Source organism: Gymnoscopelus braueri (assembly GCF_963280865.1).
Source record: "Gymnoscopelus braueri genome assembly, chromosome: 2".
NCBI lineage: Eukaryota > Metazoa > Chordata > Actinopteri > Myctophiformes > Myctophidae > Gymnoscopelus > Gymnoscopelus braueri.
Window position 1 is genome coordinate 46,526,734 of NC_137604.1, and position 106,653 is coordinate 46,633,386.

General features: G+C 41.8%; 6 protein-coding genes across 13 annotated transcripts; 4 read left to right on the forward strand and 2 right to left on the reverse strand.

Moving 5' to 3' along the window:
• Positions 1 to 9,279: 9,279 nt before the first annotated feature.
• Positions 9,280 to 23,606, forward strand: frg1 (FSHD region gene 1). The gene is made up of 9 exons (XM_080451108.1): positions 9,280 to 9,393; positions 10,982 to 11,049; positions 12,552 to 12,674; positions 15,612 to 15,669; positions 18,395 to 18,509; positions 19,497 to 19,601; positions 20,751 to 20,842; positions 22,781 to 22,891; positions 23,474 to 23,606. The coding sequence occupies exons 1-9, from the start codon at positions 9,335 to 9,337 to the stop codon at positions 23,508 to 23,510; spliced, it is 768 nt and encodes a 255-aa protein (XP_080307234.1). The 5' UTR covers positions 9,280 to 9,334; the 3' UTR covers positions 23,511 to 23,606.
• Positions 23,607 to 25,526: 1,920 nt separating this feature from the next.
• Positions 25,527 to 38,604, forward strand: asah1b (N-acylsphingosine amidohydrolase (acid ceramidase) 1b). Its single transcript, XM_080456880.1, has 14 exons — positions 25,527 to 25,655; positions 25,777 to 25,823; positions 28,044 to 28,134; positions 28,527 to 28,613; positions 29,669 to 29,747; positions 29,938 to 30,012; positions 30,119 to 30,164; positions 30,660 to 30,804; positions 30,930 to 30,984; positions 31,233 to 31,314; positions 32,443 to 32,574; positions 34,976 to 35,099; positions 35,376 to 35,432; positions 37,337 to 38,604. The coding sequence occupies exons 1-14, from the start codon at positions 25,587 to 25,589 to the stop codon at positions 37,424 to 37,426; spliced, it is 1,179 nt and encodes a 392-aa protein (XP_080313006.1). The 5' UTR covers positions 25,527 to 25,586; the 3' UTR covers positions 37,427 to 38,604.
• A 2,366-nt stretch (positions 38,605 to 40,970) lies between these two features.
• Positions 40,971 to 42,245, reverse strand: LOC308095931 (dynein axonemal assembly factor 4-like; the record flags this gene model as incomplete). The annotated part of the gene is made up of 1 exon (XM_080443103.1): positions 40,971 to 42,245. The coding sequence occupies one exon, from the start codon at positions 42,243 to 42,245 to the stop codon at positions 40,971 to 40,973; it is 1,275 nt and encodes a 424-aa protein (XP_080299229.1).
• A 1,746-nt stretch (positions 42,246 to 43,991) lies between these two features.
• On the reverse strand, positions 43,992 to 83,317 carry pcm1 (pericentriolar material 1). 4 transcript variants are annotated; one of them, XM_080416889.1, is made up of 40 exons: positions 83,130 to 83,317; positions 80,908 to 81,025; positions 80,444 to 80,692; positions 78,353 to 78,688; positions 76,849 to 77,019; positions 76,114 to 76,233; positions 75,068 to 75,257; positions 74,436 to 74,545; positions 72,853 to 73,168; positions 72,524 to 72,671; positions 71,526 to 71,738; positions 70,358 to 70,536; positions 69,473 to 69,720; positions 68,912 to 69,048; positions 68,692 to 68,821; positions 68,272 to 68,445; positions 67,867 to 68,045; positions 66,816 to 67,019; positions 65,467 to 65,803; positions 64,609 to 64,754; positions 63,974 to 64,188; positions 62,850 to 63,051; positions 62,117 to 62,418; positions 61,004 to 61,165; positions 59,416 to 59,472; positions 58,222 to 58,394; positions 57,915 to 58,046; positions 55,699 to 55,828; positions 53,639 to 53,788; positions 52,425 to 52,519; positions 51,094 to 51,228; positions 50,391 to 50,588; positions 49,345 to 49,404; positions 48,895 to 49,039; positions 48,344 to 48,492; positions 47,249 to 47,309; positions 46,097 to 46,338; positions 45,479 to 45,571; positions 44,756 to 44,879; positions 43,992 to 44,546 (listed from the first exon to the last, which is right to left on the reverse strand). In XM_080416889.1, exons 2-40 carry the CDS (start codon positions 81,007 to 81,009, stop codon positions 44,521 to 44,523), a joined length of 6,540 nt encoding a protein of 2,179 aa, XP_080273015.1. In that variant the 5' UTR covers positions 81,010 to 81,025; positions 83,130 to 83,317; the 3' UTR covers positions 43,992 to 44,520. The 4 variants fall into 4 exon arrangements, with proteins under 4 accessions (XP_080273015.1, XP_080273014.1, XP_080273016.1 ...); XM_080416888.1 differs by having other exon boundaries at positions 67,867 to 68,048; XM_080416890.1 differs by lacking the exon at positions 59,416 to 59,472 and having other exon boundaries at positions 67,867 to 68,048.
• A 675-nt stretch (positions 83,318 to 83,992) lies between these two features.
• On the forward strand, positions 83,993 to 86,996 carry sart1 (spliceosome associated factor 1, recruiter of U4/U6.U5 tri-snRNP). Its single transcript, XM_080448339.1, has one exon. The coding sequence runs from the start codon at positions 84,321 to 84,323 to the stop codon at positions 86,646 to 86,648; it is 2,328 nt and encodes a 775-aa protein (XP_080304465.1). The 5' UTR covers positions 83,993 to 84,320; the 3' UTR covers positions 86,649 to 86,996.
• Positions 86,997 to 88,210: 1,214 nt separating this feature from the next.
• On the forward strand, positions 88,211 to 103,234 carry osbp (oxysterol binding protein). 5 transcript variants are annotated; one of them, XM_080417435.1, is made up of 20 exons: positions 88,211 to 88,312; positions 89,835 to 90,005; positions 90,614 to 90,822; positions 91,449 to 91,611; positions 91,835 to 91,946; positions 92,414 to 92,612; positions 93,291 to 93,408; positions 93,658 to 93,715; positions 94,161 to 94,328; positions 94,658 to 94,903; positions 95,004 to 95,124; positions 95,564 to 95,667; positions 96,440 to 96,535; positions 96,987 to 97,171; positions 97,648 to 97,865; positions 98,618 to 98,656; positions 98,851 to 98,898; positions 99,367 to 99,405; positions 99,579 to 99,605; positions 101,924 to 103,234. In XM_080417435.1, the coding sequence occupies exons 2-20, from the start codon at positions 89,872 to 89,874 to the stop codon at positions 102,064 to 102,066; spliced, it is 2,427 nt and encodes an 808-aa protein (XP_080273561.1). In that variant the 5' UTR covers positions 88,211 to 88,312; positions 89,835 to 89,871; the 3' UTR covers positions 102,067 to 103,234. The 5 variants fall into 5 exon arrangements, 4 of the variants coding, with proteins under 4 accessions (XP_080273561.1, XP_080273560.1, XP_080273562.1 ...); XM_080417434.1 differs by having other exon boundaries at positions 88,238 to 88,384; XR_013932341.1 differs by lacking the exon at positions 101,924 to 103,234 and having other exon boundaries at positions 88,238 to 88,384; positions 98,851 to 99,263; positions 99,304 to 99,605.
• The last annotated feature ends 3,419 nt before the right edge of the window (positions 103,235 to 106,653 follow it).

The window sequence follows — 106,653 nt, forward strand, 5'->3', positions numbered from 1 at the left end:
GAAAATGTCTTCCCCAAGATATAACGTTCATACATGTTCGCCTGAAATTATATATTTGGTTATGCATGGCCCAAAAATATCTCATAACAATTTATTTTGGGACATTTCCTAAAACTCCCATTGGCAACCGGCAATTGGTGGTCAACCATGGGGTGCTGGGGAGGGAGGCAACTCGGCATGGACGGACGTGCACACACCCGTGAGTGTACACTGACACCTTGTGGCTTGAAGTGGAACTACACGGCAGGATGAGTCAGAAACCCATCTGCCTTCCTTCTTGGCCCCCACAGTGCAGCAAGGCACGATTTGACTAATAAATTAGTCTCTTTTAACATTCACAACTTATGGAAAGGCAGTCTCAGGGTCTCTAAGATGGGGGTTGAAAAGACTGTGAGGAGGATGAGTGCAGGGAGTGGAAATACAGGAGGAATGGATAGGGAGGGAAAGAGGGAGGTAGGGAGGGAGGAAGGGAGGGAGGGAGGGAGCGAGTGCTCTAAAGCGAGAACCAGAGTGAGTGAGTGCCACCAAAGAGTGGCACCCGGCAACAGTCACCTGCCAGGCGGAGTGGGGGAAAAAAGTCCCATAATGTGTGGACATTGGACAATGGACATTGTATTGTGTCTGTCTGTCTGTCTGTCTGTCTGTCCCCAACAGCTGCTATGACTTTTCCTTACCCTACAAAAAAGGGGGGGTCTTTTCAGTGGCTAACAAAATGACATGTTCCAGTGAGTTTGTAATGACAGAGAAGCAGCAGTATTTTTTAACCCTGGCACCAAATATAATCTGGACGGGCCAAATGACGAGGAGGCATAGAACAGTTTTCTCCTCTTCCTTTGTTCACGTTAGACCTCCAGAGAGGGATGATGTTGATCAATCTTTGTTTACATGAGTCTCTAGTAATGATTAATATATGTATGTATGTATGTATGTATGTATGTATGTATGTATATATATATATTGTATATATGTTTGTCAGTTTGTCAGATAAAAACAGTGGATGGAGGCGTTTGAACCTCACACATTTCGTGCCTGTGAATTCAAGTCAAGTTCACCTTTATTATTCAATTGGCTGCAATAGCAAACTTGTTTCTGTTACCACTGACCACTCCTCCCACAACGCCACAACATAAAAACGGAATGTTGATGATAGTTCTTTAAGTGCTTTGTGTGCTGAAGTAGACGCCCACTCCCTCTCTTGTTGTACACATGCATCCATGCAAAGAGAATGGCTGTTGTCCACCATTATCTGTTATTATCTGTTACATTAAACTAGAGTGTAACCAAAGGTTTTTGATTAGGTTTACCATAGATCTAAAAGTGCATACACAGCAGAAAGTACAGTGAGAATACAAAGGTGACACTTGGCACTAGCACCTGGCTGACATTAAAAGACTTCAGTCTCCTAAGAAAGTGAAACCGCTGTTGCATCTTATTGAACTTTGATGCTGCCACATGTATCAAAATATGTATGAAATATGTGTGGTCTCATCATTCATTTACAGCTAGTTTGGTTTGGTACGGCTACTAAGATTCTCTCTCTTCTGTTACAGTGTGTTTTTAGCGACATATAAAGGTTTAATGATAAGGCAAGTCATTTAGTCCTTGAGTTATGTAGTAGTACACGTATATGTCTACAGTTTAAACATAGGAGTCGGTCGAAAACCCAACCCGGTGATGGCAGGTGTGTCCTCTCAGTCACCCCAGGGTAAGAAAAGTGTTCCCGCCGTGGAAGCTTTAAGGGTCTAGCATCAGGAGAGAGCTGATGGAAAGGTTGATGGTGGGCCGTTAACTTGGAACGAGGTGTTGAAGGGAAATTTCCCAGGTATTTTATCCATTACTGAACTCCCCTCTTCCACATCCTGTGGTGAAATTGCCGTAAAGCCCTATAAATGACTGGTGGAGATTTGAGTCATTTACCAGAGCCAGAGCTCCATGTAATCCAACAGCCCCAGTCCACCATGAAGCGTCTTATCTCAGGCCTAATTTATACTCTACCGTCCGCAGTACGGCGGTGTCTCTTCGACAAGAACCGATTAAGCTTGAAAATCAGATCTTGTCCACAAGCGACACAGTCGTGTGATGGAGTGGGCTATAAATTTAGCTTTGGACAAATATTAATCTCAGGATCAGTACCTCTCCTTAAATTCCCCCATTCATCTTTTTTTAAGTACATGAGTTTGATTTTAGCAGTAGATTTGCACCCTTCACTGAGTAATCTACACAGCAAAATCCATAGTGTTCATTTACAATGTTAGAGTGTAGGGTAAATGTATGCAATGGGTACCGATTGTTTTCCCTTCCATCAGGGTTTGAAATACATTGTTCAGTTGTGCTTTAATAGTTACTGGGTGACAGCTAATCTTGGGGAAAGTGATGCTTGAATAAATATGAATATAAATGTACCTGAAAATGTTGGAAGAAAAGTTGCTGCAGGGGATGAACACATTATGTGTTCCCACTGAACACTCTGCACACGTCTGTAGACTAAACGCTTGTTATTTCTCAAATCATACGATAACTGATTTCTCCCCCCCCCCCCATCTTATCTACATTTTAACGATTTTGATATTTATCTTAGCAATTCCACACAGCATCTCTGCTGTGCCTCGGGCTTGACCAGGCATCCATACAAACACAAATGGCCATGTTCGCAGAAGGGATGCAGAGTGGGGAGGTTAACTAACTACTACCCGCTGGGGTGGAGCCTGTCAGCAGGGGGTGTTGAACAGGCAAATGTACAGCAAGGTGTTTCTCCACTTGTGCCGTGTGCTCCCTTTGGGGGCTCCTCACTGGCAGGTGAGCCAGTAGGGGGCAGCAGCAGTGACAAGAGTACACAGAAATGTGGGGGAATTCGGTAATTGGCATAAGGATTAAATTGTCCAACTGATCGACTTCAAACCTGGCGTGCGTACCGCAGAGGATCTGGGGGAGTGCGGTGGTGCCTGGTGTGAAGTCAGCCGGATCGACGCTTGTCCAGAACCGCCGATCCAACCGGATTAGGGATGGGTATTGGCAAGAATCTCACGATACGATACTTGGGTCACCATACGATTATATCACAATATATTGCGATACGATACATATTGCCAAATATTACGATACTATTGCGATATATTGCGATATCAAGATACATTGCGATACGATACATATTGCGATATATTGCAATATATACATATATCACAACTACATATTGTATATATATATACACTACATATTGAGTAGCCACAGATCAGTGACAGGTTTTTCGAATGTTTTTTCATAAAGCCTGTATCTGAAAAAGCAAAAAAATAAATTAAAAAAATTTGTTTACAAAAAAAATCGCGATATGACGGCCTGGAGTATCGATACAGTATCGCAAAATAAAATATTGCGATATATCGCGAAATCGATAATATTGCCCATCCTTACCATATATATGGGCATATTGATATCCCTGATGTCATCAATATGACATGACAGTATTGATATCACAGACTAACCTCAGAGGCTCAGAGAGTATACACAGAGTCTATATGTACTATGGTGGTTGGTACCGCACTGGGTACTCTGACAACGGTTACAAAGGGGTATTTGCATAACCAGGCGGGGCATGCATTCCCAACTTGCAGCGTTTCTGAGTAGGCCGGTACCCATTGGGCACTGGCCAACTAGCAATAATTCTACATGACATGACTTACGTATGGCATTTCATAGATGATATGCATTCCCCCAACTTTCCCACATGACACTTTATCAGGTTGCGAGTCGACCTATCACCGCAGACACACTCAGGAAATGACATCATTGTGGTGACATTTTTAACCAAGGGCTCAGTTACTCTGATCTATTTCCATCTCTCACATGTCATCCGCATCAAAGACTCAGACTGGGTCCTTACATACGAATGACATGTAACCCCGGGGAGGCACCACGAGGGAACGGTGACAATGACAAAGTGTGGAGCATGGGGTCCTGTTGGAATGCAGCGACACGCCGTCTCATAAGGACACCTGCTCCACACTGTCATCAGCTTCACCCCCTGATCTCCTAAATCCTCTCTAAAGCACTTTAAGTGACACATGTGGGGCGGAAAAGGGAAGGCGAGAGGCAGGGGCTGACACCTCTGACACTGCTGACTGTATAATGTTAAGCATTATAGAGGGAAGGAGTGAGCGAGATGCATGGAAACAGCATGAGGCGAGGAAGAGGAAGAAAGAGAAATAGGGAGAGGGGTGTGAACGGCTGTCACTGAACGAGAAGTACACTTGGTGGAAGACGAGTTCTCCATTGACATGCCTGCCTGCACAGATTTAGTTGATATGGATGGATGGAGAAATAACTGTAAAAGGAAAGGGTTGCACTCGGAAAAGGTCTGCTTACTTATTTTCATAGTCCATCATATGCCATTACAATTCCATAATGATTTCCGCCATCGGGACTTAATCAGTGTGTGGAGAAATAACTAAACAGCTACCACCATGACATCCTTTCCCTTTTCGTCCACACACAAAAAATGCGGAATGCTTTGAATACTTTCACAGGGTAAAAACATGCTTTTAAAAAGAGTATTTCACCTTAACCAGAAGGGGTTAAATGCTTTTTGGGGGTGTCATGCGTGTTAGAGAGAGAGGATGATAAATGTTCTTTTTCACAGTTGAGAGGCAGCTAATGGTGCAGATACCCTTGTTAGGCAGCAGGAGTTTTAACAAGGGCGTGAAAGACACTAAAGGACAAAGCATTTCTCATCAATGTACTCATCCTTTAGCACGTGATAGATTAAACAAATATGATATATGGTTGTCATAAGGTTTTTTCATATGATTTTCTTGTATTTTAAATATGTGGTTATTGCCATTATTGATTTTTTTTTCTCTGCAAGGCCGGAACTGTGAGCAGCTAGTCATGATTGGCGTGAAACTAGGCACGCACACTCCCAGTAAGCCAAGGATGAACCTCCACCCCAGATCTTTTCAATCTGCCTCATGGTGGTGTTATAACAGGCACGTTTTGGCCTATAATTCTTGATACAATTGTTGTACTGCTGTACTTAAAAAATATCTATAAAATATTCAATCAAAACTATAAAAACAACTTTTCCACCATTTTCCATTTTCTTAAAAACACACTTTTTGTCCAAAACAAAATCTGTACACATTATCTCTAGAGTCAAGATGTATCTGAAAGATTTTTCAGATTCCATTCCAATTGGCACAAAATGGCACAAATCATGAGGGCAGCGTCCGATCTGCTCAAGCACACATTGAGAGGCCTCTAAACAACGCAGAGCCAAAAATGATTTAATTTCCACGGGGCGCCACAAATGCTAAATGTTACCGTTTGTTGCCGAAGCATGACTTTTTTCATCAAATTAGCCACAAATAGTCTCCCGAGTCATGTGCAGGGACCGTTAAGTTTTGATACGCCATACCATTTGCCTGTAATTGCCTTCATCACACATTTGTGGGGGGGGGAAGCAGGGCTTATGTCTTACAAAAACACCATCACGAAACATTCCCAGCTCTCAAACAGTTGCACCATCTGTCGTACAAACTGACTAATACATACATATAATGGCAACATCCTGAAACTAGTAATGCTTTTAGAAAGCAATCACAACACAGGCTGCAAACTTCTAAATCCAACAGGGTATTTGAGGTCAAAGCATCGTCAAGTTAATAGCATACCAGCTGTGACTCGCTTTATCTCCATGAATATTAATTTGAAGAGGTACACAAATCACACAACCGGCTGTGTTTAAGTTATTAAGGCTTTATGTGCCTTGTCTAATCGGAGGAGCATTAATTTGGTCTTTTATAGTGTAGTATGTTACCTTTCTACAATCATCCTCCAGGGGATTTGTGTATAAAACATTATTACACACACAATGGTTCTGATGATCACCCACAACCAGAGTTCAGATTCACAAAGGTATTTTTATGGTATAATTAACATGTTATATTAAATATTCACCAGTCTGGCGGTGGATGACCGGGTGGTGTGTCGGCGGCATGTGGCAGTGGTGTCACCAGTTTGATTCCGGCTGGGGACCTGTGTCCTTCCACCTCTCCGCCCTTGGTTTTCCTCTGGTCTCTCTGCTGTCCTATGAATGCAGTAGAAAGAAAAACTACCTTTAAAGAGATACAGGTCGCTCCAACGAACTGCAGAGGCCAATGAGGTATCTATAGGTTTCTATATCTATGTAGTTCACCCCCAAAATGACTTTTTTATCTATAGAGCGTGCCAAAAATCCTGAAGGGGGCGTCAACAAGTGTCTTTTGGTAGCAGCGGACATCTTTGAGGGGTATAAACCAGGTTGACTTAACATTGCCCAAAACAAACATGTCTGCGCTACTATGCCACGCCCACCCTCCCCCCCGTGGTGACGACACGTTGGCACTCTCTATAAGTCACCCCATGGAGACTTGGATTCATGGATATTTTTTTGTTTTCGTCGCATTCCTAAGCCAATAATTCGATGACCGGCAGCGGTTCCGGTAGGAGACACAAAGAGTCTCGTAGGAGACACAAAGAGTCTCCTTTGTGTCTCCTATCGGAACCGCTGCCTACCGGTCCGCTGGTCATCAAATTGTTGGCTTAGGAATGCGACAAAAAACAAGACCAGGAGACCTGGTTCTGCCAGACCCAGAATGAAGACCAGGAGACCACAGCCGGACTTCACATGACGTGTCAGCCTGTGTATGCCCATGTATGGACGAAAGGGGGACAGACTTTTTTGGCTGGGGCCGGAGGACAAATGGCCCATGCCCATGTATGGACGAAACAGGTGCAAAGCCTCATGGTACAAAGCCTCCATACATGGAGGAAACAGGTACAAAACATGCACTACGTAACGGCTAAGCCGGACTTCACATGACGTGTCAGCCTGTGTATACCCATGTATGGACGAAAGGGGGACAGACTTTTTTGACTGGGGCGGGAGGACAAATGGCCCCTGCCCATGTGTGGACGAAACAGATACCCATGTATGGACGAAAGGGGGACAGACTTTTTTGGCTGGGGCCGGAGGACAAATGGCCCCTGCCCATGTATGGACGAAACAGATACAAAGCCTCATGTAAGCCCGACCCACTAATCGATATAAAAAATGATTTTTTTGGGGGGGGGGTGAACTATCTCTTTAAACAAATCTCATGTTTTAGGTTATACAGTAATAACAGATTAAACTAATATCTAATCCTTCACTCAGCATAGGATGGCAAATTGTATGAAATTAATTAATTAATTATAAATGAGGCTTCAGGCTTCTACGACTCCATTATAAGGCAAAATAACAAAAGGAGTCTTAATATTAATACACACTGGTGTCCAGACAACTAACAGTTTAGACAGGTTTCGTGGTGGAACTGTGAGAGTATTATCCATAATGAAGCTGTTGGTTTAGGATGCCCGCCCTACCCGTCACCGCCATTGTCTGGCTGTCTTCTCTACTGGGTGTTTTACTGTAGAGGGCAGATAACGCAAGCTTGTGTCTCATTTATTTTACTTCTTGACACTGTCAACAAAGTGATTTATTACCTCCTGTCTCAGACCCCTGATTAGACCATTCCTGTCTAATGGGTGTCATTTGCATAAACAGTTATTGAACCATGCCACCTTGTTGAGGTCATTCATATCTCCCCGTACAGGAAATCAACCTGTGAGGGATACCAATCAACTCTCACAGGTTGATTGGTATACTATTTTTGTATCTATAAATGTCACAGTGGATTGGTGACTGAGTTGAATTGCAACAATAACTTATCAAGACTAAATACAGTAATCTGTCAAATTCTTCATAATAATTATATAGTCCATACGCCTTTGTGGTATTTGTCACTGTATATTTGCATACACAGTGAAATGAGGTATCTGCATTTAACCCATCCTAAGTAACAGGAGCAGTGGGTGCTACGGGGGCAGCGCCTCAGAGAGCAGTTAGGGGTTCAGTGTCTTGCTCAGGGAGCAGTTAAGGGTTCAGTGTCTTGCTCAGGGAGCAGTTAGGGGTTCAGTGTCTTGCTCAGGGAGCAGTTAGGGGTTCAGTGTCTTGCTCAGGGACAATTTGACACATCGCTGAGGGCTGGGATCAAACCTGGGACCTCTGGCTTCCCCATTAGGCAGGCTCTCTAACCATTCAGCTACCGCCGCCCCATTCATTCATTTTAAGCAGGCTTTTTTTTATGCATTAGATCCTAAAATTGTTGACATTGTAAATAGTAACAACTTGATGCTCGGTCGTGACTTTAAACTTTGGAGATTCAGTGATGAGTGAGTGCAACATTCTTCCAAACTTTCTTCATAATATTAGACTGTCTGACACACCCACCTTTTGTGACCAAGCAATCTTCTACAGGTCACAAGCTATTCTAGCATGGTTTACCTGAGGTAAAATGTCACAGTGATTATAAGTGCCACTCAGTAGGCTACTATATCGTATGTATTTGGCCAAGGACCCCCATTTGAAAAGATTTCATGCCAGGGGACCCCGAGAAGATTTGTCAACATTGGTCAAGAGATGTTTGAGATTTGAGATTTAGTTCACATTATTTTTATTTTAGTTGACAATGGCTATTTTTTTATTCCTCATTTTGCTGGGGACAGATCCCCCTATAAACCCCTCAAGGGCCCCTGGGGGTCCCCGGACCCTACTTTGAGACCCACTGGTTTTGACTGCAATAAAACATGTTTAACAGATCCACATTCTATTCTGGATCTGTTGGGAGGTCCCCCCAGAGTCAAATTCAAAGGATTTATTTCCTCCTTTTTTTTACTATGGGTTCCCAGATTGATGAGTATAGCAATTAGCAATTGTAGAGCCGTTACCTGTAGCTGTAACACAGTACACTGCCAGGGGCAACTGAGTTGACTTCTGACTTTGTGAGACACCTGCATCATGAATTCAATGTCCAAAGTGCTTGTATGATGTATCATGTCGGATATGTCAATCCATTTATTAAACATATCGTGTTCTTTCAAGCTCATAGATAAATGACAACTCAAACAAAATCATTGAACGCCGAACTGCGTGGCAAGATGAACAGGCCAAAAAACGGTGTGACTGTTCTCATTACAATACACACCTGAGGCTCATCACCCACTGCAAAGTATAAATCAATAACCACCACCTGGTGGTTGGCATGGTGACTGACAATGCCAGACCTCTGCACCGCGAGTTAAAATAAAACAAAATAAACGGAAAGGAAAGGAATCTTGACGTACCTCTCAGATAATAGCAGTCACCAGGCTGTTCAGGTCCTTCGCAACTTGTATCTCATTTGAACCTCTGCTGCTTCCGTAGTCTCTCTCCTAGACCTGTTTGTGTTTACATGTTAGCGCGTGTAGCAGAAGCAGCAGCGATATGGATGAATATTCACGCGTAAAATCATCTAAGCTGGTTCTAAAAGGAACGAACAAAGGGTAAATATGTCTCCGCAGAAAAGGTCGACATTCTAGCTAGTCACTAGCTGCTAGTGAACTGTTCAATGCTAGTTGTTTAGCTTTCCCCCCTTGGTTCCGACTGTCCTAAAGCTAACATAGCTAATGCTACTGTCGCGTAGCCTGTTATGTGTATGAGGATAATAACCGTAATAGATCCAAATGATCTAAACACGGCCCGCATCTTGGCTGTAATGGATCTATTAGAATTATATTAATTACAGACAGCCTTCAGTCCATTTCAGGGCCATTTTGTACGAGTGAGGTTGTTTAGTACCTTCCTTAGCTCTGATTCAAGGCTATGAATCAGAGCTATACCTTATTTAACTAACAACCAGTCAAAGGTGGCCTCATTAGTGCAATAAGTGCATGTGTAGGAATACAAGACGGGTGGGCACTAGGGACATCTGGGCACCATATTTTTGGGGTGACTGGGCACCTGGAGAGGTGGGCACCAGGACAACTGGGCACTAGGTACATGTGGGCACGTGGACGAGTGGGCACCTGAACAAGTGTTTTTTTAACTTAACATGGCATGCTGTTTTGTTTTTGGTAAGTGATATTTAACCCACTATTCCTTAAACCCCCAAACACAACACAACAACGAGGTCAAAAGTACAATATAAGAGTTTATTTGCCAAAATTGTACTGAGGTCAAAAGTACATTTTAACAGAGTTTCAAAGTACAATATAAGAGTCTATTTGCCAAAATAGAAGCACTGTTAATTGGGGAAATGGTAAAATACCAAAAAGAATTAAGGATACCAAAAAATGGTCAAATGATCAATGTTAAGAGTGTTTGGGGGTTTAAAGAACAGTGGGTTAAATATCACTTACCATCAACAAAGCAGCATGCTATGTAAAGTTAAAAAACACTTGTGGACTCAAATCCTAATTCAGGTCCCTAGTGCCCAGATGGTTTTGGTGCCCACTCGTCCAGGTGCCCAGTTATCTCCACCCCTAAGTGCCCGCCCACCCAGGTGCCCACATGTCCCTAGTGCCCAGATGGTTTTGGTGCCCAGTTGTCCCTAGTGCCCAGATGGTTTTGGTGCCCACCTGTCCTGTTACGTCGACCGTCTTGATCCAAGCCAAGGCTAGTGTAGATACCCTATAGTGGTTCTGGATAAGAGAGTAAGAGAGTGCTAAATATCTAAATGTTAAAGAAAATGTATATAGTAAATAACAGTTGTAACTTTGCCTGATAATGGATTTTAATAATAATAATGGATTTTATTTATAATGCACTTTACATTTGTGTAAATCTCAAAGTGCTACAAGAAGCATTTGCATAAAAATCATCACACCACTATAAAAGATCTAAAAAACTGAAACAAAACATTTAAAACATGAGGGCATAAAGCCTAGAGGTAAAACCAGTGTAGCTAAAAAAAATGATTACAATTCTTAAAAGAATGGTGCTCTCAGGTGGGCAGGGAGGGCATTCCACAATTGGGGGGTGGCCGAGCAGAAGGCCCGGTCACCCATGGTACGTGTTGTGTGTTGTAACTACAGTTGTAACTTGTCTGATGTCAACATGTAAACGTGTCTACTACATGTCTTGTTTTGAAAGGAAAAAGAAGAAACGTAAAGATAAGACGAAGAAAAAAGATGAAGAAGTGGACAAAAAGGATATTGTTGGTATGTGTATATAGCTTGAGAGTAACCGAATATAACACAGCGGCACTTTTCCATTGAACTTCAATGGACACGGCTGCCATGTTCTATTCAGTCGCCCTATTACTTTGAATAGTGTGCTCGTTCTTGTTAGATTCTGGTGTGTGATTAAAGAGGTAATTTAAAATGTAGCAGGTAAAATAATTGTGTCCATGACAACCAGTAGAATTCTATCGACACATATGTGTGTGTGTCCTAGCCCTAGAATGGCTGATATTCCGTATATTGCATATTATTCCATAACGCAGCCATTGAACACGCAATGCATTTGTGTGCTGGGATTCATCTCTATTGTCTCGATTTGTAATTCTCTCCCAATAATGAATTACTACGACTTGAGGTCAGCTCTTGTCAACTAGTTTCATAACCATTTGAAGGTTCTGGGGAAATAAACGTGTAATTTATAGTTAAATATCTCCACTTTTCCACAAGATTCACATGGACCACATTCTCTGTACTTGAATGGGCTGCATTGACGGACGGCAGCACTGAACATGAATTATGAAAACTTCCTTCAATTAATGCATACAAATTGACAGTTGTGATTAATTACCCCACATCAACCGCAACGTACCTGTCAATGTGTGTGTGTCCCGTATGTATGTATGTATGTATGTATGTATGTATGTATGTATGTATGTATGTATGTATGTATGTATGTATGTATGTATGTATGTATGTATGTATGTATGTATGTATGTATGTATGTATGTATGTATGTATGTATGCGTTAATTGAAGGACATTTATACAGTGTGGTACTGCTGTGAATGTCACCCTGTCTCGTACAGAGAACGTTTATTTTCTGCCACAGCTTTCAAATGGATATGAAACTAGATGACAAGACCTTACCTCAAGTCGCAGTCATTAATTATTTGGTGAGAACACATGGAGCGCTACAAATTAGAATTCCGTAGAGATGAATCTCACCACAAAAATGCACATTGCGTGTTCAATGGCTGTGTTATGGAAATCATGCAATGTATCATGTATGGAATATCAGCTATTCTAGGGCTATGTGTGCTCCAATAATCAGGTGCCCCCAAGTGACTTCTACATATTGTAATCTGAGCCTAGATAAAGGGATTTAATCTTTAAATGATTATCCAATTGGCTATCCTAGACAAACCATAGGATTCTTTTAGTAGGATTCATAGGATTTGTAAATAACCCTTATTAAAGCTGCAGTAGATAGTCCACTTAAGTCCTATACTTCATCATGTAACAAATATCAAAAGAAGCCAATCTACAAGCTCACAACACGTCACATCGCGTAATGACGCCTTGTGTAAGCTTGTAGAATGGCTATTTTTGGAAAATTCAAAAAAATAAATACATTTAAAAAAAAGTTTAAACATTTTGAAATTGCTTGAATATTTGTCCAAAATAGGGACGCCAGGGTTAATGAGGTTAATTGGAACACCATGTATTAGTGCACCTCCATCACACTCCATTTCTGCTGTCCAGGTGGTTGGTGGTGTGTCCATAATATTGGAGACCTCACTGGAACAGTCGCTGTGGAGATGCACGACAACTCTTACATCCATGCCTTGGATACTGGCCTCTTCACTGTTGGCCCACCACACGAAGGTACGTGGGATTAGACTCCTGGTCGGTCACTCACTCACTCATGGAAGCTGGGTGTGGGTGGGAGTTTGTGGTAGTTCAATACATTATAGGAATACGTCCACCCCAAAATGATTATTATTTTTTTCCCTATCAATTACTCTCCCAATGAAGCCTTGAATACGTGGATAATTGTTGTCTTTATGGTGAATGAAGAATTGAAAAGAGAATACCTGATGAACTGAAATAAATACGGGTCCACAATTAACCACAATAAAGCTATATAAAAATCTATTATAAACTCCAACACAGCTGTCAGAGTATAACCTAATTGTCTTGTGTCAAAACTATCCTCATTAGCTCAAAAATTCAGCTTTTTGGCAGAATATTTATTGTTTAAAACCCTTCTGGGATGAACAGGCTCATGCACGAATGATGCACACGCTTGTGCGAGTGTGTGCATGTGAACTCAGCTCGTGTTGAACACCAGCGGTCATGCCCAGGCGCATTCCTCGCTAGTGCATGAGAAGGTTTACACCGCAAGTGATTTAAAAAGTAAAATATTGAACAAAAGAGTGTTTTTGAAGCAATTAGGATACGACTGGGTAGAAGACAGTTGGGATTTTTGTTTTGTTTTGTTTTCATGGACCGCAACTTGCCTTAGATCTGAAAACAAAGCATTATGGCGATCCAGCACCTGTCAGTTTTGCAAATTTTATTGATTTCCTACAGAGAGTGGAAGAAATCGTCTGAGAGTGCATATACAGTAGAAAGAACAGCTTGAGATACCAGGCCTGTTTTTCTGAAATGTGTTCAATGCAGGTTCCTGTGCTGCTTGCCAGGTAATGTTTCGTAGCAGAAGCTGGAACCGTTCCCTAAGCACAACATCTGTTAATCTTCTCCTTGGCTTCTCAAGCATGGTATTGAAAAAACACCACCAGAGTTACTTTTCTGCAAGTGATAATACATAGTTCAGAGGAAGCCTAGTAGACAGTTAAGTTGGAGGGAATTGCAAGAGCCAGGATTCTGATGCAGATAACAGCATCACGCTCCTTCCCCTGCAGTCAGTACTTGCCGTCAAGTGCAGAGAGAGGTGAGTGACTAAGTGACCACTGGGTCCAGCTGGCAAGTCCCCAGCATTGAACTGAAAACAGGAGTTGCACTCACTCACTCACTCACTTAACTACATTTTAGGTCAATCCTTCATCCCAGACTGGGATGCATTTAGCATACATTTCACCTAGGCCTTTAGTCAGGGCCCGGACGGCATCTGGGCACCTGGGCTGGTAAGCCTGACAGCGTATCGCGAGTCCTTTGCTGCATGTCACTCCCCATCTCTCTCCCCATTTCCTGTCAGCCTACTTTCCTATCAATAAAGGCATAAAAGCCCCCCCCCCCCCCCCAAAAAAAAAGCAAGCCCAGTCAGACAGGAGTTCATTTGTGATGCAGCTCAGAGCCTTCTGTACATTATTTGGAGGAGTTTTTCTTCTAGATTGGGAGAGTGATGCTTATTGGAATGGCTTGCCCTGGAAAGAGCTGCCACTCACTAGCACTGCATTCAGCTCACGTTTTATGAGAAGAAAAAGATTGAAACATCCCAGTTCCCCTCGGTGGACTCTCGTCCTCTGCATGCTCATACAAGATGAAAGCAGAAGAGGCCGTGCATTTTAGACTGAGACAGATTAGAGATTTCCTCCATTTCTTTCTTTTTTTAAAGAGGATTTTCTGTACACGCATTACTGAATAATAGCTCCTTCTCAAAAAGAAGCACAAAATGTTCACATTCAGCTTCTGGTTCAAAGGAAACTTGCTGATGTTCTTTAATCAAACTCAGAGGGCCCACGGTCTGGCATATCTCCGAGATAACCAGCCCTTGTTAAAAAAGCTCTTCACGTCTCATTACACTTGTGGTTTATGAATGTCTGCCTTATTAAGGTCTAGCAGGCTGTGCTCATCCTTGACAGGTCTATAATATGGTCCCTGGCAAAGCCCCTCTTTATTAAACCTGAAATGTTTTAGAATGGGGATGTGTGTGTGTGTGTGTGTGTGTGTGTGTGTGTGTGTGTGTGTGTTCATCAGGTGGCCGGAACCACCGACCGAAACGACCGGTTGGTGGTTAAATGTGTTTAATTTGGTATTATCATTTAGTTTCTTTTGGTATGTCCATCTTTTAGTCTAACTCGTAGCGAGACTTAACTAATTGATTCACATCATGTGGGGAACAAAAACAATGACACGGTGACGCGAGGTAGGTGGGTGCGTGTGCGTGCACACACGCTGGAACCTGTCTGTACAGATCTCGTGCGTGCACGAACGAACGAACTTGGGACCTGTCTGTTACAGACCACTTTAAGCATAATACTAGTCCATCTCCCACACAATGAGTGAACTGATGATTGCTTTTTTCCTTCATTTAAAACAAATCTGATGATAATGAGAAAGGAGGTCACAGAATGCAGACTTGTAATCTTTAATATTTTTAAAGATGAAAATGTAGAATAGCAACCACCTCTCTACTGTGATTTAATGTGATCATCTCTTAGACCAGTAGGGGGTATTCTTCCAAGAGTCCACAGTTATATGATCAAAAAGCAAGTTAAAGAACCACTTTACCCATTTTCAACTTTATTTTCATATAATTGGTCCAGATGGTACCATTTCCGTCAGGCCATTGATCGGTAGGCAGATTTGGTCATTTCAAACGGGGGGGGCACAGCGGGGGGGGACACACAGCGTGTCACTTTGTGCCGCACTGCAAGCTCTTGAAAGATCTTGAAAATGTTTGAAAACTTCATCAGTCATTTTGTTTTTTACATAAATCTTCTCTTCTGGGGGTCTCTTCTGGGCACCAAACATTTTCAGATGGGGGTCCGCGGCCAAATACATATCAATTTGGGGGTCCTTGGCACGAATAAGTTTGAGAACTACTGCTATAAAGGAATACTGTTTTTAATGTTTCAGAGGATGAAGGGCCCGACCCTCCCGAGCAGTTCACTGCTATCAAGCTGTCTGACTCCAGGTGGGTGTATTATTATAATTAAAATAATTGTACTTTTCACACACTCATACATGGAATGGTGATGGTAAATATAGATTAATATGGCATTCATGGTTTCCCGAGGTGATCCAACTGAGGGATGGTGTAATAGTTTGTCCGGCATAGACACACACGACCGGAAGCGGAAGGCCTACAAATCCACGCCCACTTTTGACACAGCGCCGCTACTCGGGGTCCGTTAGAACGATGAACTGCAGCTGTCAATGCAATCTCTATGAGAGGCATTGTAAAATACCGTAATTTCACTGGTTAACTACTGAGGCTGTAGCGATTTTTTTTTTGTTCTGATAAACTGTCCCATTTGTTTAATTTGTCCTTTTTAATGTCCCATATCTGTCATCTCGATATACTACCCACAATATACTATAATATACTCCATTAGTATGTCAAAACCGCTAGCATCGGAGATCTAGAGTTTAAGTGGTCACATGATATATACGTCACGGACGCATCCCTTGAGGTTTTCAATACCCAGAAAACTGGTGAAAGTGGCAGTTTTCAAGATGTTTTGGTCATTATCTCTGGAACAGAAGGTCCAATCTGCTCAGTTCAAAGCTTGTTGGGTGCGTGACTTTGAGGACAGTAAGCACGCATTGACACATTTTCGGGTTATTTGTTTTCTTTTAGGGGAGGCGAGATCTTAGTTGGGCAAGCAACCGCCTGTCCTGCCTCTACAGTGGGTACGCCACTGGTCGCCGCTCGGCGCTCGTAAAGACAGTGATGTCACTGAAATGCGACAACTTGTCTGTCTGCGGTCTACCCTCTGCTGTGTTAACATTATGGGTAACTCGTTAAAGTGGCAAATTAAATGTGAAACACATCAACTATTAAGAAAACAAGAAGATATGTTGACAAAGACACTCCATACATTTGGAAACATATTTTTATTTAAATCAATATCGTCTCCAGTTAATGTAGGAATATTTTAAAAGTAGGCTAATTCTCATATTCTCTCATAGGGAATGCATTGACAGCTGCAGTTCATCGTTCTAACCGACCCCGAGTAGCGGCGCTGTGTCATTTTGTAAATATGTAGATAACTTGTCTGGCCTTCTGTTGCTCTCTTGTTTTGATCTCCTTCCCACTTGCCCCCCACCCCTCTTCTTCTCCCCCCCCCCTCTTCTTTCTATGGAAATTAACGTTGCGATGGGAACGATGTACAAAAACAAATTTCACCCACTTTTTTACCTTGTAAACCTGTGATGTGACAATAAAACTGATTCTGATTCAAAAGTGGGCGTGAATTTGTAGGCCTTCCGCTTCCGGTCGTGTGTGTCTATGTAGCCATGCCCAAGGCAGTTACAGTTCTCGTGCAGTGGCACACAGAACAGTAGACCAATTTTCCCCCTTCAGTCCTTATATCACCCTCCGAGTCAGGACAAATAAAGTGGCTTGTGATAAATACAATACTTTATATGATTTGCGGATATTTCATCAAAGATTGGGTTCTTTTATTTCTCATTTCTCGCTTAAAAGTAACTTAAAAGTGTACTGTAGCCCTTGAATTTTCTGCTTTTCAGTGGTCGATAAGTAAAGAGGACTTTCAAGTCGAGTCGGCTAGTCGCACATAATTCTTTTAGAGCGCCTGTCATAAGTAAATACAAACAAGTCAAGTGCCATAGGTGAGCAATTTATTTAAAGTTTGGTGATATTGGTGAAATGCTTGAAACCCACCAGGCGTTTCAAGCATATGTTAATTAATGCAGCCATTCTCACTGGCCGCGCATGGACAAAATGGATAAAAAACTACCTTTTCACAGCACCACGGACCTTCGTGGAATGTTAAAAAGTTGAAAAAATAAAACATTTTGGCCGGCCATGGTTCCAGGATTACTGTAGTGTAGATCACTATTTAATGTAGGTTTGTATCATCACCTATCACCGCATAATGCAACATGTTTTTGTCTTTACGCCTAACATTGCATTCCGCTATAATGTGAAAGGGGCAACGAACCTCACTAAACCATCATAACATTGAGTGCATCATTCGTTTTAGTGCCTTTTATGATTTCTGCGATGTGGAATACACAGAGTGAAGTGGCTCATAAAAAGGGATGTTGTGTATTACCATTACTATGTTTGTAATCATGTTAAGAATGTAGAATCATTTGCCTGGCACAACATTACTGACTAAACGCAAGGCAGAACAGCAGTCAGCATCCAAATTATCTTTATGAATCATAGGCTGCAACACTGAACACAGCATTAATGACTAAATGCAATGCCTGTATCTAAATTATCTTTATGAATCGGTACAAGTTTAGTCAACACACCATTGCCTAGAAACAAAAAGACACTCGTCCCACTGTCCCTTGAAGATTTACAATATTTATAAGAGTTTTTAACATTACAAGTAGGCCTATATAAGCCTTTCCATTCCCCCACAGGGTTCATGACACGGTTATTGTGGCAGCCCTAGACTACATTGTAAAGCCATCTGCAGTATCTTGTGTGTCAATAAATTGTTCTCAAACTGCAACTGTTTTACCTTTGAGTATTTGAGTTCATTGCCCTAGCCTGCACACCTCTGACGGGTATGGTTATTAATGGTGATTGAAATTAGAACCATTCAGGTTGCTTTAACAGGAAATTATTTGGCCAACGATAACCAAGCGGCTCCTTTACAGGCCTAGGGTATGAAGGACACACTGCTGGAGAAAACGCTGATCTGATGTTCTTTTTGCAGGATAGCCCTGAAGTCTGGATATGGAAAGTACTTGGGAATCACCTCGGATGGTTTGGTGGTGGGTCGCGCTGATGCCATCGGCTCCAGAGAACAATGGGAACCCGTTTTCCAAGAAGTAAGTTAAACAAGCTGATAAAACTAGGCATTTTATGTACACTGTCAGAAATAGAATAGTTTTAACTTTCCCATGGTACTCTGCAGACTGCCGTTGTGTGCAGTAACCCCAGAGTTGTAAATAATCTGTTCTACTGTAATATAAGCTTCATTTCCTATATGACCATCATTCCAAGCAGCCATTACCAAGGAGTGCATTAGTCTTTAGCCATAACAGCCTTAAATGTTTTTAACTGAAGCCAGACAGAAGAGCCCTTCAAAGTTCCCACAGTTAATTAATTCTGTTTGTTATGCAATGTACTGCACATGAACTCTTTTGAGGCCAATTTATGCTTGGAGAGACGAGTGTGGAACAACGCATCGGACTACGTGTCTCGCTCTTCTTACGTGTTCTTAGCTTTGAGCATTCATACCGTCTGTGACTAGACGACAGCCTCGCCAGAAAATGTAAACAAGGATGTGAAGGGGGTCTCTGGCATCTCCGTGGTGGCGGAGCCTACCTCGTCTTCCGAATCAATGCAACATTTTAGTGTCAGCGACGTTTCATTTTTCCAGAGGCATGCGACTCGTTTTAGTGCGGGGACGTCCTCGGGGGACATCCTCCGCGTCATTTTCTTTTGTCGCGTTCACGTCAACTTTGTCACGTGACGCGTCGTGCGACACTTGTTGCTCCAAGCTTAAATTGGCCTTCTTCATGACTTCATATTTCGTGAATTTATGCAACGTTTCGACCTTCTAGGTCTTCATCAGGCAGGTCTTCATTTGCCTGATGAAGACCTCGAAGGTCAAAAAGTTGCATACATAAAAATTTAGTTTTTTTGGAGCTTGAGAACAGTGTGTGGACTTTCTTCTTATGCTTGATTCTTCCCTTGATGTCCAGCACCTGGCCTAAATGCAGGCGTGGGATGTGCACACAATTTTCTCTGTGAACTGTACCTTCAGGTCAACAAATATCCCACCACAGCCCTGTCTGTCTGTACCGTTTCAGGGTAAAATGGCTCTGATGGCAGCAAACAGCTGTTTCCTCTCCTACAGTGAGAGCGGGGACATCGAGGCGAAGACTAAGACAGCAGGCGAGGACGAGATGGTGAAGGTGAAGTGTTCAGGCTGCATCCTAATATGCAACTCATATAGACAGGCTGTCTCCATGGGGACCTGCCAGCTCAGATGGAGGGCTGGTTTGCAAAATGGTCCTGACCTTATGCAGGGCCATTTATTACATGAAAAACAGTCGGTACCCAAGACCCCCCCCCCCCTCTTTCTTTTTTTTTTACACAACATGGCCCCTCAGAGGGTCTGCCTGTCTGTGTGTCCCGAGTTAATCTCACAAACCGCCAGTGGTAGAAAAGTACTGACATTTTTTACTTAAGTAAAAGTATCAATACCACAATGTAGAAGTACTCTGTTACAAGTAAAAGGCCTGTGTTCAAAATGTTACTTGAGTAAAAGTACTTAAAGTACCAAAAGTAAAAGTACTAAAATGTTTGAAAATAGCTGATCTACAAGCTCACAACGCGTTGCGATGCGACGCGTTGTGAGCTTGTAGATCGGCTATTTTCAAATTCCCTATTTATAAAATTAAAGTGGTTAATGTGTGTTTCATAATATAATAATTTATATCTGCAAAGTAACTAGTAACTAACATTTTCAAATAATTGTAGTGGAGTAGAAGTAAAAGTATTGAAAATGGGAAATACTCCAGTAAAGTAAAAATTCCTCAAAAGTGTACTCAAGTTCAGTACTTGAATAAATGTACTTAGTTACTTTACACGACTGCAAACCGCTGGAACAATAGGTGCCAAATTTCATGTGCTCACTGCCAGTAGGACATTTTTCACATATCTATGTTTTATACTTTTTGAAATATTACATTTTAATGTATAATGGAAGTCATAGGAGCTCTGATCGGGCCGAAACCTTGCCCAAATATGGAGTCATACGTCATAGATGTTTCATAGACGACTGACGTCATAGATGTCCAACAAGCTGGCCACATTAAGTACGGGTTCCACATTGGTGCAACGCCGTTTCATTGTGACTTGACTTTTCTCAATGTCTTTCACTCTCTGCTTCTCTTTACCTCTTTTACGTCCCATTTCTCATCTTATGTCATCTTTTGTTCTCTGTCTCGCTCACTCCCAGGTCTGTAACTTTTGCTCTCTCATTTTCTCTGTATTTCTCTCTCTCTTCATCTCTCTTAACTGTCTGTCTGTCTGTGTGTCTTTCTGTGGATGATGAACAGATCCGGTCCTGTGCGGAGAAGGATGTGAAGCCCAAAGATGACATAGCAGATGAGGACCGGGGCAACGTGAAGAACTGCGAGATCAATTATGTGTGCGTGACCTTTACGATAACACTTTTCATGCCTAACTGCCTTTATAATCGCTTCAGCGCTCCAGCAGTCCCTTTACAAAACAACCCACGTAAAGGTGACCCGTTCGGATTAACTCAGTGTCATTTTCAAATCAGTCATGACCTGCTCAACCGAAACCAGGGGTAATGTTGCTGAAAAACATACCGAATCGGGTGTATGTTGAGTTATTGCTTTTTTACCGGGGCAATAGATATTATTTCATGTTACTGTCTGAGAGACACATTTTAAAGAAGCAAAGAATTTGTTTCATTTAAATCTAATAAAACCCAGAAGCATCCAAAAACCAGTCAACAGGTTTTTGAGCGTTTCTTGCCATTTTTCCCATCTGTTCTACTTCTATTCCATTAGTGCTCCACTTTCAGCACAATAATTTACAGCATGCACAAACCTCCAGCCTCTCTCAAAATGGCTGGGTTTCAGGCTGACCTTTTTAATGCAGTGATTTCCTCCCTATTACCTTGACGTTTCCTTTTTTTCCCTCAGTTGATGGCAGGGAGGTTCTGACAGCTAAATCACTTCCCTTGATGTGGCAGCCTCATCAATCCCTCTGCCTTAAAGCCTGTTTTATACAACTTTGTCATACAACGGTGTCACACAAAAATAGCAGATGTACGAGCTCACAACGCTTTGCGGTTCGACATGTTGTGAGCTTGTAGATTTGCCATTTTAAAAAAATATAGTGATGCCCAAAATAGGGACGCCAGGGTTGATGTGGTTAAAGACGCAATTGATGGATTGCACTAGAGGGCATTGCTGTATTGACGTAACGTGACGTGTGTGTTCCTGTTTGTTTCTCTATTTATCACATCCCATCTGTTGCCTATTAAGTCTGAAACAATACATCTCAGGCTGTTTTATGCTTGTCAAGGCTTTGCCCCCCACCTCCTCGCTCCATTATTGTTTTTTAGGGCAAACACTGGGGAAATGGACTCATCATGTTGACGTGACGATAATGGCTGCCCTTGAGCTGCCTTCGTGATGTAGTGCTTAGCATCTCCAATGTGTTTCAGAATGGAGTGCAACCTGGGTATCATAAACCACTGTCGGAGTACCCTCCTCTCCAACCGCCAACCTAAAACATCACAAATAGAGCCCTATTGTTTAATTTGCACCATTTTACTTGACATTATTTATTCCCCTACGGTTGTTTACTTTGAGATGTGGTATGTGAAGTCTTTAAGACGGGAAGAAGAGAAATGTGGTCACGTTGGTTCAACATGATGTAATAGACGAGTCCATTCTCGTTAGAAAACATACAATGGATACCATTCCCAATGGTTAAAAAGTATATAATTGTAAGCCATAGGTAACATAGTTGCTAGTTAATTAGTACATACCGTATAGAGCGTGCCAAAATTCCTGAAAGGGGCGTCAACAAGTGTCTTTTGGTAGCGGCGGACATCTTTGAGGGGTAAAAACCAGGTTGACTTAACATTGCCCAATGCCACGCCCAATGCCACGCCCCCCGTGGTGACGAAACGTTGGCACGCTCTATATTACGTAATGGACTTATAATGGAAGTGAATGGCAGTCGGGCTGAAATAAACCTTTCCCAAATATGGAGCGTCATACATGTAGGTATTTCAGATACCTACAGCGGCTGACCAAATTAAGTCCAAGATCCACAGGGGAGCATTTAGCAAAACATCTGACTTGATTGTAAATGAAAAGTACCAAGTTCCATGGAGTAGCAAATAGCCTCTCTAACCAAGCCTCTTTAAAAGCACTGTTCCACTTCCTCGTCAACCACAGTATCTAAACTACATTATTCTCTTCAACCAAGTACCACACAGTTAACAGTTTCAGCGAACGAGAATAGAGAGGCGTATCAATGTTTTGTGTATGTACAACAGTATACTGGATCCTAATGTAATGCTGTCTAACATGTTACTTTCCAGGAAGAAGTTCCAGAGTTTTCAGGACCGGCGGCTCAGGGTGAATGAAGACGACTCGACCTCGCTGAAACGGGCCAGGACGGACGGGAAGTTCCATGAAACTTTGCTTGACAGGTATAAAATCACACCGTGTGGGTGGGGCAGGTGCTGCAGTGTGTTGGATGTACCACCCAAAAGAAACGATAGTTAAGCACAGGCAGAGTTTGAATACAAACCCTTTTCGACACATCTTGTGACTTATATGGGGGGCATGTGACTCAACAGGAAAACGGAAGTAGACAGGGTGCAGCTCAAACGGTGTCTTTGTCAGTTGTTTTGACCACACATTTAGTTGGAGCCACTACAAACTGCAGGAACGCATTAAACCGAGCACATGAACAGTGCATGATTTTTATTTTATTTTTTTATTTTTATACAAGCCATCCAATCCTGCTGTCTTTACATAACCATGGTTCAACTTGTGCCCAAGTGCAGGACCTCACCCATTCACATTAATGTGCATTGTGCACAGACTTATACAAGATACCAACTTATGTCAATAGATTTGAGTATGTAAGGTGATGTAAACTAGCCTACTCATTATTTTGTCGATTCTTGTTTTATATTATGTACATTACTGGTGTGCACCCAGCTACATGCTATGTATAATGGGTGCAAATAAAGTTGGTATAATCATTATGTAATGTTTCTTTACAGGAGAGCCAAAATGAAAGCTGACAGATACTGCAAGTGAAGACCCATCACTGTAAACTGTGTTATGTAGATTTGGCCATTTGATTTTACACTTTTAACTTTTTTTATGTCATGAATAAATCTGATTTGATCAAAAACAATTGCTTGGTGTCTATCTCCTTTAACATCTTTTCATTTAAATGATAATTTTCTTACACCAACATCTTAAAGTATGTCATATATACAGTATAAAAAGATGAATATTAAACGAACAATTGTACAATGAATTGTACCCTTCCCTCCCAATAACAGTGAATACAAGACACTGTCACCTCCCAGTGTGTATTTCCTGAAGCCAGTACTTGTATCAAATAACGGCATACTTTGGTGGTAACCATGACCGCATACACACAGAATACTGAACCACTGGTTTATTTGATATAAACCGTTGCCACATTTATTTACAGCCATTGTTTTACTGAATCTTTGCGTCATTTGATGTCCCATTTCACAAAGCTACAAGTGTTCTCATAACTAGCATCCCTATTCCCTACTATGTCATAACAGGCGAAAATAAGGTGAGAATAGCAGATCTATAAGCTCAGCTTGTAGATCGGCTATTTTCAGGGAAGAGATGTGTAGGGAAAACAGGAGTGGACTTAGTACAGATCGAGCCCTGGGGGATGCCGGTCAACGAAGTATATTAGGATTTAAGTGGTTTATGTAAATGATGATCATACAGCATGTCGTATGTACAGACCAAACTATAGTCCCAAAACCCAGAAGTGCTCTGGGGTTTAGGAATACAGATTTTTTTAAATGCAGAAAATAAGGTCTATGGTCCATTATGGTTAATATTCCGAAGAAAGTTTCATGTGTGGTTCTAAAATTCTGAAGCTGTTACGTGTGCTTTAAAAAAAGTATTTCCCTGTGTGGTTCAAAACTCATCAAATGTGGGTTGACTTGTGAAGATTTCTTATTTTCGTTATTTAAAACCCAATGAATTCTATGGCCGGGTTTTAGGACTACGAACTGTTTTGTATCGACAGGGGCTTATGAATTATAGTTGTTTCAATATTCATATATTCTGTCAGCCTTAGATCTTAAACTCAAATGCAGTGGTGGAAAGTGCATTTACTCAATTACGCAATTTTGAGGTATTATTTGCTATTTTCAAAGGACTTATACATTTGAAAACCTGCGAAATGGGACATTCTGCATAATGGGTACTTGGTACTTTAAGTATATTTTGATGCCAATACTTTTGTACGTTTACTCAAGTACATACATGAATACCTAACTTGTAATTGTAACAGACTATTTCTATTGATACTTTTACTTAAGTAAAACATTTGAGTACTTCTTCCATCACTGCTCAAATGTATGCGAACATTCTGTGCTTTGTGAAAAGCCGAATGTATAGTCCGTTGTACGACGGTGTCGCTTGTCAAGAAGAACAGATCTACAAGATCTACAAACTAACAACGCGTCGCATAGTGACTCCTTAGTTTAGCTTGTAGATCTGTTCTTCTTGTTGGCACGCGAAAACCACGTGCTTCCCGTAGTTGCATGGTAAACAGCGACTGGCAGTGATGCCATGTCCGCTTATTAGAAGCGACTTTGGCTTCTTTTTCTGTGAAGTTGATTGTAAATATTGGTGGTTGCGGTTTTTAGTTGCTTATTTGGGCTTGTGTCCTAATGTTAAGACAAGTGGTTCTCGAACATTTTCAAGTCAAGAACCCCCAAATTAACATGTATGTTTCTGCGGACCGAAAATATTTTATGCCAGAGAGATCACCATACAAGTACAACTACAAGATTGGTGGATTTGAAGATATGAATACATTTTGGTCTGAAGACAGTGGTTTTGTAATAATAACCAAAATCTCCAAAGTAACTAGAAATAAAGTTCTCAACAAGTTCACAATAAATAGCCAACGTAGAGTGAAAGTTAAGAGAGTGGTCGCTTCTTTTGGGCTCCATTTCATAGAACTGGTTGCTTATTTCTCTCGCACAATCTGGCAACACTGGTAAACACCAGCCACTGACTTCCGTGTTGCGCAGCAGAAGCAGATCACGGGAGTCAACCAACCACACAGACACTAGAGAGAGTTTTACTTGATTTTAAGTCCCAGACATGGACCGATTTGGTCTTATAGTTTTAGTGGCGTTCTTTTCGGGCGCATTGGCACAGTTTATACCACCGGTAAGTGAACTCTTATATGTGTGAAGACAACTATTTGAATGTTGTGTTTGTTTGTTTGATTGTTTGTTTGATTGATAGCTAACTGACTGTTGTATTGTTTGTCTATGTTTAAACTCCACAGTACACAGAGGAGTGTCGGACAGGCATGTATCCTCCCAACGGTCCCACGTAAGTAGAAAGTCACCCTCAAGACTATAATAACATTATTATTATAATACAAGATAAGTTGACTAACACTGTTACCAAACATTCTGCCAAGCAAGTAGTGACATGACTAGCCCTAGAATATCTGTGATCTTACATACATTTCATGTATTCCAAATACATGAAATGTATGTAAGATCACAGACATTCTAGGGCTATGACATGACATAAAGTGTGTAGAGTTTTTGATTGTTTGCAAATAGTGCAGTGCCTGCACTGTGGTCCTGTGTATTCAATTCATAGAGACATTTAAAGATGTATGATACAATAATATACCAGAAATCATCAGCACTAGTAGCAATAAAACATTATGTACAGTAAACAGTTGAGGGTGGGGGGTCATTTCTGCTGTTGAGCTTTAGACGTTAATAGGACCAGTTACCATTTGCAGACAGGTGATCTTTTATGCTGGTTTTGAAGGAGGTTAAGGAGTGGCAAACAATAGGTTACACAACACTGTTGTTTACAGAAGTTCCTCTCTAGTGGGGTCTGAGAAGAACCTGGAGGAGGTCCCCAGCAAAATGAGGAACAGTTATGTATGTTAGAATGTCATTCAGAGCAGACCATAGGTTTCACATAGGTTTCACTGTTATAACATCTCCCCCCCACCTACTGTCTACTGTCTGTAGCCTGTAGTGTAGCCACAAGGCAAGGAAGTTTTAAGCGACTGGTAGGGTATCCATCAATGGTGGAAGAAGTACTCACATTGTTTCCTTAAAAAGTAAAAGTATCAATACTGCAATGTAGAAATACTCTGTTACAAGTAGAAGTCCGGAATTCAAAATGTAACTTGAGTAAAAGTACAAAAGTATCAGCATCAAAATATACTTAAAGCACCAAAAGGGAAAGTACTCATTGTGCAGAATGTAGAATTTCTCATGTTCAGAATGTATAAAAAATATTCGCATTGCGACACATTGTGAGCTTGTAGATCTGCTATTTTCAAATAGACTAAATATATATACGGCTGAAGTGGTAAGTGTGTTTTGTAATAATAATCAAAATCTACAAAGTAACTAGTAACTAAAGTTTTCATATAATTGCAGTGGAGTAAAGTACAATATTTTCCTCTGAGATGTAGTTGGGTAGAAGTAAAAGTATTACAATTTGTAAATTCTGAAGAAATTAAAAAATACCTACTCATTTTATCTAAGTACAGTACTTGAGTACATGTACTTACTTATTTACTTTACACCACTGCTTCTAATGTTGCATTTCCTTCCATTGACAGCCCTCATCGAGAGATAGAAAGGTCGAGGTCCTATTTGCTTGTATTGATCGTATCAATATTGCACCTCTATGGACAGATTGGGTTATCCTCTCCTCTTTGTTCCTAGAACTTTAGTTTCACTGTAATCCACTGATGTCATGTTACATGTACTGCTCTCCTACAGTCTAAAGTGATGAATTCTTGTGTTCTAATTATTATTATTATCATCATTATTATTATTTTACATGCATTACTTGTATGTGCGTATGTTATGACATGAAAATGTTTGAGAACAACTGGTCTAGTCTACACACAGGTCTGGTTTATGTGACTGTGCCTCTTGAGTTGGCTGAAATAATGATAAGATGTTTATTGTTGAGTGCATCCACTTAAAATCAAATGGCAGCGTCAAAAAAAAAAATCACACCCTGTGTGAAGTGGGCGGTGTCTTGCTAGCTAATCACAATACTGAATGGAGTCAACCAATCATGTACAAAAGATAAATACATTTATTGAAACACTCTTTATGATGGACGAAACCATAACTTGAAAAAAACAAATTTTTGTTTTTTTTCAAGTTATGGTTTCTTATATAGGGCTATGCACATGTGTCATGTGACACTGGCCAATCACAGTCCTGAATAGACTGTGATTGGCCAATCACAGCGCAGGATAATTGTACAAATTTCCTGGGCCCAGATCACAGCGCAGGAAAATGTACATTTTTCCAAATCTCACTTATAGGGGCGGTTTCACCGCCCAAAAATACAGATACAGCATCATTATGCCTTAAACTGTTAGGTCCGTCATAGTCAAGTCATCATAGTCTGATTTGTCGAGGAAGAGAAATGAGACGGTCAAGAATGAAAATAGCTTTGTCATTGTTTTAGGAGATTTACACGATGACAGTGAATTTCTCAGATTTGCACTCTTGTGTTGCTGCAGTAATGATCTATTTAACCTTTCTGGATCAGGTTCAAAGGAGGAGTCCCATGGTACACAGTAGATCTGGACTTGCCTCCCAGCAAGAGATGGACCCAGTTGATCACTGACAAAAAACAAGATGTAAGAAATCTTACCTGAATATATTGTGTCATTTAAGGCACTGGATCTCAACAGTCGGGTTCGGGGTCCACCAGGGGTCCAAATGGACCCTTACCGGTCCGTAACTCTGCAAGTGTACAAATCCCTTTTGTACACTTTCAGAGTCAAAGCAATACTGAGGATTTTACAGTGTAGATTGGTGTCCCAGACATAACAACAAAAAATTATCAAATTGTCCCCCAGTCCATGGCCTAATGCACATCCAACTGGGGGTCCTTGAGTTGAGAATCACTGATTTAAGGTTCAAGATGGTTTACAGTATGCGTCTCTCACATCATACACAGCCCTGTTGTATAGCCCCATGGCATGTATGTACTAATAAGAAGAACCCTTTACTACTGTGTTATGTTTAGCTGACCAACATGATCCAGGTCATCAGAGACTTGGCTGATGCTTTCGTACCCAGTGGGAAGCTGATAGAAATTGTTGATATCGCTCTGGTGAGTGTGCTTTTTATTTACTGAATCCAATCTTACACCTCAGTTGTAAGAGAATTGATACATAATGTTATATGTTAATAATATATAATAGAAAGGAATATGAAATAATAACAACAATAATAATAATAATGTAATTATAAATGTAATTTGAATGAAAGTAATGGACATTTTGGAAAGTGACATCAATTATCCACTTGGTATCCTGTATGCAAACAGTTAAAATCTCTAACATAGTTTTACAAACAGCTTTTCAAAAAGAGGTTTGTCTTTTGAGTTAGATGCTAACTTACTGAAACTGTGAGGTGTTGGAAAAAGAAGAAACGTTATAACTCGGTGCTGCTTGAAATGATAATTTAGGCATTTAGCAGATACTAAAGGGAGAGGGATGGAAAGAGAACAAAATAGATCAGTATCATCATAGCAGTGTTAGGAGAGCAGAGATGGGATCTGGTGTAAAGAGGGAAAGGGAGGGGTCCTAGTACAGACCCCTGGGGGGTCAGTGGAACAGACTCCTGTCCTGATTAAATACTCACAGAGGGTAGTTATTAATGATTTAGCCATCAGTGTGGGAGGAGAGGATCAACAAAAGGCAGAAACTGGGCAAATTGCTGTCTTGTGTCTAACTGCCAAAGGTTCTCTTTCCATCATCTTGGCTCAAGCTAGAGCTGCACTATTAAGGCAAAAATCATAGTCATAATGAGATGATCAAATTAACTATGGACATAAACAACCCCTCTGGTGATACAGCGTCGGTTTGATCTTAATAAAGCCAATGTTTCTTCTCTACTTCAATAATCAAGTTCACCTTATCCATGATCACTGTGGTGGTGCAGATAGGGGTCGGACACAACCGCGAAAACACAGCAAACTAATATTTGAGGAGTGAACGACATCAGGTCAGGATAGTCTGATTGTCAGGATAGTCTGATTGAAATGTCCTATGTCTGGAACGGGAGTGAACTGTACAAGCACTGTAAATAATAACTTAAACGTATATTGACACAAGCAATTGAATGTAAAGGTTTTAAAGCTGTCTGATGTGTTCCTGTTTCTAGCCGGCTATTGTGCAGAGCCTCCCGTACCCTTTCGCTGATGAAATAAACGGAATTGCAACCGCCTCAGGCATTCCTCTTGGTAAGAACTCAGATACTTTTTATTTTTAACCTCCAGTCACTGATAGTTCCTAAAACTGTTCTAAAAATTTATGCACTCTTGACTGTTACTGCAAACCTATTTGTATGTAAGGGTTCACCCAATGTAATGTGTTGTATTAATAGGAACATATAGATGTCTGATTGCTTTTTCTTTTCTATTTGTAATGCAGGTGAAATTGCGTTGTTTAACATCTTCTATGAGGTGTTCACTGTGTGCACCTCAGTTGTAGCAGAAGACACTAATGGTAGGTGGTCAAGTTATTTTGCTAATTATCATTGTGAAATGTTTTCAAGTAAAACGGTGTTATTTCTCATGATGGCTTATTATTGGCTTTGGTCTTACTCTTACAGGTAACCTGATCCATGGCAGAAATCTGGACTTTGGATTATTTTTGGGGTGAGAATGCATTAAGTTGAAGGAGGGAGCTTTGGCATGTAACACTTGCAAGAAAGTATTACATTAATTTGAGCATTTAACTCACAGCAACATGTAAAAAAAAAAAAACTCAGCATTTTGCTCCCCTAAGACAAAATAAAGATACTTTCTAATTGCTTCATTGTGGGATCAAAACATAGCACCAAAAGGTGTTGAAAGGTCAGGGAGGAAGAGGCAATACCATTGCAATCTTTCCTTTTATTGTTACTCCTCCATTATAGTGGCATGCATATCCCTAGTAAACACTGCAAATGATGTTTGGCAGGTTCTTATAGGCTTTATTGGGACTGCAGCACACTGTACTACATCTCACTGTAGTACTTCCCCCTGTTCTATATCTCACAGCACTACATGTGACTGCACTATACTGTATGTGTCTTACTGCACTACACCATGGTATTGAATTCAGAGTTGGTCCAATGGAGCTGAAAACATAGTCTTTCTCTCTGTGTGTAGATGGGACGTAAAGAACAAGTCATGGGAAGTCAGTGAGAAGCTCAGACCTCTTGTGGTGAACATTGACTTCACCAGAAATAACAAGACTGTCTTCAAGTCCACCAATTTTGCCGGATACGTTGGTATACTGACTGGCATCAAAGCTGTAAGTTAACTGAAACAAAAAACAATAAAATATTAGTGAACCGCTTGAGCTCATGATGTCGATGCTATATTGGGCTTTCCTAGCTCCAGGTGTTATTTAACAAAACTTTTTTTCAATCTTCATAGAACACATTCACTCTGACTATGAACGAGCGCTTCAGTGTCGACGGCGGGTACATCGGTGAGTTTTTAAATTGTTCTCATTGCACTCCTGCTTTTAACTGACATTTGGTATAAACAGGTGCTGGAAAACCTTGGGTGCACTTGAGCTTAACAGGAAATTTGTATTTGTCCCTGAGGGGAAATTTAGTCTTAACAGGAGCCAAGGTGTACAGAATAACTGTGCTCTGTTCAAATGATTGAATATGCTTGAATGTGGGTGTTGTTTGTTTTTAAGGTTAATGCTTTTGTTTTTCTCTTCTACTTAAGGAATCATGGAGTGGATTCTGGGAAAGAGGGATGGCGCGTGGATGAGTTTCCTCACCCGCTCTGTCCTTGAGAACGCTACCAGGTCAGTTTCCTTATAACTATTAAATAAATGCGTATATTTATTTCAATTTTACTAATAGATAGATTGATATATGTGGAGTGTGAGCCATCATAGGAATAATGTCTTCCATCTACATTAGTATCTTGAATTACAGCTGATGCAGGGAATTCTCTGTTAAATGCCGCACAGTTGAAACAAATAACTATGCTGTAACACAATACGCCAGTGTCTGTCAGCCAGCTTGTTAACAGACAATCCTTCGTTCTGACTGCTTTAAAGACAGCATGCCTAGATTCTTCCAAACATTTCCCTTGGGGCTGAAACAAAAGTCTTATGTAGGGGGGGGGAAAGTAGGGCATCTGCACTTGCTACATGACTCCTAATTGTACCTCTGGGAACACAAAAAGAGAGATGAGCTTTTGTCATCTCGTACAACAGGAAATGAAAGGCTTCCACTGGGCCGTGTAATAGACTAATATTGTTTCTGCAAGACATGCGACAAACAATTCAGATGACTGGAATGCGCTTGTCAGTAAAAAAAAGTGTTAATTTAGCTCTGATAGTGTACTGAACCAAAGGGAACGCGTATGGGGCCATTTGGTTACATTTGTACACTCAGTTAAATTAACCCATTAAGACCGGGAACGCATCTTTGCTTCTGGGGGGTCCCTGGAACAAAATATTTTGAGGTGGGGGTCCGTGGCCGAATACATATAACTTTGGTTTGAGCACCACTGATATAGCAACATAAGTTTTTTTAAAAAACTGTTAGGATTTAGAAGACATTTGTAGAATCCCCAGAAGCTAAGATTTGGGTTACAAATGTTCGCTTTAAAAAATATATATATATTCAAAGATTTGCACACATTTTCAGGATTTTTCAAAAATAGCAGATCTACAAGCTCATAGCCGCGCTATGCGCTTGTATATCTGCTATTTTTGAATAGCCAAAGAAATCTAAGAATGACACAGATGCGTTCCCGGTCTTAATGGGTTAACAATCCCAGATTTTACTTAGTATTAGGATTCCCACATGCTCTTTCCACATGCCGTACATTGCTGTTTGCAAAAATCAGGAACTCAATATTAGCTTAATGTTCTGTCATGCCGCTCTCCTATTTCCCTCTCTGTCTCTCTCATTCTCTCCAGCTATGAGGATGCCAAGAACCGTCTGGCCCAGACCAAGCTGCTGGCTCCCGCCTACTTCATCGTGGGAGGAAACCAGACAGGCCAGGGCTGTGTCATCACCAGGTCCAGAGAGCTCAGCCTGGACATCTGGGAGTAAGGAGCTGATTTTCAAGTGTTTTTCATTGTTTGAATTAGAACATTTTCTGATGGCACAACTTTGGAGCTTGTGAGGGTTTTGGTTTGCATTTGGATTTGCTGGTCAAGTCCTTCTCCGTGTACTGAGGACAGTGATGTTGCTTTGTCCCAGGCTAAAGGGGAATGGGCAGTCCATTCTAGATGACATTTGGGGCCACTTTGGTCCCAAACAACATCTCTCAAAAACTGCTGGCTGCATTGCCATGGAATTTGCATGACTCTTATTGATTTTGATTATTCCATGGCCTTTCCGCTAGCGCCATCATTAGGCGAGAATTTCAAGCGCACAAGATAATCTCAAAATCGGAAAAGGGCAAAAAGATCTGAGCACCCAAAAAAGGAACGGAGGCTACGAACTTGAATGTCTATTACAAAGGTTAAAAGTAGGGGTGTGCCGATATATCGCCCGTCCCGCGATATATCGCGATACGTTTTCGTGACGATATGTATCGTTTTGGGGGGAAAAAATATCATTTTGAAAAAAAATATATATATACATAATATACATAATAATGCAAATACAGAATTATTTGTTTGCATTAGCTTTTTTTCTCCCCCATATATTTTCATAATAAAAAAGTGCGTATCGTATTGTAACGAAATCGTATCGAAGTTGTGAGCCCAATATCGTATCGTATCGTTTCGTGAAATTCTATCGGCACACCCCTAGTTAAAAGCCCACATGTTTTGATGGAGCTGGTCCTTCATCAGGGCCAGATCTAATGGGCAGATTGCTGAGTGCATTTATGTTCCCCAAAGGATGACAGTCCGATGATTTTCGTGGCCCTGTGACCTTTCCTCTAGTGCCACCCTTGCTGTAGGTCAAACTTTACATCTACTTACCATCCTAAACTAAAAATATATATTTATTGTTGTTGTATGGATGGTAAAGAAAAAGATGTCCATGTGGGAATGAAACCGGGATCCTGTGTTTTAACAGACAAGAGCAAGACATTATAGCCTGTTATAACTTATAACCTAGAACACAGTACTGACTTTTATAGATGGTGGTGTGTCCTTTGTGACAATGGCTTAGTTTGAACTCCTTTCATGAACCCTGTAGTGTCTTGTGATTGTTGTGAAATTTGGTCATGAGGTTTCTGTCTGATTAGCCGTCATCAGATATTTCACACACAGCACACACACACACACACACACACACACACACACACACACACACACACACACACACACACACACACACACACACACACACACACACAGCACACCAGATGATGTTTGTTCTGTGCTGTGTGTATTTTGGTACATAATCTGTATTTCCAGTACTTGACTGTCAGTCTGTCGCAACATCTGTCTGTATATGATCTTATTGTTTGTTTTTAAATCTTTAAATGGATTAGTACCATTTTATCTTGAATTATATGTTCCATCCAGATCCCTGAGGTCAGCTGATCAACTGCTGCTTGTCGTCTTGTCGTCTCTCAAAAAATTACTTATTTTCTATCAATTACACACCCCATGAAGCCTTGAATTCATCGAGATTTTTTTTTTGTCTCATTCCTAAGCCAATAATTTCATGACCGGCGGAGTCTCCGGATTCTTGAGTCTCCTTTGAGTCTCCTACTGACCGATGACCTGGTCATCAAATTATTGGCTTAGGAATACGACAAAAACTAAAACATCTCCACGAATTCAAGGCTTCATGGGGTGTGTAATTGATAGAAAATAAGTATTTTTTTTAAGCAAAGAGGGTGGGGAGCCTTCTCAATTGTAGATCGCAAATTGTGGAACCAGCTACCTTGTCATGTCAGGCTGGCTCCCACACTACCTGTAAAAACGAATTTTCATTCCTTGGCTTTTAACCCTGATTGACATTTGTAAGTCATGTTTAATTGTATTGTGTGTTAATTTGTGTTAATTTGTATTGCATTATGTTTTCATTTGTTGTTATGCCTACTGTGCAGCACTTTGGTCAGCTGTTATTTTGAAATGTGCTCTATAAATCAAGTTGGATTGGATATGTGTCTCTGTCTACGTCAGTGGCGGAGCGTCCGGGGAGGCCAGGGAGGCGGCCGCCTCCCGGCCCGCGACCCTCGCGGGCCCGTGCCGTCAGATAATAAATCGGTAAAATCAGGCAAAAATACGAATTAAACAACATAACCCTAACCTAACCCTACCCTAACCCTAAAACCGAAATAAAGTGACAAAAAGCCCCCCAAAAAGTGACCGAAACCGCCGCCGCCGCAAACCCGCAAAATGTGGGATGTGCACCCACGCGCGCAGGGGGGGCCTGATCACTGTGCTGTGCCTCCCGGCCCGGCTTTGATTTGTTCCGCCACTGGTCTACGTATATTCATCTCTCTATTGAATGATTCAACTCTTCTCTCCCTCCCTCCAGGATTGAGCTGAAGCTGGGTAGGTGGTACGTTCTGGAGACCAACTATGACCACTGGGATAAGCCTCTGTTCCTGGATGACCGCAGAACACCAGCTATGAAGTGTATGAACCAGACCTCGCAGGGAGTAAGTAAAATGGAAAGTGATTTACATAAACCTATAGCTTTCCTTTAAATAAATGTACAGGTGCTTTGACAGTAATTCTATATCTGCAAGAAAAGTGCAAAAGTCTTATAAGATTGAAGTTCAACTCCAACTCGAATGCATTTGTATAGCCCTTAATCTCTGTTCACATGCCAGTCTCTTGCTTTCAGAGGCTCATTATATTCAGGGAAGGACTGTAGAATTTCAGCCTTATTTTACTACTAACACACACTTAATCTCCCTCTTTGTCTTTCATAGAACATCACATTGAAGACGATGTACGATATGCTCTCAACCAAACCAGTCCTGAACAAAGTGAGTCTTTTGTTGACATTAGCCTTATTTCTGTGGCGTTATATAGCTGGATTGATGTGACCTGCCTTGGCAAAATAGGTTATTAGTCATTAAAACTCATTGACAAATCATATTAAGTGAAACAATTATATGCTGCATTATTATAAACCAAAAGTATTTGCTTTCATAATTCGCAAATGGTGTTGCCCAATTTGAATTGGCCTGAGAATTGAATAATTAGTATATGTATATACAGTATATATACGTTTTTTTAAACAATCTTCTGTACCATTGCTGTCACGGCTGTGACTCTTGTTGTAGAGCTACATGATTATGGCAAAACGTGTTATCACTATAGGTCCATATAGAGATCAGTTATTTAAAACATATCGTCAGTGTCCAGCCGGGACCAGCTAATTCCATTTTCAGTTTTTTTTTTTTTTTTCATAAATCAACGCTATTGAACCCCCTCTACATCTGTGTATTTTTTTTTTTAATAATAACATATGAAAAGTATTAAAAAGCGCCTCTGACGAAAACTCCTAACTCCATTGGACCCTCAAACTGTCCGTCAAAAACAAACAACTCCCCCCTCCTCTCAGGCTCTCGAGAAGCTCTGCTCTGTATGAGGCAGACAGGGAGAAGATTTTTCAATGCTTTTGGGAGAACATAAACTGGGAAGAGAAGAGAATGTATGTGCAAGGTTTGATAGATGTCACCCCAGTAAAGAGGAGAAGGGTGTCTTCACAAAGGTCATCTGCTCGTGTTTTCTTTTTAAATGTTAATGGACAGAGAATGAGTGTGTGCAGGAGTTTGTTTCAAACATCTCCAAGAGCTCAAGGAGATCATGCCAAAAGACTTTCACAGCTTTTATGACAATCTAAAGCACTAAGAAACACCCACCACACACACGCAACACACAACACACAACACACAACAGTGTGATAATAAAATGTTGATAGGTATATGATAGGTAAATTCAACTGTGGTTGTTATTGTTAGTGCAGTAGGCTACAGATTTGATAGGCTACAGATTCTATTTTTCATGAATGTATTTTGTATTTATATGCCATTTATTTATTGTTGGTGTGCCATGATCGCTTTTGTTAAATACATGATTGAGTATTGAGGCAGAATTGTTTGTTGCACTCAACTGTAGAAGAACAACAGTGGTAACAGTTAGATCCATGGTTGTTTACAATGCATGTTAAAATAAAAGTTGTTTAAGTACAGAATTTAGCTTGATCTATAGTATATGAGGATGGCGCTCACCATAAATAGCTGATCTCCAAGCTCACAATGCGTTGTGATGTGTTGTGAGCTTTGAGATCCATTGCCAGCTGTTCTTATCAATGATGGACAAAACCTCCTAACTCCACTTGCACTGGATTTGGGTAAAGTGTTGATAATATAATGACACATGTAAGTATCTGATAATATATAAAGTCACAATACCAAGTTTGATGAGGCAGTATTGCTTTGTTTTAAAAATATAAGGTTTTCTTCATTTTCTGAAAAATTGATATTTTGTTTTTCATTTCCTGAACAATTACCATTTTGGATTTAGCTGGTTCCGGCCGAACAGCAGAGATATATGTGTGTATTTATTTATTGTGTCGAATTATTTATTTACTTTGTGTAGTAATTATCATGGCATACAGTTGAATTATTGCAAACTAAGGAAATATTAATTCAAGAAATTAAAACAAACATCGAATGGCTTGCAGTTGCATTATTGCAGATAGCCTTTTTGTCTTTTCGGACGAATATGTTCGGTGGCCAAATTTTTGGTGCATCCCTAAAAATAACACTTGAAGAGTAGAAAGTAAATGATTTCTACTGAAATTTCTACTGAGTGTAGTTGCACACAACGCAACCACAGCGGACTCATTTATGTCTTCCATTCTCCACTGTGTCCTCTGCAGTTGACCACATACACAACCCTGATGGAAGTGTCCAAGGGCAGACTGGAGTCCTACATCCGTGACTGCCCTGACCCCTGCATGCCCTGGTGAACATCTCCTCTACCTCTTCAGTTTTCTAAACGCCTGATTGCACAGAATGACTGGGAGAGAGAGAGGGATGAGCTCAGGTCTTTCCTCAGTGACTAATCATAGGAACCAAAGATTGCCTCAATGTTGTTGCACTCTCACGAGTATTTTTAACCAAAGCAGATAAGAGCGTCCAGGTGTTGCAGAGGTAAAGTTGCTCCCCACCACCGTGGAGACTGGGGTTTGATTCCTCCGCGGTGTTTCCGGCTTGGACAGGCGCTCCAACAAACATAATAGTCTCTGTGCATAAGTGTAGTCGCAGGTTTCCAGAAGGTGGCATAACCGATTCCTGTTTCAGTTCATTTTTCCATTCCATTTGATTTGCTCATCAGCAGTTTTGAACTGTAAACACATGTGAATGTGTCATATGTGTATGTGTATGTGTATGTGTATGTGTATGTGTATGTGTATGTGTGTTTAAATTGGCCTCTGAGCCAAACAAATAACGGTATGGGCCTATGGGGGAAATGAACTGGAATAGGAAACGGGTATGCCACCTTCTGGAAAACTGGGACTACATTTATGCCCAGAGCCGGTTGGCTGTACAGCACTAACGACTCCTACAGGTTGGTTGCCTATTCGGTAGGTAGCAGAACTTTGAAGAATGGCATTTTATGCCCCCTCACTGTCGGGTGAAAAGAAGTGGTTGAGGACTCCATGTGTATCGGAGGAGACGCATGGTTGTCTACACCCTCCCATAGATCCAGAGCAGTGACTGGGATATACTGTACATGGGGGGGAAATAGCAATGACTAAATTAGGGAACATTGAAAAAATTTAAATGCTGATCAGCTGAAATTCAGCTGGCAATAATACAACTTATTAACCTGAAGTCAGTGTAAAAATGAAACTGATATTTTATGGTAATATTTGACCACTTGTTTTGTACTGTATGGCTGAAGGCAGAGAATGTGTTTTTTTTAATGTGAGATATGCAGTATGTGATCATTCTGTCAGGTTCTGCCAGATCCCCTCAGGGGGGACATAGGAAGGATGCCAGATAATTTGTTGAGAACCACAGTGTGATAACGCAAGAGCATTAACGGAACATGACTAATCATTTCACTTTTACTGATAATTGTACGGTCTACTTTGCACTGTTCTCGTAATGAATTTGGTGGTAATAAAAACCTATGACTGTGTTTCTGACATTTCGTTTAAAAACTTTCTTTAGAAAGAAAGTCAGGCACTTATTGGAAATGACTGGTGGTAAAACCGTGAAGGCCGGTGGCATTCAATCAGTGTTTTCATTTGAACAAAAGCGCTGAGCACTTTCCACAGCTCAGAGTAGATTGCGGCACTCAACCACAAATCATTTGAATCATGATTACTGCTGAACACTGCATGTCCTGCTGTGTTTTGAATGTGATATTTTTCGTTTTATTTCTTTTTAATTGAAATGATACATCCCCTGTGGAGTTTTTGATCTAAACAGGATTCCTTTCAATAACAAATTTAAGGTTTTCAAATTGCTTTTTCTTTTCTGCGACTGATGCAAAATGAAAATGAGCTACTGACAAATCTTTATCAGGAACTTTGGGCTAAATGCCAAGAAATCCAAGGTTTATGGAAAGCCATTTTAACATTTAATCGACGCACAATCCTGTAATGGATTGTGGGTCTGTAATTATATTTGATCTAATCCATTATCCAACATTTGTCCTAGTCAAAATTGTAGTCTGTCTCACTAGCCGTAACGGGTAATTACAGATATCCGTAGTAATAAGCCTGGAACACATATGTTGTTATTCAAGCCAGGAACACCAATATGTATAGTTGTTGCTATACAGTATGTAGCAACATTTCTTTTTTCAAATCGGCCTAAAATGGGTTAATATCTACAACTTTGATTACATTTGATGTAATACAACTTTGATTCAATTTAAGATAACTTTAAACAAGACCAGGAGACCTGGTTCTGCCAGACCCAGAATAAGTACTTTATAAGATCAGAGCACTACGTCACCGGACTTCACATGACGTGTCAGCCTGTGTCTATGCCCATGTATGGACGAAAGGGGGACAGACCTTTTTTGGCTGGGGCCGGAGGACAAAGTGACCATGCCCATGTATGGACGAAACAGGTACAAAGCCTCATGTAAGCCCGACCCCTTGGGTCTGGCAAATATGAAGTGACTGTTTCAACATTAAATAGCTAGACTGGATATGTATTGCAGATACAGTATCTGTAATTAAATTCTTCCTAGTCAAACTGAACATTTCTGACACCTACAGTGACATCCTTCCTATCCACAATTGTCATTATATATCCGCGTCATTCTTCCCAGGACAAATGATGTCACTTTTGCCATTGATGTGTATTGGGCTTTTCTGGATATCTGTAGTAGCATTCTTACTAGGAGAAACTCCCATTTTCGATATCAGCAATCCAAATCTAAATGTTACTAGTCATAATTTTAATATATGGCTAACAGTGGTTACAATATATGACCAGTAGGTGCTAATTGACAAATCCACTTAGCAGTTCTTACGGCTATTTATACTAATATAATTTAAATGATCATCTACAATGCCTGGATTGTGATAGACAATTGTGGCAACACTTGTTTTAAGAGCTTTATTAGTATGAGATGATCACCTGCAGACACTTCACTCTGCTTTGTCAAAACTCCTACAGTACTTTTAAGTTTACATGTAAAACGTTTGGTTTTACCTGATATTATTCTTGAATATGAGGTATGTGTGACTGAGGTAAACCGACGTACTTAAAGGTAATATTGATACGATCTTTGTATTGACAAATATTAGAAACAATAATACATCTACAAAGCTTTTAGAACGGTGCAGAATAATTGACTGGTTGAATAACATGTTTATTAACAGTACATGTACAGTCTCAGGTTATGCTAAAAGGATAATCCCCAGGGGCTTGTTTCCATTGAAGCATCACTTTTATAAAACAAAAAATACAACGTAATAATTAAAAAAATGTTGAGAGGCACAAACTTATTGTCTTGTTTACACCTGTAATCATGGTTGCTTCTGTTTTCATTGGGGAAGGTACTTTTTTCCTAAAGAGATGCTTGGAGGCAGCCGCCACCTTACAACCTTCTAAATTGCATTAATGTTGCCTTATAGACGTGATGCAGGGGAAATAAGGAACCTTATGCAACAAGGGTGTTGTAATGTGGAGGTGGGTCCAGTGTGACATCTATAGCACCTTTAAGTCTGCAGTACTTAGCCCTATGTGGGTTTTTATCTCTGCCAACAAAAGGCGGAGCAAGAGATTTTGTTTTTTGCCACTGTGTGGGTGTGTGTGTGTGTGTGTGTGTGTGTGTGTGAGTGAGTATGGAGCTAATGTCACAAAACGCTGATCTTTCAAATTGGTTCAAAAACATTTTGTGATTTAATAATTGCAAAATTATTGTCCTACCACTATGGACGACAGCTAGCCATTGTTACTGAACTTTAGGTTTCCTCACTCACTTGCTTCAACATATTGCTAAAGTCTGACAAATCAATTCCCACTTGGTACAGTTACAGAAAATCATGACATTTGGGGAGCCAATTCAGTGTCTACTAGTGCGCTATCTTCATTCTTCACCTGTTCTTCACATAACTCAACCTGCCCACTGACACTACCTTGAATAATTAGCCTGATTCTCTGTACATCTGCCTGTAGGGATTCATTCTGAGGAGCAATCATCAAAGCAACTTGGTAATCCTCAAGGCCTTCTGTGTAGAGTTCCTGCTCACAGAAAGCAGTTCCTCGCCGTACATGTGCTCTTACTCTGGCAGACGCATTGTCAGGAACTGGTGGTGTCAGTAGATCAAGTGCCTTAGAGGAATCCTCAATAGCTTTGTGAAAATGTCTTAGTTTCAGATGACAGGCAGCCCTGTTCGAGTACAAGGCCGGGATCATTCTGTTCAGCTTGATCGCAAGGTTGTAGGCATTTACTGCACCCAGGTAGTTTCCAATTGAAAAACATTTGTCTCCTTTCTCCTTCAACCAGTCTGGGTTCTTCTCTTCGTCCTTCAAGTCATTCAGTTCTGCAAGGTCTGCACTTATTGCACGTCTGGCTTCAGCTTGCTTTTTGAGCCACTCCTCCTCTTCTGGCAATCGGGATTCTCTGAGTGGCGTGGGGAGCCCTCGTGGGGTAAATTTGAGTTGAATATTTCCAAAGGATCTTGGCGCAGGCAAATTGACCTGCCTTTTCTTGCTGCTTCCCTGATCACATTTGACCATGCGTGTGTCTGAAGATGTGTTCATTTTCTCCAAGCTGGTGCTTGGAATTTGCATTTTGACAAACGGTTCTTTGACTGTTACTTTTTCCTCCTTTAGTTTCCATGATTTCACTTCTGCTGTTACTTCATCATCTCTCGTTTTCTTGATCCTCTCTCTCTCTTCCTGCTCAAGCTTCATCATTGTGTCCAATGCATATTTTTTATCTTCTCTCTTTTTTTCATCTTTGGCTTTGGTGTCTATTGCAATCTTTTCCTGGTATTTCAAGAGTGCCCTCTCTCTAATAATTTGCATTTGCTCTTTATTGTTGTTCCTAATCATGAGATGCTCCCACAGCCTGTGGGCCCTCTTCTGCAGAATGATAGCTGCAACACCATTTCCAATCTGTGTATTGCTTTCATCATCAATGACAGGTTCAAACAGAAACGCTTCAAACAGAAAGGGTGGGAAATGGACCTTTAGATATTCATCTGTAGAAAGTATATCCACCTTCGCAACCTTTGTACCTTTTAAAGGTACATTTATGTAAACAGTTGATTCTGTCTGTTTCCATGAGTAGTCTTTAATGATCAAAGGCATTGCCAAGTAAATTCCAACAGTTAAGTTTGCTCTTACTAACTGCTGTTATTAACTGTTCTTGATTAGGATTATTAACTATCAATTAACTATTGATATCATACTTAAAATCTATATGCAACAAGTGCTTTCCAAACTACAATGCTGCGCAAGCTTTTATAATGTAGCAGTGATGTCATAGTTCCTCGCATTATGATTGGTGGAGAGGAATTACAGAGTTCTAGAACTCCGAACACACTCCGAATGTACCTGACCTGTATCCTAGCAACAATGGCCGCCAACTGTTGAATGAGTCTAGTTACACATACTTCAGCATCTATAGAATCTAAAGTATGTGTTAACTGTGTATGTGTGCCACTCTCGATCTGCTTCTCCGATTGGTGAAACACTTACTTACTTAACGCCCATTTATGGAGATCCTTGAACTCTCCCAAGTTGTTGCGGCATAGACTGGCCTCAGAGTACTCTGATAACAGGTACAGTATGGTACTACTCTGCTCCGATGGTGGGTATTACACTAGTAATAAATCTATATTAATCTCTGTGTGTCCCCCGCATATTGAGAACCATCCGACCGATCATCCTCAAACTTGGCATCTATCTTTCTTCACAAAACCTGTGTCTATCTGACTGTGTGACTGTCTGCGTGTCTATCCCATAGTCCAGGGTCTCTAAAATAGGCACCAAATTTGGCCCAGATGTAGCCCAGGGCGTGCTCTGATCGAGATGAATTGTTGTTTCATAAACACAAGGTTGTTGGTTCAAATCATCTGTGTACCTATAGCATGAGAGAAAAGTCAGTGCTTTGTTAGCAGAATACTATAGTTTCTGGGAAGGGGGGTTTGTTTGCAAAATATAGCTTCTTATTTCCAGAGAGAGGCTACTAGATAGGGAAACTTAATTCTTCCCATGCAATAGTGGAATTAATTTAGTATGCGAGTACATTGTGCTGATATTTATTAATAGAAAATACATTTAGTTTGTTTTATATTCTCTCTCTATATATATATATATAAATCCTATTCGAAAGATACAGCAGTTAGTATGAAACAGGATAGGTACAACCTGTACCTATCCTGTTTCATACTAACTGCTGTTGCTATGAATTTCCACACAAGGATCAATAAAGGTCTCTGTCTGTCTCTATCATATATTATGTATTCTTGGTATGAAAAGCAATAACGATATTTTGTCTAGTTCAACCCTCTCAGTCTATGCGTCAAAGTGTCCCTGAGCAAGACAACTCCTCCACGGGTGCCGTCTTAATAGCATCCACTGCACCTTGACCTGATAGAATGGGTAATGCAGAGGACAATTCCAGATATGTGCACATGTACTTGGAAAATAATTATGGAAGGCAAAATCCATCTGCTGTACATGTAGTTGTAGATGTGTAGTTGTCTTGAATTCTGAATACACTGGACGCTAACAATGCAATTGATCATGTTTTGACATGAACAGGGAATGAGCCCACTTCTCTCAATAGCCCGGTTATCAGTGGTACTCAAATACTTGTACTGCAATCATTTGATAAATAATATATAATCACAGCTGTCTGTAATCTAAGAATCATGCCATCGTTTACCGGTGCACCTCTCACCCAGTCTGGAATCTGCTTTAAATGTTTCTGGCTACTACTTCATTGTTGGCAACTGCTTATCTAAATTCTATGCCACAGTATACCAACAACAACATAATTTTAAGACAATTTGTAAACTTCAGTACAAATGAATGACAATTACACCACTCTCAAAAGATTCAACTTCTTTTATTTATTAAAACCTGTTACCTGCTAACATTAATGGAAATAATGGGAGTCAAGAACAAAGAAAAACACACTAAAGCAGCAGAACGAGGCAAAAATAGACAAAAATAGAACATTTAAAACTGAATTCAAACTGATCCCAGAACAGTAAAAGTAACAAAAAGAATGAGGGCTACTAGAAAGAAAATAAAGATTCAAACAGAGGCGTACAACTTCGTCAACAGCAGCATAGGGGGAAAACAACCTAAATCAGCAACCAATTAAATGAACATGTTGAGGAATAAAGTGATTTAAGTGTTGATTATGTGTAGCTATAGCTTTTATTTCAATATGTGTTTGTTACTGCAACCTGTGATGAATCTTCTGAACCGTTGCTCCTGCCACGTTATTTCAACAAAGAACAATCAACAAAAAGAACAATCGATCGTCCGTTGATACAGGCTCAGTGTGCGAGATTGATGCTACTGTAGTGTTTCTAAAAATCAATGGATATTTAGACGTTGGTGCGATTCTTCATGCACTCTGGGCACCAAGACTTTCTGTAAGAAGGAAAAGCAAACGTGACACTATGATCAAAATCACCTAAGCTGGCTATTGCATTTATTCCATAATATAAAGTAAACATCACAGAAATGTTGTATTGTCTATATTTGATATGATCAAATATTAGCTCAAGCCTAAATTGAACGGTTTTGAGTCCATTGATAATTATAGAATTAGTTAGTTTGGAGTAAACCGTTTTCTATACCTGGTTCTTTGAGTGTGTGTGCGTTTCCCACCAGCACAGTCAGTGTGTTTCTGTTGTGGTTGAGGATCTCTGCTGACAGGTTGTTGCTCTGCTGTTCGTCCACAATCCGCTTCTGAAGCTCCTCCTGACAGCAACACGTGCAGGTTAGTTCAATTCATATATTCATGAACAGTTCCTATTTGTTATGGACAGCATCACATACCCAGCCTTTACTTGACCTGGGTAAGAGGAGTGATAAGCTTGTGCTGATTGGTTAAAGTCTATAACCCTTAGGGCTAATATGGCAGCTGGCCAATCAATGCAATGCAAAACCACATATTCCCCAGGAAAACATTAAAATAAGTGCTGCAAAAGCGGCAATTGTCGCTCCGGGTTATATTATGGTATCGAAACAGCTGTTGGACAGATTGGGAATTAAGGAATGAGATCTTTCATGGAGTGGTGAGACAAGATGACGGAGCATGGAAAATACTTGAACATTCTGGACTGAGAGAGTTAACTTAAAGTGATGATCAAATACCATTTTCAGACTTTTATTTACTTTGAGAATAAAATAAGGCTATGGGTATGTGTGATAAACCCAGCATCCATCGTTGTCCTCTTTATCCAACCTCATGCAAAGGCATATCAGCCCAAGCAAGGTGAGCTGGATAAACTCGGGCAAGAACAAATGTGTAGTAGGTGATCATCTATATTAGTGAGTATTATACGAGTGATCTGTACCTCGCACATTACAGAGAGCTGCATGGGAAGATCCTCCACCTTAACAAAGTCATCCTCATCAGACTTCTGGCTGGTGTTTCCTGATCCCACCTCCTGTGACAAAGACAGTTCACATCTATTTAATCTCCTAGTAATGATGGCACGGATGCAGGCAAACATTTGCGTCATGCAAAATGTGGTCTCATTGTATGCATCACTAATGCACACACTAGTATTAATTAGATAGGCGTGAAGTGATCGGTCCAATTGATAGAAAATAAAATAATCAAATGAAATTTTAGTGATCAATCAATTTTAGTGATGCATTATGTAACGTAATTTTTTGCCATTTACAACTTCACCATAATGTGAACGCTTGTCTTTGTAGCATATTATAAAAAGAAGTTAACATTTTCACATAGCATCTTTTTGGGTTCAGATAACATGTGATGCGCATTTGCTATCATTTTGTACTTTATTACTCATTATCATTTTATACCCATTTTACGATCTAAATTATTCATCTAGCTTCAAATAGTTGAGGGAAAAAACAGATGAATGGATTTTGAAAATAGTTAGAAACCTTTCTAGATTTGGTGTAAAGGGGTCATTAATGGAGGAGAAGTATACATGTCTTACATCTACGTTAATCATGACAGGGGACTCTGTGTCGGGGCTGCTGGTGGCGGAAGCAGCCTTGGATGCTTCCTGACCCTGGCTGTCTGTGGTGTTGGTCTCTGGGGCCGCGGCTGCACCTTCATCTCCCCCATCGCATTCAACACTTTCCCCTTCAGGACCTCCGTGCTCCACCCCAGCACCCACATTCCCCTCTGGGGATGCCACACGCTCCGGGGATTTAGACTCGGACCGGTTGTTCAGGACTACATGGGAAGACGAGGAAGAGACGTGTGTTAACTAGGGTTGTCACAATAAATGACGAATACATCGCGAGTAATGATTTAATTGTGATTTGGCATTGAACGTTGGAACATAAAAATCACATTTCTGTTTGTATTTTTAACAAATAACTTAAAAATATACAAAGAAATGACTGACAATGATCGGTGCCAATAATCAAAATAAATAATGTGCCAAAGCATGCCATACATTTTGTACTTTCAAAAATAGCAAAAATAGCCGATCTACAAGCTCACAACGCGTCACATAGCGACGTGTTGTGAGCCGGTATACTGGCAATTGTTTATATATTTTTTAAATGTATGAAAAAAAATTAACAGATGAATCATACAGATGAACGGAAACGATTCTGATGATAATGCAAAGGAACTGTGATTGTCTCAGAAAACTGCGAGTATTATAATAATTGTTATAGTCCTAGTGTCAACATGTTTATGGAACAAACAGAGGTCATGTGGCCACTCACTGGCAGACATCTCAAGTTTTACCCCTCACAGAAACCTTCCCTTCACCTGTATCAGGCCACCATGAAAGATGAATACAGACACACAGGCTAAAAAGGATCCAGTTTATGTGTAAAAGTGCTTTATGCTGGTAATAAAAGTGAATATGACACCAATGTGAGTCAGGGGTAATAAACTTTAGCACCTGTGTGTGTGTGTGTGTGTGTGTGTGTCTCATTTGTTGGTCATAATACATGGATGAAGAAGGGCATAGTCATCTTGTGTAATGTTTAGGTCCAACACTGCTTTACGTCTGCATGAAACCAATGCGTTATTTTAGCAAACCACCATCCATTTCTTTCATTTCCTTCCTACATACAGTACATGTAGGAATAAAAAATAGTTTATTTAGGTGACAACAAATCCTCACCATAATTATTCTCTGAACAGTTCTGGTCAGATGTTGCCTCCTGCCCTCTAGGCTGCGCTCCCTGAAATACAAAAAGACAATTACACCGGTCAGAGTCAGACCAACGATTAATCAAATTACACTTGAATCAGAACCACTTTATTGGTAAGTGTGCTCATGATGAGGAATTTGACCTGTTGGGTTGCTCAAAGAAAACACGACAGGTGTTAAGTAGCACTACCCTCATTAGGAGACACGTTGGAATGTAAGCTGAGAGTGAAGGGAATATTAGCCTGGCCCCAACGAGATTCCGGTTCTATGACCCAAATTCATTCTGCATCAGTCATTCTGTATTCACTGTGCAACATGTAAAATATTTGTACAACTAAAGGAAAACGCTAGGGCTGTGAATCGTCTGCTATCTCACGATTCGATTCGGATTCTTGGGGTCACGATTCCGATTTTTTCAAAACAAACGATTCTCGATTCAAAAACGTTTTTTTTCTGATTCAAAACTATTCTCGATTCAAAACTATTCTCGATTCAAAACATAGGATGTCATGATCTACTCCAGTCTGCTAGCATGAAAGCAGAGAACATTTACGTAGCTTTTATAATTGTAAAGGTTTTATCAACTGATATAATAATGTAAACACACAAAGGTAAATCCAAGACAACATGTCTCATTTATTCATGCTTGCATGCATTTTATCTTGTACAAAACATATTAACTTCTGACATTCAGTTACATCTAAGGTACCAGAACAATAAATTAAAGTAATAAAACTGCTGTAGCATAAATAAAATTGGTAGGCTTAGGCTATCTGCCAGCCCAGAACTTGCCAGAACACTTCTAAAAAATGTAATTATACAAAAATTATACAAAAACAAATTATACAAAAATACTGTTATACAAAAATGTAAATATTGTTTTTGAAAATGAGAATGGATTCTGAATCGTCCAACATTAGAATCGCGATTCGAGTACGAATCGATTTTCCCCCTCAGGTCCTAGACTATAACGGCCCCAGCAGTAGTTATGATAAGCTGGCTCAGCTATGGGAATAATATGTCATGTTTAAACAACAGGTGAATGATGTGTGTATGATGGTTGACCTGTTGTTGCTCCAGCAGTGTGTCAGACGAGGCCTGTAGGGAGGTCTGGACTTCTATAGGTCCTGCCTCAAAATCCTCCATCTCCACCTCATTATCGTCCTCTCCACTGCCATAGTTGGTCAGAGCCTGGGTCTCTGCTTTGGACAAACCTGAAATACACACACACACACACACACACACACACACAGTATTATTTTGCTATTACTCACAACACAATGGAATAAACATGAGCCATGGAGGCACACAGCAATAATAATAATCCACACAACAGATAATATGTTACAGTTCAGGTAAATGACACACATACACACATCACCACCACTACATAATGCCACACACAAAACACTAGATCAGCATTATAGGTAGGGCTGCATAGCTGTTTGGAATGAATCGAAATTTGATTTTAGGTTTCACAATAATGTAATCGCGAAACTTGCCAATTAATTCAAACGTGTTTGGTCAGCTGATTGTTGTGGACAGGCATTGAATGACACACACTTCCATTTGAAAAAGAAAAGACACATTTTACTTTAAGAGAAACTGTCACATACTGATGGAAAGAGGCATTCCTTCTCCATCTTCCTCATCCTCCTCTTCGTCTCCATCTGAAGCGTTGCTGCTCCTGCTGTACTCTCCCTCAGCCTTCTGTCCCTCTCTCTGCTGGAATTCAGCAACCTGCTCTGTCTCATCCTGGTCCTGGAAGAGAGACAGACGTTATCATCATCGTGATTTGATATGTCACCATGAAAAAAACACTTTAATGACCACTTAAGCTATATACTTCATCGTACCACGAATAGCGAACATGGAAGATCTACTAGCTCACACGCATTGCATCGCAACGCGTTGTGAACTTGTAGGTCTGCTCTTTCTCGCTATTCTCGAAAACATTTTGGTTAAGCATGAGGTTAACCGATGCGTTTACTTCAGTTCAATATGCAGTATGAGGGAGAGTATTACTGACTTCTATTGTTTATACAGACATTCTGAGCAGTTCTTACCTTGTCTTCATCCAGGTATACTGGAGAAAAGCACTTCTCTCCCTCCACAGTTTTGGTTTCCTGTTGGGGAGGTATGCAGATATTTACATTCATGCCTTTCAGGCCAGACACCCTTCTATTATATGTTAACCCAAATTAACATGTCCATGTTTGCAGGGTGTTGCTTTTTTCTGAATAGTTGAGAGGGGAATCTTCTTTAAAATGTTTGTTTATTGAGAAAGAACTAGGAAAGTGGAGAGGGAGATAGTGTAGGGGAGAAGGCTCCGGCAGGACTCAATCCTGGACCTTGGACTTTTAGTAGGCTTCTATGTTGGCAATAAGAAGAAAAGTCGATTACGCCGGCCTTAAACTTTAAAAGTATACTCCACTGTTTTTTCAACCTTATCTCCATGTTCTCAGTAGGAGTCATGAACAATACACAATGCACACGTTTTTAATACTCTGTAGGGCTGAGGCTGCAAATGGTAAAAAAAAAACAATTTGTCGAGTCGAGAGTGACGAGTCGAGAGTGTATAAAAATGTAAAGCCATTCTCTCCTGTTCCACTAGGGGCCATTGCCTCAAGAACCAAGCATTTGCAAATAATTTTAGATATTGTAGGATTCAGGCAGCAAAGTTGCATGTAATCAAAACCTTTTTGGGTCAATCAGTACAGTTAACTCATTCACTGCCACAATTATTGCTGGCCGCGTTTGCCCACTGCCAGAGATTTTTCATCGAAAAAAAAAAAGTACTCGGGAGCCAAGATACAGAATTTTTAAGTTTTAAGTTAACAAGGAAGTGGATGGGAGTCTAGATCTTCGAAAAATCATATCTCCTTGGTCTTTGGGTCAAATTTGAACAAAAGAATAAAAAAAAAAAAACGTTTTTTACGTCAGTGGCAGGATTTGTAAACGGGAATAATTACGTCAATTACGTCAGTGGCAGTGAATGAGTTAACATAACAAATCAAATAAACATCCACAAATTATATTCCTTTAATTGCTACTTCATCAATGGTCAAAATTTGCAAATGATGATATTTCCCTGATAGAACAATAAGCTGACCTGAGCTCTGTGCTTGCTGTTGTTGGGTTCCTCTGGTCTCTTCTTGTTTCGATGTTTGGCCGCTGCAGTGCTGCTGTTGTCCAGATCCTGCATCAGTCTGAAGAAGGCCAGCTCGTTGAACAGGATCTCTGAGATCTCCACCAGCAGGTCCTCTCCACAGTCCTTCAGAGTCCGACCCGCAAACTTACTCAGAGAGTCCTGAGTGGGCAGAGAAAGAAAGGAAAGGCATTAGACCCCTGGATGCTGTTTCATCCCCATGGGATGAAAACCATGATCTTCTGCCTTCACGTGTCCGCAGACACACACAAACACAAAATTATCATATTATCCAACTTCGTAATGTTTAATAGGTTAATTTAGGTTTGTTGATATACAGTTACGCAAGGTATGCTGCTGTTATAGAAATGTAAGGCTAACATTGTCAATGGAAACAAATGTTAAACATTGTGTTAACCGGTTTTCTGATGTTAATTTATTTGTTGCAGTGGCTATGTCGTTTCTTCTATTTTAGGTGTCATATTTGTAAAACCCTATTAGGGTATTATTTTAACTCAAATTAACATTTCCTTCTCATATACATTTTTAATCTTTAAAAAAATGTATCACTGTATTAGCACTTACACAAATAAACAAATGAGCCACGTCTTTCATTTCGACTATGCAGAGAACTCCACTGATGTGAACACGAACACATCCCCCCTACCTGCAGGATTCCTCCCAGCTGTCTGTGGAAGAAGCAGACAAACTCCTTGCTGTCGTCGTTCTCCTGGGTGAGGGTGAGGACCATGCGACGGACGGAGGTCAACAGCTGGTAGGAACACACCTCGTCCATGTGCTCCTATAATCACATCAAATACAAACACACAACACTGTCACAGATGAGATCCGTTTGCTGTACGCTGTACATCTCTAACTTTCATCCGAGTTCTACATGCCGCCGTTTCTTGGATGCTGCCTCATCTAGTTAAAGACATATTTTTGTTTTGTTTTCTGTTTCTCTGCTCACATGTAATTTTAGCTATCTTATTTGTTAGCTTCATTATGTATTGTGTGTTGAGTACTGACATTTAATAATTTTGTATTTGCAACAGTAATGATTGTTTGTTTTTTGTGTGGACCCCAGGAAGACTAGCTGGTTGCTATGGCACCAGATAATGGGGATCCTTAATACAATTAAATCAAATCTCAAAGTGATCTGGAGTGTATTGAGGCCAGTGCTGCCATGTTGAAGGAGTGACAATAAAAGGAACGATTGTGACATTATTGACTCTTGCTCCCTGATCAATCCCTTCTTTTAAACTCAACTGTTAACACATCCACCGCCAGAGGTTAATCTCATAATGTACTCACCAGTGCCAAGGTGTTTTTGTTGTTTTTTTGTTTTTTTCATGTCGCCATAGATCTTGTTAAAATCCTTAAGATTGAGCCGTGAACGGTCTGTTTACATCCGCGAGATCTCCCTGTATCTCCCAGTGAAAACCACGTGTCAAACGGGGCATCCATGTTTGAGTTAGAGCGGATTACGTTAAACAGTGAAATGCGAGGAGAAAAAACTACAGGAAGAGAATTGAGTTTCAGTTTCGTCTGTAGAATGGGAGCGGGCGTGATCGTCGAAACCGGATCCCAAATAATTCTATTTCCTGTCATCAAACCGGAAACGGAAGTGGATCAAAAAAATTCCGAAAGTGCACCCGGACCGCGCATGCGCGAAAAGACCGCAGCCCGTAGGACTACGGGCTCGGCGCTTAACCGTTGGATTTAACGGCCCGTAGAACTACGGGCCCGGCGGTAAAGGTGTTAAAATTGATATTTCACCCCAAAAATACGTATTTTCTAACGATTACTCAACCCATAAAGACTTGTAGTCATGGATTTTTTTTTGTTTTGGTCGCATTCCTAAGCCAATAATTTGATGACTGGCAGCGGCTGCGGTTAGGAGACACAAAGAGTCTCCTTTGTCTCTCCTCCCAGCCGCTGCCCACTTTGAGAACCAATCATCAAGGTGACTGATCTGTACTGTTCTGGCGAGCATACCTTGAGGAAGGGAATGACCTCAGTCATGATGGCCTTGATCTGTCTGTCCAGCTGCTGCGTGTCTATCTGAGGACAGCGGACCTCTGTAGAAGCACCTGGACACAAACAAACCACTTTATTTCAGGTTTTCTGGAAACACGGTGATAAGAAAAAAAATGTAAAATGATAACCTGCGGGATATAAAAAATATATATATATTTAAAAAAGCCCAGATGTTCTTCTGAGATGTGTTGAAGAGCCAAGGGGCTCAAAGGCTGAAAATCAAAACAATTTAATGTAATCCAAAAGACAACAGGCCTAATTAGAAGATAGAAAAAATGTAATAAAAACAAGGAAACAAATGACTGATGTAAGAAGACACGTCATCTTTAAAGAAAAGAAGCAATGAAGCAAAAATAATAATAATAATATAATCAACATTACAAGCAGAGACATGAGTGAATGATGACAACCTTTATGTCATTGGGGAAAGACAGCTGAGCACAGATGTTCATTAACAGTCACAGTGTATTCATTTATTTATATTTATTCCTGGATGCTGTCGAGCACAAATAGAGCTGGAGTGGACAATGTATCCATACAGTCGACTGGCATTTAACACATTGAGTGCCACTGGTACAGCCAGTGCCAGCGTTTTTTACCGTTTATTGGCGATTTCATTAGAGCTGCAGAAGCCACAACGAGGACCCGGATGTAAATAAAAAGTGTCTGGGCGATGGCCAAGGGTCCCGTCTAACGATTGGATCAATAACATTTCTACCGCGATCCGCCATTGCAGAGATCGGCCGGTTTGACCACAAAAAAAAGATATGGGGATATGGACCTTTTTCTCAAGATCCCATCATTGGGGCGGATGCATGTCCGTTTTTTTGGGATGACGTCACATCCGTCTATTCCCTTTTAAAGGGTCCTAGGATCATTCTTGAGTTGCGTTAGAGCGCCCTCTTGTGGAAAAATAAAAATGTTTATGGCACTCCACGGGTGTATTTGCAAAAACTTAATATTACGTTTTTGGCACTCAATGTGTTAACAAAATGTGACAATATGGCGACATATCAAATACAAATTTGATATGTTTTTGCAATAATGTGATATCATCTAAGTAACATCATTATGCCAGTACTTTATAAGACCAGTCATCTACCGTTGGCCACTGGGAGCTAACCCAGTATGACCCCAGTGTTGTACTGTGAAGGGTTAAGTGATTTAGGTACCTTCCCGGAGCAGGGCAGAGGGGTGATGAGCATTAGCGCCGCCTGTGGCTACAGCGTGGGTGGTACAGTGGTTAGACTCAACTTTAAGCTTCATGCGCTCATATTCCCTCATCCTGGCCATGGCCTTGTCTAAATGAATCACTGTGTTACCTAGCAGAGCAGCACACACAGGAGGAGAAAGAAAGAGAGAGAGAGAGAGAAAAGATCAAACTCAATGAGGCAAGAGGGATGGAAAAAAGCAGGGATTGCTGTGGATATGAATGCATCATTCTGTACTTAGGTTTCCACCAGTGTTGATTTCGTCGACTAAAACTATGACGAAAAATTTTCGTCGACTACCTTTTTTCACTGACAAAAACTAAATACAAACTAAATGAAAACTAAGCTATGATGGCTAAAACTAAGACTAAATATATTGACAATTTCGTCAACAAATAAAAACTAGACTAAAATGTTAGTGAGGGACTAGTGGAGAAGAGATCCAGTAGAACTAAAAGACAAGTCATTTTATGCTTGTTTGCGCTCGGGTGTTGCGCTCAAAAAAAAAAAAAGATTTAGTCAACTAAAACTAGACTAACACTAAAACATTTCAGATGACTAAAATATGACCCAAACTAAATGGAATTGTATTCAAAAGACTATGACTAAACAAAATCTAAATGTGCTGTCAAAATCAACACTGGTTTCCACAGTAGGGCCCAGGGATAAGAAAACAACATCATTTTCTTGCTGGTGAAAGTTAGAGTGCATATGGTGGGTGACATGAAATGTAAGCTTATATCATTGGTTTCTGGATAAACAAAATGTAAGTTGCTCATCACTTCAGCTTTGCACGCAAGGGTGGAGCGACAGTCCATTATTAAACATACGGGAGATTACTTTTGTGTGTCAGATTATTACAAAGTGTAGTCATTATTTCTAAGCTTGAGTACCTGCTGATATAAATCTACAGATAATGTTCAATTTAATATATACACGAAATACACAAGACATTGTATGTTGTTTGTACGTCTTTAAATGCAGTAGCGTAAATGTACTGTGAAGACCAATAGGGCTGCTACAGTTAATTGGAGTAATCGGTTTAAATGATTATGATTGTCGATTAGAATCTTTCGCTTCAATTCATTAATATATTAACCCATTAACTCTTTCACTGCCAGACTTATTTCAGAATGTGTTGTCCCATTGCCAGGAAAAAGGTGCATTTTTCCTCTGTTTGTTTTTTAACATTGAAGTGAATGGAGCAGCAATTTTTTGGATAGCGTTATCTCCTAGTACTTTGAGATAAACCCCCCATATTTTTTTTCATATTTTCGTCTTTCCGTCATTGGCCATGATAGCCATAGAGCCATCGGACGGGAATTCCCGTCCGGGGCAGTCAAAGAGTTAAGACCTGAAGCCGATTCTACAAATGTCTTCTAAATCCCAACACTATTCTGAAAAAGGTATGTTTCTATGTCAGTGGTGCTCAAACTTTTTCTTGTCAAGGACATGAAATCATCACCCCTAAAATGATGTACTTGGCCTCCGACCCCCATCTCAAAAATATTTTGTTCCAGGGACCCCCAGAAGCAAAGATTTGAGTTACAAATGTTCGCTTTAAAACAATATATATTCCAAGATTTGCACACATTTTCACGATTTCTCAAAAATAGCAGATCTACAAGCTCGTATTGCGGCACTCGGTGCCGCGCTATGAGCTTGTATATCTGCTATTTTTGAATAGCCAAAATGTAAAATAATGCTTTTTTAGCTCAAATCAAGAAGTGACACAGATGCGTTCCAGGTCTTAATGGGTTAAAATAAACATCAAAACAATGTTTTATAATTATTCGCAATAGCTGAGTGAGTTGAGTTAGCGCTGTAAGCAAAAGCAGAACTTAAATGGGCGATGTAAAAAGGAAAGGAAAACATGCATCATTCTGAAAAGCTTCAACCACTTGTCACTGGTGTGTTTGTATGTGTACTGTACACAGTATGTGTGGAAAAACAGTGTGTGTTTGTGGGAGCAAGAGAGAGAGAGTGCTTGTGGCGAGCATCGTCGTGTGTATGGCGTGTACCCAGGTCATCGTTGGCGAAGGCCTCCAGGTTCGAGGACGTGGACATGATGCTGTCGTCCGCAGAGTCCCCGTCCTCTGTCCTCTTCACGCGCTCCTGTTTCATCTGCCTGAGGTTCTTCTCAGAGCCCTCCTAACAACACACAAGCATGCTGCCATCAGTCTCACACACACACACAGCACACGGACGTGTCAACAAAAGCTAAACAATATCTTCTCATCTGTCATCATTGTCTCTCCATTGTGATAAAGCCTCATCAGGGACCGCCCCCGCGCGCACCGCTCTTGACAACACTATAACCTCTGCTGAAGAACACCTAGAGATAGGCGGAATTAACGCGGAGAACAATGGCGCCTCACCCCGCCACCCTCCTAACGCCAACACTCCACGTGTTTCCATCCATCAATTCACGAGGAACAGAGGCGGCTTATTTAGGAAGACAAAAGGGACGGCTTCCAATTAGCACAGCCCCGGGGACCGCCGTGGGGCCCCTCCGAGAACACAAGAGCCGGTGTCTCATTTGAAGGAGAGCCGCGGAGAGAATTTTGGAGCGCGGTGTGTGTGGGCGCTCTCAAAAAGCCTCGTCTGATGAGAGGTTTCAAAGCCAGCAGAGGGTCTGTCGGTGGTGGTGTTGGCGGGGAGAGATGGAGGAATAAAGGACTGGTGAGGAGATAGGGAAAGAAGCAAGCGATGGATAAGGATGAAGCGAGATAAAGAGGAAGGGGAGAAATTGACAGATGCCTTGAGGGAATTAAAGGGGGTGACGTGTATGTAAGGATAGGGACAGAGGGTTAAAGAAAGCAGGGCACGCGTGTTGGCAAAGAGGCTCAGCATGAAGATGAAGGTACAGGCAGAATCCTCAATGGACAGAAGAGATGAAGACAGGAAACAAAATGGAACAGAGACAGATGTAGACACGAGGGAGATAGAAAAATAGATAGAGAGAGTAGGGTGGGATCCAATCTTTGGATCAAAAATAGAACCAAACCCATGACAATTGAATTTTGGTTCTGCTTATCGATTCATAAATGCACTAATTAACCTTTTATTATTGCAAACAAAGGCTACATATCTGCAAGAATGTAGCTATCTGCCAGGACCTAAGTTACGCGACTAGGGCAGTGTGCCTATTTATTTTGATATGAGCTACCGTGTAGCATGTATGGGACAAAGTGAAATATGGACCGTAATACCATAGTATAGGGAAGCTAATTAGGTGCAAGTCAGGTTGCACATAAAATCTGACCAAACATTTAAGGCAGCACAGCATCAATATGAGAGTTTGTCTGATGACTTAGTCTACGAGCCAACGCTAGTAATACTAGTATCTCCAATAGAGCCAGTGAGAGCTGGCTGCGACACCCAGTTCTATTTTTAAACGTTTTTTTCAAATACAACACTTGCCTGCCAAAAACGTTTTAAAAGTTTTTTTCCCAAAAAAAATGTGAATTTTATGTCTATTTCCTTCTCTAAAACGCCTATAACTCCGAAACTTTTTTCTATGGGAAAAACAACTAATTTTGCATCCGCGATTGCTCCGCCATTGTTACTCGCGTGAGAGATGTTATCGTTCCAGCCCTTAGCCAGCACCATCGGGTAAAATGGAGGCATGCTTTTTTTTTCATGGATTGCTCGTCATGGAGTCTACAGCTTTAAACAGCACAATGGAGGTTAACGGTGAGATTCCCGGCACCGAACGTATTCTGTTATTATAAAATTCTGGCACCCAATGTGTTAAGGGCAATAACAGGGACGCAAACACAGGTACTGCTGCTCTCTTTATTCTGCTCTCATCTCTGTCACTTTTTACAGAGCCATCCAATTGCAATGGAGGAGGGGCAGGGAAAAACAACACAAAAGACCTGTCACTTCTTACATACTTAGTGCAATGAAACTACTCTCCAAGGTTTTACCTTGTAAAAAAAATCTCATCTATGCACATAGACTTCCCTTCTTCCAGAGTGAGGGGTACTAATCATAATAAAAACTAAAATTCAAAACATTATTTCAAACGGCCAAGATGGCCTGCAATATTGATATTTAATGGCCAATTAAGATTCTAGTCTACAAATGGCCGGCGTATACCGGTAATGGAAATCGCTGCACCTTCCAAAAGCGCTCTAAAGCGACCCAACTGGTCGTTATCAGAAGAGCACCTGGCATTTTCAGCTGAGAAAAAAAAAACGCTTTGGTGGTCACACCAAAGACTCCATCTTACCACATCACTGGTGGCCAGGCTCTCGCTGGGCGTCAGCTCCGACTGGGAACCAGCTGCCCAAGCCGCAGGGCCCAGCAAGGGAGGCTGGTTCTCAGCCCCATTCCGCTCTGTGAGGTGCCTCGTCACTATGTCCTGGAGGAGAAAATACAAGGGTCAAACCATAGCACCATGGTTCAAAGATGTTAAAGCAACGTGTGTGTACTGTATATATATGTATAAGACAATGTCTCAGAGCCCCATTTGGTCCAGCCATTTCTTGATGAGTTTTGACCAATTGGTTAAAAATGACTGTCGGATCTGTGTTTACCTGCAAGGAGTAGAGCGCCCTCTGGCGGAGGTAGTCTGTATTGAGCAGCTGCAGCTCATGGAACAGCTCGATAAGAAAGTGTGGCCGTGACTCATTCTGAGAGATCAGAGTGGCCACCTCAGAGTAGATGGTCTCCCTCAGTGCTTCAAACAGAGAGAAGTCACTGCTCGCATCTGCAGGGAAGACAAACAGCACCATCTCAGCCGCGACTAATGGCTTCAAGCACACATGCAGATTTCATGTGCAAATGTGCAATTGTTTTTTTTACAGTTCATAGACCTGCTCCTGACATCTGGGAGCAAACCCAGTGTTACCTCTAAGCTACGCTGGGTGTGTGTGTGTGTGTGTGTGTGTGTGTGTGTGTGTGTGTGTGTGTGTGTGTGTGTGCAGATAGCTAGAGAATGCCATGTATATACCAATGATCGTCACAAACAATCACATCTGTGTTTTTTCTTTTTTTAAGCAGATTTGTTATGGCCCATTACCCATTTTGGAAAATGCCGGATTATTAAAAAAATTATATTGGTCTGCAGCAACTGTTGGTAAGTGCATGCCATTAAGCTTGATTTATACATTGCAGTGTTGATTTCGTCGACTAAAACTAATACGAAAAATATTCGTTGCCTACTTTTTTCCACAGCCGAAAACTAAAAGAAACGAAATAAAAACTACGCTATGATGACTAAAACTAAATATATTGACAATTTCGTCAACAAATAAAAACTAGACTAAAATGTTAGTGAGGGACTAGTGGAGAAAAGATCCAGTAGAACTAAAAGACATCTTATGTTTGTCATTTTATGTTTGGTTGTGCTCTGAAAATGGCAGATCTACAAGCTCACAACGCGTCGAAGCGCGACGCGTTGTGAGCTTGTAGATCGGCTATTTTCAGCATGCAACCAAGTGTAAAATCAGGCATTATGACGCCATCAAGGCACCGCCAAAATACATTTTAGTCGACTAAATCAACAGTAGATTTAGCAGACTATAATCTTCTATCTATTTAGTGGACTAAAACTAGACTAAAACATTTCAGATGTCTAAAATATGACCAAAACTAAATCAAAATTTGCTGTCAAAATCAACACTGATACATTGTCGTACGATGGTGTCCCAAAAATTGCTGATTTACATTGCGAACATCTTGTGAGCATTGTAGATCTGCTATTTTGAAGAGCTGCTGGGTGAGTTTACCTGGTGCTTCAGTGCATGCAATTCTGTTAGAGAGGAAGGGAGTTCTCCAAGCATATGCTGAGTGAAGAATACATTCAAAAGTGACAAACAAAGGGAGATGAGACGAAAATTAAAATAATGTGATGCAACAATTGCAAACATAGATAAATTAAATTAAATTATATTAAAAAGCATAAAGCATGTTATATTTCATGGTAAACACTCAGGACTCAAGGACATTCAGTGTGGTAATGGTGATAAACAAGGACAAACATTTCATCCAAATGCAGCCTGTCATCAGCTTTCACTTCTGTAGACAAAACAAAATCTGTACAGAATAATGAAAATCGTACTATGAACTACCACTGATATTGTTCATATTATCCATATATAATCAGTGGTGGAAAGTAACTAAGTTCATATACTCAAGTACTGTACTTAAGTAAAATGTTGAGGTATTTGTACTTTACTAGAGTATTTCCAATTTCCAATACTTTTACTACATCTCAGAGGCAAATATTGTACTTTTACAATTATTTGAAAACTTTAGTTACTAGTTACTTTGTAGATTTTTATTATTACCAAACATACATTAACCACTTCAGCCCTATATACATTTCGGCCATTTCAAAATAGCCGATCTACAAGCTCACAATGCGTTGCGATGCGACACACTGAGTTTGTAGATCTGCTATTTTCAAAATATTTGTATGCATTTGAAAACGCAAATGGGACAATCTGCATAATGACTACTTTTACTTTTGGTACTTTAAGTACATTTTGATGCCAATACTATTGTACTTTTACTCAAGTAAATTTTGAATTCCGCACTTTCAGAGTATTTCTATATTGCAGTATTGATACTTTTACTTAAGTAAATAATTTTAGTACTTTTTCCATCACTGTATATAATGAAAGCTGATGACTAGTTACAATTGGATAAACTTAGTGTTTCTCAACACTGGACCCCTGGTACTGCTAGTATTCTATCTATCCTACCAGGTAGTTAGGAGCGTTTATCTGGCATCTCATCTGTAGTTAACCACCAATTAGAGAGCCAAAGCCCCAGGTGAAATGTAATTAACTTGTGAAACCAATTAACTCATTCAGTGCCAATGACGTCGCAGACGTCACGTTTTTCATAAGCCCAGAGTGCCAATGACGTCTGAGACGTCATGAAAAAAACAAAAAAACAAAACAAAAAAAAAACTTTTTTTTTTTTTTTTTGAAAAAAAAAGGTTCAGAACCCAAGATATGATGATTTGAAGATTTGCTGCTCCATTCACTTCTTGTTTAACTTCTTACTGAAAAGGCTGTATCTCGGCTCCAAAGCACTTTTTTTTTACAATGTATTTTTGGCCTTGGCACAGGGGTGATATAGCCAGAAATATTTTTGGCACTGAATGAGTTAACGGATACACAAAATCCTCTGTTAATTTAACTCAGAGTGTAAAAACTGGACGTAAACTGCTCCATTTTAACACTCAGTTAAAAGAACACCGAGGATTTTATTGTGCAGAGCACTAGCAGTAGTCTGGTTCTCATGGATTTTAGGTCATTATTGAAAGAACCCTTGACTGCTTCAGACGGGTGACAGTTGAGACAGTACCAGAGGAAAGGTCATTGGGTTTGTGTCCCGCCTTGGTCTTGCTGTCCAGTTTCTCCTGCGTCAGCTTGTCCAGAAGGCTCTGGTCCTGGTCCCTCTGCCGGGGCTGCGCTGCCCTCTCCTGGCCAAAGCCTGCAGTGCTGCTTGCGCTGTCGCTCTCCTGGCCTGCAGAACACACAGAAGAAGCCAAAGGGATATTTTAATGTTCTGCCTTAATGTTCTGTCCTAGTCTCGCGTAGCCACGTGATTTCAGGTCTCTGTCTACCAAAGTGTCAGGGGGAAATCTAAATTCAATGTAGGGGCAAGAACTGGGTGGAATAATTCTGAAATTAAAAAATAAAACCAATGCAAAGACTTTTGGTGGTCCTTTATATTGGGACGGTATTAGGACTGTTTTTCAAAGCATTAGCTGTGGGTTTGTTGGCTGCTGTTTTTTTTGCTGTTTTAACCGCTGCATTGAATTGAGATGTTCCCAGAAGTGCTAAGTAACTCCTGTTGTGAATGTATGTACCATTCTCTCACACACACCCTTTAATTTGGATGATTTGGGCCTTAATGGATAAATATTTGTTGTTATCTTTTACCCTGCCCTTGTGGCCGACGCATTCATCTATCTATACCCACTTCTGGTAAATTGGAAAAGAATCATTAAAAAGTCATTAATTGGTTAGTTGGCAGGCAAAGTAGTGTGTCCTAATGAGCCAATTTTAAACTAACAAAGAATAAATGACAGAAGTAACTGCTTTTTAGACTGTCAGAGGGATGATTTGCCTTGCTGAATTACATGCCGAATTCACCATTCACTGATATATAACCAAATCTATTTATTTATATTTTCTTAACACTGATCGATACCAAAAATGTTTTTTTCCTGTAATATACTACATTGTTCCACAGTGAAAACAATTGCACTTCTAATGGCACTGCATATTCTCCCAGTCCAGTCTGTCTACATAGACATCCTGTGGGCATCCCATTGAGAAGAATATTTGGATTTCTGTCTTGTTTTGAGTTTCCATTACGGACATTTAACACAGATATTAAGTGCCACTTCAGAGGACTAACAACACAACCATTTCATTGAGCTTTAGCTTTAAGGCCCCTATGTAAATCTACCTGCAGTGTTCTTGTGACCTTTGTTCCTGCGTCGTCGGCCTGTAGAGATGGGCGTCTTGTCACGGGATGCCAGGCTGGCCTGGGCCGACGCCTTGCGTCCGGCCCTGAAGGTCTTGGTGACGGTGGTGGGATCAGCGACGTCTGGCAGGCTGCTGAAGCTCTCGGAATGGGGGAGGTTGTGGCTGTGGCGGGGGGCCTGAGTGGGGGAGGAGAACGGGGACTCCTGCTGCTCCGTATCGGCCCGGTGGAGCTGGGTGGTGTTGTTCATGCGGGAGGAGGAAGTGTTGGGCCAGCCAGCAGGCCTGCACAGATTATGAGACAGTTCAAATAGAAAGAAAGAGGGAAAGAGAGATACATGAGTTGAGTATGTAAAATGGTGGTGCAGAAAAGGGATTTGAAGGCTCTTTCAGAAAAACAGACAGCCGGCATCAGGAGTTACTCATTATTTTCTTCTCTTTTTTTTACTAAATCTTTATCCCACGATTTTGTAACCCATTTTTTCACTCAGTGCCAATTGCCTATGTAATCCTGTGCACTACTCTCCCTCTGCCAGCCTAGGGAGAGCCCATTAATTTCACTGGATAGTGAGTTTCCTTTCCGTTTAGGTGAGCTGCATTCATAAGCTCCTAACGGTCTTTATCTCATCACTACACATGTTGCTTGTCATGCTGAGTGCTGCTGTCAATCCTCACCATACCTACATTTTAAAAGCTAACTAAACAGGCGTACACACCGTGCAAATGTAGCAGAGTTGAGGGGAGAGCGCTGCACGGGTGGAGGGAAGCTCATGTACTCTGTCTTGACAGAGGTGTTGTGATCTAGCTGCTGCTGCTGCTGAGAATGATGGTGATGTTGCTGCTGGTCAGGGCTGCTTTGAGCTGCTGAAGCTTGACCAAAGTCTCCCACAACGGGGAACAGAGGGTTGAAGTTAAAGCCTGCAGGGAGAGAGGATGAGGAGACAAAGTGAGTGAGAGACAGCCAGAGAAAAAGCAGAGCAAGAGAAAGAGAGGAGAGAAGCAAAGATAAGAGCACATTCTGATTTCCTCTGAGGGGCAGGGTGTTAATGGTCCATGTTTAAGTAAAACCACCCTTCAAGTAGTAATTCACTATGACTCATCTCACACGACTCTTCACAGTTGGGCAAGGTCAATGGCTTTCCCACAGAAAGAAGTGTGTGCGCCGGTGTTAGCACTGTAACTTTATCCAATTTCAATTAATTCCAATTTCACAGCAGAGCAGAGGCTGAATGATCGGAAGGCAGACTCAGCATTTTAATTCTTCAGCATGGAAAAGAGAGCCCAGAGCCCTGTGCGCACTCGGACTCCCAGTGCTCAATGTCTGTACAACATGCACGAAACGTCCCAGTATGTCTCAACACATTACAAGTACACAATCTGTGAGACGCATTACAAGTGCACAATCGGTGAGACACATTACTAGTACACAATCTGTCCAGGTGGCACCAGATTAGATGAATGTGTGCTGCTCATGGAACCCTGCTATTCAGACAATCTATACTAGTGCCAACAGAGCGCTAGTACTGCATATGGCCAATATATACTGTACATAGACTACAATTCTGTGTAAGTAAATAAACATATACTACAGCCAATGTTGTATACACATACTATACTACAGTCCATAGTGTATTGCACCTTTAAATAAGTGTATGTATTGTGTGTGTGTGTGTGTGTGTGTGTGTGTGTGTGTGTGTGTGTGTGTGTGTGTGTGTGTGTGTGTGTGTGTGTGTGTGTGTGTGTGTGTGTGTGTGTGTGTGTGTGTGTGTGTGTGTGTGTGTGTGTGTGTGTGTGTGTGTGTGTGTGTGTGTGAGAGAGAGAGAGAGAGAGAGAGACATACTGGGAGGCAGCGGGGAGAAGGCGGTGGCTGACAGGCCCGGGAGATTGAAGGTGTTGGCTGAGGGGTGGAAGCCGGAGGAGATGGGCAGGTAGAGGCTGGGGGACAGTGGCGGACGGGAAGAGCTGGAGTCCTGGGAGGAAGAGGCCTGCTGACCCGCTGAGGGCGACGGGAGCTTCTGTTGGTGGTGGAGGAGCTCGTTCAGGACTTGCTTCAGCCTGGGCCAGCCGACAGGACAATCAAACACATGGACCAGTGTACACAACATACGGCAATAGTACAGAAAGCTACGGTGGTATATCGTTTGAGAGGAGTGGATAGGAGTGAAAACTTGTTGAAACGTTTACTTGTCTGGTTGTTGCCTTTAAAACAGTTAGGGTTAAGCCATTATATAGATTTTTTTCAGATTGTCATTATCATTTTATAATCAAAAATGATATCCATATTGGGTTTTGTAAAATTCCACTTTAACACTATATTTTATGGCGTGGATCTGTGTGTGTCAGTGGCTAATGTCACAAACCACTGGACCAATCAGCCCCATATCTCATTGACGTCATCAATGTGATATCATCAACATAACCACAGAGATTCACAGGGAAGCTACATCCGGTCTTGATTTTATGTAGGTTTGTTACCTTTGTACGTTGTTCTGCTGCCAGGCCAGCTGGGTGTAACACTGGTTGAGCTGATGCATGATCAGGTGGACGTGGGGGGATGACATGTTGTTGGGTAACGCCCTGTGCTGGCCCGCCAACAGGCTCTGCAGCATGAAGGACAGAGTCTGGACGGAGGGAGGGAGGGAGGGAGGGGAGAGGGACACACAGCATCATCAACTGTACAGTGGCAGAGTGCAAACAATAGAGCACCGAAGTCTGACGTAATTTACGCATCCTACCTGGTTCACGGTTTTCCACCCCCATTCTGAATTCCCATAGACGTCTTTAATATCGCGTCAAGTAAGAACTGTGTTCCAAAAATAAACAAATGATCCCGGCGGTTTGACTCTTATGGATATGAAGCATGAACTGACGGTGAGAAAACGATAATGTTACTACCGCCGAATTAGTAACATTTTCGCGAGAAACAGACTGTATCAAATATGAGTGACTGACCATCATGAACGATACAGAGCCACCTCCCTGACAATATCGTCGAGACAGTTTGTTTATTTTTGGACCACAATTCTTATATGAGACGATTCTAAGATGACCCAATGTTATTCTCCATAGAGAAATTACTTTACGAACCAGGGGATGAACGAGTGACATCAGGACTTCTGTACTCTATAAGGGCTGCAACTATCGATTATTGTCTTCGTGATTATTCTATCGATCACTTTTTCAAATAATCATAATTAAGGAGCACGTTTAAAAAAATAGTGTGTGTGTGTGTGTGTGTGTGTGTGTGCGTGATCATGGGGATACTAACTGAGTGCAGGTAATCAACATTGTGTCTGATGGTTCTGATGGGTGTGTGGTTCCTGGTAAACTCACCTGTTGGTCCTGCAGGAGGGTCTGACACATGCTGGTGCTGAAGTCCAACTGCCTTTGCAGATGGCTGACCTGCTCCTGCCAGTGAGGCTGGGGACCCTCGGTGAAGGACAGCTCCGAGGCCCAGCGCAGGTTCTCCTGCCGCGGCGTGCCCCCTGACTGGGCCCCTGACTGGGCCCCGGACTGGGCCCCGGACTGGGTCCCGGACTGGGTCCCGGACTGGGCCCCGGACTGTGTCGCAGTCCTGTTCTGTTGCTCCTGTTTGGTCCTCGACTTGGAACGCTGAGAGGACTGATGTCCACTGGCCTCTCCTGAGAAAGCTGCCGGAGGCTTCAGGTTGCTGGAGAGACAACAATCATCATAGCTTGTTTTAGTTTGGTCGCATCCATTTTTTAGAATGTGAAACAAACAAACAGTGATAAAACGATGATACAAACTACAAAAAGAAAAACACGGACAGAAAGGACAGAAAAGCATCAGTAATGTTTTGAAACTGAGATAAACATCTCACCTCTACCACAGACAAAGACATTTCAAACCAAAACAGGCTACGAACTCTAAATAACATTTTATTAATTCATACTAATAGCAGCAGAGCCCCCCCCCCCCCCCATGCTGCACCTTGCTGACATGAAAAGGAGCAAATTCAAAAAGTTGCTACCCAGGGCTCGCAAATTTTGAATTTGACAGATACATCTTGATAAAATGACTACTGGAGTAGTTTTGTGAAGAAAACGCAAAATGGGGGGAAATCATATGGGGAGTCGTGTCATGAGCCAAGGAATCCAGGGAAAACATACGGTAAGTTTCATTGTACAACCTGCAGTTCAAGAGTTATAGGCCAAAATGTGACGGTCATGAGGCCAATATACTACTACTAAGCGTGTGTGTACAAAGTGTCACACAGATAGGTCCTGCGGTACCGGAGACTAGCCATTTACAGACGGACACGTAGATAGACAGACGGATGGACGGACGGACGGACAGACAGGGGCAAAACATAATCTCCTGCCATCGGCCGTCCGACCTGGCGTAGATAAAAATAAATAAAACAAAGCAACAAAGTTTTTAAAAACTTTGTTTCGCACGTCGAAGTATAAATTAGGCTTAACTTTAGTTTAAAATATTTGACAAGTAATAACACAAGTTAAAACCAACCGAGGAAATGACAGAATAAAGTCCCGAACTCCATTGTGGTCCTCTTACACATGACTAGTACATGTCATAACATGAGTGACAGACAGTCATGTACAATGTACAATGAATAAACATTTCAAGACAAGAAATGTTACATTTACAATGACACTTGAGCACTTGGGATTTCATACTTGACTTTAGTCGATCAAACAGACCTTGTGTGGTTCTTCCTGTTGCTGAAGGAGCGCTGCTTCCTGCTAGTGGAGTAGAGGTGGAGGTCGCAGCTTGAGCTGCTCTCTGCACCTCTGTCCTCTTCCTCGTCTGCCTCCTCTCCGCCCAGCTCAGACGGGTAGCCGTTCTCATCATCATCATCCTCATCAAGGTGACAGGGAGTAGAACCGCCCCAGGTAGCCATAGTCCTGAAAAAACACAGACCAAAACACCAATAAATGTCTGATCTGGGCAGTGTCTATCTATCTATATATTTCAGGAATCTCTGTCGTGTGCGTGTGCGTGCGTGTGCGTGTGTGTATGCACGCATAAGTGTGTGTGGGTGTATCTTTTCTCAATATGCCCAAATATGGAGATATACCCAAATATGTAGATGACTGTACTATCAAAGACTGGCCTCCAGGTATTATGATAAAGGGTACTGTAACAGTATATCAAATTGTCCAATAGAAAATGAATATTATTATGAACTATGTTAAATATGAAGTTTAAAAGCTTTTATTTAATTGGTGAGAGGATTAATAAGAAAGGGAAAGATAATGGCAACCTGGACAAATAGTTTTTTAACAATGTCTCCAGGCCATTACAGAGTTAACAAGTGAATTCAAGAGCTTTGCCCCTGAGTGCAGTCAGTCAGAGGATTATCCTGATCCTTGGGCCAACGTCTGGCCAAAGGCGGAATGTGCCTTGTAACCGGAATTTTCAATGTCCTCTTTGTTACCCATGTTGACAAAAAAGAACTAAAGACTTTGATCCTAAGATTCTATCCTTTATAAGATGTTATGGTTCCTTCCAACTATACAACAGAAAAACCACAACCACAAAGCGTCCTGGAGTAGTGATAGTGACCGTAATAGAAAAAGTAAAGCAAAAGTGTAACAACTGAACACCACTTTTGCCCACATAGAGCCAGCAACAAACAGTTGGCAGCAGCAACGACAGGCATGGAATAATGTGAAGGGACAGTGAGCATCTTGTCATCTAGAGCAAAGCAACGGTCTGACTGCATTGCATAACATCTGGTTGGTATCCCACCTCTCGTCCCTGCTGAGGGCCAGTGAGCCTGCAGCTTGTCCCTCGCAGTCATCCAGCCTGTAGGAGGAGTCGGGGAGGCCACTGCGTCTCTGGTGCTCGGCCATCAGGGACTCGAGGTGCTTCCTGCGCTGACGTAGCTCCTCCCGCAGGATCTGGTGGCGACGCATCTCCGACCACAACTGCTAGGAACCCACAGGACATTGAACATATGAACACATTTGAATTTGAGTGTTTGTCGCCGAGGTCCAACAGTTCAGAAGTACAAATATGAATTACACAACATGTATTAAATACAAAAATCCAAGTAGAGATCGTACTTGTGGTGCTAAATTCTCTCTTTGAGGAGCATAACTCATTTGTTTAAACTCTGCAGCCTGTACTGGGTGCACGGGGAAGCTGCATCACCTCATTGTCAGTGACTGAAGTGTTGGCTGCCTCTGCAGCGGTGGCTTTGAGCACAGCCGAATTGGTTTTCTGTCCAGAGGAGGAGCAGAAGGCCTGTGGAGCAGCAGGTGTAGAGGCGGCTCCTGGGAGCTTCCTCAGCAGGCCGGGCTGACTCATGGTGCTCGACATGGAGGACTGGGAACGAGAGATACACACACGCTGAGGCTACAGGTTGTGTTGCCAGCTGGACAGTGTGGCTAACAGAGCGCTAGCATATGGCCAATATACTGTATACTGTACATGAACTACAATTCTGTGTAAGTAAATAAACATATACTACAGCCAATTTTGTATACATACTACAGTCCATAGTGTACTGAACCTTTAAATAAGCGTATGTACACTTCTATCTCTTTGTGTGCGTGCCTGCGTGTGTGTTACCTGGAGGTCTGGGCAGGCCCAGTGCAGGTCCTGGATCTTTCCCTGGATCTCCATCAGCCTGTGGCGGTCATCGTGAAGCTGCTTGAGCTCCTGCTGCTGCTGGCGCAGCTTCTCCTCGTACAGCTTCTCCCTGAAACCACCACAACACATTTCTATGGACAAAGAAAACTTTTTGAGATGCCATCGAAATCAAACTAGGTAAGTGAAGCGAACAGACTACCTGGCCTTGTCAGACAGAGTTAGGCGTCTGGGAGTGTCTCCGTCCCTAGGCCCGCCCCCTACGGCTCCTCTGGTGTTATTGGGCTGCTGATGGTGAGCCTCGTCCTCGTTGGCTGTGGTGCCGTCCGTGTCATCGCTCTGGTGGGGGGAGCAGAGTGTGTTATCCTTTTAGCCTGAATGTCACCTGAATGCACCTCTGTGGTGTTTACATTTCTGACTAAGCCTCTGTGGATAGGTTTAAAGAACAGCTCAAGACCTATTTCTTCACTCTTGCTTTTAGTTGATTTTTTTAAATCTCTGTGTTGTTATTCATGTCCTCACCGTTTTGCCTGATCCACTGCCTTTTTTGCTTTTATTTGAATGTTGTTTTATGCTTTTGCTTTTCTTTTTTGCTTTATTGTTAAATTAGCTGTACTTTTTCTGTAATTGCTAAAGCACATTGAGCTGCATTTCATGTCATGAAAGGTGCTATACAAATAAAGCTTATCATTATTATTATTAATAAAGTATTCAAAATATTCAAACACACGGAGAGTAGACTCTGCCTTCCCGTCTGTCTCACCTGCACCATGGCCACCAGCTCCTGTAGCTGACGGAGCTTCTGCTTGGCCGTGTGCAGCCGGTGGACCTTCTGGGCGAAGGCCGCGTCGTCTCCTAGGCTGCTCCTGCGACTGGAACCCGACCCCTCGCTGTCCCTGCCCGCCGCCGCCCGACCCCCCTCCTCGTTCTCCAGGCCGTCCTCGTCCTCCTCTTCGTCCTCGTTGTCATCCTTGGCCTGGTTGTAGGGGCCGTCCCGGTTGTACTGGCACTCTGTGGTGAGGCAGCGAGACGGAGGAAATGTTAGGAAAGGTTCAGTTAAGTTCGGTTTAGAAAGGCTATTTTTTGGATGAAGAGTTTTGGTGTAGACAGAAAAAAACGGTCCGAGTACAGTTGTAACTCAAGTCCGTTTCTCTAAGACTAGAGGGTTTAACCCATTAAGGCCGGGGACGCGTCAGTGTCATTTTTAGATTTGAACAACAACAAAAAAAGCATTATTTTACACTTTGGCTATTAAAAAATAGCAGATATATAAGCTCATAGCGCGGCACTGAGTGCTGCGCTACGAGCTTGTAGATCTGCTATTTTTTTAAGAATTGTGAAAATGTGTGCAAGTCTGTGTATATATATTTTCTATTATTATCTATTATTTTAAAGCGAAAAAAAATCTTTGCTTCTGGGGGTCCCTGGAACCACATATTTTGAGATGGGGGGTCCGCGGCCAAATACATATAATTTTTGGGGGTTCTTGACAATTATGAAAAGGTTTGAGAACCACTGATACAGCAACATACGTTTTTAAAAAAAAACTGTTTTAGAAGACATTTGTAGAATCGGCTTCAGGTTTTAATGGGTTAGGGTTAGGGTTAGGGGTTAAAGCTAGGGTTAGGGTGTATGTGACTCTGTGTACCTATAGCTGATGGGATGTTGAGACTGCGGAGGTTGGCAGCAGATCGGTTGTTGATTTCACACTCTGTGTTCAGTCTGCCGTCTCGGTTATTGGATCCTCTGCCTCCGGCCGCCCGGCCATTGGTCAGACCGTTGGTCAGACTGTTCAGGTCTGTCCAGTTCCCACTGCGCTGCGCATTTCTGAACACAAATAGTGGGATTTCAGAAAACACTTCTCAGCAGATTTAATGAAATGTCTGAAAACACAAATAAATACAAATTCAAATAGTACAGACTGCTCTGAGTTTCTGGTCAAAAAAAAAAACTGTTCGCCCATTTGTTTGTCCCTTTACGGGAAAACAGCTGCAAGGAATGACATGAAACAAGTTCTGTTCAAAGATCACAGAAAAGCTCAAAATAAACTTCACCACGCCAAGAATAGTCCAATTTACTTACAACCAGGCTAACTTCAACAACAACAACAAAATGTTATAATCGCATCCATTGTTGTCCATAGGGTTCAAAGATTTGTGGGCCAAGGTCATCTGTCACAATTACATATTTTCCACTTTAATTTGGCAACAAATAAGGAGTCACTTATGGTCTTTCATGTGACAAGAGGACCTTTGAACTTGATCGCCCTTCTCGGTCAAACTCAATGTCACCTGCTTTTCTGTAAGCTTTTTTGCGTTATCCTTTTGATTAGGATGGGTCAGATGTATGTTTCATCAACCCCATCTCACCCGACTTAGTATACATTGCACGAGTGGTCATTCCGTGCATAGACAACTGGAAAACCCGAAAATCCATGCATAGCCGCCTCGCATCTCCCCCATTGTGACTAAACCATTTCGGAGGCGCGCAGTCTCAAGGGAACTGTCGCCACGTAAGGGACCACCGAGCGAGCTAAAGCGAGCGAGTTGCCGTCCCGAACGTTGCGACGTTCCCTTGAGCCTACTCAGTGCCGTTTGAGTTATGTACCGATAGGCACAGAATCGTAAATTTTGTTGTGGGGACTGCTCTGCTTCCAGGTTTTTCCGGGTTGCAACTGGTTACGCCCACCGTGGGTACATATGCACAGGTTTTCTCAGGCTGGTTTCATATACATACGTTTTATTTCATGATCAATGTGTGCATTTATTGTTGTGCCTGGCACCACTTGTAATCACAGTAATACTAATCACACCAACCTGATGTTGGTGATGGGCGGTCGGTTCTCCTGCTCAGAGTCAAACATTGCCTCAAACATGGATCCGTCCTCTGTCATCTGTTCCTCCTCGTCGTCTTCATCGTCCTCCTTGATGTTCTCATTGACGGTGTCCACCATCATGTCGGAGGTCTGCTCGTAGTACTGAACCAACTCCCTCAGCTCATTGAGACGCTTGTGCACCTCCTTCAGCTTCCTAGAGAGAGATGGAGAGAGAGAGTGAGAGGATTTAGAAAATAACTGACGTGGGATCAGATCATGCTCATTGCCTTCCTAATGAATGTCCTCAAAGTGCTTGAATTGCAAATTGAAAAACACAAAGCTGAATGCAGTGCACTGCCCATTTTAAATGAAATTAAATCAGAACCGTGCTTTTATTTGGCTGAAACTTGTTTTGTGTGCACCTCATAATAATCTGCCTGAATCCATACCATCCATTCAGACAGTGTTGCAGGGTTCCCACACATTTTTACCAATGATTTTCCAAAACTTCTCCAAAACTTTTCCAGAATATTTAACCAAATTTCCAGGCCTAAATAACAATCATTCAGCGCAATAAAGGAATCTCTTACTCCTATGTGCAATGCCTAAAGACAGGCAGTGTAGCAAAAATAAAGCATAGAATATAGAATGGTATAATTCCATTCCAAATTTCGTACCAAATTTACTACGCAACACTCTGCAGCATGTTGTAAGCTTGTAGATCTGTTCTTTTTTGTCACGTCCGGTATACATTAGGCTGCAATCACGCAGCCCGTTCGCCGAATTTTTTTACATATTGCGTGTTATATACATGTTTTGGAAAACGTTTTTTATAAACAAAATCAATAGCCAAATATTTTTCCAGGATATTCCAGCACCCTTGGTGAATTCCAAACCTTTTCCAGGACTGGAAAAAGTTTTTTATAATTTCAAAATATTTCCAGAAATTTCATGACCGTGGGGACCCTGGTGTTGTGAGTGTTCTGTGCTGCGTGTTACCTGAGCTTGTCTGTGGGGTTGGAGGGGTCTTGGTGGGAGAGGGAGGGCTGGAAGGAGGTGGAGACTGTGACTCCGTCGGAGCAGATGGTGGAGGGTCGGTCTGACGAGGCTCCCATGCTGAGGCTGCGCTGGGCGGGGACGCCACGACCTGAGGGAAGGACAGCAACACACACATTCATCAATCACTGCTGATGAGAAAGGCTGCGTGTGTGTGTTTATAACCGGTTTCATGTCAATCTACAGCCTAGTGCTACAGCCTACAAATCAAATAAAACCGGATCAGGTCTAAGTCTAACGCATCATCTTTATTCTTTAACAGTATCCCTTACATGAGTTGTTATTGAGCGTTTGGTCTCTGAGGGAGTGCAGCTCCTGCAGGATCGTGTCCATGGTATGTTTCTTGTCCTGCAGCTCTTGCAGCTTGGTTTTCTTGGCGCTGGCGGCGGCGGCTGAGTCTCCAGAAGCGGCGGCGGCCGGGCCGCCGGGCCCCAATCTGGCCAGGCCAACGTGGGGCCCAGAGGCAGAGTGCAGGAGGGGTCTGTGCGGAGGGGGCCCGGACGGCTGGGGGGGCCTGGACCTGCACACTTCTCTGGAAAGAGACAGACTCTCTGCCTGCCGACGGTTGTCTGGGACCGCCTTAGTCTGCTGTGGACGAGAATAAATAAATGGCTTAACTCAGGAGAGAGAGAACTTGATTTGGTCTTTTGTTAACTAAAGAGCGTTTAGGTCTTCTGCTGACATTATAGCACGTGTACTGGAGACTGGAGACTGATGCACAACGTTTTCTAAAGGAAAACAATGGTCATTTATATTTGTCCTTGTTGCCTAGCATTTGTGTTTTGCGATGAATGTTGCCTGCCAGCCAGCCACAATCTGAGCTCTGAAGAGATGTTCTGTGCAGTGTCATTAACTGTATGTTGACATAGATGCCAGGACACTACTATACAGTATATTAACCCTTTAAGATCCGAGGACCCGATTCTACAAATGTCTTTTAAATCCAAACCGTTTTCTGAAAAACGACCCCCCAAGTCAAAATATGTTGTTCCAGGGACCACCCAGAAGCAAAGATTTGAGTTAAAAAAAATTCGCTTTAAAAGTTTTAGATTTGCATTCACAAATTTTCATTCACAAATTTTCACGATAAAAAAATTAATAGCAGATCTACAAGCTCGTAGCGCGGCACGAAGTGACGGGCTACGAGCTTGTATATCTGCTATTTTTGAATAGCCAAAATATAAAATAATACTTTTTAGCTCAAACTAAAATGACACAGATGCTTTCCCGGTCTTAACACATTGACCGCCGGGCCCGTAGTTCTACGGGCCGTTAAATCCAACGGTTAAGCGCCGATCCCGTAGCCTACGGGCTGTGGTGCTTTTTCCTTTTTTTCGATTTTTTTTTTTTTCAATTTTCCAGGGGGACCATTTTCAGTGTAACACCACCCGAAATCGACCGGAAGTGCGATCACGTTTTTTGTTTCCCGTCTGCCTCCATTATAAGTCGTACACAAAAAGCCCTGTAAAACCTGTACAGGACATGTAGTTTTTCATCCTCGCATTTCCCATGTTAACATAAACGATCAGAACTCAAACATGGCGGCTCCGTTTGACACGCGGTCTCGACGAGTAGACACCAGGACATGTGCCCGTTGTTTACAAACAGTGGATCGGGCAATCTAAAGGATTTTAACGGGGCCTATGGCGACTTGAAAAAAACAAAAAACAACAATAAAACCTTGGCACTGGTGAGTACATTATGAGATTAGCCCTTGGCGGTGGATGTGTTAATGGGTTCAATAACTCAATATGCCAAAATTGTTCTTCATCTGTGATCTTTTCAATTCAAGACAATCTCACGCTTGGCTCCTAACCCACCGGTTGAAAAATGACATGTGCTGCAGCCTGCGTACCTGAGAGTCATGTAGCTGGTTGTGGAACCTCTGGATGAGGTCGTTGAGCTCGTCGTTGAGCTCAGAGGTGATGCTCACGCCGGACACACTTCCGGTGGTCTCCGTAACAACTGGTATAATAACACAGAAAAGAACACAGCTGAACTTTCAGCACAGGTGGTGTTCATGTGGCATTAATTAAAGGGCAGGATATTTAACATAACGTTCTTTGTGAGGTCGTCATGTGAGAATTGAACTTCTCAATGTGTTAAAGGGATAGTTCACCCAAAAAAATACTTTTTTCCACCCCAGCGGTTAGGGTAGGAGACACAAAGGAGACTATTTGTGTCTCCTACCGGAACCGCTGCTGGTCATCAAATTATTGGCTGAGGAATGCGACAAAAACAAAAATATATTCATGAATTCAAGTCTCCATGTGGTGACTAATAGTAAAAAGTCATTTTGAGGGTGAACTATCCCTTTTACGTAGTAACGTTTTAAAAAGGATTGTGTCTGTCTGTCTGTTTAAATTAATTATTTACAAACATGATGGATCTGGACTGTGTAGGCAGATACGCGATATCAACTGCCTGAAATGGGCAGCTGATGTGGACACCCCTGAGTGTGAACCTCTGTGTCTCCCTCCCTCTCACCGGTGTCATCCAGGACGGCCAGGGCCTGCTCTGCTCCTTGCTGCATGGCCAGCAGAGCGGCCTGCCGGCCCTGCAGGGCCCTCAGTTGCTCCTGCTGCTCCAGCATCTTCTTCAGCAGCTCGTGCTGCCTGCGCAGGTTCTCCAACTCCTCCTTCTGATCCCCGCGACCCAGCACGGCACCTCCTCCACCCTACAAGGAGCCAGAGAGGAAGAGTTAAAGAGGGACGGTGGGATGGGAAGTGTACACGTACACACACAGTGCAGGAATTAAGAGTATGAAGGGAGGGACGGAGATAAACAGATAACGTTCCTGTTTACTGAAAGCACAGCTGTTCCACACAGGCACTCAGCCGTTTAGGCTGAACAAGTCAGGTGTCAGGTACTGAAACAGCAAAAAAACACGTTTTTCCTCCACTTGGTTTGTTTTCAATTTCACACCCTTATATTTTGAGTGGCTGTCTTGAAAAGTGACACATGATATGCAGAGCTTACCCCCTCAAGATAAAACTATTTTGATCTTTCCACAAGAATGAGCTGCCGAAAAGTAAGCAGTAACCTTGCAGCCTGCAATTCACATAAGAATCTCATACATAAGAAGGCGCAGAGAATGGCTCATATACTGATACCAGGCTGATGCTGTTCATAGCTGATATTTTGAGCTCATGTTGAATTATCTTTAAACGTGATTATTTCCATCCCCCAGAATTATCATCAGGATCTACATTTAGATCATACCTCATGTGACATAAATAAAACCTGTTCACTGGTACCAGTCCAAATGACATTATGTAATACTGGTTCACTAAATCTCTTTAATGCTTATTTGGCATTCATGTGTGTATGCAATACTACATCTACAGTATCTGTCCATAATACCTACAGTATCATCAATCCATCTAGCAAAAAGTCCATCTATCATTTACAGTATCTGTCCTTCCATCTATCTACCATTTACATTATCTATCTATCTATCTATCTATCCCAATATTGTGGTAGCTGTAATAAAAGGCATAAGTATCCCTACAGTGAACAGAGGCAGTACCCACCGTGGCGTTGGAGGTGTCTGAGGAGCGGACCTCGATGTTGAGAGAGGTGCTGTCTGCCAGCGAGCCAGAGCCCACTGCAGAGTCCAGGGTGCCCACATCGTCCTCCTCGTTCTCCCTCGCCTGGGGGGAGGGGTCAGAGACAGGGTCAGCCACACACTTAAACACAGCACCAAGAACGACGGAGGATACAATAAAAAAGAAAAGATCAGAGAATAAAATACTGGGAATATTTTTAAAAGACATCATCGCCTCAGTAGCGGGTGTGTGGGTGTCATCATGGGAATACAAGCTGAGTGCAGGTACTTGATCCATAATCTACATTGTGACTAGATAAAAGTGAATTTCTTGTAAACATTAGATGTGTGAATGACACATGGGCCTCCTCTGCCTTCAGCTGGAGAACTAAAACAAAGCCACTCCTCAGTGCGAGAGAAGAGCACGGCGCTTTGTCCCAGTTTTTCCATCAGACAGAACATGACACTCGCCTGCTAAAGTATGTCAGGCCAAAGAGAAAGACGGTCATTAAAAATACATGAGCAGGGAGCTGCAGCTAAAAACAAACAGGTTCTACATCGGGGCTAAACGCTTCAAACATCACCTCAATGTCAAATAATGTACACTATGTATAATTTATATCCAATGTCTGAGCACACAGAATGTAAAACGGACATATCTGAGCGGAGGAGAGGCAGACATAGCAATAGACAAAGAGAAAACAAACATTGAGAGACCAACCAGCATTTTTTGCAAGAAGCGTAGATAGGACTTCTCCTGCTCTTTGAGATGCTCGATGAGGCGGGAGAGACGTTCCACGTTGGCCGGCACATCGTTCTTCTCCAGCAGGTCATCCCTCATGGAGCTGGCCTTCCCGATGTACTCCCTGATCTGAACCAGCTTGCTCACCACCTGATACCGCAACAATAGACAGTGTGAGGGAGGAGGAGAGGGGAGGGGTGAGTGCATGTGTGTGTGAGAGAGAGAGAGAGAGTCAGGTGAGCGCCAGGTGAGTGTGTGTGTGTGTGTGTGTGTGTGTGTGTGTGTGTGTGTGTGTGTGTGTGTGTGTGTGTGTGTGTGTGTGTGTGTGTGTGTGTGTGTGTGTGTGTGTGTGCGTGCGTGCGTGCGTGCGTGCGTGCGTGCGTGCGTGCGTGCGTGCGTGCGTGCGTGCGCGCGCGTGCGTGTGTGTGAGAGAGAGGAGAAATGAAGACTCTTGTTCAGCTCAGTCTGAATAAGGGCAAAGAGTGGAGGAGGAGAGGAGTAGCTGGGTACCAGAGCTCACTGGGCACCAGGGGTGGCATATTTAGAAATTGCCCTAAATACAGGCTGGCTGGCTGGCTGGCTGGCTGGCTACTGCAGTAGCAGCATTGTGGCTCTCTCACAGTTCATCCTTGCTCTAGTTTCCCCAGTGAAGACTTGTAAGACAAAATATGTGTTTCACTATGTCTTCCCAAGAAAGGTGAACTTAAAACTAAGAAATCTAAAACAACAAACTGTTTTTTTTTGGGGGGGGGGGGGGGGGGTTCTCCCTAAAACTGAGTAAAATTACTTCAGGATGGCTCTCTGTTTCACATGCTCTTTCACAGGATCTTATTCACCGACATTTAAAAAGGTTAGTTTCTTTTGCTCAGGCTAGAGTCTAGCCGCTAGACTGATAAAAAATCGAATTAAACTTAGAAGAAAGTTTTTCGTTTTAAATAAACTAACTATAAGACATGACACCTGACAGTTGAAATGCGCCAAACTAAGCAATCATATACAGTAACATCCCCAGAACACCAGCTGCATAAGTTTACCTACCTACCTACCGGGCCAACAAGAGCAGTGAACATAAATAGGAATCTTTTTCTGATCAAATCAAGCATTCAGTGTGGAATAAATGTTACACGTACTCGTCGTACTGTATATGCTGAATATTATGAAGGGGCAATATGAAGGTGCAAATCCAATGAACATTACCCTTTGACGTGATTAATTAAAATCAAGCACATTGAGCAGAGTGAATGAATGAACAAATACATTATTTGATTAAAGATCCTGTTTTTGAGTGCGTTCACCGAGGCTTTGGACCAGGACTGAACCTTAACTTGGGAGTTCCATTCACAATGTGTGCCTTGTGAACAAGACCCCATTGTCTTACTTCACCAGGAGCTCACAAAATAAGCCAGTGAGTGATCGGTCATGAGACCAGAACAAGGACGGCCCGGGTTTGAAACCCAACTCCGGTAGAAACCGGCCATGTTACCTGGCTGCTGTCGACGTTGGGCTCTTCTCTTCCAAAGTGGTGTGCCAGTGGCCCGCCTCTCAGTGCTCCGCTGTGTCCCAGGCCGGGAGGGTCCTTGCTGCTGGGAAGGACCGGCGTTAGCGTGTCCCTGAGGCTGAGCCCCAGGCTCTGCTTCTTGGCCTCCTTGTAGATGGCCGGGGTGGCCGGGGCGGAGGAGGAAGGGGGGAGCGGGGCCTTGCTTTTGTTGGTGTTGACGTGCAGCGGGAGGAAGTTGAAGGGCTTCTTGTTCTCGCCGCCCAGCTGCCGCTGGTTGTTGGCAGCCGTGGCACGGCCCTGGGAGTCACTGCCGATGCTCCTCTGAGGCAGCGGGGAGACAGGAGGCAGATGAATGCTTAACTCGGTAGAATAAGTTACAACAAAAGCGCTCATGATTTGGGAAAACGTTAAAAGATTGTATTTTTTGTGTCAAACGTTTTGGAAATCCTTTATTGTCCCAACTCAATAAAGGTGTTTCAAATTTACAACTTAAAGATATGACCAAAAAAGAAGTTAAGTAAAATTTTGTTCTGATAGCAATTTAAAGGTTTCAATCAAAATACAGTATTTATTAGAGACCCGAGATGTGCTGAATGTTGTTTTACGTGGCATGTCCATTGTCTCATACATGAACAACAAACTCTCCAAGTCATACTATCTTTCCCTGCTTACACAGTGGCAGCCAGTGTAGAATGTCACATTACATATTAATAGATGTATATACCACACATGCATAACATAACAATAATACAAAATGTGGTCCCCACTCCTTTCACACTGGGTAAGACCTAGCCAGTTGAGTGTCTAAACAGAAGTAATGGAATTTGGCGGAAGTACCGCCCAAGTGAATGACGTTGACACTTTACAAATCTGTAGACACTCTCTGTTTTAAGTCGTGACCAGGCTTTTCTCTTCGCAGATGAGTAAGGCTGGGAACGAGGCTACACTCCTTTAGGGTATTTCTGTCACTGTTTTTTTTGCACATATGTGAAATTTGTCCTTTGCATTTACCCATTACAACTATTAGGAGCAGTGAGCAGCGCCCTATTAGTACAGCGCTCGGGGACCAGTAAGGGGATAAGTGTCTTGCTCTGGGGCCAGGGCACGAACCGGGGACCTTCTCCCAGACAGCCTCTCTACCCACTCAGCTACGGCCGCCCCTAACGATATACGAGACGAGACGAAATAACATGAATACAAATCATGTTATTTATTTATGATGATGTCACTTCCCAACGTTTTTGAAAACCATTCTCGGCACTGCAGTCAACGAGAAAAGGTCACTAAAAACTAAATAGGGTTAGCTAGCCCGGAGATACTGTCTAGCTAGCACCTAGTGGTTTAGGTTTTCTCTCTCACTCACTCACACACACACACACACACACACACACACACACACACACACACACACACACACACACACACACACACACACACACACACACACACACACACACACACACACACACACACACACACACACACACACACACACACACACACACGATTGATAGGGGAGTGTGCAGACTTTCTTTCTTTTAGTGCTAGTCTTTCATCTGTTCAGCACCTGAACCATTGTATGGATGACTGTGCATGTTCTATTTCTTCTGCTCAATTCAGGGTTCTGCCATAATGACTGCAATGCAAGTGATTGAGACTGTCCTGACACCAGGATAAGAGGTCTCTTGAGTTAATCAAGAGACCTGGGATAAACATGAGTTAATCCCATGTACAACGCACTGACTTTTGTCTTTTCTATTGTGTTTTTCTAGCACCTTAACTAACGTCCATAAGTATATCATGCACAGTATACATCTGCTGCTATGCTCACGCACCTTTATATCTTATCTCAGGTACCATGTGTAAATATGTAGATAACTTATTTGGTTTTTTTTGTTCTCTTGTTTGATCTCCTTTCCCCTCTCCCCCCCTTCTTCTCCCCTTTCTTTTTTCTATGGAAATAACGATACAATGGGAACTATGCACGAAAAAAAGATTTCACCCAATGTTTTACTTCTGTAAACCTGTGATGTGACAATAAAGCTGATTCTGAGTCTGATTTGTTTATTTGCTCACCTCGTCCAGGTCTGTGAAGTTAATCCTCTGTCGCAACTTCTCCAGTTCAGCCTGGTCGGGCACGGACATCTGCGTGGTGTATTTGGTGTGAGGGAAGGAGTGAGGGGTGTGCGCCCTCCTGCGGCCGGCCCCCGGGGTCGACTCGGGGGAGATGTCGTTGGTCAGCCGGCTCTCTGCCACGGTCGTGGGGAACTTCTTCCGGTTCTTCTCCGAGGAGCGATTTGCTTTCTTCTGCTGTACGCCCCAGTCCTGAAAGGACAACAAAATGTCAACAAACTGTAAATACGGAGAAAGCAGATAGATCCATGGTCATTGAATAATTAAATGAATGTGCTTTTGGCAAATTGTATCTGTTGTGAGCATCTTGTTATTACTTTTTATAAACCAAATTTCCCTTTTGGGGCAAAAAACTGTGATGTAGATAAGCTGTGGACTGATGTGTCTCTCCGATGCACTGTTATTACCATGTTATTGAGTCGGTCTTCCAGACTGCTATTGGTGATCGCCCAGTTGTGTAACTCCTGCTCCTCAGTGCAGTCGTCGAAAGGAGTGCCCCCGGTTGCCATCTCAACCACTTGCAGTCTGTTGGAGATTCACAACAATATAAACACTGGTCAACCGTCAAAGTCAAACAAGACAAACTGACACTGAGTAATGTGATTAAACATACAATATACTACTAACTAACTGTATGATTACTCCATTGCCTATATAATATTTATTACAAGACTCGTCATAAATATGCAGTAAAGCTAATCAGACCAACAAACAAATACCTCAATGCCAGCTCAATAACAAAATAACCATGCTTAGCATGCTGCTGAAAATTAACCATAAGTTCACATGAGACAAGTTCATCACGTCGACGGTAACTTTTAACAACAGCATAGTGCAATTTCTTACCACAACACACCTGATAGCCAAATATCCAGTTTCAAATACCCCACTAATGAATTCCCCCCCTTGTTGTTGGATTATGTCTGTTACTGACAGAGTCCTGTCTGTAGTGTTCTGTGTCTGTCTATTAGCCGCCTGGATTCCCGGGTGTAAAATAACAATAGGGACCTTCCTCCCACCATGCAGTCAGCGCCAGCTACAAACCTACTGTCATTGCTACTAGTTAATAACGTCCCGTGGTGTAAAGTAACTAAGTACATTTACTTAAGTACTGTACTTAAGTACAATTTTGAGGTATTTGTACTTTATTTGACTATTTCCAATTTCCAATACTTTTACTTCTACTCCAATGCATCTCGGATCCAAATATTGTACTTTTACTCCACTACAATTATTTGAAAACTTCAGTTACTTTGTAGATATTGATTATTACTACATTAGCCCTAAATACATTTCGTCCATTTGAAAATAGACAATCTAAAAGCTCGCAATGAGACGCATTGTGAGCTTGTAGATCTGCTATGTTCAAAAGATGTTTATACATTTGAATTCATACATTTGAAAACTTGTGAAATGGGACCTTCTGCATCTTGAGCACTTTCTTCTTTTGTTACTTGTCTTTAAGTACATTTTGATACCAATACGTTTGTACTTTTACTCAAGTACATTTTGAATTCCGGACTTTTAATTGTAACAGAGTAAGTATTGTAAAGTAATAAAGTTTTTTCTTTTTCCACCACTGTATCTAGGTTAACAGTCGTTGTGTGCCGCCAGGTGGTTATCAAACGGTTAACGTGAACTAACTCTTGTCTCATAGAATCGTCATGGCAACCAACAATAAAAGGGCGGCAATCGCGCGAGGCTGACCTGCCTTGAGGTGACATGTAGCGGCAAAAAAAAGAATAGACCTACAAACAAGACATGCGTTGTAGATCTGTTTTTTAGCTTTTTAGTAAGGGACACAGTTGTACGACGGAGTACAAGGCTTTAACCCCGTGTTTAACAACTTAAACCCCATAATATGGGTAACCAGAGTCCCTATCAGGGCTCAAAACTAGTGTGTTTTCTGTTTTGGGTTATTGAGGGGAAAGCTTTCACTTAAAAAAACAGATCGACAATCTCAAACATTTTCATGTCAAGGACCCCCAGACTAATTAATTAACATTTGTGCCAGGGGACCCCCCCATGTAAGTTTTCGTGTCCAAAATATTTCACATTTCCCTTCTATTTTTTTTTAAATACAAGATCTAGCGACGCGTTGAGAGCTTGTAAATCTGCTATTTTCTGTGAAAGCCTTCTCCACAATAAGGATGCTGGAGTTTAGAGGTTAAACGACCATCATCAACCTGACACTATGGACACCACTGATGATGATGAGGATGATGAGGGTGGTGATGAAGGCTAAATCACAGCGGGGGGTCTGCTAGTTGCTGTTAGCTACAACAACAACAGTAACAGTTAGTTAGTGATGCTGACATGATGAAACCACCACTTTATCATCATAAATAACATCTCTCTGGTAAAGAAGTTGCAGCAGCACAATGCTGCAGATAAAGCTAAACTGATGAAAGTGAGTCCCACTAGAAGGCCAAATATATCCCCAACAGTCAAGTGTTCATAATATTCATAGACTTGGCACAGAAAACGTCCAGACACAACAAACCCCCGTCAAATAAACAGCGTTTAACTTTGACAAGAGTATAAACCATCATCATCACCAGTTAACATTGTGCTAGTTTATTAGCTCACGCGTTAGCTAGGCTAGCAGGTAGAAGAAAACAAACGTTACCGTTCCTTCTATCCCCGCGGTGACAATATTAAAAATGTCGCAGCAGGCTGTATTTTCTACTTCGGTTTAGTAGCTAACAGCTCTCCGGTGGCCACCATGTCTGTGGGTTTAATAGTTAGTTTGTTTTAATAACCGGATAATAAAAAACTAACAACGTCTCCTCCACCGATTCTTGGATTCTTCCCGTTTGTCTATCTATGCAACATTAATCAATATGGAGTCACGCCGAATGTTGTGACCTATCGAATTATGTGACTCCAGAGGCTGCTGTTCTCGCTTCGAAATATCAACATACGCACTGTACACTATCAGTGGTTCTCAAACTTTTTTAAGTCAAGGACCCCCAAATTGATATGTATTTGGCTGCGGACCCCCATCTGAGAAGGTTGAGCCAGGGGCCCCCAGAAGCAAAGATTTGTGTAAAAAAGTTCGCTTTTTGAGAAAGATATTCAAAGACCTGCACAAAGTTTAAAGATTTACTACATGTAGATCTATGAGCTTGTATATTTTTGAATAGCCAAAGTATAAACTATCGATAAAGTGGTTAAAATGATTGTAACGCTATATTAACACATTTTACTGGGGACCCCCTGGTACCCTCCCATTAGAGAACTAATGCTGGCACCAGTACAGATATTCTTATGGTACTTTTGGAAAATTTACAATTTACAAAACCAGGTAAAAAAAATTGGTTCAAACCAAAACAAGTCCGGTCCTTAATGACTGTTTTCCCTCAAATAAATATTGTGTTTCTCAACTCAATAAGTCACCGGTTTAGGTGTAACACCGGTACGGTAGGTGGCGCTGTAGCCAGTTTGACCTACAGGAAGTACTTGCTCGCTCCAGGCAGGAAGTGGAGGTCACTCTCACAACAGCGTCTTCGTCTTGTGTTCGTTTTATAGACAAAAACGCGACGATGGCTATGAACGCACTTTCACACCATGCTCTCACGGAGGAGGAATAATAGCCACTCGGTTACATCAGTTTTAGATAAGTAAAGTAAAGTAAAGCTTGCTCGTCTATTCTGCACCAAGTCTTCTGTCTGTCAAATCTGGATTCCCGTCTAAGTCGCGTCGTTCAGATAGTCGCTTAGCCTCCATGCTAACGTAGGCCCGCTGTCGTCATCTACTCCAGCCAGTGTCTTACTACCGTTCTGTGAGTTATAAACGTCAATAACCGTCGCCTGAAGCCATGGGCTCGTCAAAGAAACACAAGGAGAAGAGCCGCGACAAGGACAACGAAGAGCGCCGTCGCGAGCACAAGAAACACCGTCACAAGGACCGAGGCGAGAGAGACGCGGAACGGGACGGTGCGGAGCGGGGCAAGGAGAAGGGGAAACGGCCCCGCTCCAGGGACAGGAGTGGACGCGAGGGTCGCAGCAAGGGAGAGCCGCGCGTCAAGAAGGAGAAAGTTGACACTGCTTACGAGGAGGGCGCTGACATTCAGCCCCAATCGGCGAGTGGAGATGCGTCGCTCAGCATCGAGGAGACCAACAAACTCAGGGTCAAGCTGGGCCTGAAGCCTCTGGAGTTAAACGAAAACAAGAAGGAGCTCGGCACCAAGGAGGAGCCATTTGTGGCAGAGACCATCAACCCTGTTCACATCGCGCAGCAGAAGGAGATGAGAGAAAAGCTTGCAGCGGCGAAAGAAAAACGCTTGCTGAATAAGAAATTGGGGAAAGTTAAGACCCTAGCAGAAGATGACTGGTTGGATACCACCACTGCTTGGGTGGAGAAAAGCCGAAAATTGTCAAAGGAGAAAGAATTGGCAGAGAAAAGAGCCAAACTCCTGCAAGAGATGGATGAGGAGTTTGGCGTCAGCAGCCTGGTGGAGGAAGAATTTGGACAGGCCAAGATTAAGAAAGATGCTTATACTTCTCGTGACCTGAAGGGACTCAATGTACAGCACAAGATAGACTCCTTCACAGAGGGCCAGACCGTCATCCTCACGCTCCAAGACAAAGGAGTGCTAGAGGAGGAGGAAGATGTGCTTGTAAATGTGAACATGGTGGACAGGGAAAAAGCCGAGAAGAATGTTGAGTTGAAGAAGAAAAAGCCAGAGTACAAGCCCTATGACGAAGACGAAAGTGTCGACGACATGGTCACGTTCAAGCCCCGCGGCGTGCTGGCAAAGTATGATGAGGAGATCGACGGGGAGAAAAAGAAGAGCTTTCGGTTGAGCGCCGGAGGCTTCGCTGAGGGCACACGGGAACGGGAGCTCGAGGTCATCAGAGAGACCCTTCGCAACCAGGCCCAGACCTTGGTCATGCCATCCCTCATCCTGGCCTCTGAGTACTACAGCCCGCAGGAAATGGTGGGCTTTAATAAAACAAAGCGGCGTGTCAGGAAGATCAGAAAGAAGGAGAAGCCGTCATTGGCAGATGAACTCGCCATCGATGACACCCGGAGCACAGACTTTGGCTCCAGGGTGCGCGGCCGGGGCCGCAAGCAGGTGGACCAGGTGGAAGGCCAGGACGAAACAACAGAGGAGGGGGCGGAGGAGGTTGACAGAGTGGCCATCCCCGGACTGTCCGATGACATCAGGACGGCAGAGATGGAAATGAGCGAGGATGAAGACTTTGAAACCCCAGAGCCAGCTGTGATGGAGGAGGACGAGGCAGAGCTGGAGCTGCAGAAGCAGCTGCAGAAACAGCGGAGGCTCAGGCAGAAGCAGCTCCTGAAAGACTCTGGAGAGAAGGTGGCAGAGCAGCTAAAGGTGCTGGACGGAGATGTCGGCGACGACGACCCAGACAGGAAGAACAACATTGTATTCAATGCCACCTCTGAGTTCTGCAGAACTCTGGGTGACATCCCGACCTACGGTCTCTCAGGAAACAGAGAGGACCAAGAGGATTTGATGGACTTTGCGCAGGAGGCTGAACGGGACGAGGCCGGGGGTTCTGACTCAGACGGCGATGAGAACATTGGCTGGAGCACAGTCAATTTGGACGAAGAGCAGAAACAGCCCGACTTCTCCACCGCCTCCACCACTATCTTGGATGAAGAGCCCATAGTCAACTCTGGCCTGGCTGCCGCTTTGCATCTGTGCAAAAACAAGGGCCTGTTGGACACCCAGATGCAGAAGATTGCCCGGGTCAGAGCTCCAAAGGGCGCCGGCCTACCCAACGATAACTACTCCATCGAGGACAAGATTACCATCGACGACAAGTACAGCCGCAGAGAGGAATACAGAGGCTTCACCCAGGACTTCAAGGAGAAGGACATGTACAGACCCGACGTCAAGATCGAGTATGTGGACGAGTCGGGCCGTAAGCTCACACCCAAAGAAGCTTTCAGGCAACTCTCACATCGCTTCCACGGGAAAGGCTCAGGCAAAATGAAGACGGAGAGGAGAATGAAGAAGCTGGAGGAAGAGGCCCTGCTGAAGAAGATGAGCAGCAGTGATACTCCTCTGGGAACAGTAGCCCTGCTGCAAGAGAAGCAGAAATCTCAGAAAACACCATACATTGTTCTCAGTGGCAGTGGGAAGAGCATGAATGCTAACAATATTACCAAATAAGTTGTGTTTGTTTGGGGGGGGGTGTTGTGCTATTGGAATGTAGGTTATTTGGGAGGGTGGGGCATTGTTATTAAAATGTAGTTTATTTTAAGTAAGTAAAACTATAATTTCTGATGACAGATACATACATTTTGATTATTATTATGATGTTACTGTATAAAAGGTTACTCAATGTTGTAGTAAAGCAGACTTCAATAAATTCACAAAAAGGAGAACAATAGTGTTTCTTTCTGTGTAACGAGCCAGCTAGTTTGTAAGGTGACAAATTAACTGAAGGAAAGGTACAGTGGTACATTGATGGAACCATGCAAAATTGTGAAGATTTATTTCCACCTCCTCACAATTAATTGAATGCTCTACTTAATCATATATTTGGCTATAATATTGTGATTTGCCATCCTGTGAAACACTTCAATTTTTAAAGGGTTAACCTGCAAGCTACTCATTTGTTACTAAGTCATTTTGTTAATGTGTACACTTAATGGCTGCTCTCAGTGCAACAAATCATACAATATATTTCAAAACCGGGGAAGACCTTTTTGAGTTTCTGTGATGTGAGATATTTGCTTTAAATTGTCATGAATTTCCCCTTTCGAGGTATTACATTATATTATTTTATTTGCACAAACATTCATAGAAGTATAAAAGGGACGAGAGCAAAGGCTAGATTTTCTCTCCAGGTCCATCCATTTTGGCAACATTTAATAATTGGATGGATGGATTTGAGTTAGTAACTTGGAAACGTTCTGTTAAATATTGTAATATACTAATATACTGATATATATATATATACACACACACACACACACACACACACACACAGGAGCGGTAAAGGCAAGGTAAGAAATAGTCGCACAATATGTTTTGACAATGAAATCCCATTCATTAAACGTTGAGAAATGTGCATGTGAAGTAACAACCCAGTATGTGCAAATTGCTGCCAAATGAGCAGCTAACTTACCAAATAATTTCTGTTAATAATATCCGAGTTATTAGCGTAACAAACACAGTAACGTGGAAACGGAAATTGGTGCGTGAAATTTCAAACTGAAGTCATGCACATCATGTATTCGATAATGTAGTAGAACCAATGTTGATGAGAGGCGAGCGGAGCCGGACGCTTTGTGTTGTTGCACATGCAAGTTAGGTGGCTAGTAGTGTTGCCATGTCCGCTTATTATATGCGACTTTGGGCTTGTTTTCACTAGTCACTTTTCCTAAATGTAGTTGCTTATTTGGGCTTTTTTCCTAATGTCGTTTAAACTAGTGGTTCTCAAACACCCCCCCCCCAGATGAATATGCAAATGTACTCACATCCCCATCTGAAAACATTTTGTCCCAGGGACCCCCCCCCATACAAGTTTTTGTGTCCAAAATATTCCACATTTACCTTCTTTTTTTCCCCATGATTTTTTTGTTGTTGAAAATAGCAGATCTACAAGCTGTGAGCTTGTGGCTCGGCTATTTTCAAATAGCCGGTGCATAGGCTAGTGGGTTTAGAGTAAGTGCTCATGTGGCTTCTTTTTGGGCTTGTTTTCATAGACCTGGGCTGGTTGCTTATTTCTCTCGTAAAATCTGGCAACACTGGTGGCTAGCTAAAGCTAGCGAGCTAGCGTCTGACGCGATACCCGTTCACATTCATGGCTGTTGTCTAAAACCTAACTGGTAACTATCGTGACATGCATTTGTTTTTATGAATATCAATGGAAAGAGCAGAAAATAAGCGACGACAGAGCCGTAAGTTATTAGCAAAGTGTTACATTTTTGGTTAGCAACGTTAGCTCATTTGACAGCTGCAGTTTAATGCCTACAGTTAGCTAGATGGCTAATGTCAATAATGTACATGAATGCATGAATGTTAAAGAGTTTTTAATGACATTCAGTGGACGTTACATGACTTGACGTTAATTGAAGCACCTGATTAATACTAGAGAGATTTGCTCGTGTCAAGTAACGTCAGAGGAAGCGGTTGTGTCTTAAGTTAAGTGAGACGATTTACGTTAGATTAGCTAACGTCACTGCTGGCTACAGTTGCTTCAGCTGTGTTTCCTTTTTGTAAATGACACATCATGTCATCACTCCATCACCGTTTTAAGGCCACAATTGGTTATATAAATCCGACATTAACGTCAAACCTTAGGCTTTATGGGAGGCTTGTTCAGCTATAACGCTGGCACGGAAATACTCCCAACCATAAAGTCTCATGAAAGTTTCCTGCTGATGCTGAACTGATGGAGATCAGACCATAACAAAAACGGGCATGATCAACGTTGCAAGTCAGATATGTCACTACTAGTCAATATTTCAACTATGCCCAGTCTGAAATAGTGTGAATCCATGAAATGCTTTCATCAAGTGAAGTGTCTTCAAAGTGATGCTTCATAGGTGACAGGCAGCTAGCTGGCCAGTCATATCAGTCTTTATAATATATTGCTTCACTTGTCAGATATATTATCTGGTATATAAGTGGATATAGCTCTTAATGACACACTACTTCCCTTGTGTTTTTCTTATGACCAGAATGTCATCATGTTGGTGAAGAAAAACTGCTCCAAATGTTAGAAATCCTTAAACCAGATTAACCACTTAAGCCCTATTTTATACTTGTATAAGCTCACAACACCTCGTGATGCCATGTGTTGTGAGTGTGTAGATTATTGTAGCTATTTCTGACATTCTTATAAAAAAGGATGCTAGGGTTAATCAGGTTTAAGTAGCTAATGCTATTCCGTGATGCCAGGCCTGGAGGTGCTTCAGTGGGATGCTGATGGTGATGGATCATAATGACCTAAAACTATCTATGCATAAATCTAGGTCCTTGTAAAGATTTTGATGTTGCTTACAAACTAGAAAATGTCTATGTACATGGAAACATTTTCAGTTACCATTCCTAGTATTAGTATTTTAAATGATCAAGTTGGGTGATAAAACGTACATACCAGGTGCAAGGAAATGTCAACTTAAAACTTTGAGAAGGAAAAAGTATATAAACTGCCTTCTTCAGGGTCACCCTGACAACCTGAAGCCGATACGTTTGTGTATTTAAATCAAACCTACTTTGAGTGCCTGTACCAGAATGTTTTACATTTTTCCTGAGCATTATTCCCTTCCATGAGCACCGGAGCGGCACCAGTAGCGCTCCTGCAACTTCTCTCTTGTAAAACCTTGAGGTTTCTCATGTCCACAGGCCCTAACCTCACTCTGTGAAGTCACGGGCTGTTGTGATGTCGGAACCCAAGCCCCCCACTCCCACCCCTGGAGACACGTACAAGGGTTGGCTTTTCAAATGGACCAACTACATAAAAGGATACCAGCGGCGATGGTTTGTGTTGAGCAACGGCCTTCTGTCTTATTACAGGTAGGTTTTGGTCTTGCGATCATTCTGTCATAACCACTCAAGCCCGATATTATACTTGGGCTATTTGAAAAGCTGCAAGTTCATAACATGTTAGCTTGCAGATCTGCTATTTTTTTAAAATCGTGAACATTTTTATTATAATTTTTTATTGACACAACTTCAATCCTCTACATACAGTATTGCATACGTATTATTGTTGTGGTTCTCAAAGTGCGATCCAGGGACACTCTGGGTTACTTGAGGGGATTCCAATTGGACCCTTACTGGTCTGTAACTCTGAGAGTATACAAATGCGCTGCATTTTTATACTCTCAGAGATATGGTCGTCCTTGATATTAAAAAGTTTGAGAATCACCACCGCTATTGTAATTGTATAGCAGACGTGAAGTCACCATACCAGCTCTGACAGTGTGATAAACCGGTTCCTGAAACGATTCCAAATGTGATAGAACCCCCCCCCCCCCCACCCCCCTTTCAGTTTGTCTGAAGTTCTTGCTAATAGCACATACACAACCTCTCTGTTTTTTGTGTGTGTCATCAGTGAATTACATTCAGCCATGATATGTCAACTCAACGTTTCACAATGTCCTCATTTTCTTGCCCTCCAGGACCCAGGCAGAGATGGGTCATACATGCCGGGGAACCATCAACCTGGCCACGGCCAACATTGCCGTGGAAGACTCTTGCAACTTTGTCATATCCAATGGCGGCGCGCAGACCTACCACCTGAAGGCCAACTCTGAGGTGGAACGCCAACGCTGGATCACAGCGTTGGAATTAGCCAAGGCCAAAGCTGTCCACATGCAGGCCGAGTCTGGTGAGAAAGACAGGGAGGGAAGATCAGAAAAAGGTTACTTATAGGGCTTGTAGGGTGTGTGTGTGTGTGTGTGTGTGTGTTGGGGGGCTAGAGGGAAGCCAGGCTATCATTTGGAAATATGAACAAGGGAGTGTGTGTGTGTGTGTGTGTGTGTGTGTGTGTGTGTGTGTGTGTGTGTGTGTGTGTGTGTGTGTGTGTGTGTGTGTGTGTGTGTGTGTGTGTGTGTGTGTGTGTGTGTGTGTGTGTGTGTGTGTGTGTGTGTGTGTGTGTGTGTGTGTGTGTGTGTGTGTTTGTTGGGGGGCAAGAGGGAAGCCAGGCTATCATTTGGAAATATGGACAAAAGGAAAGGGTCCGCACACCGATTTAATGCTCCCAACAAAATGTAATAAATGAAGCAGGCTTCATTTATTACATTTTGTTGGGAGCATTAAGACAGTGTGCGGACCCTTTCCTTTTGTTCATGGTTTATTTAGTCGTATCCAGCACCCGTTGAAATATTTGGATGTGTGTGCACCACCTAACCGCTTTATATCATTTGTAAATACACAAAAAAGAGTAGATATTACATTTGAAAAATGTTTGTGTTGTACAGAGGGCATGACAGGTTGTCTTTTCTTCTTCTACAGATGATTCGGGTGACGATTGTCCAACTCCACCCCACACGTCCCCAGGACGCGGTGGAGGTAACCGTAACGAGATCCAGTTGACACTACGCACGCTGGGTAGTAAGGTGGAGGACCTGAGCACCTGCAACGACCTCATTGCCAAGCATGGCTCTGCCCTGCAAAGGTTAGCAGTCAGTCTATTACCCACCAAACTGAGCTCCTTCACTGAAGTACACATGATGGGAAAGAAGGTGTAGCCGTCAGTGTACCTCATTCCTAATGACATTTTCCTGATCTAGGAAAGACAACCTTCCATCCAACCCTCATAATTCTACCTATCTGTCTCAATAAAGGGAATGGCCAGTGCATTTTCCTTTTTATATTGATTGATTGATTTAATTGCCCAGGTCATTGTCAGAGCTGGAGAGCATTCGTTTGGGGCCAGACACGGGAGACAAGATCAGACAGGTGACGGAGAGATCCACACTGTTCAGAATCACCTCCAATGCCATGATCAACGTAAGTCTACCAGGGAGTGAGGAGCATGAAACTATTATTCTTGAGACTAGGATTCAGTACGACTGAATTACTTCACACAGGTATGAGAGACAAGGATTGTACAGGATTGCTGGTCAACATTGAACATTCTTGAGTCTGAAGGTTCTACTTTTAAGGTCATTGAAAATAGTGTAAAATAGTGCAACTATTTTAATCACTGTGTCCTGCTCTCACGAAACATAGCCTATAGCATAGTAAACTCTAGGGAGAAGTTGTCTGTTCAATTGGATGATGCTTACAAGGCACTAGAACATCGTTGAGCATGCTCCTTGATGGTGCTTGAATTTTGAAAATGTCTGCCTGGTTAGGGTTATTTACGGGTGCAGGAGATGGTTACCTCCACATTAATTGGGTTTTGTTCTGATGTTGTTGTTGATGGTGTATATTTGTTCTTTTCCCTCACCCTTGCTGCACCCACACACCACCAGGCATGTCGGGATTTCCTGTCCTTGGCCCAGACCCATAGTAAGCGCTGGCAGAAGGCTCTGCAAACAGAGAGAGAGCAGAGAGTGAGACTGGAAGACACTCTTGAGCAGCTAGCCAAGCAGCATAACCACCTAGAGAGAGCTTTCAGAGGAGCTACAGTACTGCCCCCTTCTCATAGCGACGCCGCCATGGACAGCAAGGGTAAGGCACTTTGTGCGTATGCATGTCTACATTAACCAATAACCAAGAATGGTTGACTGCTTGCATGCTCTTTCAACAGTCACACAGACATACACAAATGTGAACTGCTTTTGTAATGTTTAATATGAGCCATAGGTCAGCTCAAGAGGAACTAAAGGGGCATCAATTGACTTGTTCAAGGGACATCTTGTTAATAGCTGCTGAGTCAGAGTTTCTTATATTCTAATCATAACCCGGGTCTCGGGCTATAATGGAAGCTTTATGTTCATGAGGCAGAGCCCTAACCTCAACACCCCACCCCTGGTTCAAATAATGACAAGGTTAATTGGAACTTTGCAGAATGTGAATCCTATCCATCTGATGTGAGGACATGAAAATATGCTGATGCTTCTCAAGTGTGTTGAGAGCTCACAACTTAAAATTGCCACCAGCCTGTATGTTTGAGTAGCCAGCTATATACTCCTTTTTCTTCCCAGTATAGTCGTTAGGCCAGCTTCCCTCGCCCGAACATGGGCCAATTGTGTTCATATACAGTAGAATAGATGGATTCAAACCCCTAGTCTCCACGGTGGTGGGCTGGCACTTTACCCCTGCACAACTTTTGAACTGTTGTCTAATCTACTGGAGTGTCTTTGTCTTTGATTAGTTGTTGCGTTCTTCCATTCCTCTTGTCTTTAGGTTCTGGCAGCTCAGGAAAGGGTGATGCCAGTGACGAGGATGATGAGAACGAGTTCTTTGACGCCATGGAAGATCCAGCAGCGTTCATCACGGTCCCTGCTGACCCCAAATACCACAGGTCTACATCTCTGCCTCACGTGTCAACTTTCTCTTTCTGGATCTCATGTCACTTTCTTTATCTAATCTGTATGTTTGGTCTCTTTTTCTTTCTTGTTCACTGTCTATTTTTTTTCTCTTCTTGTTCACTGTCTCTCTCCTTGTATTTGTCTCAGGATTGTTGTTTTTTTCATCAACTCTTTCATCGTACTTTTATTTTTGTTATTATCAGTCATATTTTATGTTATTCTCCCGTCCCTCTGCACACCAGGAGGTCTGGCAGTAATGTCAGTGGGCTTAGCAGCGAGCTCGGAATGGACGACCAGTCGGTAAGTTCGAATCATGTCAAAACTTTATTGTTCTTGTTAGGGAAATAAAAATTGGATTTGAGAATTGAGAATGAAAGCACATGACAAATCACCCATATCCAAACTACCCAAATCAGATATAACACGGTCAATTTGGAACTCAGCCAGCGTGGGAACCCGTTGAAGTTCTCCACTGTATAAACCCAATAATCCATGGCAACGCTCTTGCTAGAAACATTAAATGTTGATTAACATTGTGGGTGAATCTTGTTAAAAACTGTTATGAAAGCAAATACACTAGAGGCTGTGATATATTGTATTACATGTCTGTAGCCGTGGTATAATCACCATATACCTCAGCTCCTTGCGTATTGTTGCAAACATACAGACAAACTTGAGTTGGTAGCTCCACACAGGCAGGCTGTACAATCAACTAACCCCTCAGTGGACCTTTTCCCTCCTGCAGCTTGACGATCAGTCTTTGGCCTCTAACCCGGAGTCCCCACAGCCCCGGGAAGTGGAGCCCTTCAGACAACATCGGACACGGATCCCAGACAAACCCAACTACTCCCTCAATCTCTGGAGCATCATGAAGAACTGCATCGGCAAGGAGCTCTCCAAGATCCCCATGCCTGTAAGATGCCCCTGGCCGTGAAGTCCTTCGTTGTTCTCGGACTGAGTGGCTGGCAACCACTAGTGTCATTTCAACTCTGAAAGTGTAATCATGGACACTTCAGCTTAATACTCTGTATCGCTTGCCACTATGTGACGTGTTTTAAAATCACGTCACACACACGAATCTGAGTTTTTTGGCAAGCAACATCGTCGTACGTATTTGGCCTTTCAGGTCCCTGTTTACACTTCCAGAATGATACATTATTTCAGTGTGCTCCTTCTTCTCTCAAATACTCTTTTCTTCCATTCTTTGCACCTCTACCCCCCCTTTCTCCTTCATCCCACCAGGTGAACTTCAACGAGCCAATCTCCATGCTGCAGCGTCTGTCAGAGGACCTGGAGTACTACGAGCTGCTGGACAAGGCTGCCAAGTGTCAGACCGCCCTGGAGCAGCTGTGCTACGTGGCCGCCTTCACCGTGTCCTCGTACTCCACCACTGTGTACCGCACGGGCAAGCCCTTCAACCCCCTGCTCGGAGAGACCTTCGAGCTGGACCGGCTCCAAGAATGCGGTTACCGCTCGCTCTGTGAACAGGTGGAGGGGACACGCGCGCATGATTAAATGATGAGTCAACTTTACGTAAATGAATGTAATTTGTGAATTAGTCGTTGCTGTCGTCCTCCTGTCTCCTCAGGTGAGTCACCACCCCCCTGCTGCTGCCCACCATGCCATCTCTGAGAAAGGCTGGACCCTCAGACAGGAGATCGCCCTGGCCAGCAAGTTTAGAGGAAAATATCTGTCCATTATGCCCATGGGTAAGTGTCTGTGCACTCCAAACGCTTCAGTAAACCATAACTTCATACCTGTGAAACACGCCTATTATCAGTCTTTACACTTTGCCTTCTACAAATACAATTTAAATTCAATTCAATACTATGTCGTCGCTGTAGGGCAGAAACCTTGTATGTCCAAAACCGTTACTTTTCATCTGTATTCCAATGAATCTAATGTAGTTATTAATTAGTCACAAATTCTTGTTAATACTTTTCATTGATTAAATATCTCTCTTAAGGTTTTATTGATCCCATCAATTCACAAATGCTCAAAAAATCGAACTGTTTTATTGTAATGACTGTCTAAAACCTGAAAATAATAAAACAAAGAGGAAATCAAATTATTACTGAAGATTTTACAGTGTACGAGTCATGTTTCAGTATGTTTTGTGGGTTGACTATACTTCTCCTCCATCCCCAGGGTCCATCCAGGCCATTTTTCAGAAGAGCAACAATCACTACTCCTGGAAGAAAGTCACAACCACAGTACATAACATCATTGTAGGAAGACTGTGGATTGACCAGGTAACTGAGGCGTGCTGGTGATTCTACTTGTTAGTAAACTGTAATCAAAAATCAATCCAGGTAACATCCACACATTAACACAAAATCAATCAGTCCAGCTATCCTACCCCTCTGCACAAAATCAGTCCAGCTATCACCTACCCTTTTACACAAAATCAGTCCAGCTATCACCTACCCTTTTACACAAAATCAGTCCAGCTATCACCTACCCTTTTTGCACAAAATCAGTCCAGCTATCACCTACCCTTTTTGCACAAAATCAGTCCAGCTATCACCTACCCTTTTTGCACAAAATCAGTCCAGCTATCACCTACCCTTTTTGCACAAAATCAGTCCAGCTATCACCTACCCTTTTACACAAAATCAGTCCAGCTATCACCTACCCTTTTTGCACAAAATCAGTCCAGCTATCATCTACCCTTTTACACAAAATCAGTCCAGCTGTTGCCTATCTACCCTGTCCTTCCTGTCGGTCTCCTCTGATAAATAGAAATTCATTATAAATTGGTTGGTTGTTTAATGGTTGGTTGTTTTTTAAGAGAGGCTTGGACATAAAAGGTAGCTTAATGGGTTACAGTATATCGCAGTACAGTGGATTTCAATACATATTGTAAATGTGAGATTAACCTACTAGTGAAAGTGAATTTTTCCCGCAACAACTTATTTGTATTTTGTGGCTTGACATTAATGGCCCAGCTACATTGCTAGATAACGCTTTCTTACTGGAACATCCTGTGAAGTAAAACATGTCTCTTCTTTTTCCCCCCATCAGTCAGGAGAGATTGATGTGGTGAACCACAGGACAGGAGACCGCTGCCACCTCAAGTTCGCTCCCTACAGTTACTTCTCCAGAGATGTGGCACGAAAGGTGAGTGCTGATATGTCCCCTTGCTTCATCCATCTGTTGAGTAGTAGAGATAAAAAATATCAGCAGACCCCCCAGAGTAAGCTTCTTTTCGTTTAAAGTAGACCTATAAGTTAAGTTACAAAGTTCTGTGCTTCAAAGCTGAAGATGTACGCAAGTTCCAATCAATGCTGGGTACTGCGCTAGGGATCAGTTGAATAATCGATGAATCGTTCGAGATGGTCAAAATAAAATTTAAAATGTGCTAATGTTTATTTATGAAAAACCAGTAGACCAGTACAATGCTGTAAAACGCTAGAATGGTAAATGGTCATTTTGATTTATAAAGCCTTCTGAAGGATTACCTGATGAACGTATTTTATGTGCAATACCCTTTTGATTTTAATAACAGTAGAATAATTGAAAATGACTCTCTGCTTTAACTGAACACTGTGCTTGCTCCTCTATGCACCAGGTAACTGGTCTAGTAATGGATAAGGACGGTAAGGCCCATTATTGTCTGTCAGGAACTTGGGATGAGAAGATGGAGTTTTCCAAGGTGATGCAGAGCAATAAGGGAGAGAACGGCACAGAAGGCAAACAAAGGACTGTTTACCAGACACTCAAAGCCAAAGAGCTGTGGAAGAAAACCCCACTGCCGTGAGTTGGTTTCTGGGTATCGTTAAGGGAGGGAGGGAGGGAGGGGGGGGGGGTAGAGCTGTACTAGGCCGGGAAAGAAAAAGCCATTTCTGCTAAAATACTGATTCTCAACTTAATTAAATTCAAGGATCCCCCGTTTGATATAGATTAGGCCACAGACCTGCATTTGATAATATTGTTTTTATCTCTGGGACACTAATCTACCCTGTAAAATTTGTAGATTGTTAATTTAACTCTTAGACTAAGTACAGACCTTTCAAGGGTCCATTTGGTTCCTAACTATCAACCATTTAGATTCCCCTAAAGGACCCCTGGGGGTCCTTTAGGGGAACCAGTGTGGCAAAACATCAATATCACAGCTGCGTAACGTGTCAAAAGAAAGACATGCATGAGATCCACTGGTACAGAGAATAAACTTTCTCTCTGCATTTGTCTCTGTTTTTCACATCATCCCTCATCATCCCTCATCCCGCCAGTGAGGGAGCAGAGCAGATGTACTTCTTCTCCTACCTGGCTCTGACGCTCAACGAGCCCGAGGAGAGCGTGGCACCTACAGATAGCCGCATGCGGCCCGACCAGAGGCTGATGGAAGCCGGCCGCTGGGATGAGGCCAATGCCGAGAAGCAGAGGCTGGAGGAGAAGCAACGCATCGTCCGCCGGGAGAGAGAGAGGGCAGCCAACCCACCTGATGAAGGTAAGAAAACAAGACTGGAAGGGAGAGGAGATGGCAGCGGAAGAGGAATTACATGACAACACCATTCATGAAAATGGTTTCCTGCGACTAACAACTTGTCACAGAGTATAATAATGAAGTGGCCTTCGTGTCCAATGTTTAGCTATAAGTAAGTTACTTTGAGTGCAGTTTGTGAACAAAGCCGCACAATGTGGTGTTAAGTGGTGAACTATAAAGAAAAAATCATGAAGACATTGTCCACGCATTGAGAAACTGGCTTGCTTATGGGCATGTCAACTACTGTGGTGATGGCCAAATAGAAACCGCAATCTTTAGGAATACTTATCCTATAAGTACAAAGGTGCTTCACAACAACAATGTTGGTGAACAAAAATAATTAAAATTTGTAATAGATAGTCAACTGTGATCCAACTTTCACGTTTCACTTTGACGTCACCATTTCATGGTTGTGTGTGTATACGTACGGTATGTATTTCCTATTGAACAATATACCATATGTTTGTCCAGAAGCCCTTGAACATAGGATGGACGACAGTGATGGACAGTGATGTTAACTAAACAATGATTGTTTATATGATGAGCTTACATTTCATACCACATTATATGCTTCAACTTTCATCAGCAAAAATACAAAATAAATTTGTTTTTCTTTTTCAAAATGGACTATTATGTTAAATGAATTATTTGTTATACTTGATTAAATTGATTAGTTTGATTAACTGTTAAACTCATTTGTATGTCTCTGTCCCAAGCTGTCTCTGAGGACCTCATCAATGACTCGCCTTTAAAAAGCAAGTACCTCCTCTCTTGGCCTTTTAGTAACCCTTGCACCACATTTTTCTCAAGTACATACTGACACAAAATCCGCACCTACGTTCTGTGTGTTTGTTGTGTGTATGGTGGATGCCAAATGTCTTGCGTGTCCCCTTGCAACCTGTTCAAATCACTGTTTCCTTTCCAATCCCTTCATCTGTTTTGCGTTCAGCCGATGCAGAGGAGATTGCCACGGAAGCAAATGAGGTTTCAGATGAAAGCAAGTATCACTGCCATAGCTCAGATAGATGTGTGTGCATGTGTGTGCTCCCAAAAAAAGAGAGGATGTTTTAATTGTGACCTGCCCTACTGTAACCAGCCTTGTGTCACTGAAACTCAGTTGGTGAAAAAATACTTAACAAAAAAAAGATTTTTTTTTGTTCTCAGGAAGAATTTTAGGTGTCACTATTAATCTGTGGAATGCAAAAACAATGTACACATTAGAAAGCAGAGCGTCTCCAGTGGAACTCAGAATGTTCTGACTGATTTGGATCAAGTAGATCACGTTGCAAAATGTACTACAGTGCATTGTATTGCATTTATTAGCATTCATAGTATTGAAATTCTGCAGATATACACTCTAGTGTATATACGGTACACTAGTGTATATACTATACACACTCAGGCTGTGTCTGCTGTTGCCCTTATTTCCGTACATTTTTATTCTCTTTTGTGTGCGGCTGTTCAGCGGATACTGAGGACTCTCCCTGTCCTACACCTATTGCATGCAAGTACCCTACCTAATGCTTTCAGCACCCATTCTTAACATTTTCCTGTATCATGTTATCATCTTCAGATGATGCATGTTCACTCACTCATTCATTCATAGATGTTCTCATTCATGACTTTACCTTTTTGTTTTTTGTCCATACGTCTATCGTTGCATCTTTTTTCTTGCAGCACCCCATGGACCACCACCTTATCAAAGCAAGTATTCCATTCCTGAAATACAGTACCTTAGCAGTGACAACAGTTTTTCTGGACTCTTTTTTTAGCTTTAGCACTAGCAGGATCTAGAGCTGCACAACTGATTATGCAAAAAAAAGTCCCAACAACACTGGCTATTGCAGTTTCCAAATCCCAAGTGGCAACAGTTGTCGATCAGTGATACTAAAAAGGAAGTTACAAGTCATTAAATTCTTTCTTTTTGTTCCAAGTGGGTACAATTGGCACTTATAATTTACATTCACTGTGTTTATTTTTCCAAATGCAAAAAAAATATTATTGAGTCCACAAGTATCACAATACATTTTTCACTTACAGTATTCTCTAAAGAATTGCATTTAGCCTTTTATTATTTTTTGTTGTTTAATCGCTGTTGTGCAGCCCTAATAAGTGCCTTTATCAGAACTCTGTCCTCTCGCGTTTTCACATTTTGTTCATCTAGTCCCCTGGTGTGAGTCACCGCCAGACTTCAACCCTTTAGTCACCTTTCAGGGTCACAAAAAGTGCCTCTGACTTCCATCCTCACATTCCTTCTGTGTCCTTCTCCCTGAGCTGAAGGTTTGGTAGGTCCCTGTGGAACTGTGGTAAACTCGGTTCACTCCCATTCTCTTCTATGGTCAACAAACATCTTTGTCTGTTTGTCTATTGCTGTCAGATATGGTTGTCTTCTTTTAGGAATGACTGTAGTGATCATCTGACAGAATAGTTATGATCATCTGTCTGAATAGTTAAGTTCTTAAAGGGATAGTTTGTTTTTATCGGGTATTCTTCCTATTTGCCCACAGTCTGAGAAATGGAGGCATTTTTTATGTCTGCATGCATTTAGAAGTTTCTTGGAACAGTGAGCTTATCCTATCTCGTATATCTATAGAGCTTGACAGTCTGGTGTCGGAAGTAAACGTCCCATTCATTTTCTCCATAGAGAATTTTATTATATCAGCTTCAATGTTGTCACCATCTAATGCAGACTCGTAAGACGATGCTATATGCTTCTTAGATGCCACCCGTCTGTATGCAATCAATCTAGTTTTCTGTGTTTAATTCACAATGTCATGGAGAAATACTTCACTACCAACAATCCTAATATGTACAGCAGCAGCGATGTCTCTGATTGGTGGAGCTTGCTTTACCATGGAAATGGTATTATGCTAGCCTGGGTACCGAGGCTAGCGTAATACTGACTGACACAAAAGGTTTGGAGACATACAAACGGACAAACACTCTTCTAGATGGCTCGCCCTTCAGGCGCCACTCCATTAAAAACTAAAGAACATGCATTAAAACTACATCCAGTAGCAGTCGCAGAGACATAAAAAACCCAAACCCTACTATCCATTTAACCCAGAGGTCTTCAACAGGGGGTCCGCAGGGGGCCCGCAAAATTGTTGTTTGATTAAACAATATTTTTGTTTGATTTATTTTCCCCCCAAAATGTCAATTTGTCTAAACATAACATGAATCCATAGCAAACAGATAAATGGAGGCACAATGCACAATAACATGGTATGTTTATACATATTTTGTAGAGAATTTTTATTTTTTATTTTACCTACTGGGGCAGGTGCGTATAGGAGCAGGCAATATAAAACACAATTGTATACATAAATATACAATATATGTGGTAGCCCCCCCTACCCTTTGAGGTAGGGGGTCCCTGCTCCATCTCCCCATCAGTTTGGGGATCCCTGGCCTGAAAAGGTTGAAGACCCCTGATTTAACCCATTTTGACCTGAGGGCCGATTCTAAAAACGCTTTCTAAATCCTGACCTAAGTTTTCTGAAAAACTTCAAATATTTACAAAAATTTCAACAAATGTATGTTGCTATATACTGTACATAGCAACAAGAACCCCAAAAGGGGTTCCCGTCCTGAAAGGTATAGTTACAAATAGGGGTTCCCGCCCAAAATGGGTTACGGTTAATTTGCTCCTCCTTCCTAACCTGATTTCTGTGTCACCTGAAAACTGCCGGTGGTTAGATAAAACACCCTGAAAGAAGAGCAGGTTGGTCACAATGTGTGATTGATTGATTATTATGATAATTTGCTGTGATCAATTAGCTTTCTAGCTATTCACCAAACAGCAAAATGCTTTTGAATATTATTGAAGTGAGTCGGTTATATGCATGCAATGAAGTGATGCCTCAAGCGTTTTGATCCTTCTGCTGTTTTGGACAGACTGAGTCTACAGACCTGGACATTCCAAAGAGCACCTGCAGATATACAGTATATGGGACCCAAGCGCAGCCCTTATTCCCCACCTCATAAACTAATTTTTATTTCATGTATTTATTTATTTTCAGGCATCCACCATGACGACTACCAGGCACTGTGGTTCGAGAGGATTGACGATCCAATATCTGGAGAGCCCATGCACGTCTACAAAGGAGGCTACTGGGAAACTAAGGATGAAGGCACGTGGGACATGTGCCCTGACATCTACTGACCACCGAATCCCATCACGCCCTCCATCATGACCTGGTTAGGACCTGAGAAGATGGTCAGAAACAACTTTCATTAAATCAACCCGAGTAGGCGGAAACAGCTCAGCCTAGCTTCATCTGTCCCTTCCACTTCCCCTCTCTTTCTGCACATTAGATATGGATACATGGTTCAGCAGTTGTTGGAGGGCGACAGAACGAAGGTAAACAAGAAGGTCCGCACACTGTAGCTCCCTTAAAGTTACTTTTCATTAACCACTTAAACCATCTAGCCTCTATACTTAGAAAACAGACCTGAGTTACTTGCTGAGCTTGTAGATCTGCTATTTTTGGCTAATGTTCCCCCAGAATATGGGTGCTGGCGTTCAAGTGGTTAAGGTATCCATCCAACAAGTGATGTTTCGAGCCAAAGCTCTTCTTAAGACTTCTAGAAACGTCACTTGATGGATGCCATAATAAAAAGTAACTTTAAGGAAGCTACAGTGTGCTAAGTGCTGACCTTCTTGTTTGCCTTTTCTCTCTGTTTTCTTTTGGAACTAACACCTGCCGTCAAAAGGTATTTTGGATGTGTGTGATCCTGTAGGGCGTCAGAACAGGTTCCAAGTTCATTTTCTACATAGCTTGGTTCTCAACGTGGCGTCCAGGGGTCCTTGAGGGTGTTACAGGGGGTCCAAAACTAAATGATGAATAACTATTCATCATTTAGCTGGGGATCTCTCAGCTTAATGAAGGGGACGCCTCAGGGGTCATTAACACAGTGAAATGGGCTAATGCATATACAACAGGCTCGTTAAAATTTAAAAGGTTGAGATCCAGCCATCTAGTATTTGGTTGGTGTTCAGTTTTGTTTCTATGGGTCTCTCTATCCAGGGCTCCATGGTGGAACTATTCAGTTGAAGCTTTGCATTTTCTTTGGTCGCACCATTGCTAATGGCAAAATTCAGCCGGTTGAGCTTCAGTTTGTCTTTTTATATGGATAGCTCTGCTACAGTATGTACTAAGAAAATATAAAATGTTTTATAATTATTTTTGATTACATCACCGCTCTTCATTTTGCACTCAAGTAGACTGTTTCACAGTCAGTTTCTGATCGTTAAAGGGATACTTCACTTTCGGGCCGGGGACACATTTAAAAAAAATATTAAAAATAAATGAAAAAAGTTATGGAAAATTCATGGCCCCCTCACGACACGCAGTGTCCTACTAATGTGTGAGGGGGCCATGAATTTTCCATAACTTTTTTCATTTATTTTGTCCCCGGCCCGAAAGTGAAGTATCCCTTTAAGTTCATTTGCTTATTGATTCATTGCAAGTGTAAAGATTTGTTGCTTTGTACTGTAAGTAATGTAAATTGGTTCATACAGTATAGCTGCAATGATGCTGCTCCCTTTAGTCATGCTTCTTTGTTACATTAGGTGTCAAGATTTGTCAGGCACGTCCAATCAATGTATGTTTTTGTCTGTTGGTCGGATTGCAGCCTCATTGCTAAATAGGGCTGCATAGCAGCTAGTCAATACGGGAGTGGAGTAGCTTTATGCTCCACATTAGACTCGTGGACTCTGCTTTGTGTTAAATAGCTATTTTACCAGAAACTAGCAGCCTGAAAATCTAGTTTAAAGTGGGCATGTTACGTTTGTGACACCCACGGTCCACTCACCGTCCACCCAAAAGGCAATTTTAATGCAGGATTAAGTGAGTTATATACATATTACATACTTTATAACACATAGTCAACAGCATATTCTTTTATTTGCTCCAACTTGATCGGTAAAGTGCAATAATTCATTTCTGAGTCCAGCCAACATTCATTCATGTCTTATCATTTCTTAATGAGTGTTAAACCGGACTGAAATATTTGTACTAACCAGTTTTGCATTGGTGCTACCTGCTGAAAATCTTAATGGTTCCACTGTAATAAATGTTTTTATTATGGAGCCCTGTGATGCATTTTTGGCTCTCAACAACTAAGTCCTGCACACTACATAGATTTCAGCTAGGTATTTGTCATGAAGAACTTGGTCCAATATGAATCTAGTCTTTGATACAAGCCGGTACAGTAGAAGTCTCACTCTGGATAAAATGGACCTGGTTTCTCCCCAAATACCTGAAGAATATAAGAACAAGCTCTGTGAGTGTAGGCTACATATGCTGTACATCTAAAGCCTCTCTTCTTGTAACATGCAACACAATTGTTGCATGTGGTTTTTCAGTGGCGTACTTCAAAAGCCTGTACACAGACTTTTATTCATCTATTGAACACGATGTAAATGCTTAAACATGGGACAGTGTTTCTATTAATCGTCCACCAAGTGCAACTAATGCTGGGGCTGAAAAAAATTGCACACCAGTGCAGAGATTAAGCCTAATATTTTGTTGTACAACCGTGTTGCTCAACAAAAATGACTGCTTTTCAAGTATATATGAGCCTTTATTGTTGATCAGCTTCTCAAGGGCGAGTAATGCAATATATCGATTCAACTGTCAATTAAGATTTTCAGTACATTTTCATTACTTGGGCTGAAGCCAATAGGCCATATGAACGGAGTCGGAACATATAACGGTGTTATTTGACAGATGTGTTTCCAACACTGTAACATCCTAGGTGGATGTAACAACTGCTTTGCAATATTGGGGAACTTTGATCCACATTTTCCATGCAGCTTTTCTAATGCGATAAGTTACATTTGGCATAAAACACTTGGATGGAATTGTGTCTGTCTAGAGAGCAGAGCAGTATATTAAACTGGTCTATACATGGCGTTTGAATGCCTATTATTGTAACTGATACTGAAAACACCTATGGCAGTTTAGTTGACTACAGATTGTGTGTTTTTTTTGTAACAGATGAAGGATATGAAAATGTTGTAAACACTTTGCAGTGGTTTACACTAAATGATGAATCCCAAATAACTGAAACACAAGTTATTCTTAGCTTAAGTGATGCTCTTTGTGATTAGGAATAGAGAATTGACATATGTGTGTGTGTGCCTGCATGTGTGAGTGTATGTGCTCACAAAATGTGTATGTGTATACATTTGTGCACAAAGTGTAATGTGAAGGCCATGTCTGAGAGAGACTCAAAAAACACCTGTGTTTCTGATTGTGTGCGCGCTAGTGTGGTCAAAAATCTAATCATGTTCTTTTTTATATTTAAGTGTACTTAAATGCAAAATCAGTAAAAGCAAACAAGGCAAGGCATATGTTGCAATTATTTCTATATCAAACAGTAATATTAATGATAATTAAATGCTAAGATAGAAGTGATGACACTTGATGATTATCAAGTTGATCTCTTTTTTTATGAGGTTTTCGTTTGATTTTCAGTGTTTGATTATTTTATTAACTTTTCTCATTCATAACTGGACAAACATTGATTGACTGTCATCATATTTTCATTTACACACTGAGACCCACTGTCACTTTATAACCATCTATAGCACCCATGTGTCCTATCACAGCTGGCCCATTTCTAGTTGAAGGTTCAAGTTTAGTTGTATGACCACGTTGCTTGCCGAAAATAGCTTCTCTACTAGCTCACAATGTGTTGCATTGTGAACTTGTACATCTGTTATTTTTGCCATCAACACAGTCATACGGCAGAGTATAATTTAAGCATAATGGTATGTAGCCTATGTCTATTTTTTTACTTTACATGCAGATGGTTCCAGATCCAGGACTGTTTAAGATCACTGGAAGCTGAATTATGGTTTCAACAATGTAATCATGAACTGTTATTATTACAGACCTTTGTCTGACTTGTTTGTTTCTCTTTTTAATTTAATTGTTCCTATTATATTTGGTTCTTTTTAGTTGTTACTGATTTTAACTGTACCTACAACATTTTATGATTTTCTTTTCTTTTTTTGTGTGTGTGCATTGTTTTTGTCCTTTTGTTTCTTGCCTTTCCCATGCCCCTTTTGCATCTTTCCATTAAAAGTTTCTCATGCAGTGTAGCGATTTGTTTATTTTATTTACCACAAATTGATGGTCCTAAAAATTGATGGCACTGCCTCCAATAACCATTAAAATCCATGTTGCTGGCTGACTGTTCATTAATTGGTCTTTAATGGAGACTATTTTTATTTTTTTGTGTGGCCAGTTATTGAGACAATATCAGGATCATATTACAATCATGACATTAAAGTGGTGATGAAGTGAAAATCTGTGCACTTCATTATTCCTGTTGTAATTCTTTAGGGAAAGGGCCATGCACATGATTTGGTGAATGCATTACAATCTGTATGATCACAGTCAGATATAACAACTGACAATATACTGAAAACATTTTAGGTGATTGTGAAGTGAGATTTCTCCAATTTGGTGCAGTAAACTTTTGTTTGTAAATACACCAAATGCTGGGTGGTGGTGTGATAATTCTATATTTTCCCAAAAACGAACTAATTTTTGATGGTCTAGTGACTCAATGTGCTCTGACACGTGATGTCACGTAAACTGTCAGTGGAGTAAAGTAACTAAGTACTTTACTCAAGTACGTACTTAAGTACAATTTTGAGGTATTTTTTACTTTACTGGAGTATTTCCAATTGTCAGTACTTTTACTTCAACTCCACTACATCTCAGAGGCAAATATT

Excerpts from the sequence above, each read along its gene's own strand:
- frg1 (XM_080451108.1), top strand. The coding sequence starts at position 9,335 with ATGGATGAATATTCACGCGTAAAATCATCTAAGCTGGTTCTAAAAGGA. Across the intron at positions 19,602-20,750 it reads GCGAGGACGAGATGGTGAAG|ATCCGGTCCTGTGCGGAGAA; the intron begins GTGAAGTGTTCA and ends GATGATGAACAG. Across the intron at positions 22,892-23,473 it reads CATGAAACTTTGCTTGACAG|GAGAGCCAAAATGAAAGCTG; the intron begins GTATAAAATCAC and ends GTTTCTTTACAG.
- osbp (XM_080417435.1), top strand. The coding sequence starts at position 89,872 with ATGTCGGAACCCAAGCCCCCCACTCCCACCCCTGGAGACACGTACAAG. Across the intron at positions 95,668-96,439 it reads GAAGACTGTGGATTGACCAG|TCAGGAGAGATTGATGTGGT; the intron begins GTAACTGAGGCG and ends TCCCCCCATCAG. Across the intron at positions 98,899-99,366 it reads AAATGAGGTTTCAGATGAAA|CGGATACTGAGGACTCTCCC; the intron begins GCAAGTATCACT and ends GCGGCTGTTCAG.
- asah1b (XM_080456880.1), top strand. The coding sequence starts at position 25,587 with ATGGACCGATTTGGTCTTATAGTTTTAGTGGCGTTCTTTTCGGGCGCA. Across the intron at positions 31,315-32,442 it reads GTCCTTGAGAACGCTACCAG|CTATGAGGATGCCAAGAACC; the intron begins GTCAGTTTCCTT and ends CATTCTCTCCAG. Across the intron at positions 35,433-37,336 it reads CCAAACCAGTCCTGAACAAA|TTGACCACATACACAACCCT; the intron begins GTGAGTCTTTTG and ends TGTCCTCTGCAG.
- sart1 (XM_080448339.1), top strand. The coding sequence starts at position 84,321 with ATGGGCTCGTCAAAGAAACACAAGGAGAAGAGCCGCGACAAGGACAAC.
- pcm1 (XM_080416888.1), bottom strand. The coding sequence starts at position 81,009 with ATGGCAACCGGGGGCACTCCTTTCGACGACTGCACTGAGGAGCAGGAG. Across the intron at positions 72,672-72,852 it reads AACGCTCAATAACAACTCAT|GTCGTGGCGTCCCCGCCCAG; the intron begins GTAAGGGATACT and ends TCCTTCCCTCAG. Across the intron at positions 45,572-46,096 it reads CTGTCATGATTAACGTAGAT|GAGGTGGGATCAGGAAACAC; the intron begins GTAAGACATGTA and ends TCTTTGTCACAG.